This window comes from Nymphaea colorata, chromosome 8 (assembly GCF_008831285.2).
Source record: "Nymphaea colorata isolate Beijing-Zhang1983 chromosome 8, ASM883128v2, whole genome shotgun sequence".
NCBI lineage: Eukaryota > Viridiplantae > Streptophyta > Magnoliopsida > Nymphaeales > Nymphaeaceae > Nymphaea > Nymphaea colorata.
Window position 1 is genome coordinate 22,555,919 of NC_045145.1, and position 121,896 is coordinate 22,677,814.

At 38.5% G+C, this 121,896-nt stretch overlaps 7 protein-coding genes across 18 annotated transcripts; 4 read left to right on the forward strand and 3 right to left on the reverse strand.

Moving 5' to 3' along the window:
- Nucleotides 1–36,273: 36,273 nt before the first annotated feature.
- Nucleotides 36,274–39,992, forward strand: LOC116259729 (protein PLASTID REDOX INSENSITIVE 2, chloroplastic-like). 5 transcript variants are annotated; one of them, XM_031637646.2, is made up of 4 exons: nt 36,274–36,628; nt 36,754–36,858; nt 37,818–37,890; nt 39,593–39,730. In XM_031637646.2, exons 1-3 carry the CDS (start codon nt 36,362–36,364, stop codon nt 37,866–37,868), a joined length of 423 nt encoding a protein of 140 aa, XP_031493506.1. In that variant the 5' UTR covers nt 36,274–36,361; the 3' UTR covers nt 37,869–37,890; nt 39,593–39,730. The 5 variants fall into 5 exon arrangements, with proteins under 5 accessions (XP_031493506.1, XP_031493507.1, XP_031493504.1 ...); XM_031637647.2 differs by having other exon boundaries at nt 36,754–36,852; XM_031637644.2 differs by lacking the exon at nt 37,818–37,890 and having other exon boundaries at nt 39,593–39,992.
- LOC116259731 (uncharacterized) lies at nt 39,959–42,185 on the reverse strand. Its single transcript, XM_031637650.2, has 3 exons — nt 41,862–42,185; nt 40,317–40,438; nt 39,959–40,227 (listed from the first exon to the last, which is right to left on the reverse strand). Exons 1-3 carry the CDS (start codon nt 42,109–42,111, stop codon nt 40,045–40,047), a joined length of 555 nt encoding a protein of 184 aa, XP_031493510.1. The 5' UTR covers nt 42,112–42,185; the 3' UTR covers nt 39,959–40,044.
- A 20,543-nt stretch (nt 42,186–62,728) lies between these two features.
- LOC116258845 (nucleobase-ascorbate transporter 6-like) lies at nt 62,729–68,845 on the forward strand. Its single transcript, XM_031636259.2, has 14 exons — nt 62,729–63,613; nt 64,543–64,640; nt 64,719–64,895; nt 64,985–65,085; nt 65,176–65,251; nt 65,330–65,389; nt 65,622–65,806; nt 66,220–66,316; nt 66,494–66,580; nt 67,099–67,157; nt 67,240–67,331; nt 67,930–68,007; nt 68,113–68,273; nt 68,357–68,845. The coding sequence occupies exons 1-14, from the start codon at nt 63,499–63,501 to the stop codon at nt 68,573–68,575; spliced, it is 1,605 nt and encodes a 534-aa protein (XP_031492119.1). The 5' UTR covers nt 62,729–63,498; the 3' UTR covers nt 68,576–68,845.
- Nucleotides 68,846–74,286: 5,441 nt separating this feature from the next.
- LOC116259637 (xyloglucan O-acetyltransferase 2-like) lies at nt 74,287–84,006 on the forward strand. Its single transcript, XM_050079368.1, has 4 exons — nt 74,287–74,899; nt 75,595–75,875; nt 76,950–77,723; nt 82,739–84,006. The coding sequence occupies exons 1-4, from the start codon at nt 74,695–74,697 to the stop codon at nt 83,861–83,863; spliced, it is 2,385 nt and encodes a 794-aa protein (XP_049935325.1). The 5' UTR covers nt 74,287–74,694; the 3' UTR covers nt 83,864–84,006.
- A 3,436-nt stretch (nt 84,007–87,442) lies between these two features.
- LOC116259379 (uncharacterized) lies at nt 87,443–98,246 on the reverse strand. Of its 8 annotated transcripts, none has more exons than XR_004173913.2 (6): nt 97,670–98,246; nt 95,358–95,717; nt 90,127–94,757; nt 88,713–88,938; nt 88,530–88,629; nt 87,443–87,729 (listed from the first exon to the last, which is right to left on the reverse strand). XR_004173913.2 is itself a non-coding variant. In XM_050078988.1 (4 exons), the coding sequence occupies exons 1-3, from the start codon at nt 97,784–97,786 to the stop codon at nt 90,168–90,170; spliced, it is 5,067 nt and encodes a 1,688-aa protein (XP_049934945.1). In that variant the 5' UTR covers nt 97,787–98,246; the 3' UTR covers nt 88,040–88,845; nt 90,127–90,167. The 8 variants fall into 8 exon arrangements, 2 of the variants coding, with proteins under 2 accessions (XP_049934945.1, XP_031493030.1); XR_004173915.2 differs by lacking the exon at nt 87,443–87,729 and having other exon boundaries at nt 88,040–88,629; nt 88,713–88,809; nt 88,893–88,938; XR_004173912.2 differs by having other exon boundaries at nt 88,530–88,938.
- A 7,975-nt stretch (nt 98,247–106,221) lies between these two features.
- On the forward strand, nt 106,222–112,216 carry LOC116259442 (uncharacterized). The gene is made up of 5 exons (XM_050079301.1): nt 106,222–106,464; nt 106,636–106,796; nt 106,878–106,958; nt 111,793–111,916; nt 112,012–112,216. The coding sequence occupies exons 1-5, from the start codon at nt 106,339–106,341 to the stop codon at nt 112,057–112,059; spliced, it is 540 nt and encodes a 179-aa protein (XP_049935258.1). The 5' UTR covers nt 106,222–106,338; the 3' UTR covers nt 112,060–112,216.
- A 2,990-nt stretch (nt 112,217–115,206) lies between these two features.
- On the reverse strand, nt 115,207–118,855 carry LOC116259350 (xyloglucan glycosyltransferase 4-like). The gene is made up of 5 exons (XM_031637122.2): nt 117,812–118,855; nt 116,962–117,270; nt 116,591–116,881; nt 116,367–116,480; nt 115,207–116,270 (listed from the first exon to the last, which is right to left on the reverse strand). The coding sequence occupies exons 1-5, from the start codon at nt 118,526–118,528 to the stop codon at nt 115,632–115,634; spliced, it is 2,070 nt and encodes a 689-aa protein (XP_031492982.1). The 5' UTR covers nt 118,529–118,855; the 3' UTR covers nt 115,207–115,631.
- Nucleotides 118,856–121,896: the final 3,041 nt, after the last annotated feature.

Sequence of the window (121,896 nt, forward strand, 5' to 3'; positions counted from 1 at the left end):
GGGATTCATTAGGAAATATCGAAAGGTATAAGGCATGTCTTGTTGCAAAGGGCTTTACTCAAAAGGAAGGCATTGATTGTACAGAGACTTTCTCTTCAGCTTTGTCGAAAGACTCTTTCAGGACTATAATGGCACTTGTAGCTCATTTTGACTTAGAGCTGCATTAGATGGATGTTAAGACAACGTTTCTAAATGGAGACATTGATGAAACGATATATATGGTGCAACCAGAAAACTTTGTTTCAGGTGATGCAAAGAAAATGGTTTGCAAACTCGAGAAATCCATCTATGGGCTAAAGCAAGCTTCCCGTTAGTGGTATTACAAGTTTTATCAAGTTATACTTTCATTTAGCTTTGAAACTAATATGGTTGATGAATGTGTATACCAAAAGTTCAGTGGGGGTAAATTTATCTTTCTGGTTTTATATGTCGATGATATATTGTTGGCAAGTAATGATGTGGGCATATTGCATGAAACTAAGAATTTTTGTCAACAAAGTTTGACATGAAGGATCTTGGTTGTGCATCTTTTGTATTGGGGATTCAAATATTTCGAGATCGTTCTCGGGGTATTCTTGGATTATCACAAAAGGCTTACATTAATAAGGTGTTTCAGCGATATGGCATGAAGGATTGTAAACCAAGAGATATTCCAGTTGCTAAAGGAGGCAAGTTTGTCTCAAATAGTGCCCTAAAAGTGAAATCGAATCTAAAAAAATGGAAAGGATTCCCTATTCGTCTGTTGTGGGAAGCCTTATGTATGCTCAGGTTTGTACTCGTCCGGATATTGCATTTATCGTTGGAATGTTAGGCAGACACTTAAGTGATCCTGGTATGGATCATTAGAAAGCAGCCAAAGGGGTATTGAAGTACTTACAAAGAACAAAAAAAAAAATTATGCTCACATACAGGAAGTCAGACCAGTGTGAGATCATTGGGTATTCAGATTCTGACTTTGCTGGGTGCCAAGATAATGACATCCAATCAAGTTTTGTGATTGCAGAATTTTGTCACGAGGTTGCGCATTATGTATGGTATAGAAAGACCACTAAGGTTGTTGTGTGACAATAATTCAGCAGTCATGTACTCTTATAACAGCCACAGTTTGTCGAAGTCGAAGCACATCGACATTAAGTTTTTGGGCTGTTAAAGAGGGGATACAGAATGGTCAGGTGTCTTTAGAGCACATTGGGACAAACTCTATGATTGCAAATCCGCTTACTAAGGGTTTAACACCTAAGGTCTTTCACGAACATGTTGTTCGTATGGGGGTGTTATCCTTGGATGATGTGCTGGTTTAGTAGGAGTTTGTATTTTGTTTGTTTTTATGTATGGACACATATTCAGTTTTCTGCAGAATAAAGTTTAAAGTTCTTTGGTTCCATTCTGTGTTTATGTTTTGATCTCCATAAGGTTTTAAAGTTGAACCAGTTGAGAATAGACATGTTGTAATTACATTTCATGTAATTCTCATGCTATACATCCATATCAGATCTATGTCATTAGTTATTTTAACATTTGTGATCATTGAAGGTTTAGCTAATTTTGATATAGCGAAAGCTGCTTTGGTTCTGTGTTGATATGATCATGGACCAGATTGGTGAAATGACGTTTAATAGGATAGCAGTTATGAGCTCTTAAAGTTTTGTGTAATGTCTGAATGTATTAAGACATATTTGGCCCAAGTGGGAGATTGTAAGATCATTTGGTGGGCCGGCATATGTCTATGAGGAATTTCAGACATTATGGCTGTCTTAATGTAAATATCTGCTTAAGTGATTGCATTTCGGGATATTACGTCATTTTAGATGGTATGGGGCAATTTTGAAATGTATAGATACCGGTACGAAATTACGGACTCTTTGATGGGTGGAATCCGTAATTGTCCTTATTCTAAAATGGTAGTGGTCCCTGGGGTCGTGCAAGGGTTGCGTGAGACGTTGGTTTCTAGGGTTTTCCTCTTCCCCATCTGAGAGAGACCTCAAGCGCGCCGCACGTACTCTGGAAGACCCTGCTGTGATCTTCCCGTGCACCAGTTCAGATGGATTCAGGTACGCTTCCGCTTCAGTTTAAGGTTTTGTTTAATTCAATGATTTAACGTGAGCATGATCCTGTTTAGGGTATATACATTTGGTTTTGTATATGCATGAGGAAGAAATCCCAACATTACCCTCACATGCTCGTCACTGTCCATTCTCAGCTCAACAACCCCAATCCTACCACCGACCAGTACCAGAAGAAACTCAGCGTTAGATGGTGAACGGTGAGTGCATGTCTCTCTTGGTTTTATTCTGCATCAAGCTGCAGTTGGGGATCCCCTGTTCTCCCTCTTGCTAGATTGTTTTATTTTTTGTTCCAGCTTTTGCATCATTTTCTAGCATTTCTTTGTTGTTCATTTTCTGCACCATTTACATTCACTGTTGTGTTTTTGACAGTTACAAATCAATACTCATTGTCTTATATATTCATGGTTATAAATGTAATTGTAAACTCTATAGATTAGCTTTGATGCCTAAATGAACAAGCTTGCCGTTGCGCATTAACATGAAGAAAGGTTTATATATATATATATATATATATATATATATATATTCCTCTCTTTTATAATCGAAGTCCAAAATATCAAGCACTATCAGCCATTAACAAAACAAATCCACATTTGCTTTCCATCAAAGTGATAGGGAACTAGCAAATTTAAAATCCAGTTATTCCATTTTCCTTCTCAGATAGACCATATACCACTTAATGGATCAACACTTCTTACTATCACCTTTATCATACAGTTTCCTTCTGTCGTTTTTAGATCTGTTGCATATTGAGGTCTTCAAACAATAGAATGTTCATGATTGATGAACATCAGATTGAAGATGCATTAAATGTGGTCTGAGATTGGACTTAGAAGCCATGCTACTTGAAGCTTTTTCTTTTTCACTGTCTACTTCAATTTCAGCGATGTTGGTTTATATGAATCAAGAGCATAATATAAGCAAGAATACTCATGCGTTTCCTTCATGTATAGGAACTACAATGAACTTGGTTTCAAGTTTCTATCTCTACCTGGGCCTGGACCTATGGAGCACGTTTTAGTTGGATAATGCAACTCATGTATTGAATTGCATATGATATGTTGTTATGAATTTTATACTTGTTTTGATATAACATGTTCAAAAACTAAGATTTTTTTGTCATCATATAGCGGACAGAACAAATATAATAAGAAAATCTGGTCATAGAAGAGACAAACACTGGATAGAACAAACAATTCGAATATAGCATAAACAAACACCAGACAGGATAGACAGAGCTGACCATGAAAGACACAAACATTAGCTAGAATGGATAGATTTAACAGAACAGACATATGCGAAACAAACGCTGGACAAGAGAAATGTAGTGTTTTGTTCTTAAAATCATCAAACGTTAGACAAAGAACATCGTTGTCCATGAAGACATGACAGTAATATGATGGACAGGACATTCTATCTATCATGTCCTAATGGACAGCAATCGACTGAAGGTTCTCTCCCCTTCTCCTTGTCTCTCCCTTATACCCAAGGTCCAATAATGCTTCAGCACCTAGGGAAACCATGATTAAACTTGGTGGAAGGCAGGGATGTGAATGTATCCAGTTTTGATCGAATATCCAATTGGATAGTCCCAAACAAATCGGATATGAAAAAAAATAGTATGTGATTAATAAAGTGGATCTTGTTCGGATTAGAGAAGTGAAACCGATGGTTCTGGGTTCGCATTAGATTTAATTTAAAAAAAAACATTATATATCCAATGCCCTTACCTTTTGAAAATCAGCCAGATACTGTTCAAAATTTGGATTCATATTCATATCTAGATCAGATTCGGATTGTGATAATGGATATCAGATTCAGATTCAAATTTAGATATGATTTCTTTTTGTTCATTTGTATTTGAATCTGAATTCAATTCCAGGCATGCAAATATCCAAAAGAATGGATATGATTATGAGTTCATCCCATTCGAATTTGATCATTTGACATCCCTAGAACCTAGATGTTGAAAGCAAATGTTGCAACAAACAGTTCATAATTTATAAAAGTCAAGGCATGGTACTAGCCCCTACATATGGCTAAGAACATGACTATAATTAGGAGTTCCAAATCCTGCAAAGGAGGCCTTTAAGTCTCTTGTTGACCCTTTGGCCCAAGCTTTAGGCTAGTACTCAATCACTTTTTTTTTTCAAGGATGTGTTTTTATTTTTTCATTCTTTATTAATAAAAAGGAAGGGAGAAGCTCTGCATCTGAACAGCCTTAACCTAAAAGATAAACTTGTCTAGATAAAAAGAAAAGATAAGGACGAATTTAAAAAAGTTAATAAAGGATAAATATCTGCTATAATGAGGAGAATTATTTGGAAACATATGGCCTCGCATTTACCAATACAAGTTATTTGTGAACCAAAAAGGAGGGCACTTTTATTTCCTTTGGAAAATTAAATGCAAGACTTAATACATTTACCAAATTGATAAGTTCTTATTTTCCGAGTTGATTTGTTTCAATACAGTGATGGTAGCATTACATTTGCTTTTAGTCTAAACATATCAATTATTGCATTTTTTTGTTATTTACTAGTGAAATTGACCATGTATTTTCTACTTGGTGGCACGAGGGCGTCATGCCCAACCATTTGGGTAGGTACTTATCCATGACTAGAAAGAAAATATGCACCACTGGCAACAAGGATTCCCTATTATCATCTTCCCCTTTTGCTTTTCAAATATTCCAACTATATAATGACATTTTTCATAGTATATACATTCCTACCAATCAATTTTTGCTTTGTAAAAGAGGGAAAAAAACCTTTATAAACTTTGCCCACATAGATAATCAAATTTGACACTCATTGACACTAATCATGAAATATTGGAAAAACAAATTAAAATATGGATGGTATCAATTGTCATAATAAGTGAAGATGATACAATCCAAAGTTTACAACTTTTCTCTGTTTAAAAGAAAGAAAAAAAGGATTTACTTTCATATTTTCCCCCATTTCTTATTTGGTCACCTACTTATTTGGTCACCTACCATTAATGATTCTTTCCCAAAAGTATCATATACTATGTAATATAATGTGCCCATTGCTTCACATTGGTGACCATCCAAAGCCATGTTCTTCAACCTTAGTATTATACATTCTTGAAGGTTCAAAGCTACACGTATGAGTTCCACTGTGTTCTAATTAACTACACAAGAATATGCCTCTGCGGTTTGTGCAGTAAGGGTTTTCCTTTTCTTTTTCTTTTTTTTCACTCACTCTCTCTCTTTTGTCTGTGCGTGGAGGGAAAAGGGAGAGGGATGATTCAACAACTACTTGAATTGGGTGTCAGATCTTATGTGTTTCCTTCAACACCAGTGAAAAATGATATGTTGGGATACGATTTAAAAATAAGAAGCACAAAAAATATTCTTGCAGACAGTAATAGTACTGAATGAGCCTATCACAATAACAGGAACAAGCATAAAAGCAATGGCTACTATGTCACACAAGCACTTGTAAAATGACAATGTCTGGGGAAAATGTTCCAAGAAACATGGGAGAATACAATAGGATGATTGTAAAGCCCAATGGAGCAGCTCTTTGTTCGTCTAGTGTATTTGACCAGTGGCCACTAGAAAAACCAGAAAAGTAGAAAAAAGAAAACCATTGCATGCATTTTGTGTACTGTTTATGTACTTCGTTTATACAAACTAGTCAGATATCTATTTCATGAGTGCAGGTGTGATGTGGACAAGTCTGTATGAGCAGTGGCGGCAAGAAAAACATAAAAGTAGTAAAAATAGAACCATAATATACATTTTATGTATTTATATATGTTGTATGTACAAAGCACTCAGACATGTTTTTAATGAGTGCAGGCGTGGTGTGGATGCAGGTGCAGCAATGGTGTGCGTGCATGTGTGTGTGTGTATATAGGTATACATATATATTCACATATGAAGGAGTCATACGTAATTGAAGTTATTGAACTAGAGTGACAGATGCACCTGCACCTGCAACTGAGTTGACTTGGGTGCAGCGACCATTTGATTAATTTGTGTGATATGAACACATATATACAGGTATCTAAAGATGTTATTTATGTTTATATATGTGTATAATGCACAGGCATTCCCTTCCAATCTTTAATGATTTGATTAAGAAAAAATTATTCAGGAGGGACCTAATTAAGAGCTTGAGAGTCTTGGTGAAGAGGTCCATAAATTGGAAATCCACATTCTCCCTGAAGTGCTATGTTTTGACGTAAAGACAATTACTCAATATGCCTGAGACGCTTGTGGGAAATTGTCACTGCTATATAATATTTTGTAAATGAGTGAAATGCTTTACCTTTGGGAATATCCATGCCAGGGGGAACCTCCATGAAAGCTTCTTTATTTATGTTTTCATTTTATCATTCATTTAACGAACATTTGATTTCTTAATGAGTTGTGCTATATAAAACAGTGAGTGAGCTACGGTAGCTCAAAATTTTCAGCATCTCAGGACAGAAACCAATATGGTAAATCCAAACTCCAAACAACCCATAACATTTTGGGTGTCTTTTTGGAACCCATCATCTGCCAGCTTATTATGATTCTGTATAGTTTTTCTTGAAAGATTGGGCATCTACACTACAAAGGAGAACATCAATTTTGAAGATGATTGTGCATGTCAAGGGTTCCTGCATGGCAGCAGCGCCACCCGCATAGCACATGGTTCCAATGGTACTTTGCCCTCCCTGGGTCCAATTTTGAAGGATCCAAAATAATAAATGTGTATGCAATTAATTTATGTTTTACTTATATGACCGGACTTTCAGATCAGGATTGAATAAATCAACCAAAAGAACTCTGCATTTATTTTCAAGTCCAAAAACTTTATCTTAGGTTGAGTCCAACAATGAATGATGATCTTAATTGGGAAGGAGTCAGTTGCATGCCATGACCAACTTCCACCAAATGCTTTAACCTAAGATGAAGTTAGGATTTGGTGGAAGTTGGTCATGCCACTAAGCTCTTAATGGGGTCCCAGTTCTAAGTAAATTGGCTACATTTACTACCGTAGATGCTTGCCATTATGCGATTTACTAAAGGAACAGTGTGCTCAACAAATAAATGCAACTAATTAAGCTTCATTAAGTGAGTACCGCAAGTTAAAAAAATAAATAAATAGATAAAAGTTAGAAGGCAAGTACAACCGTTGCAACACAATCAAAAGAAAAAAACAGATGAAAAAAGTGTTCTTTTTTTTTTAATGATTGATTTTGTGGATTTAAAAAATCTGGAATAAGCTGACCTCCACATATTCGTTTGGACAAATACAAAACAAATTGCCCTAAAACTTCTTGCAAAATGTCTTGCTTTCGGCTTTCGATGACAAAAGTGGTGCCCGCCATGGCTTACAGCCAAATGCAACTTGGAGTTGGTTCCGGTGGCCCAAATCATTCTATATTTGCATTTATTAATGTGAAACACCACTGAAAATGTATACAAATTGGTTGGTGCACCAAAATTAGTGCATGAGCAGGTTTTAGGAGAAACTGCTTGAAAGCATCTCCCTAGCTGATCTGATCTACCCAACAAATGGTGGTAGTGATCATGTTATAACATTAACATTTTAAATTAGGTTTAGTGTTAATCTCTTAATAAACGGATTATTGGGATGCATAGGCTTGGGCAATCGCGGATCCAGTAGTGCACTACTACGGGCACAATAAGCTACAGTCAGGTCGGAACCAGGTGCTTCATTATTTGCTGGGCTGAATCACCGGCGGGAATTCTGTGGGGCTGTGTCGACCGTTTAAGGGGCTGAGTCGACGGCTCTTTTCTTGTTTTTTCTTTGTAGAGATTCTTTCTTTGGTGAGTTTTTCTTTGTTTCTTCTTTGAACTTCCTCGTGCTTTTCTCCCTTTGTTTCTGGCGTCGTTTTTGGTTTGTGGTGCTTCGTCGGAGAATTTGGTTTTCGAGATCTTTCTTGATTGCTACTCTTGGGCTTCGTATTCGGTTTCTGGTGTTCCCTGAGAATTCAATGGTCTTCTGGTGCCTTGCGACATTGGCGCTGGTGACGGTTGAAGATGAAGGTTGTGAACCTCGTGGTGTTGGCAATAGGATGTGATGTACCTGTGGGATTTGAATTTGGTTTTATCTCTGACGTTTTGCGTATTGATATTGATGTTCCGGATTTGCGTCGTGGTTGATTGATGAAAATGAATATTAGGTTTGGAAAGACTGCTAAGTTCATCGAGTCTTTTACTCCTCATGCTAAAATTTCGCTGCGGCAGGTTGTTTTCCCAGTTATTGTTTTTTCTTCTTATGTTGGATTTTAAATGAATGTGGTTGTTTTGGAGATTATGTGAATTGATGGGTTATTTTTGGAGTTATTGTCGCACTGTAGGGAGTTGATTTTATTAGAAAAGCTGAACAAGTTGAAGTCTGGATTCGATCCAGCTAAGTGAGATTTCGTGAAGTTAGGGACCGAAGCAGTTCCTCTCATCTGTTTTCTCCCTTATTTAAGGAAAAAGTGGTTCGGCCGCCTTCCAATTTCAGTGTGTTCTTTAGGAGCAACTTTCCACAGAATTCTGCGTGACTACAATATTTGGCAATTTGCACTTCCCATGGGGCTCACACGTTTTGGAAGATTCTTTGTTGTGACAAGGTGAGGTCCGATCAACCACGCATCTTCTTTTGTATCTTCTTCTTTTGGTGGTGCAGTGCGAGAGAAGTGGTGAAAACACTGCTAACTCGACAACATTTCACATCATCAGGCTCAGAGCATAGTATTCATGAGAATCAAATTGGTGATGCATGTCACCTTCTTCATCTTCCATTGATTTTGTTTATGTAACTTTTCATTAGTTTAGCCAATAAAACTAAAAGATACAATCACGTAGTTAAATAATTTTATCTAAACACACAAGCCGCAACCTCATATATTCGAAGGCCACATCCAATACTATTATGAGTTGAATATGGCAAGCTCTGGTGGTTTATGTTTCCCATGGATGTCAACTCATCCGATTCGCATCGAATATCATAGCTATAGTAATTTAAAAATAATAAATAATATTGATTGAAATTATCTGAAATCTCAGGAAATTCGAGCAACAAAACTGAAGCACAGAATAGAAATGGAGTCCCTCCCAATTCACAATCTCAGGAAAAAAAAAATGAAACAGCTTTGACCCTCCTGAATTCATGTCTACAGTGGGGAAAGTTGACTAGAAACTTGCCAATTGCATAGTACCAAAGATTACTCCACCACCCACAGCTAAAATGGCAAGCAATAATGTCGAAATTTTTTAATGCATCGATTGGCAGTAATATCTGCATCAATTCATCGAGATAATTTCAGTGAAGAGCAAGCTCTTCAATGCCTTCTTCAAGAGCTTGAGGGGGCAGCCATGGACCAGATGGGCTTCTAGTTCTCAACTTCTCAGTCACTAATTCTGAGGCCAGATGAAGAAGAAAGAGGACGAAGATGGAATGACCAAGCAATCGTTTTAACTTTAAACCAGAAAATTACACATATATGCCATGTACAGTGTGGTTATTTCCAGATTCATCTGGACCGAAAAAATCGTGATTCACAAATTTAGCTCTTGATGGAGCTAATTGTCAACCGAAGGTTAAGGGGATAATACAATCCACAACCCCCATTGTGGACAATCTGTTCCAAAACTAAGAGGACTATATGAAATGGAAACACTAGAGAAGAGGCTGTTCTGCGATACATCATCCCTTTAACTATAACTGTCAAAACTTTTCTGAGGGAATTCAACGCCTCTGCTGATAAACTTCTCCTAACTCGAGGTTCTGGCTCAAGCCGAGGCGGTGGATCAGCTGACAAACATATGACAACAACGGTCAAGTTGTGACATGTATTGCGCTTCAGAGCTTCTCTTAACAGTTCCCTCGAGCACCTCTCAGGATCATTATGTAGCACGAGCTCCCTCCTAGCCATTGTCACTGCAGACTGGCTGCTCATCGCATCCCAAAGTCCATCACAACCCATTATCAAGAACTCGTCTTCATGTGTAAGGGTAGTCGTCCGCAATTCAGGCTATGCACTCAGAGGGCCAAAAGAACCTTTTGAGCCCTTCATATGCCAGTCACCGAGAGCCCTTAGTGCAGAGCCTGAATTGCGGACGACTACCCTTACACATGAAGACGAGTTCTTGATAATGGGTTGTGATGGACTTTGGGATGTGATGAGCAGCCAGTATTTAGTGACAATGGCTAGGAGGGAGCTCAAGCTACATAATGATCCTGAGAGGTGCTCGAGGGAACTGGTAAGAGAAGCTCTGAAGCGCAATACATGTCACAACTTGACCGTTGTTGTCATATGTTTGTCAGCTGATCCACCGCCTCGGCTTGAGCCAGAACCTCGAGTTAGGAGAAGTTTATCAGCAGAGGCGTTGAATTCCCTCAGAAAAATTTTGGACAGTTATAGTTAAAGGGATGATGCATCGCAGAACAGCCTCTTCTCTGCCTCTTCTCTAGTGTTTCCATTTCATATAGTCCCCTTAGTTTTGGAACAGATTCTCTAAAATGGGGGTTGTGGATTGTATTATCCCCTTAACCTTCGGTTGACAATTAGCTCCATCAAGAGCTAAATTTGTGAATCACGATTTTTTCAGTCCAGATGAATCTGAAAATAACCACACTGTACATAGAATATATGTGTAATTTTCTGGTTTAAAGTTAAAATGATTGCTTGGTCGTTCCATCTACGTCCTCTTTTTTCTTCATCTGGCCTCAGAATCAGGCTTTCTCTTTCTTTTGGGTTTTTCTTCTGAACTTCCAGTGGAGACAGGGCTAGGTGAGCTGTTTTCTACCATAATTTCTTTTCCTTTCTTGCTTCTCTTTGTTGTCTTTTTCTTATTGAGAGGGAGCAACACGGGTTTTTCCTCCTTACTAGTTGTTGAATCTGAGCTCATATGATCTTCGTCCCGATCTGTAGGAGAAGTTTTGTTGTTTTTCTTCTTTCTCTTTTGCTTGCCAGCTTTTTCATTTTTTGGTTCTGGAGCAATCATCAAGGTCTTTTGTTCTTCTTTCTCCCTCATGAATCTCTCCATGAACAACCGAAACATATAGTAGCCTTCTGGCTCAATTACTGAGAGACCAAGTGTTTCTGGCCTAAGCTCGGAAGATGAAGCCTCGTTCTGAGGAGCCTATTTAGCTTGCAATCTGGTTTCATCCATCTTGTTGGCTTTCAAATATTCACCTTATGAGACAGGAAAATGAAGAGTCATTGGAAGGAAATGATGACAAAATGAATGTTCATATTGCATTAAGAGTTTTTAAAAGCTACATCCGAAGAAAATACTAATAAAGATGACAACGACTGAAGATGATATAAGGAGTACAAGATTAACAATGTAAACTTTTAAGAAATGATGGATGGTGGTCGGTTGGCATCCCACCACTCGGCGTATTCCTTCTTTACCACTGGGCCTGTGAACCAAGCATATGATATTTTTGTCTTTCATTCTTGTTGAGTCACTGCGAACAATGCCGCCCATTGAGGAAGGCTGAGGTCGAATTCTGGAATAGCCTCAATTGGTGTATGCATAGAAACCATCTTCTGCCTCTGAGAGAATTGTCTCATACATCTATCAGCACAATAATCATCTATGAAATAAGGGCCCAAGAGTGTGGTACGCCCATGGTAATAGTGAGTGTATCGAGGTGGACCCTGATGACGATCACAATAGTCCCAAATGATCTCCTCTTTATTCAACTTTTCGATCAAACGACGGTATTGCTCCAAGACTGTCAATGTTCCATCAGTGTTTCTAAATAGACTGGCTTGGGGTCCCGCGTGTTTGAAGAACCACAATTGCAAATTATATGTGCATCCTTCTATGAAGTCGGTATCTCCAATGGTGAAGCGGGTGAGTCCTCGATAGAGAAAAGCCAAGGTTGTCGTTGCTACTGACAAGTGTCGGGTACCGCTATGTCCCCATATTTGAAAAAGTTTGGCAATACGTACTTTTAGGAGGTCACTTTCATTAGTAAAAGGGGTCACTCTTACTATGCAAAGCACATACAATGTTTAATTATCCTTATGGCTTTTCGAGGTAAAACAGAATGTTCAACATAGGCTCCAAATTCTTCATACAAGTTTTTCAAGTTGATGCTTTGGCTCTTGTGGTTTTCTACTGGAGGCCAATTTTTTCATCCAGTGAAATGGGCCATAAGGTCATTTGATTAACTTTGGTCGGGTTCATGAAGAAGTGTTTTTCCAATGGACCACTTGGGTCACAGGTTGGGGCGGGAAGGTCTACTATTTTAGCAAATTCATCTAATAACACTCTCATTTCTCCCCATAAAAACCAAAAACAGGAGGTCCTTAGATTTCAATGCTCGGCAATTGTATGCACCAAATTTTCATCCACTGTTTGCATTCCTCCAACTGCCACTGTCTTTCAAAATATGAAGGAAACATCCGAGAGAATGTGGGATGCCAAGACCGATACCATTCAGGAGCCAAGGGTTTAAACTCAAGAGAAATGTAAGTGGACCGATCAGGACCTTCTCCAAAGAGGATGTGATCATAAAGGAAGGTGACACCACGTTGGAAAGAATACATTTTGAATGATGACTTAAAAGACAAAGATTGAATTAGTGGAAAAGATTGACTAGCTTGATAAAGACAATATGAAGTAGAGGTACATAATGAGGTTTGTAAAACATCATACAAGGTTTTATGCACATCCATATGTCATTTGAAATAATTTTTGTAAAAAAATGGGTATGGGAACCTAATTAAGATAATTTTGTGTCTCGATAATCCAATGTCAAGTTACACTTATATACTTTAGCCAAATGGCTTAGTACGAGCATAGATTCTTCTTTAGGCAACTAAAGGTAGGGTTCATCAACTTCTTCTTGATCGTTCATCGATATACCACAAATTACCACTCATGGTACTAACGAGAGGGCTTTCCCGCCCAAGGTATGGTATAGTTGTAAGGCTTAATCTTGTGCTACCGCCAAAGACCAAGCCCGGCAACATGATGACCGGGACAAATAGGTATGAGAAATTTTGAAATATGATAAATTATATAAAATGAGTTGTCTCTGATGCAATGTTGCCTAAAATGATGATTAAAATAAAGAAGAGCAAACATTGTTTTCAAACAACTCTTAAAATGAGGAGAGTTGTATTTGATACTAGATCTAAGTGAACATGATTGATCCTCTTCATCCTCAATTAGTCTTATACGTAAGAAAGCAAACACAATCACCAAGCAATGCAATGAAATGCCAATGGGATCAAGGCCAAAATAGGGGACATGTTTCATCATTGGCAATATATGAGATGTTCAAGTTTGTAGAAATACATTAATTATAATCTTAGCAAAACAATGACGGGTCCCATCACGGTTGCCAACTGTTCGCATCCCCAAAATTTTTGGTATTTGGAGTGCTTCAGAAAAATGAGTTTTGTTTTGAAAATGAGAGAGAATGAGACTCACCCATCAGTACGAGGATCGACCGTTTCCGGTGCCTTTACTGGGGCTAATCAATACAAGGGCTATGTTTATTACTGATGCATTTCATTTTGGCTTGAACATTTCTTTCTATATGCAGTGTAGAAAAATATTGAAAGTTTGATGTTTCAAACTTTTGAAAAGGTTCTTAAAGAGTTACTTGAGAATGTAAAATATTTTGGGGAAAACTAGAATTGAAAAATCTTTGTAAATATCATTGGGAAAGAGTTGCTCTAATTCGGTTACCACCTAGTTAGAGCTTCAGCTCCTCTTGCTTAAGTTCTTTTAAAGGCGTGATTGTGCTCATTTGTGATATTAAGCGGAGGTGAATGCATGGGTGCATTGATCCTATATAATTGAAAGAAAACAAAACATTCCTACCACAACATATATCTAAGATTTTTGTTTTATAGTTAACATAATCATTTTTACAAAGAAATGAAAGTTTTTGAAATTGGATTGGGGTTGTAGACCATCAAGCATGAATCTAATATTGGGTCATTACTTAAGTTGTGGTCTTAGTGAAGTCGGTAAATGAAAATGATCTTGGAGAAGAAAAATGTCCAAAAGGATGCAAAAGATGAGATACTTGATCATAAGAAAATATAAAGAAGAAGAGAGAGAATGAGATCTTGAAAATCACAAAATCAAATATTTAAAAGAAAGAGAGATATGCATTTATATACATATACACATATACATATATATGTATATCTATATACGTATAGATACATATATGTAAGTTTATAAAAATGAGGTTTGAATTTAAGTAGAGAAGGAAAATGAAACTTTCAATAGAAAGAGAAAAAGAGAGGGAGAAAGGGAAGATGCATACACATGTGTATATACTATCATATATACACATATATGAAAGATTGTAAAAACTTCATTGGTTTGAATAGAAAGAAAAACTTTTAAAGGAAAAGAAATGGATATATATATATATATATATATATGTATATATATATATATATATATATATATATATATAAAAGATTTGTAGATCAATACATTTGACTTAAAAAGAGACATAAAAGATTCTTAAGAGAGAAAATAGCACATTTATATATATATATATATATATATATATATATATGCATTCATATGTATGTGAAAATTTGTAAAATAGAATGTGGAAACATAGAGAGAGAAAGATAAAGGGAATCATTATGTGCACATATATGTATATAACATGTATATACATACGTGTCTTTATGAGATTAAAAGTGAAGACATAATTTAAAAAAAAACAACCGACTTCAAGTTTGATGTAGGCCGGAGGGGAGCATGGACTCATGGAAGAGCCTAAGCTAAGTCTCCAAAGCCACATAAGAGAGGGTATTTGCTTTCAAAAATCTTTTGTAAAATACGATTTATATTTGAACATAGAACATAGTCATTTTATTCGTTATAAGGCAATATGTTGTCTTCCGCCATTGGGTATAGAAGAGAACCAAACCACATGATAAGCCATTCATTAGGGTTCCTAATCAGATTATTAAAAAGGAAACTATCGAACAAAATGACAAGCAAATGAATATTAAAATGTACATATTTCATGAGGGTTTTTCTCTGGTTGGACAAGTCTCAACCTCAAAAATTAATATAAAGATAAAAAGTTCCAAACCACACTCTCATTCTCGCCATACATTCACATATAAATGTAAAAACCAAGCAACTATGCATGAATAATAATATGTATGCAATATTCAAGGAAGGAAAAAGAGAAAAAGATATTCAACTAGATGGGAGAGCATGATTCAACTATGAAAAGAAATACCATCTCATCTTCTCATGCTCCCAATGCACTTGAGCATAGTCTCTTGTCTTTAAAATAGAGATTGTGGGCTATCTCCTTTGGCCATGGGGAAATGAGGAAGACAGAAAAATGGAAGAAACTAAACAAGATTATATTCAAGCAATGAAATAACATGACTCAAACATAAAAATGAAAGATCATCTCATCTTCTTATGCTCCCGGTGCACTTGAGCATGGTCTCTTGTCTCTAAAATAGAGATTGAGGGCTATCTCCTTTGGCCATGGGGAGATGAAGAGAGAAAAATAAGAGAAGCTAAACAAGATTATGTTCAAGCAATGAAATAACATGACTCAAGTATGAAAATGAAAGATCATCTCATCTTCTCATAGTCCCGATGCACTTGAGCATGGTCTCTTATCTCTAAAATAGAGATTGAGGGCTATCTCATTTGGCCATGGGGAGAGGAAGAGAGAAAAATAGGAGAAGCTAAACAAGACTATATTCAAGCAATGAAATAGCATGACTCAATCATGAAAATAAAAGTTCATCTCATCTTCTCATGCTCCCGGTGCACTTGAGCATAGTCTTTTGTCTCTAAAATAAAGGTTGGAAGACTATTTGTTTGCATCCCAAAATTTTCATTGGTTTTGGAGTGCTCCAGAAAAATAAGGTTTTTGTTTTGAAAGAGGAAAGAAAGGGACTCGCCCGTCGGTACGAGGATCGACCGTTCCCGGCGCCTTTACCGGGGGTAATCAACCCAAGGACTATGTTTATCATTGATGCATTTCGTTTTAACTTAAACATCTTTTTGATTCTATATGCGGTGTAAAAAATATTGAAAGTTTGGAGTTTCAAACTTTTGAAAGGGTTCTTGAAGAATTGCTTGAAAATGTGAAATGTTTTGAAGAAAAAGTGAAACTAGTAAATATCATTTGAAAAACTTGTGAAAACATTTTGAAATCACTTTAGTGTTCTCTTAAGACTTTAAGTAGGTTTGAGATTTTGCTCTAATTCGGTTACCACCTAGCTAGAGCTCCATCCCTTCTTGCTTAAGTTCCTTTGGAGAGGTGCTTATGATCATAAATGAAATAAAGTGGGTGAGAATGCATGGATGCATTTACCCTATATGATTGAAAAAAAATGTAAAACATTCCTAACACAACATTCATCTAATGTCATTCCTACCACAACATACATCTAAGATTTCGTTATTATAATTATTGTATATAAGAATGAAAAGTTTTTGAAAAGGGATAGAGATTGTAGACCATCAAGCATGATTCCAATATTGGGTCATTACTTGGTTTGTGGTCTTATTGAAGTTGGTAAATAGAAAGTTCATGAGGTGAGAATGTTAAAAAGAATACAAGAGATAAAACATTCTTATGAAAGGAAAGAGAGATATAAAGAAAGACATGCATACATGTGTACATACCATCACATATACACATATATGAAAGTTTAAGAGAAAAAGATGTATTGATTCGAAGAGAAATAGAGATTTTAGAGGAAAAGAAAAATATCATACGCATATATGGGTATGAGAAATATTATAAGAGAAGATATTTGTCTTGAAAAGAGGAATAAATATTTGAAAGAGAGGAGATGGAGCACATGTACATACGTATTCATGCACATATGAAAATTTATAAAATAGAAAGTGAAAGCATAGAGAGAGAAATATGGGGGTCATCATGTTGGCATAAATGTATATAACATGTGTATACATCCATACCTTCACAAGATTAGAAAATTCAAGGAACAACTTAAAATTACCAACTTCAAATTTAATGTAGGCCGGAGGGGAGTTTGGACTCATGCAAGAGTCTAAGCTAAGTCCTTAAGGCCATGTTAGAAGGTTCTTTTTGAAAATGTTTTAGAAAATATGATTTATATAAGCATAGAATGTTATTATTTGGTTTGTTGTAAGGGATATATTTCTTCCACCGTTGGGTATGGAAGAAAACAAGCAACATAACGAGGCACTCGTTAGGGTTCCTAATGTGATGATTAAGAAGGAAACTAGCGCAAAATGATATGGAAATGCATATTAACATGTACATTTTCGTGAGGGTTTATCCCGGGTTGGACAAGTCCCAACCTCAAAGATTAATATGAAAATAAAGAGTCCCCAAACCACACTCTCATTCCCGACATGCATTCACATGTAAGTAAAGAACCAAGCAACTATGCATGCATAATATATAGATAACTTTCAAGGAAGGAAAGAAAGAAAGAGGATGATGAAAAAAAGCAAAGTTCAATTAGAAGGGAAGACATGATGTAACTATGAATTGATATACCACCTCATCTTCTCATGTTCCCGGTGCACTTGAGTATAGCCTCTTGACTCTAAAATAGAGATTGAGAGCTATCTCTTTTGGCCATGGAGAAATGAGGAAGAGAGGAAAATAAGAGGAAACAAAAGAACAATAAGAATGTATTCATGAAAAGAAAGAACATGATTAAAAAGAAAGATCATCTCATCTTTCCATGCTCCCGGTGCACTTTGATTATAGCCTCTTGTCTCTAAAAGAGATTGAGAGCTACCTTCTTTAGCCGTGGGGAGATGAAGATGAGGAGAAAATGTAGAAAGAGAAACAATAACGAAGAAATGAAATAACAAGAATAAGACTATATTGAAGAAATGAAATAACAATAACAACAAAAATATATTCATTAAGGAAAAGAATAACAACAACAATAATATATATTGAAGAGAAGAAAGAGCAAGAAGATATTGATAAAGAGAAAGAACAAGAACAACAAGAATACTTGAAAGAGCATGATTTAATCATAAAATAAAATATCATCTCATCTTCTCATGCTCCCGGTGCATTTGAGCATAGCCTCTTATCTCTAAAAAGAGGTTGAGTGCTATCTCTTTTGGCCATGGGGAGATGAAGATGTAAAGAGAAAATGAAAACAACAACAAGACTATATTTAAGAAAAAGAAATAACATAATAATAAGGATATTAATGAAAAGAAAGAAGAAAGAAATGAGAGGGATGAAGATTACATACCTCTAATGGGAAATGACCTAAGAAAGATGAACACCTTCACTTGAAGATCCCCTTTTGAATGAAGCTCCAAGAGTGCTTGCTCTAAGTTGGAGAATGAAATGGAAAGAGGGAGAGGGAGAGAGAGAGAGCTCAAGAGAAACTCTAAGTCTTCAAGTGAGAATACACTAGAGTTTCTTCCAAGGACCAATCTTGCCCAAGAGGGAGGATATGGGGGGGTATTTATAGAGGATTTTGGAGCCAAAACCCAAAATTTGAATTTTTTGACCTAAAAAGACTAAAATCACCCTCCAAAAGGAGATATTTTTGGCCAAAAGGAAGGGCAAATCGGTCTTGTCCACCCAAAAAGACTAAAATTACCGTCTAAAAGGATGTTTTTTTGGTCAAAAGGAGGGGTAAATTGGTCTTGTTTACCAAAAAGACTAAAATCACCCTCCAAAATGAGGTTTTTTGGTCAAAAGGAGGGGCAAATCGGTCTTGTTTGAAAAAGACTAAAATCACCTTTTAAAAGGAGGTTTTTTTATCAAAAGGATGAGCAAATCGGTCTTGTTTAAAAAAGACTAAAATCACCCTCTAAAAGGAGGTTTTTTTATCAAAAGGAGGGGCAAATCGGTCTTGTTTAAAAAAAACTAAAATCACCCTCTAAAAGGAGGTTTTTGGTCAAAAGAAATGGCAAATTAGTCTTAAATGATTGATTTGGATTTGAACTTGGGTTTTGGATCTAAAATTAGTATTTTGGATTTAATTTGGATCTGAAAGTTCTATTTTGGATTTAATTTGGATCTGAGAGTAGTATTTTGGATTTAATTTGGATCTGAAAGTTGTATTTTGAAAATCTCGTGCCTAAATTTGAATTTCGCACTTGGATAAAACATCATAGTCCTTTAGAAAAATTTGGGGTGATTACACTATCTCATACGCCCATGGGGAGATGAAGAAGGGAAGAAACAAAGGAAAGAAATGAGAGGGATGATGACTACATACTTCTAACGAGAATAACTTTGTAAAAATAAACACCTTAGCTTGAGGATCCCCTTGAGTGAAGTTTCAAGATGATGCCTTCAAGAGGGTTGTAGCTTGATGAAGCTTACTTCAAGTTAGAGAAGAAAAGAGAAATGGAAAGAGGAAGAGGAAGAGGGAGATGAAGAGAGCTAAGGGAAAAACTATAAGTCTTCAAGGGATAATGCACTAGAGTTTCTCCAAGCGCTAGCCCATGCCCCAAATGGGGGATTGTGGGATTATTTATAGAGAATTTTGGAGACAAAATCCAAAATTTGAATTTTTTTTTAATTTCACCTCATTTTCATCCAAATTTCACATAATTTTGAATTATTTTTATTTTTTTAAGGAAAATAGGATTTGACTAAGTGACATTGGCCCTTATGTTTTAGTGTGAAAAAAGAGTTCTTAAAGCAAAGGGAAGGTTCGTGCACGTGCGATGCTCAAATTTTGTCATTTCGAACGCGATTCGCATTTTTGGTCTGAAATGCTCTATTTGGATCTGAACTTAGGTTTTGGATATAATTTGGATATCAAAGTTAGATCTTGGATTTGAATCTTGCGTTTAAATTTGGGTTTCGTGCTTGGGTAAAATAACATAGTCTTTTGAAAAAAATTGGGGTGATTACAATCTTCCTCCCCGGCTAGGCCCGGCTAGGCCCGGCTCATAATTCCTCAATGTTGGGGGAGGACGTCCATAGACCGCCTGATAGGGAGACATTCCAATGATTGAGTATGTGCTGGTGATGTATGCCCACTCGCACCAAGATAGATATTTTATCCAGGTGGACGGCCGATGTACAGCGAAGCTCCGGAGGTAAGTCTTGATGGTGCGGTTAACAATTTATGTTTGGCCATCGGTTTGCGGGAGCAAAGGGAAGGTTCGTGCACGTGCGATGCTCAAATTTTGTCATTTCGAACGCGATTCGCATTTTTGGTCTGAAATGCTCTATTTGGATCTGAACTTAGGTTTTGGATATAATTTGGATATCAAAGTTAGATCTTGGATTTGAATCTTGCGTTTAAATTTGGGTTTCGTGCTTGGGTAAAATAACATAGTCTTTTGAAAAAAATTGGGGTGATTACAATCTTCCTCCCCGGCTAGGCCCGGCTCATAATTCCTCAATGTTGGGGGAGGACGCCCATAGACCGCCTGATAGGGAGGCATTCCAATGATTGAGTATGTGCTGGTGATGTATGCCCACTCGCACCAAGATAGATATTTTATCCAGGTGGACGGCCGATGTACAGCGAAGCTCCGGAGGTAAGTCTTGATGGTGCGGTTAACAATTTATGTTTGGCCATCGGTTTGCGGGTGATGGGCAGAGCTGAACAGCACCCTTGTACCAACAAGTTGCATATACTCCCTCCCAAAATCACTCACAAACACGTTGTCCCTGTCACATACCATGGTGCGAGGCATCCTATGGTGTCGTCCAACCCACTCCTGATATGTCTCTGTCACTAACCGGACTGAATACATGCGAGGCAAGGTTGCAAAGTGCCCATGTTTTGTCAATCTATCGATCACAACCAAAATAGCCTCCTTTCCCTCTGAGGAGCATTGCATCAATGAAATCCATGGAAACATCCTCCCATGGTCTGTCTGGAATGGGTAAAGGGCAAAGGTGGCCCGGGGTCTTGGCGGCCTCATATTTTTCCCATTAGCATACTGGACAATTCCTAACATACTTGGTCACATCTGCCTTGAGGCCCTCCCACCAAAAGTCGGTTGTTATCCTTTGTCGAGTTCTATCACGCCCCTCATTTCCAGCCGCTGGGAGATCATGGTGATGTCTAATGACTTCCTCACACAATGGGCTCCCATGAGGTATCACCACTTTACTATCCCTGTAAAGGAGATCATGGTGGTGTCTAATGACTTCCTCACACAATGGGCTCCCACGAGGTATCACCACCTTACTATCCCTATAAAGTAGTCCCCCTCTTACAGCATACTGGGGTATGCTTCCCGGGTTTGTTTGAATGGACAAGAAGAGCTGCTGGAGCCGATCATCTCCAACTTGTGTCGGACGAATGTGTTCCCACAAATCTGTAATAGGGCCAGAAAGGGTGAGGAGAGCTTCGGGAATCCGAAAGAGTGCATCTGCCATTGAGTTTTTCACTCATCACTTATATTCAATGGTAAAATCATAACAAAGCAAACAGGCGATTCACCATTGTTGTGTGGGGGTGGAGATACGCTGGGTTAGGAGTTATTTAAGACTTATGTGGTCATTGCGTACCACGAACTTCTGCCCAATTAAGTAAGGGTGGCATTTCTCTATCGTAATCACAATGGCTATCATTTCCCGCTCATAGGTGGAGAATCGTGCCCTATTTGTTGAGAGTCTTGCTAATATATGCTATAGGATGTTTCTCTTGGTTGAGAACAACCCTTACCCAGACCTCACAAGCGTCGGTCTCAACTATGAATGTCTTGGAGAAGTTTGGGAGTGATAAAACTGGTGCGGTAGTCATGACCGCTTTCAGCTTTTCAAAGGCCGCCCTTGCCTCATCGGACCAAACCCAACCCCCTTTTTGCAGCATCTGTGTGAGGGGGGCAGCGTTGACTCCATAATGTCATATAAATCTATGGTAGTACCCAATCAGGCCAAGGAATCCCCTCTTTTCCTCGTAGGGTAGACGGCAAGGGCCAATTCACCATTGCTTCAATCTTGGTGGGGTCGGCCTTAACTCCCTCCGATGAGACAATATGCCCTAAATAGGCCACCTCGGTCTGGCCAAAACTGCACTTAGTTTGCTTTGCATAGAGTTTGTGCTCCCTTAGCAAATCGAGAATGAGCCGGAGATGCTTCACATGTTCCTCCAAAGTGGCACTGTAAATCAGTATATCATCAAAAAATACCAGCACACACTTTCGAAGATGGACGCAAAATACGTTGTTCATGCACCGTTGGAAGGTAGTTGGTGCATTGGTAAGCCCAAAGGGCATCATCAAGAACTCAAAGTGTCTGTCGTGGGTCCGGAAGGCTGCCTTGGAGATGTCCTCACTAGCCATGTGAATCTGAAAGTAGTCGGATGTCAAGTCTATTTTGGAGAAGTACTATGCGCCAAGCTCATCAAGCAACTTGTCTATTACCGAAATAGGGTGTTTATCCTTGAGGGTTGCTTCATTTAATCTTCTATAGTCTATGCGAAATTGCCAGGTTCCGTCAAGAATTTTAACCAGCAAAACTGGCGATGAGGAAGAGCTACTCAAAGGTCGGATTAGACCACTCTTAAGCATATTGTTTACTTGGTGATCCAGCTCTTCTTTTGTGTGTGGGCATACCTATAAGGTCGCACGCTCACAACTGTAGTTCCGGGTAGGAGTTGGATTCAGTGGTCATGTGATCTTGGTGGGGGAGCCCTTTTGGCTCTTGAAAAACATCCGTATATTCTCCCAGGAGGAGAGAAACGGGTGGGGGAATCTCTTCCGTTTCAGATTGCTTCTCTTCCTTGTAAGCTAACAGCAAGTAGGCCGGCTCATGTGCTTGGAGGGCTCGTAGTGCCTTCTTTGGCGGAACCGGATGGTATATGGCTTTAAGGAGGGTCAGCCCACCATCAACTTGGGGAAACCTCATAGTCATCTCCTTGAAGTTAAATGTTATCTCTCCAAGTGTTTTGATCCATTAGATGCCAAGAACAACGTTTGTGCCATAGTTGGCCAGCACAAAAAGGTCTACTCAAAAGGTGCTCTCTTGGATGTCTAGGTCTGCTCCTTCGCATACAGCTCGACAGGGAAGTCGGGTGCTATTCCCCATCATCACTTCGAATGTATGGCATGCTCTTGGCTCACGCTTCGCGGCAGTGGCAATGGGCTGGCTGATGAAGTTATGGGTGGCCCCGGTGTCTACCAAGACCATCACGCTAAACTCTCCAATGGTCCCTTCCACCCTCATGAAGTTTGGAGTGGGAGTACGTGACATGGAAAAATATGCTTGTGACACTTCTTGTTTTTTTGGGAGATCCTCTTCCCCCTCGGCTCTCTCACTGTGACAAGGGCTCTCCTCGAGTACCACCTGGTTTTCATTCCCCTCAACAACTTGATAGATCTTGAGAGCTTTACAATGGTGCCCCTTAAACCATTTCTCTTCACAGTTGAAATACATTCCTTAACGTATTCTCTCTTCCCGCTCTTGTTGGGTAATATACTTGATTTGAGGGGCAACCGAGTTTCTAGGAAACTAGTAGGTCTGGTTGCCTCAGATGATCGGTTTGCAGGGGCCCTTTGTGTAAGCGAGACTGACTGTCGCCCTCGGTTAGGTACCGCAGTGATAGGTTGAGGTCAGTGATACACAACTAAATTGCGGATCTTTTCTTCAATGAGATTGGCTTTCCGATGACAGTCCTGGAGTCAATGGGGTTTATCAATCATAAACTCAAGTTTAATATCCTCCCTCAACCCTCCAATAAAACTTGAAATGAGTGCCCCTTCAGGCCAATCATGGACCATACTATTAAGGTTCTCAAACTCTAATTGATAGTCCCTCACAGACCCCTTTTGCCTTAACATCTTCCGCTCTATCTTGTAATCATGGAAAGCAGATTCTCTGAATTGGTTCATCACCTCCTGAACTAATTCCTCCAAGGGGGTGTTGGCTGGTTCTGGTACCTCCATCTATACCATCTCATGGCTTCACCCCTGAAAATGAAGCACCGCGATGGACACCCACTGCTCATTGGGTACCTATTGATAATCAAAATACTGGTTTGTCTTGTAAGCCCACTCTTGAGCATCCTGCCCTCCGAACTTGAGAAAGTCGAAACTTTATCCTTGGTACTACTCGAGTCCGCTTCTCTCTCAGATTGTCATGGAAAGGGTTAAGGTTAACCCTGCCGTAGAATGGTTGTCATCGTCGATCTCGAAGAGGTGGTTCATCTCCTGCGGAGTCGGGTCTGATGTATCCTTATGGAAGATGGTTTTGTGATTTGGTCGAGCTCCCCCTTCACGGCATGGTGGTAACTCTCCCTGGTTTTCTATGCCTGCCTCTATCTTTCGGCCCTTAACCTTCCATGTTCCTGTGGCCCTCTTATCTGTGGCTGTAAGTCGGTGATGGGCTCGTGTGTGTTCAAGGAAACCAAATCTCAATGGTGCAGGCCCTCTCCTATCTGATGCCCTGGTTGTCTGCCCCCCGGTCTGGTATCTCTCATGGTTTCTGGCACCCAGAGATCTAATCCCCTCGCCTTTCTCTCTCAGAGTTTCAGTACCCAACCAGCTTTTGGGTTTCATGAGGCGTAGGATGATGGCTACCCTTACTCTCTGCGGGCCACTCATGTGAATGGTCTGTTGGTCTTTCCATCCCTTGAGTTGAGTTGATTGTATCCCTAGCCCCCGGGTTGATAATCCTGCATGATGGCTCCCCTATCTCATAGTGGTATCTATCCTCTTTCCTTCAGTCAGTTCCAACGTTAGATTTCTCCACTTGGTTGGACAATTCTAGGCTCTCAATTTTCTCATTAACCTGCTCGATGGCAGTCCCAAACTCAGAACTGAATTATTTTAGCATGGCACCTAAGTCATCTTTTAACATGGCGCTTAAGCTATCAAAATGTTGGTTCATTTCAGAAGCGGTAACTACATTGGTATCCAAGATAGCATATTGGGTCATAGTGGATTCCAGCCTACCCAAGCATTCTGCCACTACTTGAGCGGTGACAAACTCCTCTTGAGGATCTGTAACCTCGGCCACCATTGGGGCCTTGTCTTTTCCCCTATTCGCCATGGTGGTTTCACGTTAAATCGAGTCTAATCTGCTACTCACTAAACCTCGTAATCAATATGTTCCACCACTACTTCCAGTTGCTCACCACTGAAAGCTGTGACCAATCTGACCGGCTGTAACCTCATACTAAAAGGTGCTCCCTCTGCTAACGCCTATTGGGGGTTTGACGGCAAGTTTCTGCTGAATTCCAACCTCACCCAAGAACTTGTTCAGCCTATCTCACCAGATTGGCTAGTACAGGGGTTCGTAGCCTGAACAAAGGCCTTAGCTATTCCCGTGAGAAAGATTACAGTCAGCCCAGCCCAATCTCACCACAAATTCTCAAATTTGTATAAAAGTGAAATTGCTTTAAACTTTACAATAGCGTTGAAAAACTCTCTTACCTCACTCTTATCAAGCATCCATGCCATCTCACTCCTATCAAACATTCATGCCTAAAACGCAGCAAACCATGCCCCAAGTGCCCCACGGTAAGTCTTTTCCACTGTGGGTTGTGTCCTCAGCAAGGTGCTAGAGGAGGAGCCCGAAAACAGGGGTGCCAGTGGCGAGTTTGATACAAAAATAACACCCTTTCTCTTGCAACTATAGGGTGTTTCGAATTGAACCTGTGGACGGAAGATGAAACTCAACAGCACAAGCTACTCCTCCGTAATCAGCTACACCGTTCTTTGATGATAGGCAACTCCAGCTGTCTATCAATCTCCAGCTTGCAGTCACACCACCTTGCGCAAGGGTAGATCATAGCAAAAAATGATCTAACAACAGCAAGGTAAAATGAATGATAGACGGAAACACTTCACTCGAACTCCAAAGGACCCCAAGATGTTTTGGAGGAGGCAGTCACCGGTAATGCCGGCGGACGTCTTCTCCTCTCGCCGATGCTCAACAGGTCAGCAATCAGGTGGAGCTTTTCACAGCCGACTGCAACATTTGGTTCCTTCCATGAAAGAAGTGAGATCACTGCTACAGAATATGGTGAGTAGCAGAATTATATCAGGAGGAGAGGCGTCACCAGAGGACTTATTCTACCCCAATCCTGTGTATTGAAGTGAGGAAAATAGTCGCTGATAGCGTAGCAAATGCTTATGACCCTCTCGGTTTCGGCACGGTAGTTGCAACCTCCTTAGACGCCCAGAGTTGACCATTACAGAGTTTCTCCAACAAAACAAAGGAAAACAGTCACTGAAAGAAATGGAATTATTGACAGAAATTCTCTATTTCAAGGTGCGTCATCGGATATTGTATTCAACCCCTTTTTAGTGTTGGTTAGGAAAGATCTGACACCATTAAGCATATGCATATGTGCGATGAGTTCCCCGCTGCTTCTCAAATTCCACAACCTTAGCCAAACAATCGTTCCTCACAACCCTATACATTCACGAATTCTACAACAAGGAAATAAGGAACCAAAGCAGGGGTGTAGAGTAGTGTCACTAGATTGTCGAGTGGACCCTAGTAGATATTGTAGCATGGTGAGGCAATAGCTGAAAGTGCCAGCAAATGCGTATTCCTATTGAAGCTCTGTTAGCAACTCCAGGGACCTTTGTCTCTTGAAAATTTTGTAACTCCCTTCAAAGTGTTCCTAAAATCCTGAAATTAGGACCAAAATAGTAGAAGTCTAGCAAAATTCAGCGCCACCAAGATCATTGTCGGTTTCATTTCCTAGCGTAAATGCGCCTAGGTTGAAGTCTTGCCTTAGCCTGGGTGCTCTGTCGAGGCTCTGCTCAAACTCAGTTGCAGGAAACTCTTCAGAACAGTTGGTACTCAAAAAATTGAAGCGCCCTGGTGTTAACTCCAAGAATTCTGCAATTTGGTGAGGAGGTAGCCAAAATAAGACGATTATAATGGATCTTTGCTTGACCAAAATGGTGGTCGGAGTAATCAATGTCGGCGTTTTGAAGTTGAGGTAGATTCTGGTCTTTCCGTTCGATTTACAAGGCTAAGATCGGGAAGAGTCGGGTACGAACACGTGCTTCCGAAGTTTAGGACACACTGACATGCCCTCGCAAGCATTGAGAAGTAGTCGATACGGGTGGAGCGGGACACGTCTGCGGTCATTGACTCGATGAGATGGGACATGCTTCGGGATTCGCCGAGTAAGCCGGACACTGTTGTGTTAGACACGGTGAGATGCACGTGTTTGGGTGTGTCCTGCTTTGGTGCTGACACGAAACTACGGATTCACTGGAGATCCAAGAACTTTGCAGAATATTTTGCCAGAATTCTTCGACATCGCTAGAAATTTCATTTTGCAATCGAAAAATTGATAGAAAACTCTGGCGATGTTCTACGAGTAGTTTCTCGCATGTTCTTGGATGAAATTTGACAATCTATAGTTTGTTGGATGCGGAAATTCGTCATAAATCTTCTCATATGTTCATCTACATGCTTTGGATCTGCGCTCAGCCAGAATCGATGCTGGAAACTCTCGAACTCCACCAAAAAAAGGGAAAAATAGGTTAGAAATCAATGGCAGTGAATAAATCTGATTAACTCAGAGAAATTTTTCATGGACCGACTAACCATATGTAGATCAATCTTTCAGGATTGATCAGTCGTTCATTCGCTTTGCAACTTCTCCAGTGAAGGCTCAGATTCAGCCAGATTTGCCCACCATCTAAACTTCATAAAATTGACGACCTGTAGAATACTCATCTAATGTGATATTTAAGAGTATGATGCTACTTGATTTTATATATATATATATATATATATATATATATATATATATATATATATATATATATATATATATATATATATATATATATATATATGATAAGGAAAAGAGCCAGCGGGTTGAAGGTGATCAAGAACCGTCGGAATCTGTCGAAAGCTCACCAGAAATCGTATGTAACAGTGTTATTGGTTCCGAAAGGCTTACCGTAGGCAGACGATGGTGTGGATGCATCGGATAATGGTCAAATGAAGCGAAAATGCGTCAAGTAAGTGTGAGGATGATTGGAGTCCTTGGACGAAGCTTGAAGGATCTTCTGTCGTCGGAAAATGCAGAGGTTCTGCTCACTAGGATTTGGCTTCAGACAAACAGAGTGATGGTTGTTTCCGTCGATCGTGCGATCAGTAAACACATAAAGGAAGGGAGAAACTAGAAATGGCGATTCGATCACGTCTGTCGGCACTTGGAGATTGAAAAGCCTGTCTCTCTGTGCAGAGACGAGCTGAAAACCAGCAGGACGGAGGGAGGCTCCCGGCTCAGCCGAGCGTCTCCCGCATGTGAGCTCACGACCGATCCAGTTCACCAACTGAATCGGGACGTCAAACCGGTTCCAGAACACAAACCACCCGGGTCAGAAAACATACTCAGGTTCTTATTCCTGCAAGAGAAAAATGGGTCCGGGCCCTATTTGAAACCCCCTGAAAAACCCGCGTCCAGATCCATGTAGCTATGCGTGGATCTGGATCTACAAAACCCATGGTCCAACCCGCGATTACAACTCCTGGATCTGTGTCTAGTCTCCCGCTTGATGGATGTTCTCCCACCGCATCTCGACCACCTCGGCGAATCCCGCTTCACATCTCAGCGAGTCCCGCCGAGTCTTCAAACCAAAGCTGGTCAGGCTCACCTCAGCCCCCTTACCTATGTCCGTGTGGCTGGGTCGAGTGGTTGTGACCAGCAAGGCTAAGGTCTAAGGTGCACTATGGTTGACCTGCCCAGGTGGTAGGTCAACTATGGTTCCATCCGCTGGATGCCTATAGCCTTCCTTCCTAGAATTGGCCCTATCGCAGTCTTTCCTGGATACAACAGAAGGGGCTGCATTAGCCTAACAACGCAACCGACAAGGCTGAGTGCCCTAGTTGAGTAGATCCTTAGCCTCCCTTGCGGAAGGCTGGCCTGCCCTGTACTCTCCGTCGGTGAGTATAACCTCACTTGTTGCTCGGCTACGTACCTGCTCTTAGCCTCCCTATGCGCTGGGAGTGCCTCAGTGATGCCCCTCGCTTCCTCTAGGATGAAAGCGGCTGGTTCCTTGGTGAGTCTATCATGCCCCGCAACCTTGGCTCTCGCGGCCACACCTGGGAGGGCTGTAACACTTGCAGACAAATGGTTGGATGTATGAGCTATTATCCGTAGCTTGCCTGTCACTGGTTGCCAAAATGGAGGAGTTTGGAGCCCCTTGGCTGCCGGTGATACAAAGGGTATCACTTTTGAAAACTTCCCTGTCTTTTCTTTTCTTCTTTGAGCTGTTCTTAACCAGTTTTTTGACAGGCTGGTCTAGGAAGACACTTCTTTGAGCCCGACAGTCTTTTCAGAATGAAGATCGTCATCTTGGGCAAACTGAATTGGAAATTACGCTCGTGACTCCCTTCTCTTTCATTGAGCTGTTTGCTCGCAAGGTTAACCCAAGCCAGGAACTTAACGGACCCATCGTGTCTCGGGGAATCCAGCATATCCTTAGTATCATTCGAGGTAATTCAAACATCTTGTACTTCGAATGGTGTCCCACACACAGTGGCGAAGCCACATTTTCTGGCTCCGTTAGTGCCCACACGTAACCCGCTTCGACTCCAGTGCGTCTTTATGCATGGCTTGACTATATCTCGTACTTCATCCATGTACTGTCATAATTGGAGCCATCGGCAAGAAGGCTACTGCAGTTTCTGGTTGATAAGAGTAATATTAAGCCCGTAACCAAGTCATTTTTTTGTTATGATATCCACATTCTAGTGCATAAGCTACTGATTTTCAATTATTGTGCTACCGCCAGTGGTTGATTTTGAGAATTTCCGGCCAACATCCGTCGCCGCTGCTGCTGTGCTCCTTGCGGCTCGCGAGATCCAACATCTCGGTCAGATTGATACGGGAACTACTGCATCTTGGTACCCTGGGTTGGACAGGGTAAGCATAACAACGTCCATCTTACGTAGTTGGTAGGTAGCGACATTTAAATGAGGAACTACGGAGCTAACGGGTTTCCAACTGAATAAAATGAGGCCTGCAGAGAAAAAGAAGAAGAAAAAAGTCGTATGAAAAGAATCGTACTGTTCTGACCACAATTCTTCCCACAGGAAAACATCGTCACCTGCTGCCGATTCATGAAGAACAATTTGGACCACTTGGAAGGACCAAAAACTCCACCGATAGAGACAGTTCCACGAAGTCCCACTGCTGTTCTTCAGCGCCAGGATGGATCCTCCTCCATTTCTTCGTCACCCTCAGATTCTCAATCCAGCAAAAGGAGGAGATTGCAGTAAGAACAGAATACAATTGATTCTAACAAACACCAACAGAAAAAAGACAGAGAGTTGTAAATAAGATGGTTGGATAAAGATGAGATGACAGTATAGATGCTGAATAGTGCTGGATCTTAACTTTTTTCCTCTTTAGGGCTCTCTGAGTTGAAGACAAAAATAATATAAGCTTCAGATATTTGTCCGAGTGATATGTCTTTTCTTTTACTTGTAGACTTATAGATTGTTGTTTCGTCGTCTTGTTTTCGAATTGTTGAAGAAAGGGTCCTGGTGAAGTCAATTCTGGGGTTAATTGTCCAGGGAAGAAAGTTATAAAGCGTGGGGGAGGTTGTATTGGGTCATAGTGGGCAGCAGATTCGCTAGCATCATCGCGTTTGTGGTTGTGATTGATTTCTTATACATTTTACTTGCAATTTTTGTGACAATTTCAGAATACCAATCAATGAAAATTTTACCGTTTCTCCAGTTGGTGTTCAGTATATCATTCTTTTATTTTTTCTTTTTTTGCTTTACAGAATGTGTATACTTCGTAATAGTTCTTGCAGGTGTTCAAAGGGGTCAGATCTATCACAGGCATGCTTGCGTCATGGTAAAACTTCAAGGTGAAGGATGAACAGAGAGAGAAAGAGAGTGAAGGTGAGAGAGAGGTGTCAGGAACTGTGAGCCCGTGACTCCAATAATTTTATGGTTGCCTGGTTTGGAATTGCTAAAATTATGGAGGTACCGATGTCTAGCCAAATTGGCTCATCAAGTTGTGGTGCAACCCATAAATTTATAGAAAGGAGTAAGAGCTTTGCTCTTTCAAGACTACAATAAGTTATATATTCTCCTGGCAGTCACAAGCCAAGGAAAAGTCATGGTCATCTTGCCAAGTTGTGGTGCAGAGTAAAATATTAAAAAGATTCATCTATTCAAACGCTATATCAGGATGAACTATTTGTGAAACTAAGATTTTAATCCCATTAATTTCAAACGCTATATCAGGATGAACTATTTGTGAAACTAGGATTTTAATCCCATTAATTTCTGTCAAACATTGGGGCACACACAATGAGGTACAAGACACAACCAACAAAAAGACAAGAAAGGTTTTTCTTTTCCCAAATGGCTTGTCCTAAAGAATAAAAAACCAGTTCTAATTCAGTGCGTTAGTGCCTCATGAAAAACTCGTTATTGAAACCAAACTCATAGTTTAATTTGTTCATCCCAAGAAAAGCGACTTAGTTATCAAAAATTTCATTTTAAAAGTTGAAATGAGTCTTTTTTACATGCAAACAATTGGGAGTCTTTTCAGATTTTTTTTTTATTAAGCTGATCACTTTGTTTCACGTTTCTTACCATGTAGAGAAGATTATCTAGCTTGGCCTCTTACACGCAGATGGTCTAATCACCTCATTCATTTGAAGGGAACATCAAGTATTTACTTAAATATTTAAAGCTTCACTGTCTTTACGAATATCACCGTTTGAGCAGCTATTAGAGGGTAAGGTGTCAAGTATACTGATCTATTCCATTAGGGGTAGGTAAAGGTTGGCAGCAGGAGTCGCTCGGCTTCCGTTCTAGTCTTGCTCTTATATTTCATTTTAAATAATTTAAAGATTAAAACCTTTCCAACAGATGGCACATTACAGAAGTCACATTTAAAACCAATAACCAGTGAAAAGAATTACAGCAGCTCAAAGACTCTTTCTAGGTCTGGTATTAGGCTCGTCAGTTGAAAGCATGGAATTGTATTTCATTTTTCTTCCTATATCTCACTCTTAGGTCGACTGTGCATCAGTCTTTCCCAAGTCAAAAACAAAAGTAGCACCTTAACAACAAGAAATAGAAAAAGTCCAGGCACACAATGCCCATCTGCCTCAGTACTAAAATGAACTATAAACAGCACGCTCCAGTCTGCTAGTTCTCAAAGCCATTAGGCAAACCCAGGGTCTATGATAAAAAGGGAGAATTCACAATGCTAGACCCCAATTCACAAAAGAAAGACTACCAACAAGACGAATCCTGCAACTACCCCAATTCCTCCTAAAATGATAAATTAAGAAATCATCATGCAAAAGTATATATATATATATATATATATATATATATATATATATATATATATATATATATATATATATATATTATTTGGCACATTTGCTTCATGTCGATTCAGCCTTCAATAGTTGGTCTCTTTCCGATTTTGGGAAAATTGGAAGAGATTAAAAATCCTTCATGGCAAGTGCATGTAGAATAATTTGTATCAATGCATAAATTGCCACGATTTATGCAGTGCCATGTATTCTGCTCCCTTCCTAATATGAAAACCAAATAGTGCACTAAAGAAAAAGAAATCAAGTTCAAAGGATTAAAAACTTCGCTTTCTGCCATAACCATGTTTCTCTTCTCTACAATTATTCGTGGCATTACATGGCCAATTCTAGTGCGATGAAGCTCACGCAGGTGAAAGATCTGATGGGGTCCCTGCACTTTGTCTTCTTTTATTACCGTCTGGTCAGATATGGACCAGACTGCGAAGGACAAAGAGTCATTGCTCTACTCTTTCCCCTTTTTCCCAAGGTGGCCGAGTTGGCTCACACAAGAGGCCGTGATGCCTATGAGAATCAAACCGGTTTGCAGGTCATCGCTCCAATCAGATGATTAATGTGATGATTATCATCCAATCAATTCCTCGTTCGAACTTTGTTAATGGGCTTAATTGGGATTAGCAAACTGGGTTTGGGCAGACCATGGTTGCAGTACATGAAGAAGAACAATTACAAAATTTAACCAACATTCAGTTATGTAATTCTTTAATTGAACATCATTCACAAAGAGACACAAATCTCTCTCGCTTCTTTGGCGTTGGGCAGACCACAATCAGAGCACAAAATGATGAATAATTATAAAAATTAAGCATCATTTGATTAGGTAACGACAGAATTAAACATCATGGACAAGAAGGACCCAATTTGAGGGAATCTGTCGATCTCTCTCCTGGATTAGAAAGGTCATATATATTATGTTATCCCATGAGAATTAGATCATATATATTATGTGATTATCAAAGTGAAGATCATTCAGCAAGAGAACTAAAACCTCTCTCTCTCTCTCTCTCTCTCTCTACACTTACATGCACCTCGCCTATATGGCAATGCAATTCGATTACATTTTCCCCTTGAGATCGAAATGTAGATTTCATTTGTATAGTCTCCTGAAAATATACAGGACTTGAGCTACATTTACGCGTGCTCTTATGGGTGGTTGAAGAACTAGTAACCCAATTAACACATGGATTTTTTACACTGGAAGGCATTAACCATTATTTGGTACTAAAATGTGTAAGAAGTAAAATAATTATAACAAGTAAAGTTCGATCAAACAAAAACATAAAATGACATTCGTAATTTTGCATTGTGATTTTGAAATACTAATTCGCATGTGACGCTTCGTCAACTATGAATCAATTAAGTTGTGTGTGTGTGTCTATATATATACATAGTGATTGGTAGAAACCAAATGCATATGTCAGGGACAAAAACCAAACTCTTTAAATATGGTATTTAAAGTGTTTATTTTGAAATATAACCTTACCAATATGATCTTAAGGATAGGTTCATAAAGAATATACATTAAGTTGACTATTTTTTTGGGTTTTAATACTATTTTTATAAGAAGCAAAAATGAATGGTTCTCATAGCATTAACATTTTGATAGTAGAAAAATCGGCACTTTCTATAAAAGAAGACTTGATTCAAAGCATGTTTTATATCAAAATAGTTTTTATAAATATAATATTTAAGATGCATATATTTTATTTGAAACAACCTTTTAGCAAAAAAATCAAAATGTCTAGTTTTTACCCTTGACCTAAGTGTGCTTTTTACCAATTTCCCTCTCTCTCTTTCTCTCTCTCTCTCTCTTATATTATATTATATTATATTATATTATATATATTTATTTATTTATTTATTTTAGAATGGGGATCAACCTTGAAAGTTTAGCATCCAAATTTCAAAAACAATTTCAGGTAAAATTTTCATGTACAACCTCAAAGCCCATAGTTAAGTACAATTAACAAAATCACTTTGTGGTTTTGGTTGAAGTATAACTTAATTAAATGCATAGCTTGGATGTCAGGAACAGCATAATATATATTTTATGCGAAGCATTCTTGCAGAGTATTATATCTAAGAAAAGTTAAACTTATCATCATGAATAATGCAATCGAACTGGAGATGAGAAGTCCAAAAATTAATGTCATAGTCCAGTTAATGCTTGTACTTCAAGATATGACATCTATTTCCTTACATATGAAACTACCAAGTTGAGCTAGATGCCTTGAGATCAAGGGGTCCGTTTCCCACGTGAATTGCACAAGACAACAGCTGGTTTGGTGGATCCTGCCACTTTCCAGCAGACGGGATCCACCATCAATGTGCTTGTCCAACCGGCCCCAATTGGCCAGTTCAAAATGCAGAAGGACCAAGTAGCGTTGATCCAGAAGTACATGTACATGTAGAAAGAGAAGTAGTACTATTACTGTCCCAATGAATCTGCCAAGTAAGGTACATTCATGAAACATTTGTTATAGTATTCTATCAATCTGTCTTAATTTTTTAGTGCATATTCATGAAACAATAACAGTACGTTACAATTGCAAAATGGCCCCTCAGAACTGGATCTATTTGTTCGAACCGAAATAGTAACCGTGCTTACAATCTGCCTCATCAACAATAAAAGTAAATCAAACCACCAGGCTCAACAGGATCGGATCCGTTTGTCTTGAAATCCAAGGTACGCAACCTTATGGTCATCACCAGCACCACGCTACTTTCATCCCTAACCTTGACTGTTAACAGTATGGAGGATCACTAAGCAAGCATATAGCACCAGTTCATGTAGGGATCTCTATAGATCATTTTCTAATCGGGATTTGTGAGATATGTACATATTTGGATTCATATACAAATGGAAAAAGAGAAAAAAGGTCTAATATTACCACATACAAATCCAATGTTTGAATTCAATCTGAATCTGACTTTTATTTTCACATCTGCACATGAATTTGATTTTTAGACACAAAACCGAATCGAAACTATATCATAATATGTTAAAAACTGTCTTGAATGATCCACATCTCTGGGTCAGTCACTGATGAGCATGTAACTGGGAGCCCTCACAACTGAGGCGCAACGACACGATTATCAGGTGCGTGCTCTACCAATGAGCTAATAGCCTGTTGTGCAGGCCTCCCCACTGGGGAGACCTGCTACGCCAAAAGCCAGAAAAACCTCGTCTCTCTCTTTCTTTCTTTGCGCCCCATGTTGCCACCCGAGAGGGACATGGGGACGTAAAAGAAGGGGATCCTATCAACTTGTTCCAACTTAGGATAATAAGTTCATGAATTTGGTCTTACTTACTTCACCGTCAACTTTTTTTTGCATGCTCTCTGAACTTTTTGGGTGCTTGCTGAGCATGAGTAAGAGCACCTTCCTGTGGCATATATTGATAAGGACTACGCCAGCCAGGCTTCACAATCCCGCTCTTTGCGATTGTTGGCTTATCTATAAACCATAAACCAGAAGCATGCAAGGGACAAAACATTGATCAAAATTGAGTTTCGCTTTTGAAATGTCTATAATGTTGTGTTGTTAATAAGGTGATCGTATGCATATTCTTCACAAATCTAATGAACTTTTTCTAAATAAAGAGCAAATGTATGCCCATGCGCATGATATGCATAATTATTCTATGGTTCCAACAAATATTTAGGTTATTTTTATTATCCGATTGGTAACATAAGTTTCAGCAATTTCCTTTCATTTTTCAGAGATTATATACATAATTTGATGACCATAAAGTTCACGCAAGGTTGAGCGGTTTTTTGTAAAATTTCTTAAGCTTTTGCGTTTACTTGCTTCATATATATTTTTTCATTAATCTTTTGCCGACTCACAATAGAATCAACTAGTCGAAGAATCGTCCGATTCACCGGGTTCGGATTTCTGGCAGATTAGATTCAGATCCTGGTTTTTGTAACCCCGCGATGAGGCCCAGAACAGGGGAGTCTCACGCGCTCACTCTCACGAGTCTCGGTGCGGTGCTTTCTCTCTGGATTCTGGAACGCAGGTAGTGTAGTGGTTTGTGATGGCTCTCAGTAACTGCAGGAACCCTGCTTCGTCTCTCTACTCCCTCCCCATTAACTCCTCTACCTCCAAGGTGACCACCCGCGTCGCTTTCTCTCTCTTCCCTCCTCGACCAGCATCACCTTCTTCTCTCTCCGGTCTGCCCCTTTTCCTTTCTCCGGCATTTCCTTCCCGCCTCTCGGGTCTTTCAAGAATAGCCCAGTTGAAGCCGTTGATGGTTGGCCATAAATACATGTACCCCAACCCCATTCCCGAGTTTGCCATCGCGGTAATGTTGCCCATCTCGAAATGTTGAGTGGGTTCTGTTTTTGGGCCTCATAAATTTCTCTCTTCCTCACTTTCTCTGATGCAGATGGGATGTTTTCTGAAGATTTTTCCTACTAACTGAACCAGGAAACTCATAAATTCCGGGTGGAGCTCATGAAGAAGCTGAAGAAGAACAGGGAGACCTTCGGGGATGATTGCGAGGAAGTCCTCAGCGTTTGCTCAGAGGTGAAGGTTTACTTCTTATCCTTTCAATTTTCTTAGTTCGATTCAGATCTAATTCTCATGGGATAACATACGTTTGGTTTAAAAAATAATGTAGTAAACGATGTTTGAAATTTTTGAGTTTGTTGGACAGTATGAACGTCGCTGTCTATGAATTCCTGGAAGCTCCTGCTTGTTACTAAGTGCCCATGTTTGTGTCCGATGATTTTTTAATATTGCCTTCTACAGTGAGTTCAACAGGCGTAGGTGTGTGTTTTGTAAGCTATGAAGTATTTAAAATGTTTAAGTGCGAAATTCTTAGTTGGGTGCAATTGACTGGGCTTCATGATGGAGTTTCCGTGCGGAAAATAGGGAACTGTTTGGAAAAGGCTGGTGTCTTTTTCGCTTTGACATATCTGTTAGCTCTACGACTGAGACTTAACATCCATGGAGCATGATGGTCAAGGAAATTGTAAGCTTGATCTTCAAAATTCTGCGAAACTAGGTCATTACGAGGTGTATATCGGCATACAAGGTTACCTTAAGAAATGATTTAGTTCATTGCCTGCCCATATGTCAAGCTGTTACTGTATCTTGTTATGTCTATAAGTCTATGGCCGTAAAGATGCTTTGGAATGACAACGGCCAAGTATTTTCTACATATAGAACCAACCCAGTATTACCTGTTTGATGCTTAAGAGGAGAGGAGTTTCCTTTGCAAGGGTGAATTTTCCACTTGATATGAAGATTTTCATCTTGTCTCTTTATTCTGATCCACTTTTATAGGTTCATCAGATGCCAAGTTGTCATGAATTCACTGTATAGACAATTATGAGTTCCATCCAGAGGCTCACATGGTGCAACACAGGCTTGCAACAGATATCCTTTTTACTGGGTTGCGTCCACACCTTACCGAGATGTTTCTTCTTTTTCTTTCGTTATGAAACACTGCTAGTCCTTTCCTTGTCCAACCCTTCTGCTCTTTTCAGGAAAAACTTCTGAAGGGCCAGCTCCTTAAGGACAGTTCTACTGACTATTGAAACGTAGACAGACCAATTTCAAGTACGTAATTCTTATGTTCCCAAGTTCGTATTAAAGCACTTAGTGAACTGGATAATCCACAGTTAGTTGTGGTTTAGTTTGCAGTGTGTCCATCTTTCAGAACTCACTAGCAGATCAGCTAATTCTCTCAATGTTTTCAAAAACTTTTTATGTTTGGTTTCTTGTGATTTTTTTGATAGTCCTGTATTAGTGTCATCCCATACATCATAACTCAACCCCCCTTTTGAACTCATAGAATATTAGAACATGCTTATGGATTTGGGGGAACTCATTAGAAATCTAGGCCAGTTTCCTGAAACCTTAAATCTTCAAACCAGCTATGGTCCTGTTTGATGGTCTGCAATGATGCCGCAGCACCTTCTGAAGCATCAGAAGGGCATGCACGAGGTTGCTTCTCATATTGGCTTCTTGCGTCAGCTGTAACCATTGTTTGCTAACTCAAGCTCTCAGAAGTACAAACATTTGAATTGTCCTATTATTTATTCAAATTACTGCAGTTGAGCAGGACTCTTCCTTTTGTGCTTATTTATGCATCTATAAAGATGTTTTTGATTGTTGGGACAACCTTACTTCATTTGAAGATTATCTTACTGTACAGAGGACAGTTAAACACAGGACGATTAAACCTTGAAACTGAGGGAAGAAAGTCAGGGTGGGAGAGGTGGGACTTTCTTCACCTGATTTAAAGATGAATTTATACCCTGGCTAGGATACACGCAGGGAGCATAACCTGGCCAATTAAAGGCATTCTGACAGAGAGGGAGAGAGAGAGACTGTGTGTGTGTGTGTGTTAACATGTCATCCTTGGTCCTTTTCCTCCCTGCCCTTCCTTCCAGCTGAAAAAGCTGACTGCAAGTTTTTCAGTGCTTCTCTTGCTCTTTCTGCAACCAAATCAATTCTCACAGATATAATACTGATCCCAGGATGCGATGTCCTTTATTTTACTAGTCACATCTTCTTCCCTGATACTTTCTGTTGAGTCCAGGCCAGACTGAAGTGACACAGTACTTGGACATTCAAACATGTCTTTCATGATCACTGTGATATCATGGGGCCTTAATAGAAGTTTCTTGTTGCTCAAAATCTTAAACATTATAAGCTAGAACATGAGCTAGCTTTGGTTTTCTTTCATCCACATCATAAGAAAAGAAACCTGTGTCCATATTGTTCAAAATTTTTAGGTTTGACCTGGTAAAAGATTTTCTTTCTTTTTACTTGCTTGTTTTACCAAATATTGTGCTAAACGTGAAGAATTAAAGGTTTTTTTTCCTTGATTTGGGCTAATTGGCTTACAGTTTGATTAAACTAGTGATTCTGGTTTTCTGCGAGGAAAGTACCTTCCTGCTATTCTAAAACATAATTTGGTAGCAGAGCTCTTTAACATGTTAAGATGATATGGTATTCTAGGTATGTATTTTCTTTTCACCATTATCTATTGTTCGACGGAACTGGTTAGTTGGATCCTTCGTTGAGATTGAACCCAAAAGAATGATGGCATTTGAAGGACCCTGTGTTATAAGCCCCAGATTATTTGACGCCGAAGCCAAAGCTACCACATAAACTCCAAATGGTTAATGGCTATCCAGTTTAAGTGGAATTCTCCTATGTAATATTTTGTCTGACCTGTGATGTATCAAGTCAGTTGAATTTTTTATTAGGAGAATTTGCTAATTGCACATAATATTTTGGGCTCTTGATGCAGATATTTAACGAATTCTTATGTAAAGAATATGGTGGCCCGGGAACACTCTTGGTCGAACCATTTACAGATATGCTTCTTGCTTTGAAGGAGAAAAAACTTCCAGGTGCACCAATTGCTGCGAGAGCTGCGCTTCTCTGGGCCCAGAACAACGTTGACAGGGACTGGGAAGATTGGACGTCCCAGAATCAAAGATGATCACTGATCGCAAGTTTATCTCATTGCACTTCTTAACCAAACGTTGGAAGACAGATTCTATGCAGCTCTAGGTTCTCAATGGATGTCCATAGTTATATAGTAACCTTTGTTGTATCAGAAATGCAGCATATGCTATAGAAGATCCCTAAACTTTTCTGCTTGGATCTGCAGTGAACAGAATTACGTTCTTGAATTGCTCATTTTATTACATATTCAGGAAACTCTTGCTTTTCTCTATGTACAAGGATGCATGCTTATCAATAAGCATGGAACTCTGTTGTTGACTGGGAGTATGTGAGCTGCTTGTGCTTGTTGACTCTGCACGGCTCAATCCTGCATGGGAAATCAACCTCAGATATGCTTTGTAATGATGGTCGCCATTGTCCCGGCCGTGGAGTAGACTGTGAGCTCCTGCTCCTTCTCCCGTCTTGTTCTTGCTGCTGCAAAAGGAAATAAGATCAAATAAATCAGAACTATGTAATCTACAGAAGGACCTTATGCAGCGTCGCGTGAGGAAGAAAATATTTACCTGATCTCTCTTCTGTGAATGTGACTGTGGTCTTGAGGAAGAACGTCTCATATCCTTCTCGACAACATTCCTGTGTTTCAGCTTAGTCTTCCCATACTTTTCCCACAACTCTTTCATGATATCTACAAGACATACAATCAAGTTACTCCAAAATTTCTGGCATATCATAAGAGGGAATTTTAAACCAAAAAAAAAAATCAAGCTGTGGACAATCTGAATTAAGTCAACTCAAATTGATCTACGCAAGAAGCCCATTGAAAAGAAAACCCAGGAAAAGTTATCGAAAGCACAAAAAAAAAACACAGAAATGGAGGGAAAAATTCTTTGCGCATCGAATCAAATGATGCTGAATTCATGTTGTAATTAGTTTCAACAAGAAAAAATGACTCAGGCTACTTTCAACTAATTGGTGCGGTGTCGATTCAAGTATAATAAAGCAACACAGCAGCTTGAGAACGTTGGTCTTCTCTATCTAGAGATGACCTTTGTAACTGCTTTGATTTTGTGAAGTTGGTCGAGTTTGAGAAGATGGCAAACGATTTCTTATTCTTCAAGTTCGACTTAGGACAAAAGTAGAACTTAGTTTTTTTTTTTTTCCCAACCAAAAATGGTACATTGCAATATTATCGACCTGACATCATTAAAGATTTGCTTTTTTGTCACGTCAAGCCGGAGGTAAAACTTTCGTTCATTTACCGTCGACCACATACGGAAGAAATCACTTTTATGGGGTTTTCAGGAGACGTGACAGGCATCACCCGCAGTCATGGATCATGGTTGTCACCTGTGAATTTAAAGAATGGAAAAATAGAAACTGTTTCTTATTTTTTTAGCAATAAAAAAACAGTAAAAACTCTAGATACAGAAATTTTCATATTTTCAACAGATCTTTGAAGGCAGAAGCATGCTACTGAAAGCCTGAAACTCTTGATGCGAAAGTCGTTTACAGAATGCTTTTTCTAAGCACAAAAAAATCACAAAAAACGAGAAAATCGGTGTGATTGACAAGAATCTTCTTTGCATCAAGTTGGCATTTAGAGGAGGAAAAGCGTAAACACTAGAAATCGATATTTGAGTTTCCAATGATTTCTTTTCACGATACAGCGCAGAAGCATCTTAGACAAGACGTGGCGAGATTACCACCACTATGACAACATATGCATGTGTCTGAGAGATCAAATAACTCGTCTACTTCCTTAAGGAGGAATCACGTTAAATCATGATAAAGTTCATGAAGAAGTATTGAATATCGCGAAATTTTTCAGAAACTTGGACAACTGGATACACCCGACCGGTCATGTTTCATGAGGTTCTCCGGCAGAGTTAAGCGACCGCCAGAGTTAAGCGACCGCCACTCTCTGGCTGGATTTAACGCAAGCCATGACGACCAACCAAGATGTCTTAAGGCTGTGACTGTAAGCAAATCCTAGGGAACGAAACTACCTAGGCCGCAAGAATATAAGAACCCACAAAACTAGCCGGCAGGAGTCATGTCGGCCGGAAGACTCTGCCTGAGCACATACTAAACCAAGGGACGACATTCACCTTGTGAGTTGATGAGGCGATAGATCCTGCCCAAGTGAAGCGTGTCCTGGGGCCTGAGAAGCTTCACTCGCGTGACGCCGGTGCCGGGAGTCGGCGAGTCGGAGAAGCACACGGCAAGGGAAGCGACGTAGTGGCCGGGGTTGTCGTTCATGATCTCGGCCGCACTCACCGACCAGTAGACGCGCTGGATCCGGCCGCTCGGGTGCTGGATGATTACGGTGGCCGCCTCAGCTGCCTGGCAATTTCCCATTTTACCTTCCCACTGATTTCCGGCGACAATTCCGTTCCGATTTCCGGCAAGGCTGGTGAGCGCGGCGAGGTGCAAGGATGGCGATCGAGGCGCAGGCACTCGGGCTTTTTATGGGTAATTGGCGCACCGGCTGACCGACACGTGGCCGTCGGAATTAGGTCGAAATCGGTCGACCGTGGTGCTGACGTGGAATCCAGCGCGGATGATGTCAAAGCGAAAGACAGTCGAGATTCCGCGAACCAAACCCCACTTGGGTCGGGTCGAGTCGGGTCGGGTCGTGGGTCCCACTCCCCTTGCCCTTCTTCTGCCCCCACCTCCGGTTTTGGTCGAGCGGACGGATATGGGCTTCGCTTTCCTCGTAGCCAAAGGTTGGTTAATTTGACCTAAATGATGGGGGGAGGGCAGTCTGGTAATTTGCTGTTGTCCCCGTTTGATCTGGATTCCAATCCAGGTCCTGATCCGATCTCATATCAGCCTGCTTTTAGAATGGGCTAGGAAGATCCGCTGATCATGTGGCTCTCAAATCTCAAAATAATGTATCCATATACACGGTTCTCATATGTGGATCCAGATCCCCAAATGTTATTTAGTTTGGAAACCCGATCCATCTAAACTATCTTCTTCTTCTGACCTCATCATCATTGGGATAGATCATGGATCCAAATCAAATCTCAGAGTCTCAAAAGAGAGATCTCTCAGTGTGGGGGATGATGTGTTGCTCAAGACATCTCCTACTCAAGGGCATTTTGGTCATAAAAAACACCAACACAAGTTTAGGTGGATCTGGACCTACCTTTTCCAGCTGAATCAATCAAAGAGGCAATAAAAGGGGAGACATCCTCTGGAAGTGCCCATTTGTCTTCTTGGAAGAATGTTTCTTTCACTTCTTAAAAGCCATTGAGCCCACAATCAAACCAAGTGAACATTGGACCATCTTGCCTTTACTCTTCCCAACAATTTCCCACCCAAGCACCAACTGCAACACTCATTTAGTAGACAATATAATACTTTAGAAACCATGATTATCTTGCCATAAACTTCAGCAGTAGACTATGTTGATGCATTTTTCAGGCCCACTAGGTCTAACTAGGCGCAGACCCAGGTGAACCTCGGGTTGACCGTCTTAAACATGGCTCGTAAGCTCGGCCTGGCCCGGCCTACCTTGTGATCACTTGTATAACGCAGACCCCATTCATGATGACCATCAGTAGAATCAAAGAGTCTTGGTGCTTCAATTATTAGAACAGGATGGACATTTATATCACGAATGGGCGACGGGATTCAATGCCGACAACTACGAGTTACGTTGGCCTCGACATGGTCATGTGGCTGGGTATCTTTGTCGACGCAGTTGTGGACCAAGGGACCAAAAGAGTGAATCACTGGTCCATGCAGACAATTACTGACCCACAATTAGTTTGTGAACTCTTGACTCAATGATGCCTGATAGGCCAAGTACATGGTATGGGCCTTTCTTCCCTAGTGGCATGGTTTGCAACTGCAGCTTTAATGTGCATTCACATGCATGGCAAGAAAGAACATGCAGACAGATGCTTTATGGACCACATCCAAGATCCAATATCAAGCTCAGAAGATCAGGGCACTTAATTTCTTCGTGAGATCGCGATTAGGGATTGATTGCTTAGATTTTGCTTCAATCTGCATGGTCTTCGGCAAAAGATGTGCAAAAAAGATTGAAATAATCATAGACCATACACTAATTTACTTAGTAATAATATGCTTAAGGCGTCGTTATATGGATTTCTATCTTGTAAAGTTGCATTCTTGGAGGATTAGATGAGCAAATTGAAGTAATATATGCTGAGTTTTTCCTTCTTGTGATTCAAGAAATAGAACATTTATGAAGATTTATGTCTATTGTCTAATTCATGGGGGAATCTGAATCATCACTTGCACTTGGAAAGGAGGCAATATTTGTAGGGGACCAAGCAAGATTGCAATGGTACTGAAGCTTCATGATCCAATCTACTTGACTCCATTATTGGCTGTTATTATTTGTGAAAAAAATGGACTATGAATTTAGATATGAAAAAGAGCTAAATATTCTATAATGCTGACTTCATAACATTAATTGTGATATCATTGTCAATTATTATAAGTGTTATGACCGAACATGTGGACCTTTACAGATGAGCATGTCTAACTAACTACAGTAAATTAAGTCACGCAAGTACTTAAACTATAGAAATGGACGAAACTCTACTTCCCTATCAATTTTTTAGGTCTTCCAACAGCTGAAAGCATGGAACCTTTTAAGACATTAGGTGCCATTTTTTTCTGTTGCTTTCTAGAAGATCTGTAAAGCAAAATAGATTAATATATATATATATATATATATATATATATATATATACTACATTAAGACTTTGACGACATGATATTTCATGTTTTCCCTAGCTTTTTCAATTGAAAAATGAGAATTTATGTCACTGGGTAGGACCTTTTATTCAAAGTTTGTAAGCTTCGAAAATTTATGTTGCCCTCAGTTAATTGAATGACTGCTAACATGATTTGAATTAGAGCTGTAAATGGGTGAATGAAAGTTTTGTTAGGGATGTCAATGTATCTTATTTGGATCAAATATTCGACCAGAAAGATTTGAATATGAAAAAAAAAAATCTAATTAAGAAATCAGATCAGGTTCAGATTTGGGCAATGACATCCAATTGGATTCAAGTTGGATTTAGTTTCAAATAAATATCCTATATTCAGTGCTCTCGCGATTTGAAAATCTGCCAATTTCGGTTCAAATTCAGATTTGAATTCAGATATGAATGTAAAAAACAGATTTGGATTAGATTTAGATTGTGAAATCAGGTTTGGATTCAGATTCAGATATGGCTTTTATTTGTTTGTATTCAAACCTGAATTTGAATATATGAATATTTGAAAAAGTGGTTACAATTAAAGGTATATTTGATTTTAATCTGATCCGTTGACATCCCTAGGTCTTTCAATATTTGGTCACACTGATTGAACTTGTATCCAATTCAGAGACTCATAGATCCGCCAAGCCCAATCTGGGTACTTTATCAAGTTTGATCATGCCAATCCAAATTTATATGCATTTAGCTATCCCAAATCCGAACCATTTTTGCCTTCCAGTGTGAACGTTTTGGTCATTTTATCATGCCAATGGTGAATAAGAAGGCAATGGCAACCAAACCATGGGCAGATGCGGGGCCACACAGCCTTCTCAATAATGGAGGACAACAAGACTGCGCAGCTAACTTGTCAGGTCGCTAAGAATTGGCTCTTTAACTTTCCCAGATAATAACAAAAGTCCACCATATACTGCATATATATATATATATATATATATATACTGCATATATATATATATATATATATATATATATATAACACCAACTTTGGGGGCACATGAATTATAAGAAAGTTTATCTCAACCACCTAGGTTTGAAATGGCAAAAGAAATGCAACAATTTTCTCACCTTTTCCCTGGATTCAGGTTTATCGTCAGAGGAATTGGAAAATTTTGTCCATTTTGTGTTATTCAATGTGTGGAGAAACATGTAGGCCATGATGGCACGTGAAGGTGTTGAGGATTATGAAGACACCAATATAATTCCAATGGGTAGGTCTTCTATGAATGTGAATCGTGCGTGTGTGTGTTCGTGCCTGCACCCTGTATGTGTGTCTGTGCTGTGTGTGGTAGCTGAGAGTTGCAGGACCCAGATATTTTTCAAACCTTCTGTTTATCATTGTCAAATATTTGCTTTGTGTCTACACTAGAACCATTTCTTTCTGACAGATCAAAAAGGTAAAAATGTTCATAAAATTCTAAGTTGAACTTTCAAATGTTGATGAGAAGGGTCATAGTTTATTTACAACACAACTGCAGCAAACTATCAAGCATCAATTTCCTTTGAGAGAACACACACACACACACACTCTCTCTCTCTCTCTCTCTCTCTCTCTCTCTCTCTCTCTCTCTCTCTCTTATATATAATCATTATATATATATATATATATGTATGTATATAAAGATATATATATAATGATTCCAATTTATGACACAAGGTTCATGTGGGGTTAAGATAAGCAGAGTCCATAGACTATATTATCAAAGTGTGAACAAGTGGATGCAATCCACCATTAATCTGAGCCTCCCCATGACTTTCACCTTTCCCACTAGAAATTCAAAATGTCTCAGCCTCTGCCCGGGAGGACCATCTTGATTGTCTGCCATCCATTAAATTCGTCTGCCCACCGAAACACCAGTTGCCTTTTAATTTACAAATGAATTTATCTTTCTAGGCTTTGATTACATACATATTGCATGCCCACTTGGGTGGGTCTTAGACACTGACCTACATCTTTAATTTTTGATTAATCTCATCACGAGTATAGGAATAAGTTCCCTTGAGTTGATTATCTTCAATTGGATTCCATGGCCATATACTGATTTCTGCACCAGTCTTTGCTGCTTTTCTTATAAATATAGGCGGCAATTATCCGAATACTCATTGACTTGCTCAATTGATTATGTTTCGCTTTGATATGAAGTGACCTGACTGAAGCTTTGGTTGTGGTAAGTGTGGATGTAAGTACCTTGCTTAATTATTTTGCTCGGTTGAAATGATTCCAGGCGATTACATATATTATCAAGTGCAAGAACCATTGATGAATGATCCTGATTAAAACAAAAAGGATGGGGAAACCTGTGAATAGTGTTCCGCTTATCATGTGTTTGAATCCGTGTACGCACCATGATTCACTGGGCTTGCTTTCAAATGGTTGAGGCATTGCATCCAATGATCAGAGTGCATTTACCAAATATGCTTGGAAAAAGGTTTGAGTTTTTATGTTTACCCACTTCTCAGTTTGGCTTGAACAGGTAGGGAAATTTTGAGACCGTGTTTGCTCGGACATGAAATGTGACCAAGTTAGTGAATTTCAATTCTTTTAACTGGTAATAGTTCTCGGGGCACAAAAAGTAGGCCATGTATCGTAAGGGGACATCGAGTTTGGTAATCGTTTTGGCTCTCTTTTAAGTGGTAGAATGAAATAATCTTCTTACTCACCAAAAAACTGCCAACAGTAGTAGCTGCATGATTAATATTGAATGTCAATACATTATAGCCCAAATCATATTCCTCATCTACCAGTACCACATGATTAACAAACGTATATTGCACACAATAAGATGAAGCTTTGTAATTTTAGCCAAAGTATTCCAAATTTTTAGAGGAAATGATCTATATGTGAATGAAGTAGATAAAAACATATGGGTCATTTTCACGGAACTTGATCAAAACACAATTACGTAACAATATAAGGGGTGAATATATATACATATACATATACACACATACATACGATCGAGAGACTTAATCACTCATCCATGAATTGAACAAGGAGCTGATGCCCATTAACTTTCATAGATGCTTCTGGTAACTGTCGCCGAAGCAATATGGACAAAATGAACTCTTAGATACGTCCGAACAATGACGCCTTAGAGGTAAATATTTTCAAAAGACATACAAAGCATCACTACATGTGATGTCATTTCACTATCGCCAATGGAATCTAGCTCTTGTTTTCGAACATTTCTCACTTGCCTCTTCCCAACTTTTTCTTTAGATAAGACATGCATCCTTTTTGCATGAAAAAGATAGATACGAACAATGTTGACAAAATGGAACATGAGCATAAAAGAGAAAGCATATTGTCGACCACAAAGAGTTGCACACAAGATTCTCAAGCATGTAAACGATGGAATGGATGTTTTCTCTCATCCCTGAGATGGAGTCCCCATTAAACTTCAGGGTGTTCAAGAGGATTCCTTCGTATCAAGAGGCGAGCCCATAGAATTGCATGTTGTCATAGTTGTTGGATAGTGGCCCTAAGTTCTATCCCTACATCTAGTAACTGCAATGGGACTTACCTTAGGAAACTGATTTCCGAATAAAAAGATTTTCTTCAATGAAGATTTAGATTAACATTACTTTTAATATTCCGTCAATCTCTCATAAATCCTAACCAGAAGTTGGAAAATTGAAAAACCCTGGGAGGTATAAAAGCCCAGCTAACCTCAAACTTAGGAGCTGATCAAAGGTGTCATTTCGCTGCCAAGAATCCAACAATGGTGGCCCAGTTCGACCTGGTCCTTCCTGTTGGCCTTTTTTCTCCTAAAGAATGTGGACATGTTGCCGTATGAGAATTAGGACATGAGAGAACAATCCAGCAATTTGAGTCACTCAACTGGTGATGTTGATGTCTTGCCCGATCTAAACTATCGGACGTTCATATATTCAAATTCGAATTCGTGTTTGATCGATGGTGATTTTAAAAGGAAAAAGTCAAATGTTCTATGTATTGTTTTCATAAAGTTTAATTGGACCCATGTGAATATTTTGAACAACGAAGAAAAATCTATTATATTCAAAATACAATCTTTAGTTTCACCATTAAAATTCGATTCAAATCCCACTTTTATTACATTTAAATCTGAATCTGGCTTTTAAATGAACCACCAAATCTGAACCGCAGTATAACACGTTACGAACTTCTGACTAATTTCAAAATGTGTGAATATTGAACATGGGTTACATATTTAGAAACTAAATCCCAATCTGAAACTGAATCCAGGTCCAATTTGATATTTACTCGAAATGCAGTGTGAATCCACAAGTGAATCTTTTTAAATCCAAATCTCAAATCGGATTTATATATAAGCTCTTATGATCAAATTTCACATTACTTCTTGCAGTGTATTCACTTCCACTTTTCATAAGTTTCCACCAATCTCTTTGGAAAAGCCTTCTGCTATCGAATGAGGCGGAGCAAATTCAGCCTTTGGGCAGAAATACTTGTTTATGAAGCATTGGAGTGTGACTTGGGGCAATCTTTTCCAATGCTTTTGATCAACCTGGATTTATTTTATGGATTTGAGATCAGCTAGGGGTCTGGATCTCACCTATTGGTAGCCGGCTTTTGACTGGGCCTTCTGCTCTATTGCCTGTTCACCTTTTGCCATTACTGTTTTGCAGATGATGTTGGACAGCAAACCAACAAATTGAAAAAGGTAAAAGTGTGAGATCTTTCCCTTTCAGTTTCACTTTTCTAGCAATGTCTGCTCCACATCTCTCTCTGATCTCCCTCTCTTGCACTAAAAAGAGATGGGGGAAAAGGCAAGAAAGGGAACACCTTTGCTTTAGAGGCGCTGGGTTATAGGCTCACTAATTCTAAGCCTGCAGATATGTGGTCCGAATTGGAAAGCAAGATTGTGTGTGTATGTGCATGTGTGAGAGCCGATAAAATGAGAATGCATAACTAAATTTAGAGACAAGAAGTATCCTAGATACAATAAGCAAAATAGAAAGAATGAATTATACAAGACAGCTGTATAATAAAACAAAATAAGAGAGGTGGGGAGAGAGTGGATGGGCAGAGCAGCAAAGTCACCCACTAAAGAGAGAGGGGGGGACTGGGGAGGGGGAAGCCAAACACATTAAAAGAAGTTTTTTGTGCACTTTAGTCTCGTAGATATATGACTTTAAGAGTGATTCATAGTAAATATTATATTAAATCTCTCATTTTTTCAGGTTACATTTGTTTCTTAGCGTTTATCTCTTATAACTTCGAAAATTTTAGTAGTGAAAGAACCATTTCTTTTCCATGAAAACTGTTTGAATTAAAGCATATTTGACGCTAAGTTAGCATGGTTTTCTTTTAGCAAGAGTTTTAAAGTAGTTTGGTATAATTTTGTCTTTCGAGTACTTAAAGTGGTTGGACATGTACAATGCAAATCTGCCGGGAGGAAGGCCTCCCCAACAATTATTGATCAAAAAATTGAGTTGTAGAAAATCAAAGAGATATCTACAAACAAAAAATTTCATCTCGCACACAAAAAGGCGACAGATAAGCCAAGAGGCAAATAAAAGAGAACAGCTCAGAGCGGAGTCAACAAAACATCAACTAAGGTATCATGGACAAAATCTTCACTGGCATGAATACAGGCAGCCATATTGTCCATAAGAGGGAAAAGCTTCAGCATCCAGACAGATCAGCCAAAAGGCAAGGGAAAAAAAGCAGCTCAGTGCATCGAAGTCAACAAAACATCGACTAAGTTAGCAGAGACAAAGTCCTTCCCAACATGAATACACGCAGACATACTGCCTATATAACAGGAGAGCCTCAGCTTCTGGTTTCTAGCTTCAAGAGCATTCCTGAGAGACTGTTTCCACTCGTCTGTTTGAGAATACTCGAATGGCTGAATTGGGGGTGGGAATGATGCTGCAAACATAAGTTGAGGATAGCAAATTCAAGGAATGAATCACTCCTGCCACCATATACAATGGTGGGTTTCCACTTTCCACCAACTGCCAATAATTTGTTTGTTGTCTTTCATTACTGATAGAACATGTTCATAGAAATCAGAACCTCCGGGTTCGGACAAGGATCAATTGTCAGGTCACGTTGGATCCACTTCTCAAATTATCTCTGGTTGTCTTTTTCAATCACCTGCTAGAAACTTGGTCTAGGATTGTTGTTCATAAGGTGTTTCAGAATTGGATCAAATTCCTCATTATTCAGATCGTCCAAACTACCGTTTGCAGGGTTATCCTCCAGAGGTGAAATCCGAGCCTCATCAGTCGATCTTGGGTTGGCAACTTGCATGCACAGACTAAGAAAAGCGTCCACTTTGCTCTTGAGGCTCCTCCATTGCTGTGAGGGAGAAGATTCCTTTACCATTTTCCATATGTCATATGTGGTCACTCTGCATGATCTCGCGAGCTAATATGATGTTATCCTGAATGAATCTACCATCCGTCAATGGCCCTTGAAGAGAAGAGATCGTAAGAGCAAGAATGGATTCCATCTTGCCTGCCATGATCTAACTAGTGATGAACTTGTATAAGTAGTTGCAAAGGGTAATGGGTCTAAATTCCTCAGGTTTAGAAGCTCTCATTCTCTTGGCTATTAGAGAAATAAGAAAATAATTAACTTTTAGGCCTCTAATACTCAGAAATATTCCAGATTGTATCAGCTTTGGTGCAGCCCAAACTTCAGACCATTTGCCATCCTTTTCTACTCATAAGAAAGAACGAAATGGATAAGGTAGAACTAAGCCACCCTCAATAAAGACTTCCAGGATAAGAGGGAATAGGAACATATGCATCACAAAGGCCAATGTCTTAGTCTTAGTTGATCGGTTTTCTTGCCAATGATGTGATTCCTTCTGTTTTGTTGCTCACCCAACAGTCAAAAAGTGATTAAGATGCTCATCTTTGGCAACTTGCTGCCCAATTTTAGCCAAAAAGCTACTTGAAATTGCTCAGAATTCATAACTTGTAAAGAAAACCAGTTGAGAAACTTGACGGCATAAGGTTTGAAAGCGGTTTCTCCTAAATAAACAATGAAAAAAAAAACAGTTGAGAATAAAACATTCAGATCTCTAGAATCCGGATTCGGAGATCCATACAGATTGTATGGAGGACAGATCTTACATTCTTTGCAAGTTAAATCTGCATTTGGTGCAGTCAATACAAATCTGAATTTCCACTGCTATTCAAACGCCTCCTAAGGGACTCAATTAGCTAAGATAGAACTTGGTAGCTTGACTGATAAAGAAAGCACAAAATGAAAGATTCAATATGTAAATGGATTGACTTGGATCAAGGTTCAGAACTACGTGAGATGTAACCTCTTGAAATAATTCGAAAACCACTTAACAATTTTATGCAACTATTGTTACATCTTGGTCTGATTGGATCCAGACGTGACTGTATACATCAATTATTATGTTTGCTTTGTCTATTTTTCCAAAACAATACATTTGTTTGATTTACTTCGTCCACGGACATAGAAATTATCCAAATAAAGCATAACAATGCAGAATATGCATAGTAAATACACATAGGGCGCTCTACCGTGCATCTACACCGACTTGTAAAAAGTTTCAAACTTTTCAATAATTATACTCTTTCAATCCAACCTTAAAGATACAAACTACAAACATTTAGAAGCAAAAGTATTTTGATATCTTGAAAAAATTCGACAGCGCAGAATTTCCCAATTTTAAGACTGGAAAATATATAACTTTATGTCTCAGCTTCAGCAACATAGTCTAAGATACCATTTCTGTTAGATAAATCATGTTTAATGGGGACATGAAACGTAATTATTTCAGTAATATAACCTCTAGTTATTGTTATGAGTTTATGCAGATACTCGGATGCGCCATCACACACACACACACACATCTATATATATATATATTATGTCTCAGCATTCAGCAACATAGTCTAAGATATCATTTCTGTTAGATAAATCATGTTTAATGGGGACATGAAACGTAATTTTATATATATATATTATGTCTCAGCATTCAGCAACATAGTCTAAGATACCATTTCTGTTAGATAAATCATGTTTAATGGGGACATGAAACGTAATTATTTCAGTAATATAACCTCTAGTTACTGTTATGAGTTTATGCAGATACTCGGATGCGCCATCACACACACACACACACATCTATATATATATATATATTATGTCTCAGCATTCAGCAACATAGTCTAAGATATCATTTCTGTCAGATAAATCATGTTTAATGGGGACATGAAACGTAATTATTTCAGTAATATAACCTCTAGTTACTGTTATGAGTTTATGTTTATGCAGATACTCGGATGCGCCATCACACACACACATCTATATATATATATATATATAGGGAGAGAGAGAGAGAGAGAGCATCGAAAGGGAGAAGAACGTTTATGAGACCTAGAAAATTTTGGGAAGTAAAAACTTTTTAAGGACATTTATGACTACCGTAATTCTAAGAAGTAGCAACGATACCCCTCCTACATAAATTTTCTGGTTCCGTTTTTCCCATTCTAGATTCGATCTATCTGCAGCTTAATTTCTATACTTATGCTTCATTGTTGTTTCCATGTTGTATGTAAACTCGACTCCACATCGTTCAACTTTATAAGATTTTAATATCCAGATCTTCATACTTCTGCTTAATTCATATCCAGATCCGTAAACAATTTATGTTATTATCACAGTTTCACACGATGAACTATTCTTTAATACTAGCTGCCCTTCAATCGGGTATACGTTTAAACCATATCTGTTTGTTAGGATATTCACATGTTCATATTCGAATTCAGATTTCAATAAGAATGAAGAAAAATCATATCTCAATCTGAATCTGAAGTTTGACTTCACAATCTGAATCCAATCTGATTTGGTTTTTACAGTCACATTCGAACGTTGAAGGTAACCAGGCTTTTCAAAATGTAAGTGTATAGGTTATAGAATGTTTTCTAAAACTAAATCCAATCCAAATTGAAATCTGATCAAGTATTTATTTATCTTTGAATCCGAATAAGATCGTTCCGATGTCATTTTTTAAATTTGAATTCGATCCAATTTTTTAATCAGATCTTAATTTTTTTCATATCCAATTTTTTCAGAATGGTTCGATCAGATTAGTCCCACCGGTATATCGCAACTATGAGAAAATGGGCAAAAAAATATACTAAACTAAAATGTAGTATGTAGCTGCACCAGTGCCGTAGCCACATGGTGGCTGGTGTCAGCCTTACAAAATTAGTTTAATATATATGTTAAAGTTTTGATATATTTGATTGTTATACATGTAAGTGTCCCAAAAAAATTATTAAGTATTGAATGAATGAGTGCCTTCACCACAAAAAAAAATTTCGGCCTCCGCTAGTGAGGTGCAGCACCTGACAAGAAATAAGAGATGAAAGTGGTCATGCATCTGAAAATTTCACAATTAAAAATCAAAATTGACATGAAATTTAATATCTGAATCATTGGATCTCCTAAAAATTTGTAGTCCCTATGCCTATTTGCTAAAGAAGATATAGGTCAATTATTTCCCTAGTTCCCGAGGAAGAAGCTAGCAGATCACGAGGACTTAAATTAAGTAAACATGTCGTTTGGTATGGTAGAAAGTTTGGGATTAGAAAACTAATCAATCTCACGTGCACTTAACGTTTTATTTGCTAAATAATGTTTCTCCATCTACGTATGGTCAACAACTACGAATCAGGCACTTTGCTTCACATCACAGCCCATATATATATATATATATGAACTGAACCTTGTCTCTAGTAAATTTGATGTTAAATGGACTGTTCATCAAAACCATCGGATCTATCGGACGTCTTGTTACTTATAATAATAAAAAAGAAGGCAGCCAATGCCTGTGATTTGCAAGGGGTGGGGGAGGCGATGGCCTCCCCTCCACCGCTCCGGCTATGCGTCGCCGGCAGCTCAGACCGGCCGACGACGCCTGGCGAGGGTCCCCGGAGAGGTGGAAGGGAGGCCTCTGCCTCCCCAAAAAATAATTTTCCTTATGGGGCAAAGTTTTTGAGGCGCCGTCGCCTCCCCTGGGTGGCTCTGTCGATGCAGTTTGTTTATGTTAGTAAGTTCAACAGGTTCTTCATCTAAAGTATGGAATCGTGCTGCCTGATGCCTTAATTGAGTTAGCATTTCTCAACATTACAACTCCAACATCTTTTGAAATACTTATATGTAATTGAGTTAGATATGGTAAAAATAAAAAGATAAAACACTTGGTTAAGAAATCAAATTGGATTCTGATTTGAGAAACGACAACAGGTCATATTTGGACTACTGTTTCAAATAAATACCTGACTATAAGCGTACGTCCAGTACTTGCCTGTATATATTTTGTATTAAACAAATTAATTGTTAATTATATAATAAATTCATTTGACATTTTTTTTTATCACATGGAGCACATATCAAATATTAAACTAACAATGCCTTCTCATCCCTTTTAACTCATAATTCTTTCAAACCTTCCCCCTTTTTTACAGGATAAGCAGGAAGAGTATTGAATATCAAAAATCGCAGGATATCATGTTCAATCCTTTTACTTACATGCCAATCAACATATAACGCTCATGAGAATCGAACTTGAGATGCATTGCAACAAAGAGAGAGAGAGGGAGAAAAAAAGGGAGAGAGAGAGGGGAGACAGATACCAATAATCTAAACTTAAAAAGAAGCAAAAGCTCGAAAAAAGGAAAAGGTTGAGTGCGATTCAAATGTCGATCGTACATCCTTTATGAACTGGAGCCATGTGCATGAACTATTGCTAATAATTTTTTATTTTTATTTTTTTTTTGCTTTCTCTCTTTACTTGCATGAAATTTCTTCCTCTAGATGGCAAAGCATCCTCTTCTTTCACCTGCAACTGCGTTTACATTTCCTCCAAAAAGCTTCACACCACGTAAATCGAAAAGGAACGAAAGCTAATATTCCTTTCTTTCATGCATGGTGAAGAAAGCTGTGAAAGGGACACCACAACCTTCCCGCTTTCTGTCTTCCTCCTTTAAATTTTTTGGACAAAAATAATTGCGCACATCCAAGCGAAGCAAAGCCATGTTGCCATCGCTGCGGTGTTCGTTTTAGTCTTCTAGTGCTAAGCGGGACCATCCCTTACTCCTCTACTTAAAATTGGGCCACCCCCATGGATTCATGCTTCATGGTTCATTTAATAACATATATCTATATATATATGTCATGTAAAAAGAAACTTTGGTATTATATGAAAGTGGAGTATATTATATCATATATTTATCATCTTAGGATGGCCCATCTCGAAGTCCCATTTGTTCATCTTAGAATTCATTGCTCTCAATTTGCCTTATTACTCCTTTCAGAACTGGAGATCCATAGATTTGAAGCGCACTGAGTTCTAAAATCCACTGTTTGTTAGAAAAATAAACTGTAAGCGGCCCCTTATCGAAAGGGACATTCAGATAAAGGTTTAATTAGGGTAACCAAACGCCCTCTAAAGGAATGAAAATAGAAAATTATCAGGGGATATCTTTCTTTTTATTGCATTAGGTGAAACAAGCACGTCAGCATGTAAAGAATGGGGAGAAATAAGACCCACTTATCAAAACTCTTTCTCTCTCTCTCTCTCTCTCTCTCTCTCTCTCTCTCTCGCTATATATATATATACATATATATATATATATATATATATATATAATCTTATGAAAAGCAAGTCACACCTTCCCCTAATGAGAAATCAATTTCCCTTCCCAATGGTAGAAGCATCTCTTTTCCCACGAAGCAACCTTCACATTAGCATGTGAACACTAATAAAGGGCCTCCTAAAGCAGAGTGACGTTAAGCCTTTTCTTTATAATATAATAAGTGGAAGAGGAGTGACCTAACCAATCTGATCTTGGTTTGACGGCCATTACAGCAATGGCGGAGCTAGAATTTTTTGGCTGAGAAATGCTCGAGTCACCGGCTCAAGTCTGATGTGGGCATCCCATATACCTTTTTTTTAAGTCATCGTAATGTAATTTTGAATTCTTTTGGTGAAACTTTTGATCGGCCGGATCGGCCGGTGTGTGCGCAGACCAGCTACTGTTTGTGGGTCTCTTATTTATGGACGAAGGAACACAATCTTTTATGCTCGTTGCTTTACTATTCACTTGTTGAAAAAGGAAAAATGAAAAGCTACCTTTTCCTCCCACAAGTAGCCCACATGTGAGAAAAAGAAGATGAGTGCCAGGTTAAGTTAACCACTAAAGCAATACCATTATTTCCCACATAGTGAATTCATGTATTTATATATGACTTTTTGAGAAATATATACAAAATTTTGGCACTAGCTTATATGTGGCTCCACCAATAGTTATAGGTATATAAAATTTGAGAATGTTAGTTATAAACTTTTAAGACTTTTTAAAAAAAAAACTACTTTCATTCAGCAGCATGACCCAAGGGCTGCTGACCCAAGGGACATAGGTAGCTGGTTAAGTTGGCGTGTAGGTGAAAGTTTGGTAATCGGTTCGATTTTCATGAGTGTTGCTCTTCCAGACTGCGAACGATGGATGCGCAACACTCGAGTTGATAGGTGTTCTGCTCTCTACCTAAACCCCAGGGGTAGGGGGAAAAAGGTTTGGGGTTCACTCTCCTCGAGATACCTCCATTCAAAAGCACACCCTCAAGCCAATTGACATGGCGCTAGAAATTCAATAACTAAGGTAAATTTGAATCGAGACCCACATTAAATCAGCTGGATATGAAAACAAATTTCAAGTCGAAATAAAAACTCAAATTGGACACAGACTTAGGTAACAATAGTCAATCAGATCTAGATTTTGGTTCACAGTAAGTGCCGAACGGAAAATTGTCATGCCCAGTCAAGTAATTACAAGCAAATATAATTAAACAAATTTAAAATTAGAATTAAAAGGTGTAGCATAAGACCATCTAGGTCCCAAAAGAACCCCGGACTCCTGAGGTGAACTAAAGAGAGAGGCTTCGCTTCTCACATATGTTAAAAATTTAATTTTACTTATATAAGAAATTCAAAAATTATATTTCAATTTCTATCAAAATTTTGAAACTACACTTTAATCTCAAAAAGGAAAAGAAATAATTTTAACTCCGCCCTTGCTCGCTATGGGGCTGCCATTTTAAAGGTGGCAAGCTAACGAAGAAGACAAGCAGCGTTAAAAACAATTACTACGATTCATTAATAGGGCGGGCCACGTGAGCAACGTATTATTTTTATGTTTGTAAAATTGAAAATGAAGAATATTAGCTGAACCGTTCTGGAATGCCCTTATGACAATATCCTCTAGAATGTCACAGATGAAGACGAATTCTTATGTCGTTTTCACATGTAGGTCCTAATTAAATACATATTCTTAAAGTCAAACGTCTTGATGATAAAATTATTTTATTTACCTACACATGGCTATTCAAAAACTTCGTTTTTTTCTTTCGGAATTTGATAGGTGGAATGGTATAATAAATCTGATTTAGATTTTTTTTTGTCAGATCTGATCATTCATATAAATTACTGTTCACCTTTCAATTCAATATACAGTTTTATAATTAAATATGCATTTGATTGGGACCTGTAATAGACGGATACTTGTTGCATATACAAGGGGGCCGGCAGGGGCGATTTTGATTTTTTTTTTTAAATCAAAAGTTTATTTATAAATTTTAAAAATTTAGTTGAATATACATAAAAAAAAAGTTGAAAATTATGTCTCCGCTTCTATTAAAATTTTGAAACTATAGTTTGACTCCTGCGACCAAAATTTCTTAACTAGAGTTAATTTCTTAACTAGAGTTGGAATATCCGAATTCAACTTCAATTACATAGAACCTAACCAAGTTCAGATCAGTAATGAAGGCATTCAACCTGAATCTGAACTATTTATTTTCACACTTAAAGAAGAACATTGCTTTTTGTTAACAATATTGGATTAAAGACACATGTGTGAGCTCATAAAATTTCAGTTTATTTTCGATAGGAGTTCAACCATAATTGAGAGTTTTTTTCAGGTTGAAGATGGTCAATTGTTCACTAATTCTTTAACATATTTATAATTTTTTTTATTTATAAACTATTTATTTTTTTCATTTACTTTTTAAAACTAACTATTTTAGTATTATTCACCTGAATCTGTGAATTAGAAATTCATGGAATCGGGAGCCTTACTGGTTCGGCCGACAAACCGAATTTTACAGTACTGCAGCTTAGTACTGAGTTTGTCTTTTTACTTTTTATATATATATATATATATATTTAAGAAAAGAAACTATGCATCTTGATCTATAATAATCTATCCAGACTTCGCTCAGCCCAATCATCTATAAAGGAAAAATTATTATTACAAGCCCAATAATCTGTCTTAAATCCCCAAAACAAGCTTTGCACTTTTTAAGTTTAATTAATGAGTTGTCGTTTTTGGAGAACCATTTTTATTTCCGACAGTTTTAACCGAAGGCGTTTTTTTTTTTTAAAAAAAAAAAGGCCTTTTCTCTGAAAATGGGTGCCCAGATTAGCCTTCAAAATTACACATTCACTAGCTTTAAAGGAAGCCCATGTTACAGCATTTATTTCTTGGATGCTTGAGGAAAAAGAAAAGCCTCAAATGTTGAACCTAGCTTTGGGTGAATCATAATGGTAAAAGTAATCAATCTTTATTTTTTTACGATTTTGAAGAAATTTCCAGTCCACGTTGATGCCGTCGTGAATGGAAAATCTGAAAACTTTTTGCTAAGAGGAGAGCAAAAGGTTTGGCTCCTGCTACAAACTTTCTCCTAATAAATGTGTTTCAGCATTAACTTTCTCCTAATAAATGTGTTTCAGCATTTATTATATACATGTAACATAAGCACAACCAATTTGAAAATGAAAATGAAAATGAATTTTCAAGTACCTTTTTCTTTTATAGTTGTAAAAAAATAAAAAAAAAAAGAAGTGGGTAAAACATTAGTTGGACCTGGTCTTATAATTAAAACTTAAAATTTTATTACTAAAAAAAATCACTATATTGACATATTTGATGGTTTTAATGGCGGAGTTTTAAACGGTGAGGTTTTTTTTCGGTATAATACGGGTGAGTTTGAAAAAATACTGTAAATTTTTAAAAACTTAAAATACTGAAACAATAAAATAAGTGACAAACTAATAATACAAACATCAAAAGATTAGTAGATTTGCAACAAATAAAATATAAAAAATGAAAAAAAAACCTGTTTGGCATTAAAAAAAAATTTTTTAAAAAAAGTGAAAAACGTGAAAAACACGAAAAAAGGGTAAAAAAATTGTTTTTTCGTTTTTAACGTTTTTTTTAATATGTTTTTTTAAATTTTAAATGGCCATTTAATTTATCACGCATTTTTTTCAAAAAAAACACGTTTTTTGTGACTCTATTTGAAACTTTCTCATTATCCTAAGCTCCTTTGAATCACTGACTGTTCGATGCAAGGGGAGAGTATGCGGATTTCTTGTTTCAAACCTCGCTGATTAGGAGATCTTTCTTTCTCATGCTCTAACCAGGTTGGAAAATTGGGTCCCATGGACCCTTTTCATGGCAGAGAGCACTGCTTTAAAATGTGAGAAAGCGAGTTCCTGTAAACTAATAGAAGCCCATCAACTTGGGAAATGGAATATACAATTCCTCCTGCCCTCAATTCTTCCTTCACGTTCAAAAATAATATTAGTTTCTGATGCCTCCTTGGAATTACAACCAAACAACATGGAAAGTGTCCTTTCCTTTTTGTGCAGTAAAAACAGAGAGAAGTTACCTCTCATCTCCCCCCAAAAAAAAAAAGCAGCCATGCCCTTTCTCTGCCCCATGGTTGACCACACAGCCCTCCCCACTTTGTCTTGTAAAATTTTTAAATGTCTAGAGAGAGAGAGAGAATTGCCCTTGTGGTACTTTTGGGCCTTTATCTAAGATTTCAAACTTTTTAGAGAGAGAAAGTTGGCCTTGTGGTCTTGGGTTGGACAATGGCCAGAAGCTCCTTATATCCTTGTCATTGATAAAAGCCAAAGGAACAATGGTAGAAACCTGGCAAACAAAATATTTCTTAAACCATGGATATGTAGAAACTTGGACTTTCTCTATATTCGGACAAGTGTTGTCCTAATCGGTCCGACGAATCGAATCTGTGTCAAACCGATTTTGATTCATTGCTTCATGCATCACTCCCACCCGATTTGTCATTTTTAAAAAATATTTTTTTATGTTTATTTTTTTCTCATTTATTCTCATAAATAAGTTGATCCATAAATCAAACTTAACCAGAGAATAATGAAGATGAAATTAAATCACCCATTAGAATGATTAGATTATGCATGGATCAATAGGTTAAATTTGTATTCAAAATGTCATTTAAACTTACCTCGGCTCGGCTCTACTAAGTAAACACTGGTTCATCATAGTTGAATTAGTTAAACGAGTTAACAAGTTGATGGGTTAAACAAATCAAAAACGCAAAACAAGTTAACCGAGTTAAACGAATTAAGAGAGTCGCATAGTGGACTTGAGCTTAAAGCCTATTTTATGGAGCTCGACTCAACTTTGAGCTCAGCTCGAGCTCGAGCTTTTTGAGTTGAGTTGAGCTGAGCTCGAGCTGGACTCGGCTTGTGTGCAGACCCAGTCAGGTCTGCCAAGATCTCGGTGTGCCTAGTCTAGGTTGGCTGGGTCCAGGCAAGGCTGAGCTCAACCCCACCTCTAAATATCTAGACCACATGAAGCCACTTGTACACTTGAAACATCTAAAAACCTCCAAACCCTAGTTGGCATAAACATTCAAGATTCACCAAACAATTTTGTCCTACTCCTCTCCAATCAGCATTCCTTTCCTGCCTTATTCTAAGGAGCAACTTGCTGAAAGCACCATGGAGCGTTAATCTAGCCCAATGGAGCCCTCATATTTCAGACTCTAAGCTCATACAAGTCAATCCCTTCCTGCTTCTGTGTTCTCAAAAGCAGGATGCTCCAATAATTTGCCTTTCCAGAAAGCTGCAGATGTTGCATGATTCCTCATTTCCTTTGAGAGACATAATTCTCACTCTGGGGCCCTCCCCAAGCCTACTTTAATGTGTTTTTTTCTAGAGACAATTGAAGTTTAGCTTCAAATTGGGTACATATTGGACACCTGTATGACTAACAGCCACTATATTAGTCTTGATGTTATCAAGAAGAAAAACACCACTGGTTTTTTAAACAAAAAGCAGCTATCAGTGCTTCCCATATCTGCCATTTTTATGAATTAAGAGATATCAGTCCAATCAAACAATAACTGCTGAAATGAACCCTACCAACTTGTTTTAATATGAAGAGTGACTTCATGCAGAGACTTGGATGACTTAAAACTGAATTGAAAATTTTCTAGTATGAATCTGAACTTATATATAATCAAGCGGATCTTTAGGAATTCCAGTTGATTACCAAACTCCAATTTATCAACAAAGAATATCACTGATTTTTTAAAACAAAAAGCAACCATTAGTGCTTCACATCTCCTGCCATTTTTATATATTAAGAAATGGCAGTCCTTATCCAGCAATAAGTGCTGAAATCAACCCCTACCAAGTTGTTTTAATATGAAGAGTGACTTCATGCAGAAACTGTAGTTAACTTAAGCTGAATTGAAATTTTTCTACTATGAATCTGAATTTATATATAATCAAGTGGACCTTTAGGAATTCCAGTTGAATACCAAACTTCAATTTATGAACAAGACTGATTCTTGAAACAAAAAGCAACTATTAGTGCTTCACATCTCTTACCATTTTTATAAATTATTAGATGGCAGTCCTTATCCAGCAATAAGTGCTGAAATCAACTCCTACCAAGTTGTTTTAATATGAACAGTGGCTTCATGCAGAAACTAACTGTAGTTAACTTAAGCTGCGTTGAAATTTTTCTACTATGAATCTGAACTTATATATAATCAAGTGGATCTTTAGGAATTCCAGTTGAACATCAAACTGCAATCTAGATTCAACTACTGAACTGCATATGAAATCTGAATTCAACCAATAATCGGTCGGAAACCATTCCATTTACAGTTCTGATCTGATTTTCCGGTGAGGAGGAAATGAAAAGGGTAGTTTGGTCATCTGGATGAAAACATTCTCTCCGCACATCTACCGACTAGTGGCATCATGAAAGATTGGGAAACTACAGGGGCACTTCCATATATCGATTGGTAACCGTCCTCCAGTAGACAGCAGGGAGGTAGTGGGAGGGAACGGCCAGCTTTTGGTTCATTCTCAGCAATCAACGCAGCACAGCTTCGCCGCCAATTGCTTTGAAATCAGCGAAATTTTTTTTAATCACATTCTTATTTTTTTTCTTTTTTGGTTTTTACCCGCTCAAGTGAAATTCCTCCTGTTGCTTTTTCTTTATTCCTTCAACATACAAAACCAGGTGGGAGTTGAAAAAAGAGACAGATGGCATAGTCTCTCTTAAATTATACTGGTGTATTGCCACCACCATTGTGCTTTTTCGCCTCCTTTTTATTCTGCGAGGAAGAGAGGCAAAGAAGTCATTTTGTTTTTATGGTAGTGGTCCTCTTTTGGGGCTTAAATTTATGTAGTGTAGTGGAGTGTGATAAAAAACCTGGAAAAGATTTTGTGGGCATGTTTTCCTGTCAATCCCTCTGAACATTAGATTCCTTGTGTGCAGAAAAAATTTTGGTGTCTTGCTCCTTTTCTTGCTGCTCGTTCTCTGCAGCTGCTTTTGTTTTTCCTTATATTTTAATACTGTATTTTGGGGCTTATTTTTACCTCTTGCCACATCTCTTGTTTCAGTGTATCTACCTCTCTGCTGGGCCTGCCGGCATTTTCTTCGTTCAGCGTCCATCCTTTTTCTCTTTTCTTTCTCTTCTTCGTCTTTTTGTTGGATCTTTTGGGGAGAGGACTTGTGCGGAGTGGTTACCGGTGTTGATCTGAAGTTGGTCATACTACTTCGATGTGATTTTGGTCCTTGTTTTTTGGTTTGCTTGTTTTTGTTGCGGGGTTATACAGTGTGGAGTTTGTCGTAGATGGCTGGGGGTGGTGGAGCGGCGCCACAACCGAAGGCTGATGAGTTGCAGCCACACGCGGTGAAGGAACAGCTTCCCGGGGTTTCTTATTGCATCACTAGCCCTCCTCCATGGCGTAAGCTTTTGCTCTTTCCCCTTCATTTTCCTAATAAGTTTTGTTCATTTTACCTTTTCTTCTGCTTAACGGTTTGTTTTTTATTCATTAATCTTAGGAAATAGCCTTGTCTGACCCTCGTCGTGTTTTGGAAATGGTGGATTTTTTGGCATCTAAAGTTGCATTCCTGCTGCTGAGCAGGCTGTCTTTTAGAGGAACAATTATGTTTTCCTTCCCATTCTGTAAATAAAAGTAATAGGTGTTAAGATTTTCCGAGGTCGCTGACCCAGTTTGATTTTCTTCTGTCAGTCATTACAATAACATAATTTTTTTGTGGCCTTTCATTCTCTTCTCTTCTTCCATTTCTTTTTTTGTATATTTTTTTCTGCAAAATCCGTTATACTCTTGTGTCATATTTGGGAATATGCTATAGTTATTTTTTTTCTGTCAGGTCTACTTGTCTTCTGCATGCCGAGTATTTTAGTAATCTTTTGGCGCTCTTCATTTTGTCGCACTTTCGTTGTTGCTTGCATTGAAAAATAATAATTCCATGTAATGTATTGGGAAGAGCAATCTTTCTTTTTCTTTGTAGGTGCCACATTTTTAATTTTTTTTTTTCATTATGATTCGCATAAAAAAAAATGCAATCCTTCTTTTGTATACATTTCCCTGGAAGAAAAATTAAGTTGATCTTCCTCACTTGCAAGTAAGTTTCCTTTTTCTCTTGAGTTGATTCTCTGTGTGGAACCCATGCAACCAATATTATCAAATTGTCAGTGCATTATATGTACTTTTTCCGAGCTTATTTCTGTTGTGAGGTCTAAAGATGTTTACTATATTTAATATATTAACCTATTACTATTTTAAAGAACTATGTTAATTATTTTTTCACTTTTATGGTTGGTCATATTCTAGTCTTGATGATAGTGGTGAACTTGTTTGTAATGCAGCGGAGGCAATTCTACTTGGTTTTCAACATTATTTGGTAATGCTTGGAACAACTGTTATAATACCCACCATTTTGGTTCCTCAAATGGGGGGAGGAAACGTAAGGATTATTATTTTTTTTTATTAGAAAGTCTCCTTTTGTATGGTCGGAGATTTATGGTTCCATCTGACATTGTAGGAGGAGAAGGTTAGGGTGGTTCAGACTCTGCTATTTGTTGCTGGCTTGAATACACTGTCTCAAACTTTCTTTGGAAGCCGGTTGCCTGCTGTAATTGGAGGATCATATACCTTCGTGGTGCCCACGCTATCAATTGTTCTAGCTCGTCGATATAGTGGCATTGTGGATCCACATGAAGTAAGTTTTTTAGAAAACAAGTGGAATTTAAGGTCTTCGCTTTTTCTTGGGCTATGATTGTCACTCAGAGCCTCTTGCTGCATATCCAGAAATTTATTCGGACAATGCGAGGAACGCAGGGTGCCCTGATAGTTGCATCAACCCTCCAGATCATCATTGGCTTTAGTGGACTTTGGCGAAATGTTACAAGGTATGGCTATTACTTACCCACTGGGAATGGACATTCAAGTCCAAGCTAAGTCTTTGGCATGACTGATCAGACCAACTTCTCTTTCTTCAGGTTTCTTAGTCCACTTTCAGCAGTACCTCTTGTAACTCTAGCTGGACTTGGACTCTTCGAGTTAGGGTTCCCTGGGGTAAGTATACAAATCTCTCTTCTCTGAATGTGGCGTAAGTATCATCATCTAAGCTTATGTGCACAAATGTTTTTCTAGGTTGCAAAGTGCATTGAGATTGGACTTCCTGCACTTATCGCCCTAGTTATATTTTCACAGGTAATTTGCTGCTTTTCGTTGTCATTCTGAATGTTCTGACAAATTTTTCTGTTGTCTGTGATTTGGGTCTTTCTTTCCATTTCCATTTTAGGAGCTCATTTCCATTCAATTGCTAGCAATGATTCCTTGACGTACTTGACAAATATTTCGTGAAAAACTAAAGTTCTAATAGTATTGTTCTTGGAAGTTCTCATTAATATGTTAACCTACTTGTTGCTACATGCTTGTGCAGTACATTCCACATGTAATCCGGTCAGACAAGCCAGTTCTTGATAGGTTTGCTGTTTTATTTACGGTTGCAATTGTCTGGATCTATGCTCATCTACTCACAGTTGGTGGCGCTTACAAGCATGCACACCCCAAGACTCAGTTTCATTGTCGTACAGATCGAGCTGGACTAATTGGTGCTGCTCCATGGTAAGTTTGCTGCCTTGGCCATAAGGTCCTTTATGATAATCATACTGTTGGACACTTCAATCTGTATGTGTTTCCTTTTTTATACTCCAATACCAATAGTCTCTTAGTACTGAAAATTCTTTTATACTAGCTGCTCCCTCTGTCCTTTTCTGTTCAAAGTTTCAAACTAAGTGAGGGCTCTGTTTATTGCTGCCAAGCAATCCAACCTTCTTGAATAACTATTGGTTTGCCATTTGACATGTTTTTCCTTCTTGAGCTGGACTTTTCTTGTTTTGCATAACATTGGTTGGACCCATCATTTGGTCTATATCGTTCTTAATTTGCCAGAAAATCACTATGATATGCTTACCTTTTATCAGTACAATATTTTTTTTACTAGGAGATAATGGTTGGTACTTTCTATCCCTTTGTAGGATAAGGGTTCCATATCCATTTCAATGGGGCCCACCTACTTTTGATGCTGGGGAAGCCTTTGCTATGATGATGGCATCATTTGTTGCTCTTGTAGAGGTAAACTCTTCAACTAAGTAGTTAGATAACTTTCAACGTCACTTCTTGTCTCTGTTTTTTAGCTTTCTAAGTCTTATTGCATCCTTCTTATACTTTGAGTTATCCATTTCCCTTCTGGGAAAAACTAATTTCTGAGAAAAATACTTATTTTAACATCTGTTCATAATTACTTTACAGTCTACTGGCACATTCTTTGCAGTATCAAGATATGCTAGCGCTACACACATCCCACCTTCCATTCTCAGTCGTGGTATTGGTTGGCAGGTAAGACGGTTCTTTGATCATCACAAAATAAGTACGCTGATTTGTTTTGTTTGTTCATGTCCTTGTCATGTACCGGTCCTATTTTTGTTGATTGTCATGGTTGGCATCATAATAAAAGGTAATATGCCAGAATTATCTTCTGTACGTTGGAGGCCTTTTGGGTGCATGAAAACGGTTACATGGTAACTTTTTTCATTTTCTCAGGAAAATGATCAGACATTCACCCAACTATTTTTCTCCTGAATTTTTGTTATTTTAAAGAGGTGAAATGTATCAGCAAAATTTCACTCATTCAATTTAGGGATGTGTGGGAAGGTGAAATTTTCCCCACCCACTACATCCCTAAGCATTCTTATCGGGTATCAAACACCCTCTTAAGAAAGCCAAGGGTAATTCAGGCATCATCAGGATATTGCAGGAAACATACACGTTCATAGCATGCCAGCCTATGGTTCTTGAGAAATATCTTCTAACTGAAAATTTCCATTCGTAAGATGTTGTTTATAATCTGAGTGCAGGGAATTGGCATTTTGTTGAATGGACTTTATGGAACAGCCAGCGGATCCACAGTATCAGTGTAAGAATTTTGTTTTGGTATTTTTGTGGTTACTCCATTAAAGCATACCTGGTTTAAAGTATGAAATCTTGCTATTATACAGTGAAAATGCAGGACTCCTAGCTTTGACGCGTGTGGGCAGCAGAAGAGTTGTGCAAATCTCGGCAGGATTCATGATTTTCTTTTCCATTCTTGGTAGTTTACTTGGCCTCTTTGATTGCTTAATTCATTTGATATTGATGAACTTTGAAATTTTGGGAGGTGCTTCGCTGAGTTTGGAAAGGGAGTTGGGGCAACATGTATATCTGCACACAATGAAATAATAAACATGCAGAGACACATGCACATGCACACTCTCTCGCAAGCATGCTGCAATCGTGGTTGAACTGGACTCTGTTTTTTACTGGAGATTAGCTTGTAAAGACCGATCCAATGCTATGGATAGTTCCCACCATATGTGGAGCGATTGTCTTTCGGGTCTGCTACAATCAGAAAGGCATTTTCTGGAATTTTTCTTTTACCATATAAATAATAAAGTTATTAAGGTACTAATTTTTTTAGTATAGATCTTTGATTCGAGTGGAAAAACTATGGAAAAGTGATCCTTACAATTGATTCTAAAGTCTAAATCAGGGAATCCTGAGTTTCTCGATAGTGCATTTTCCACAACTTTTTGCATCATCTGTTTTACTGCTGATTATCATGGGAACTGTGCTTCTAGTATAAAAGATGCAAATTACTATGTTCAGGCAGAGATGGTGTACGAATTACTTATCTTCTTTTGATTACATAGGGAAATTTGGGGCGGTTTTTGCTTCTATTCCAGCACCAATTGTAGCGGCATTTTATTGCCTGTTCTTCTCATATGTCGGTATGTTTTTTCTTACTAAAATGTTTTGGTAGTTCATGCTTTCTAATAATTTGCTCTACCACTTTGAGTATCATGTATCCGTGACTGAACTTTTTAATGTTACAGCTTCTGCTGGGCTCAGTTTCCTTCAATTCTGCAATCTCAACAGTTTCAGGACAAAGTTCATCCTGGGTTTCTCTGTGTTCATGGGCTTATCAGTGCCTCAGTACTTCAATGAATATACTTCAGTTGCTGGCTATGGTCCTGTGCATACAAATGCGAGATGGGTATGCACTATGCATTACACTGTGTTGTCTCGCATCAATTTTAGACAACAATATTCATTGTTCTAAAATTTCTGGTTTTGCAGTTCAATGATATTATCAATGTTCCATTTTCATCGGAAGCATTTGTGGCGGGGCTTGTTGCCTTCTTTCTGGACAATACACTTCATCGAGGAGATAACACCGTCAGGAAAGACAGAGGACATCATTTTTGGGATAGGTTTCGGTCCTTCAAAACTGACACAAGAAGTGAGGAGTTCTATTCATTGCCTTTCAATCTTAACAAGTTCTTCCCATCTGTTTAGGCATGCAAATCTCACACTGCCTCAAGATCATGTAATCAGATCCCTCAATGGCTGTCCATGCGAAATGAGCGTAAGGGCATCATCTGTAAAATCACTGGATAGGCTTGCTGGTTTAGCTGAATCCTTTTCTGTTGAACTCTCTTTGCTTAAGGTCATTGATATGTATTTAATTTTTTTTTTTTGTATATGTTGAAAAGTATAGGATTGCAATTTGACCTGAGTATTAAAAATTAATTCCAGCTTCTCCGATGCTTCTGCATCTTAAAATAATTTCTCTGCAAATTTCATTGGAAAAAAAAATTGGATGTATAATTATAAGAATACGAGGTTCCATGTAGATAGGCAGTCATGTATGCAGCTAGCATTACTAAACAGATATTTCTGACAAATTTCAGAGGCCTACCTTGTACTCCCAAAAAAAAAAATCGCGTTAAAAAAGTTAAAAACAGGTTAGTTAAGAGAACCTGTTGGTTTTCAAAAAATGCCAAAAGCAAAAAAAAAAAGTGAAATAATGTTTTTTTTTTTCATTTTTTTGTGTTATTTCGTTTTTATGTTTCTACATGTTTTCGTGTTTTTTATTCATTTTTATCATTTTTAATTATCAGATTTTTTTTTTAGTTTCACATTTTTGTATTTTATTGTTTAAGATTCTAACTACTGTGAAATTTTCTTTTTGTTTTTGAAAAATTAATTTCTGTTTTAAAATCAGGAAAAATCTCACTATTTGAAATCTAAAAACAATGTAGCTACAAATATCGTTTGTATCTATGATAAGAATTACATCGAGGTGTGTAGCATTGTTTATTTTCTGTGGTCATATATGGAATCATGGCAGGTAGTTTTGGGCAGAGCCAAGCTCGGAGCATCCAAGCCAGAGATGCTCTAGCTACAAAGTACAAACCTTGCCAGGTTGAAGCTCATTAAGACATTGAGTTAAACTTGAAGTTAAACGAGCTGCAATTTCACTTTGGGTGAGGAGTAGGAAATCCCACTGCCTGAGTAAAGGCAGAAGCTTTCCTCCTTTCTCCTCTCCTAAGGCTACTTTAGATTAATGGATTTAAATTCTAATATCCAGGTGAATTGGTTGGTTATGAATGCTTTCGTTCTCAAAGTAGGAAGGCTTTTCTAGTTTATTTCCAACCAAATTCTTCGATAAGTTGTCCTGCATTGAATCTTTGATACAAAATATGTTTTAAAGCATACTATGAGACAATGAGCTTATATTGAGGAACCTGTTTGTTGGAAAAGTGAAGAACTTCACAGCCGTTGTTGGTTGCAGTCTTGGTGAACTTCGTTCCGCAAGCTTGAATATGCAAGCAGATAGCTGTTCTCGTCTGCTTTACAGGGTCAGTTAAGTGCTGTTAAATCTTCTAAAGAAAATTTCAAAATTTGTTAGCTTTTTCTTGTTTCCTTAAAGATTGGAGAAGTTACGTTCGATGGAATGATCGGTGGTGTGAGTGAGTTTCCCTTGTTTACAAAATTGTCTACCGTCTTCGTGTGTTCATCTGTAGAGTCTCTCCTTTGTCTCGGCAGCAAAAGAAACGGCACTGTTGGCGACTTTAATTTGGATATTGATCTTCCATGGATCCTTCTAAGCTTCTGATTATGCAGCTACCAAAATCCATTAAAAGTACCAGTGCTTCACCTGCATTTTATTCGACAGAAAAAAGAACTTCTAGTTTTCAGCATTGAAGTGCACGTTTCAACTTGAGATTCTCAACAGACCGCGATTTAGACGCTTACAACACTCATGAGGAAATATTTTCACTGCGTTTAGCGAGCATTTGTTTGAATAAAGGGCATTTGAGTCGCTGACCCTCTTGTCTAGTGTGGGCACCATATGTGGCTGGACCCTGATTCAGGGTTCACTACAATGGAGTTTTTCACGGGATGTGCCGTTGGTGTGTGTGCCCACACCAGCCCACACATAGCTCTGCTACTGATTCAATGCACCCACTACTATCTAGTTTGGGTGGATGGGTCCGAGGTCGCTGTTATCAAAAACTAAAGTGAAAGAGGGGAAAAGGCAGTATACAATTTGATATTAATGGAGCTTTAGAGGGTGTTTGATATAACTGCCTCAGGCCAGTGGCTGGTATGTGCAGATTGTCACTGTTTTGAATGTCATGGGCATCAAAACTCTTGAATAATCATGGGTAAAACCAGTCTACTGCCTGACATGCATTGGAATTTCACATCAAGCACCGACATGAGCTTGGACTTTAAGAATTATACAATAGAGAAATGGAAAAGGCTTTTACTGTGTCGCTTTAGTTATAGAGGAATTCCTGAACCTAAGAATTAAGAGTGATAAGTTCTTCGTTACCCAGAATAAAAGGATTTCAGAAAAATCAAAGTTTATATCAGTAGCAGAGCTAGAAATTTTGGTCTGAAGGATACTAATTCAAACAATTTTGGATTCTTAGAAGCACTAATATATACAAAAAAGGCAAATTGTTGAGACATCAACTTGAAATTTTGTGAGCTGGTGTGGACAATGCCAACCAGTTCACATATGGGTCCGTCGTTATTTATTATATATCTGACAGATCTTAAGTTTTTTTGAATTAGTGTCCCTCAGTCAAAAAATCCTGGTTTCGCCACTAAATTTTAAGTTTTTTCATGGTGTTTTTGTAAGGCATGGCCGTCAAAGCTTACTTTTGGTTGAGGCCCAGTAAGTGGTTTGGTGCTTGGTCTTCAGAAGACCAATTTGCTTGTGGGAATTGCAGATGCTTCATGAAGAAAAAAATATTGCCTCTATATTCTTACCAGGAAATGTTGGAACATGAATATGTCTCATGTTGAAGAGAATGTCTCTTGGTTAGAAGTGAACTTAATGAATAGTGTCTGATTATGAGAGCAGCTTGGTTGTGGGAACTGCAGACAGTCTGGAAAATAAGGCTCTTCGGCAACAACCCTGCGGGGGAGAGGCCCCCTAACGTTTTATTTCAACAGCAAATATGTGCAACCAAAAACGGCAATCACTCTACAATAAAGAGCTAAAACAGACCCGATAGGAAAGCAGTAAGCAAGCGGAAACCAAAAAAGCTACAGGAACCCAATTTACATATTTTGCATTAATAGAAACAGAATAACATGAGCATGGTGTAAACTCTATGAAATGAGTTGCCACAATCAATTTGCCATCTCTGAGAAGGGCAACGTCTTCCAACGTTGTCCGGAGCCTACCAAGCCATTGTCTGTTGTTTGATATTAGCATTATACTTTCAAACCTCTCTAAGCCACCAACCATCAAGGTATGACAAAGAATTAAGTCCTCTGGGAGGTCAGTGTTTTCTTCCCACTGAGCTACTCCTTGGTCAAGATGCATTCTTGATAAAAAGAGAATATAAGGCAAGATTCCCTATATTCCTTCTTTTAATTTCCCTTAAGTACTGATTATGATTGTGGTTTCTTTGTACAAAGCCAAATTTGTGGCCCTCATACTAAAAACCAGACTCCTATTTTTGAATTCTCCAATGCCGCTCACTTCTACATAGGGCTGAACATAAGCAGAATCGAGCCTGTTCATCTCGAGCACGACTCGACTCCTGGATTGCTCGTCTCGAGCTTTGACAATGTCAGCTAAACTCGATAGACCAAATATTTTTTTTGCGATTTAGAATTGATTCGTCTGAGTTTCCAAACGATCTGATTCACTGAATCTGCAGCTCACCTATTCAAATGAAGAACCAACTTTTACCACGCTGATTTAAACCTGATATTCAACCAATTAGCCGTAATACTAGTTGAAGTTCGACTAGATCTGGCACGGATCGATGTTAACTTTGACTCAGATTTACTTTAGTTACTGCCCTTCAGCCCTAACTCCCAAAGGCAATAAGAGAGTTACACACTTAATATGCGCCTTCTACCCAACCAGCTATGTGACATGTTAGTTGGATTATACTTCTCCAAATAAATACTTTGAGCATATTTCCCTTCAATCATAGAATAGGAATGTGAATGTCCCACTAAGTAATTTGAAATAAGTACTTTGAGCTTTAAGCATCTTTCACTTAAATCATAGAATAGGAATGTGAATGTCCCACTAAGTACTTTGAAACAAGTACTTTGAGCATTGAGCATATTTCACTTCAATCATAGAATAGGAATGTGATGTCCCACTAAGTAATTTGAAGCTAGCTTGGTACACGATGTTTTTGTTAGAGGGGAAAAGTGATTCAAGTACATATCAGTTGAAGTACTAGATTTTGTTTTAAGTTTTAACTTATTTGAGTATTTGATTTGAATCAGGTAGCGTTTCTGCCTATGTTTGCCATGATTTGCTTTGGAGAGAAGGGGAAGAGGAAAATTTGCAATTTAGATGTTAATATATAGTAAAATTTCAATTTAGACGAAGTCCCTTCATGAGAATAGTCACGTAAGCAACAAATTTTGGAAATATTTATTGCCTACAACGTGTTTCTACATTTTATTGAAAAAGTAATTTGGTAAGATTACAAAGCAAAAATAATTTCTCTTGGGGTCTCCCTTTCAACCATAATTCATATTTTGGTTGTTTCTATCCCATGGCTCATGGTCTCTTATAAAGGAAGAAGGTCTATAATATATATATATGTGTGTGTGTGAAGAGTGATGATGATTTTAACTGTTCATATCCAACCATGTAATCAAGGTCGGAAAAAATGTGTGAATTAATATTAGAACACTAAAAATACCCATTTTTTTCTTTTTGTTTGTCTCTTTAACTCTCCATCATGTTAAAACGAACAGACCTAATTAAATGATTAGGTGATTCTGAAAACCTATAGTTACTATTCAATTTTCATAATATATATAAAAGTTGTATTTTGAAAACTTTTGGTAGCTTATTTTGCTGATCACGGTAACGTTAAAAGTGGGTCAGAGTGAATGAATTCTGAACAAAGAATAAAGTTTTCATTCTTGTCCCCAGTTTTTGTTTATATTTGTTTATAACAATTAAGAAAGACTGTTTTCATAATTTTCTTAATCATGGCTACATTTTTTATGGAAAGTGAAGCTTAGTTAACTTGAGGCACAAAAAACATTAGATGCAATTTTTTTTCATATGTTGTCCTCTACCTCTAAATTCCATTCTTATTGTCTCAATATTTTATATTGTTCAAGTAAATAAAAAGTTTGTTTAAAATGAAAGTTGTGTTTAAGTTTTTCTTTGACAACTCTTAACTAAACATTTAACGATTATTAAAAAATTACAAAAATTTGACTTTTTTTTTATAAATTTAGACAAAAGGCAGGCCGGAAGAAAAAGTTCCTAGAGAAAGCTGGGAAGCCCTTTGTGGAATGCCAGAAGAAATGGTTGGCGTTCAGATGAAAGAAAGGGAACATGCAGAAGATGATTTTCATGGCACGCCATTGAAATTGGAAACGAAATGACGCGTTTGCCTCGTGTGGAGGAGAACTGCGGCAGTGGCGGCGCCTTCTTCCACGCGAGGCCGACACCAACCACCGCCGGCCCTCTCAGGAAACGGCTTTGGCCAGAAAGGAACCCACCTGGTTATAGGAAGGGTGGACCGTTGAAAATGGGTCGAGGATGGTTGCGGAGGGAATTCTTTTCCCATGGAAAGCGGCTCCCACGTTTGCCTCGCAGCCGCAGGATTTCCGTGGAAAACGGCGCCCATGAGTTCCTTGGGTAACCGCCCAACCTCGGCGCGATGCATAATAGTTCTTCTTCCCTTCGAGAGGATCCAAAAGTGGCATGGAAACACCAGGCTAGGAAATACAGGTGGCCGTTTGGCCCAAATGATGCAAGAAATCCAAACTTCAATCACCGCCGGTAAACCAGGGGAAATTTTGATGACCGAAGTAGAGAAGACCAATAAAAGCTAATTACCCTGTACGTTTCAACGCCAACTGCACTCACTTTCTCTCTCTAAATCCTGGTCCAAATTACAAGGGAAGCATCCCTGCCCATTACTAGATTTCTATCTAGCTAGCAAGCAAGCAAGCTATTAGCTCGTCCCTCTTCCTAAAAGGCAGGTATGAGGTACTACATTAATCAATTTCTCTCAATCTTTTCATTCAACATATTCATACTTCCCTTTCTTTCGAAAGAGAGAAGGAAGAAAAGCACATCCCTCTCTCTCTTTCTCTCTCTCTGTCTCCCCTGAGAGATGGGGAGCGCTTCTTTTTCCGAAGAGAATCAGACTAAGAAGAACAAGCAGATATTTGGTTGGGAAATTTCTCGCAGGGATGCGAGAGTGTTGAGGTTCGGCCTTTGTGTTTTCTGCGCCACGGGTGTTTTTGCCTTGTACTTTCAGAATTCTCTATGGCCAAACTTCACGATGATCGGCCTGAAGCAGCAGCAAACAACCAGAGGTGTGAACAGCATGATCATGGCTATTTCTCATTTCCCTCCTTTCCGTGCGTTTCATGCATGCATTTGAACCACTTCCTCTTTCTCTCTCTCTCTCTCTCTCTCTCCACATGAATTTATATTTAGATTATCTTCTTCAACAAGGAATTTCTTTCTCTTCCGCAGTCATCTGGCTTGACATTAGGTCGCATAATCATATGCATGCATGCCCAAATTTTGTTTTCTTCATTTCCAACACGTCCGTTGCATATACGGTTATCTTTGTAACATTTCGCTACAGATCAAACTTTTGCTCCACAGAAAAAAGAAAGCATCAATTTTTTGTAATATGAGCATCAATAGAATTCTTTTTCTGAGTTTTCATTCACTATCAAACATTGCTTATTTATTCAAGTCCTCTGTCGACCAAAATACCTTTTTCGTACAATCTTATCTACCTGACATGATCTAACGCCACCATGGCAAGGAAATTGTGTAAAATAGATTGAGCAGGAGTCGATGTACAGCGATTATCATCAGAGTGGCAGCTAGTCTTCACGGTCATGGTTCTTCGTTTTTGTTTTGTTAATATTGTTCCATGTCGATCGACGACGACTATAATATGATAGAAGTCGCCATGATCATGGCCTTTTAGGTAACTTGCACGTCATTAGATTCACGCAGTTTCATCTTTTCTGTTATTATTGTGCCGTTCCAGGAGGGGAGTGTGATATCTTCAATGGCCATTGGGTATGGGATCCAAAAGGGCCAATGTACACGAACTGGAGCTGCCCAACCCTACCATCTTCAAAGAACTGCCAGGGCAGTGGCAGACCAGACCAATATTACTTGAACTGGAGGTGGAAACCTAATGCATGTGAGCTCCCTAGGTTTGATGGCAGCACCTTCTTGAGCCTAGTTCAAGGCAAAAAGCTAGCTTTCATCGGTGACTCGGTTGCCAGAAACCAAATGGAGTCACTTCTTTGCCTTCTCTCTCAGGTATTCTCTCTCTCTCTCTCTCTCTCTCCATCTTAAGTATCTTAGGTCAAACTTTATAGGCTTGATTCCAGATGGTAGTCTTTTAAATCTTGAATTTTAGTGGTGCAATATTCATAGGTTCATTGTTACATCAAATATCTCTGAATTTAAGTTCCAAAATTCTGAACCACGTTTCCAGTTAGCTAGATGTGAGCTTGATAGATAAAATGTAATGAAAACGTATTCCTTTGACCATTCATAGCTGGTTTAAATCCCCAATCTGAACGTTTAAATCGAAGACGAAAAACAACGTCCAAAATGGAATGGTCTTCCTTGAATTCTCAAAATGCCTAGTTCTTGTCGACGAGAAAAAACGTCCAAAGTGGAATAGTCTTCTTTGAATTCTCAAAATGCCTAGTTGTTGTCGGCTACCTCCAAAAAGCTGACCTAATGTTTGAGATGTTACACTCACCAGCCTACCTTGCAATAGCCGCATGGGGCAAACAGATACAGCCACCTTTTTTCCTTCCAAACAGGTCTATTCTTGGCTAACGACATCTTTGAATATGATTGACATAATAGTTCTAGCTCGAGAAGATCGCCGAAAATTGCTCTTGAGATTTCACATGGGATGTTTTGATTTCTGATTAAAAGAACTTCCGTTTGGAGATCCAATGTACTCTTTTTTTATTTAAAAAGAGTACTGCACTCACTTTGATATCACATGTGAGATAATGCAACTCGATATATATATATATATATATATATATATATATATATATATATATATATATCCTGTGACTTCACAAGCTTACATCGAGTTCTGACTAGGTCCTGCTGGTCAATTAAGCTTCAAATTCAATGGATACCCAAATCAAAGTCGGTATAGGTTTAGGAGGCCTGGGTGCTAGATTGTATGCTATCAAGGAATGCAACTGTGTCTCACATCTTAAGTGCAATTTCTTATGTTAGAAAATTTCTTATGTTAGAAACTAATTTATGGGCTAAAGAAGTTGAACAACTGTGTGCTTGTGTAACATTTACCACCATAGAGTTACAGTCAACCTTATCATGCGACCGGATGTATATTTTCAGGTAGAGACTCCCCAAGACATCTACAAGGATGCAGAAGACAGGGACAGGTACTGGTTCTTCCCCTCCCACAACTTCACCCTCATTGTGCTTTGGAGCAAATTCCTGGTGCAAGTTGAAGAGATAACCAGAAATGGACCTTATGACATAGATCACACCAACATTTATATCAACAAGCCAGACATGAATTGGGCTCGGCGAATCCATGACTTGGACTACATTGTACTCTCCAATGGACACTGGTTCTTCCGCAAATCGTACTTCTACAAGGGCCAGAAGTGCGTCGGCTGCTTGTACTGTGGCGGCGATGGCGGCGTCGAGGACAAGAACATGGTGGACCTGGGGTTGGAGTATGGGCTGGGAAGGGCCTTTAGGACTGCACTCAAGTTGATAGATGAGTGTAAGGAGTGCAAAGATGGGCTGGTTACATTCTTGAGGACATTTAGTCCGTCCCATTTTGAGAATGGCGCATGGAATGGTGGTGGAGGGTGCAACAAGACCATGCCCCTGGGTGAGGAGAGTGTGGACCTAGAGGGCATGGATTGGAGGGTAAGGAACACCCAGATTGAAGAGTTAGAGAGAGTGAGGAAAGGGGGCAGGAAGAAAAGAAGAATAGAGGTTTTGGATGTGACTGAGAGCATGTTGGTGAGGGCAGATGGGCATCCAGACAAGCATTGGGGAGGATATGAGTATGTCAACCGCAGTGATTGTGTGCACTGGTGCTTGCCTGGGCCAATTGATGCATGGAATGAGATGCTTCTGGAGGCCATGAAGAGAGTTTCTTAAAGATCGGCGCCAGCGCCAACAGGTAGTCTTTGATTTCAAGAGTGGTTTCTCCGCAAATTAAGCTGAACAAAACAGTGATTTTAATGAACTATGTGCAGAGAACTGGTTCCAGAGGGGGAAGGGGAGAAGGGATGTTTTGGGAGTTGTGGGGAGTTTGGCTTCTTGCTATACCATTCTTTTAAGTACTTGATAGAAGAGAAAGAGCAATTGATGTATTTATATGTATCATCTTGGTGAATTGAATTTCACTCAATGTTGGGACTATTAGAGTTTCAAACTTTTGGGAATAAGAACAAACTAGAGAACTTCTTGGGGCAATTTAAAGCCCTTTAACTGGCATGGACTGTTGGTTCCCTCTCTCTCTCTTTGTGGCTCTCTCTCTCTCTCTCTCTCTCTCACACACACACACACACACATATATATAAGATAGAATCAAGCAAATGTATAAGTTTGAACCGAGCTTGAGGAGAGCTCCTCATTAGTCCCCAATTCTGCTCATCGTGCATCTCTATTGTCAATAATAAAGAGGAATCACAATTGGGCAAATAATAATCTTCCAGATCACGTTCTTAAAGCGATCCAGCTCACTATGCGCCTCAAACTCTTCCCCAACTGCGCAGGGCTGCACGGTGGCCAGGCTTAGGACTGCACCTGGTTGTCGTCTGTGCTCAGCCTGATCTCAACAGGCCGACTCAACCGAGCTCAAGTCAGCGAGCATTGACACAATCACAGCTTGATTGTTCGGCATCCTGGTTTCCTGACCTGGCCTGGTTGAAACATCTAAATTAATATAATATCGTAAAAGTTTCCTTCAGACAAAAAAAATTAAAGTTTATCTAAATCTGACTTACTTGGGATTAATCTGGTAATCTGGCCGGCGATCTATAAACAGATCTGACCCATCAACCAAGGTCAGACAATGGTACTGCTGATCAAATTCAGTCTTTTTTTTTTTTTGGGTATTGAGTTCAGGTCAGGACTTGGTGGAGAGGCAGATACCCGAAGAGGCTGAAGCTACTTCTCTTTTCCTCCTATCCTTGAGTTCAGGTCAAGCTTTGGTGGAAAGGTAAACACTTACAAGAGGTCGAAGCCCCTTCTTTTTTTCTCCTATCCTTGAGTTCGTGGCTATGACTGCTTTAGAAGGGTGAAAAGTTAACTAGAGTGTCACACATCCACCATTACATCCACAATCCACAATCGCACTAACCAGCAAACTTTCAGCACGTATGTCTCTCCCAAAACCCAGGCCTAGGCCCAGGCACCACTTGGTCAATGCACAACCTTACTAGTATGTGAGTCAGGTCTTAGTGAGTATCTGCCGTTGACATCCTATTATTTGAGACCAATCATATATTTCCCTTGAGAATATGTACAGCAATCCCTCTGACAGTTAAACTTCACCTTGAAGTACAGAAGAGTGAATCAGATCCAATGTCTATTGCACGTTTTCACGGGATGACAAATTGAATCAGATCGATTTATTTGTATCGTATCAGTAGATTCGGGCCCGTATTTGATAAATTGAGTTGGGATCCGATTCAAATTGCAATTAATCATAGTCGGACTCAAATTAACTTGAAAATGAGATGGCTATCAGTCATGAGAAGAATACTGTACCTATCCGCATCCAATTGCTAATTGGGATGAGAATTTTCTGGTGGAAACCAACAGCTTGATTTCAGCTTTTAATTCATCAATCTCGTATAAAGTTCGAGCCATTGATATCCTTGCGTCCAATCTCAGATACAAAGGCAATCAGATCAGATTACTCTATCGAATATGTCTACTGAATCAACAATTGTAGTTGAAAATCTCGATTTTGGATGCAAATATATTTCTTCCCATATTTCACAATGAAAGCAAAGGCATTTGACGGAATCACTATTTTATGTTCATTTTCAAAAAAAAATAAAAATGCTAGAAACCCTACAAATATCTTAGAAAACAACGCGTAACATGCACAAGTCAAATTGGTGGCAGGTAATTTGTTCTAATTATGCAAGCTATGTGGAGAATGGATGAGCCTCAATTTTGGATAAATAAATAAATTTATAAATAAATAAATAAATAATTTTACAATCTGTATGTTCATGTAGAATAAAAATAAGTCATTGCCAAGCAAGAGCTTCATTAAGGTTGCAAAAAGGTCAGATTAATTGGAGTTCATAAGGCCGTATCAGATCTGATCTGCATAGTATATTATATAAATCCGACCCGTTCCCTTATCAAAGACAAAGAAGTGCCATGCACGTCATAGAGCTGAATAATTTTATAAATTTAGGAGATGGGAAAGTGTGAGCCCATTAATTTCTTGGCCTGATTCTGCGTGAGAAGCAGTGGCCCTTCATGTGGCCATTAGCCATTAGAAAAATGAGGTGAAGGAGTTGGTTGCTTGAACTACATACAACCATAGGCGGAGGGAAGGGGGGCCTGCAGGGATTTTGATCCCCCTTCAGATTTTGAAAACTTTAAAAGACTTTAAAAGTTTATATGTAAATCTAAAAAATTTTAGTTTAATATACATATAAAATTTAAAAAATTTTATTTCGGCTCTTGTTAAAAATTTGAAACTATAGTTTGGCCCCTACAACAAAAAACTCCTGACTCCACCTCTGCATACGCCCACATTCTTCTTAAAATAAAACCCTCCAATGTTTAGTTTGTTTCTTAATTTGTACAGTCTACCTATCTTCCATGTACTTCTAGTGTAGAAAATGTGTGCATGTCTGTTTGTGCATGTCTACCTATATATATATATATATATATATATATATATATATGTGTGTGTGTGTGTGTACATATAGTGCACAAGAGTGAATGCATGCACATGCATGTGCCCTAGCTACGTGTGCATTGTTCGGTCAAATTGTTTGGTACATAAAAAAAGTGTAATAGATTAGGACTGCGTGGTTCAATTGTTAGTGCAGTGTTCTAGATAACCGTATTGATGCCGTATCGATTTGCTCATATGGTATGGTGTTTGGATCATCATATATAAGAGAATCCGATTTATTTGGAGTATGCTATGTTTTGGATCAGATTTATTTGAACGCCACACGAATATGATTTTAATCGTCATTGAAACTCCACAAATGTGATCTCGACAGTGAGAAGCCTCTGAAATCATTTCAGTCTTTGGTCCAGCTTATTTGCATGTGCAAATGAGATTTTCTTTAAGCTAATTCAAAAATTTCAGAGATTTACGTTGTCGATTTTCTCTTCATTATAAAATTCTTATAGAATTTAAACTAAGTTGATCTAAGACGACCAAGTCCGTGACGTTCGCACCATTAAAATTTTGACACCCGAAACAAAAAACAAAAACAATTACGAAGTATAATTAAGTAGAAAAAATAAATAAATGCGCGCCTGCTACTGTTGAGAATAAGCAATGCGGACCATCCGGAGAAGATTTTACTAAAAATAAGCGAATAAATGAACGTGTTCTACGTAATAAACTCAAGGAAATCCACATGAGATTTCCCATATATAAATATATATTTTATTTAGTTCGTGGCGATCGACCCACTGTATACGTGAGACGAAGATTGCCATTTTATATGTTTCTTTACTGTAATTTAATCTTTCTTCCGGCATTTTTTATTCGAAAAACTTGGACGGCGAGGTGGATCGTTAAGGTCTAGAGAGAAGAAGAGAGGTAGGAAAGGATGAAGATGGTGGCCGGGAGAGAAGTGGTGAAAAAGGAAGAAATAGAAAGAAAAAGAAGAAGAAGAAGAAGATGGGAGGTATCACGTTCAGGGACCTGAAGAGGAGAGCTGCAGGAAATTATGCTGCTGCGGCTAAAACACTTTCAAGGAAGCACTTTGTTTGGGCTCTCTACTGCATCGTTCCCATCGTCATCCTACGCTGTTACTTCTTGTCATGCTCAACATTGCTGGCCTCTCCCAACTTTGATCATGGCAGACAAGGTTCTTTCTCTCTCTCTCTCTCTCTCTCTCTCTCTCTCTCTCTCTCTCTCTCTCTCTCTCTTTCATATGTTACCGACCGGATGGATGGTAAGAGAAGGGTGGTGCACATGTAGCCGGACCTGGTTTTTCTGCATTTGATGCAAATACATAAGAATTTTGCCCGCATGCCTGTTAAATTACATTTAGCATGATCATCTACTTTTTAAGTTCTTTTAAGTTGTTTTAAGTTTTAACTGTACATTGTAATCTAAGTTTTCTTAAGGCCTTGATTAGTACTCTAGTTTTATATCCGAAGGTCTCCTCTAAGAAGAGGTATATTTTTTGAATTCATGGTTCTAATGCACTATTGACTTAACAATCTTAAGTTTGAGGTGGCCATTGTCTAGCTCTTAAACCCGTGGATTCAAAATGCATGGTTTACAAAACTATAGTGAAATTCATTCATCATTCAGAAATGAGATTTCAAATCCTTGTTATGGATCAAGAGTTTAGGATAGATTTCGTGAGGTAATCGAATGCACCCTAAATGTGCATTTGTTTACTTCATATCTAAGGCTCAAAGGTGATCTGTGTTCTTATAATGTTAGATTTAATTAACATTATAAATTTTTAGTTTCTACAAAGAATATTTGAATCTTGTATTTGAAGGATACAAGGATAATGCTATGAATTTGCAAACCTTGCATCTTGAAATCAATGGATCACAAGTCAGACCCCTTCCCTCTCACTTGAAATCTGTAAATTTGAGACATATAGTGATTTTGAATCTAAAGCTCTTAATTCCATATTCTGCTAGACTATGAATTGAAATTCAACCTTTTGTTAAATCATAACCTCGAATTTAACATCCATGGTAATTAAATACTCTAAGTTTTGTAAGTTTCAGAAAAATATTATATCAACATATTAAAGAACTGTTGTAGGAATATATTTCTGCATTCCTGAGCATGATAGCTACATAGGTGGGAGTTTGAAAAAAGAACATAAAAAATTTATTCTCTGAAATGTTCTTTCGTATTCATTAATTTTCTAACCGACACTGAAGATTTTTGTTCTTAAGATTCGCATCTCTCTCTCTTTCTCTCTCACATATGGTCACCAACCGCTGAATGTGTTGCAGGATATCATGAGCAGACGAAGAATAGGGAGAGCCTGCAACACTGCGACTTCTCCATGGGCCAATGGATCCACGACCCAACGCCGCCACTCTACGACGAGACAACGTGCAAGACCATCAGCGAGGGCCAGAACTGCGTGGGCCATGGCCGGCCAGACACCGGCTACCTCTACTGGCAGTGGCGTCCCTCTAACTGCACCCTCCCCAGGTTCGATCCCGCCACATTTCTCTCCCTCACCGCCAACCAGAAGCTCCTTTTCGTCGGCGACTCCATGGCCAGGAACCAGCTCGAGTCCCTCCTCTGCCTCCTCTCCACCCTATCCCAGCCCGTCCTCACCGCCTTCGACCACACCCGCAAGTTCAGGACCTGGGTCTTCCCCTCCCACAACCTCACAATCTCGGTGCTCTGGTCTCCATTTCTGGTCAAAGGCGTAGAGAAGGACAACGACTACAACTACAACAGGCTCTTCTTGGACGTCGTGGACGCCAGATGGGCGGAGGAGTTGAAGACTGCAGACATGGTTCTCTTCTCTATGGGACACTGGTTTCTGCATCCTGCCGTGTACTTTGAGGGGGATGAAGCAGTGGGCTGCCATTATTGCCCTGGACTGAACCATACTGAGATCGGGTTCTTTGGGGTCTTGAGGAAGGTCTTGAGAACAAGCCTTGGTGCCATTGTGGAGAATGGAAGGGAGATGAAGGTGGTAGTGACTACTTTTTCGCCTGCCCATTTTGATGGGGAGTGGGATAAGGCAGGGGCATGTGACAGGAAGGTGCCCTACAAGGAAGGGGAGAAGGAGTTGCAGTGGATGGACAAGGAGATGAGGAAGGTTGAGGTTGAAGAGGTTGAGAGTTTCAAGAGGAAAGGTGCAAATTTTGAGGTATTAGATGTGACCAATCTCGCCATGATGAGGCCTGATGCACACCCTGGGCCTTACATGCATGCCTCCCCCTTCAATGGCGGGTTCAAGGATAGGGTGCAGAATGACTGTGTGCATTGGTGCCTGCCCGGCGCCATTGACACTTGGAATGAGATTCTTTTGCAGATGATGAGGAGGTGGAGACATGAAGAGAGAAGGAGGTGATGATTTGGGGTTTTGAGTTTTGGGGTTTGTGTTGATTTTTGTTGTATAAGACCCGGCATTGATTCTTTGCTAGCTCTGTTGTTATTTTGCATTTCAATAGTGTGGTTTAGTGGTCAATTGTCCTCACCAATAACTTGATTATTGAAGAGATTAGTCTGCAGACCATATGGAATAGAGAAACCACTCTCAGGGTGGTAGCATTAGTTTGCCCCCTTGACAGTAGCCCAGGCTTGCGCTAAGTTCAACCTGTCATACTTATAAATTATAATCACCTCCTCAATAAGATTAAGCTGGGATTCTGTAAAATGCTCATGTATAGGACTGCACGTATCCAAGTACCCTCTGGATAATCATGGCTTTGAGTTGTTTTGCGAAATTTTGAAGATGTGAATGTGGCAGTGGCAACGCTGCATGTGGGCTTGTGTGGGCAGTTGCCCACACAGTCCTGGCCACAATTTTATTTATTCACATAATCATTTGCTTTGTGCCTCCCAATCATTTCAGTATGTATTTAAAGGCTAAAATTTTTCAAATATCTCTGGCTGCAAACGCCATTGGAATGTGGTTTACATGGTTGATTGATAAAGAGCCATTCTCATTCGTGATATGTTTTCAATTCAAGAATGAACTTTCATGTATCAATATCAAACTTTGAATTTTTATGGCTCCTTACGCCCGAAAGTTATAAAAAACCATGTTATTTTCCGTAGGAACTTTAAATTCACGCAACTAAGCGTATACTGAATGTGAAGAACAGCCATCAGAACCGGCTAAATTTAGATATTACTTTCCTCCAAGAAATGAGAACCAACTTTACTTATTATAAATGATATAATATACAATATGAGCTGTCCAATCAACACGATTAGATGGCTCGAACATGGCCGACATTTGTGGTGATCAGACAACTCATGCTGGTGAGCGTGACCAAAAAATGGCCAGCAAGAGTAAGAAGTCTCCTTCTTAAGACAATCTAGGCGCAGGAAAATTTGGCAATATTTTACCAGCACTTCTTTCTCAAAAGAATCACGTTGCACGTTTTGAAACGTTATAGAAGAAAGCATGTAAATGGCAAACCAAAATATTTCAATTTCGGTGACATGTTCTACGCTGCAGCACTAAATAAATGATATGAAAATATTAAGATTCTTTCAGCGTGGTGTTTGTTTTTTGCAGGCACCAGGATCACATTGTGATATTGCAGATTGTAGCCAAGAATTTTTTCACTGCACGTCAATTTGCGCTCTCTAACAATGACCTTCTTTTGATACTTTTCCATGAGGCATCCATTTGTTAGTAGAATTTCAAAAACTTTCTTCAGTTATTTTGGGCATTCGAATTTGCAAAAGGGTCGACCTACCAAGACCTTTTTTCTACTCAATTCTGAAAAGGGACAGTCTAGACATGGACAATTTTGAATACCCATACACTGTAATTTTCGGATTCTATGGTACGCTGCAGCCTTTACTGGCAAACATATAAAGCTAAGTATGATACGATGAAATTTAAAAGAACACCTCAACCAAGAATGACATAATTAACTAAGTCCACCTTTGCAATAACCAGCAACAGGTCCGGTTGAAAAGGGAAGCTCGGAATATGAACCTTTTCTTTTTTAAGGCTTGAGAAAGAAGGAAGCCATCAAAAGTACAATAAATCACTTGGTAGTAGTTGAAAATTGTGGATTTTGGGCAACAACAATCTGGTGGTAGGCCTCAAACTTCCCCTGTCCACTCTGTTTCTGTGTACCCACGACTACCACAAAATCTGAAAGCCATCAATAATGCTAAGTGTCGTCTTCTATACTAAAAAAAGAAAAAGGAACTCTTAGATAGTAAGAAGATGTTCAAATTGCGGGCACAAAGGCTTTGCAGATAGACTTTGTGTATTGTGTTCCAAAAGAAGGACGGCCCAAGATGTGACCAATTGGTGTAACACGTACACAAATTCGATGCCGTTATTGTGCTAAAGCGGAAACATGGGTAGGGATCAAAAATGATCACGGGATGGTTCAGATCCAAGTCGAAATAAGAGCAACTAATATCGGGTTTAAACTTGGTTCGTGTCAGAGATCTCATGGAGAAGACTTGTAGCTGAAGTTGAATTACCTGAAAAAGAGTATGAACAAAACATGACCCGCACGTGTGTAGATAAACTTATTTTAGCATAAATTTTTTTACCATAATTAGAACCCTTAGCTTTTATCTGATATTAAAAAACCAAATACTATTAATGCAAGAAGCTCCGTTTCTCAGAGATGCCCAACAGATTTGACTCCGGCACTTCCTAAATAAATAAAATCGCAGTGGGTTCGATAACAGTCAAGATCCAATGACACTCCAACCATCGAAACCACGATATTGCATCGGGCCTTGACTAATTGCAAGTGGCAGTATGGCCTAGAAAACCAAATGAATAACTTAATATTCCGGTCAGCTAAGGGGGCGGGCCATGTTCTTGGCTGGCTTTCAACGACCGATCAGAAAGAGAGAAAAGCAGAAAGATTAAAAAAAAAAAATACTAGTACCTGTCCCCATCAAAAGAAGATCGAACGCTGAAAGCACGGCGAACGTCACATGTCACGATAGAATGAATTTTGACAAAGGTAGTTGTTCCCATCAGATCTTAGCTTTTCCTTTTTATACGACACCCTTGTCTGCCTTTACTTTTTCGACTCACGTGAAGACGCTTTTTCATGGCAGCACCAAGCCTAACTCTTTTTTCCAGCTGGCCTGCCGCCCCTTAATAGTGGAGTAAGTTGCCAGGAGGAATAGAATCATTATGTTGAAAAAGGGAAAGTGTTGGGTGAGAAAACCATGTACTGAGGGGACATAAAATAAAGGTATCTTGCTAGTTTCTTGAGGTAATGAAGGAACGGGTCCCACCGCAATGAGTGAGAACGGCAATCTGCCAATCTTTTCTAAATTGACTTTATTTGCATCTGAGAACGACTTAAAAAACTTTATCATGACTGCTCCCTGTTGTTTGTTTTACGAGTCTCCCTGCCAAAAGCATTCCCTCGGCTCTGCGGATGTGCCTTACCCAACAACAGATGTGATCAAACTGAGCCACATTCCTGTTAGCAGCGCTGCCAGTGTCGGTTCCGCTACGTGAATTGATTTTCGAAATATATAAAGTCAAATTGAATAAATTTATCTAATTTGGTTTTTGAATTTAAGAAATGAAAAAGTATCGTTGAGAAAATTTCAAGTCCACGAACACCCATGAACAATTTCCAGAAGCCCGTGAACAATCAAAAAGTGTACTAGGCATTGCAATTTCATTAACCATCCCAACAGGGATAGTTCACCATTCTGCGATAAAAAGATTGAGATGAAACACTTGCCTGAACATTTTGGAAAAACACACACACACACACGCACGCGTTCATTCTTGTGGAACCCATGAATCACGCTGAACCGACACTTTTCTTGTCAAGATTTGGAATTTCACATGGACCTTGAGTGCAATAATTTATGTGCTGGGAATCTGGTATCATCCTATTATAATACATTAATAACTTATTGTTGGAGATTAACATAATCAAAATAATTGTTCGCATAACAGTTTAAAGGCATATTCAAGAGAACAGTTATGCAAGTACCAACATTAAGGCTCAAAGTTTATTTGAGTTTTACTTGGCACCTAGTACACTTTCAGAACATACCATATTGACCACGAACTGAGATCAGGCCACCTGGGTGTTTGAAGCAATATACACTAGAGAAAATGGTAAATACACATTGTTCTGGTCAGGCCTTTCAGTTAGCTGATGATGGTACACCAACCAGGAAGCGTGTGCCTATGGTGGTATTTCACATTGACAAGATACAACAACGAGTGACCTGATCTGCAATCATCAACCACTGTGACAGTACTTTGTGAGTTTGGTACGCACACACATAAACTACACGCAGCACATCACAGAAAAATCTCAATTTCTCAACTACAACAATCACATCAACTATAAACATGTCCCTGGATGAGACAACAAAAGCAGCTCCAAGACCCCTTGAGAAACAGATATTGGCAAATGATAGTGCAGTAGACTAGCTTAAAACTCAAGCAATCTATGATGCACAATTACATCCAGACTACAGGAGTACGAACTGTTTTGAAAGAGGTAAGAAGGTTTTGAAGCCACAAATACCAAGGAAAAAATTTATGACTTCAAAGTAGAACATAATCCCATATGCAGTTTATGACATTCTACTATTTCAGCATTCTACATTTCCACTTCTGAATGACAAATCCACTTCAGAAGTACAGGAGGCAGTTTTCAAAGTCGAAGGAGAAACATCAAGAACATTTAAATCACAAGTACATGTACGAAAACAAATGTACCACCAATAACAAAAGCGTTAGGATATATATAATCAGTTGGGGAGAAACTCAAAGGAACATTAATTTGCATGTGATAGAACTTGACATAATTCTACTTTCCGCAGAATTATGAATATCCTGGAAGCACAATCTATCTTCACCACAAGACCAGCCATAGACACCTTCTGCAGGCAATCTTGCATCTAGTGCAAGTTTCACTCAAAATTCTTGATTATGAATTCATATACATTCACATCAAAACATAAAGAGCTATAAATCTAAGGAACTTTACAAAATGGAGATCCAAGCTCTACAGAAACTGTGTAGATCAGAAACAACTTACAATTGGACCTCATGGAAGTCAATCAGGACTTGCAACATGCCGAGAGTTCACATGCTGTGTCATAGAAAGCCTTTCCTTCGAACAACCTACCATGACATGTCTGCATGCAGCAACGATATGTCTAACTCTACCAGTGGAAGAACACGTTTCGGAAAAGGAAAGGCATACATGCACACCTCATACCTGCATCTTGTTGTCTGGGCGGTGGCAAGCCATTCTTCATGAAGGAAAAAAACCATAGAGAGAGCTGCAATTACACTTCATAAATGAATTTGTTCTCCTGAGCATAGATCATCAAGTCGAAGGTTTCAGGAGACTGCATGAAAGGAGGAGCAAGGCATTGTGAATACAAAGCATGCTCACCCATCAACCAAATCCTCAGAGTAGACCACATGCAAATTACAAGTCCCTGCAACACATGCATGACCATACAATGCTTGTCAATAACGTACCATTAAGAATGTTTTCAGACTATAGCATTTTGGCAAACCTAGAGTTCCCAGATGTTCCGAATTGCCATATGGGAATAAATTTAAAAATAACAGCAAAAAATAGCAAACAAACCAAGCAACATTACACAATCATGTCCACACATAAAATAAGAGAATGCCTTAAAACTTTTCTTCTTAAAGTTCCACACTAGGAGATCCCTAAGCCAGTGACCTTTCAGCAATGAAGTCCTAAAGTTAAAAGAACAGCAGCGAGAAAGTATCTCAGTCAACAGGACTCGGGTAAGGTTGCTGGTGTGGCAATGAACAAGTTTCCTTTTCTTGTCAAATCATTGCCAGAATAATAGCTTATTAATGGTTATTTGTTAACCATTAGTTTTCTTGTTTGTGGACATTTTATACGCTATGTATACATATAAAGAAAAGCTTATTGATTGTTAATATATTAATTTTTCTGTTATATATATATATATATATATATATGCAGGTGTGATTAAACACATTGCCCAATGCCATGCATAGGGCATTGTGCTGTGAGAGACCGGAGGATTTCTCAGTCCAAACCAGGACAGAGAAATCCACAAATCATATATATATATATATATATATATATATATATAGAGAGAGAGAGAGAGAGAGAGGTTGAAATCTGTCAGCTCCCAAATGAGGCTGGATGGATTTTTTTAAAATCAATCACCAAAAACCATCATTATAGGTGTGGGTGTGTCTCTGTGTGTGTGTGCCTATATATATATGTGTGTGTGTGTGTGTGTACATATCCGTGTGACATAGAAGACAAACGTTCCACAAAGGGGGCAAATCTAGAGGAAATTTAGATGACATGGGGGGCATCACCGAAACCAAGTTACTCATAGAAACATAGCTTTTGCTGTGTATTTGACCAAGAAAATCTGGGTTTGTAAAAACTGCAATGCGCAGCTTTTTCCTAAAACCAAGTTTTTTGGTTGACAGTGACTTTTGTCATTCAAACATGTGTACAAGCTCATTTTTCAACTCATAACAGGGTTTTCACCCAAAACCAAGATACAATACAACTACAGGTTGATGAAAAGGAAGCTGGGATAGCATATTGATATAATTTTCCAACGACTACAAGGCTTTAAAATTTGAAGTAAAGATCTCCTTACCAGGCAGTTTACCATGACATAAGGCATCACTCTCTTTAACTCTACTGCCACGCTGGTTGTTTATACCCGAATCTCTCGGAATCCCACCCACCCTCAGGCTCCTTCCTCTTCAGTGCAGTACCACCTGCTGCTTGGTATAGCCTTGCCTGCTCTTCTGCCAATGCTTGAGAATTAGCAACAGGAAGCTGCCTCACTGAAATGAATCTCTCATCCCTGGCATCTGTATCAATGCTTCCTGGACCAGCATTCAGATCAAGACCCTGTCTCGGCCATTTGCGACTACTTTCCCCACCAGGGCCATCTGGATGACTTATCAAGTAAGGCCTACCATAAGTGGCTGAAACTGTGGCACCAGGCCCAACTAGTTGAGAAGGAATTGGAGGAAAACATGGGCCTCCACCAGATGAAGATTCAATGAATGTCGAACTTGTTGTGAAAGATGTTGAGGCCAGAGGAAATCCACCTCCAAAGGGGAAACCACCATACGGAAAAGCACTTGCAGCAGTGAACCCCATGGCTGGGGAGGACGACAGAACAGGTGCCCTGTAAATATCAGCACCAAAAGCAGCAGGACCACCAGATGTTGGACCTAAAATCCTCTGGACACCAGCAGCAGTAGCTACAATTGAATAAGGCGGCTCTACCCTTTCTGACACAAAAGGAGGAATAGAAACCTGTGGATAGGAACCACCAGGAGGAAACCATGACGAAAGATTTCCCAATTCATTCATCCTCAAATTGACAACTGGTGGAAGGTAGGAAGCATTGCTTTTGGGATGCGAGTAATGGGGGCCAGGATCTGCGCCACCTTCATCAAGGCTAGGTCCATCATTCAGATCGAAGTTCCTGGGAGCATGATCTCCATTAGATAGTCCTCCAGAGGAGGATGAGGGTCTAGCAGATGAAACAGGGACCTCTGACCTCCGATTGGATATTCCAGCCATTTGACCATTCTCTGGACCTTCCTCAGCTCGATTCAAATCAAGGTCCAGCCGACCAGAACCACAAGCTGATGAAGCTGGCAATTTGCTTTCCATAGTCTTCATACTTCTTACAGATCCCGACTCTAGGGCAACAGAGGGTTGGGCAGGAACATCTTCTAAACCTCTTTCATCAGGCTCATTCAGATCAATATCCAGTAGTGGACGTCCAAACTTGCCAGCAGGGGTCTCAGAGGATGGGAGTTCAGAAATTGAAGCAAGTGCTTCGGGGACCCTCTGTGGCTCTGCCCTCCTAAAAGCGCTTGTAGCAGCTGATCCTTTCCAACGGATATCTCCTTTATTGCGCAGCATATTGTCTGGAAGAATAAATGGCCCTTTTGCAGCAGAGGTTACGGTAATTGAAGCTGATATACTTGATGATGTAGAAACTTGAATTGGCACAGAACTGGGTTGACATACAGCAGGACTAACTGATGCAGTTCCTGCAGATATTGGCTCATCCTGATTAGCATCATCTGAGGCAAATCCTTCATTCAAATCAAAGCAAAGCTTTGAAGCTGAATCAACTGCAACAGCCTCTAAACCGGAAGATCCAGCAACTGATGGAACATCTGCTCTTACAGACTTTGTTGTGGGCCGTTCTGTATCTTGAACTGGACCTGATGCAAACTTTCCCTCACATGTCAATGCATCAATATGTTGGTCAACAGTCTTGTTTTCTAATCGTTCATCCTCTTCAGCGTCACTTTTATTGGCTACTGCTGATTCATCCATTTTTGCATCTGTTCCACCTCCAACAGAGTCAAACATATTACAAGCCTGCTCAACATTTTCACCAACATTTGGCTCTTTAGCACTTTTATCTTCCAACTCTGTGGCATTTCCTGGCTTTTTATTGATATCACCTGGCTTCGATTTGTCACTATCATCTGGACATGCAGTGGTGCTGGAACCAGGAAGTACAACAACATCTTCACCACCATTATCATAGTCCATACCACGCTCAGCAATAGAAGGTTGTTTTTCTTCATTGGAGACCTCCCCATCAAAATCCTCTGCTTTTTTATGCTTGTCATCTGCAGCATTTGTTTCCATTGGAAGACTAGAGGGTGGTTCTTCAATGATTTTGTTTTCTGTTGCATGAATCAAAGTAGCATTAGCAAATTCAGATCCATCGCATGTGGTGGTATGATGACCAACCTCTTGCGTACCCATGCTAGCACCTAAAATCTTTCCATGCAAGCTTTCTAGGGTTACCTTTTCAGATGTTAATGGACTCTTTGGCTTCTTTTTCACTTCTATGAAGCCATTTATATCCTCTTCATTGGTGGACCTTTTTCTTCTATCAGAACCTTGTTTATGTTCTCCAGCGACTGGGGATTCTGTTGCCCTAACAGGAGATGATTTACCAGTTGCTGTTCCACTTGATTCAACAGGAAGTCCACCAACAGCACATTTACCTTCAGGCCTAGCACACACATCTTCATGCCCATGTAACTCAACAGAGGCACACAATTTCTCCATTCTGTCATTGCCAGTTTTATCATCCTCTATATGTGATCTGCCTCGGGTTACTGCAGAACCCTCCTCAACTTTTGAAGAGGCAGCATCATTTCCTTGCTTTTCAGAATCATCATCTTCACTCTCGTCTAGTTGCCCTCGATCATGAGAGCCAACATGGTCATGTGAGGACCTTGACTTACTTTCTTTCCCATTATTTGAATCTTCCTGTAAAAGAGAATCTCTACCAGGGGATGCACTGGGAGAAACTGTGTCAGATTTTGATATTTCACCAGCTGCTACACTTGCAAGCAGGTTCATCCCAAGGTCATCGCCAGCAGACAAGGGAGCAGGAATTTCTGAATACTTAACACAGCTTTCTATCAGAGCATTTATGGAACTAAAAGATGCATCATAAGATTTCACATATTTTCTTTCAGGAATCTGCACACGCTTTTCATTTCCAGAAGAAGAACAGGTTGCTTTTGATATATCCAGGGTCTTATTATTATCGTCACAATTCCTGACACGTTCCTCATCAAAAGCTGCAGTAGGAGATCGGTCACCTTCATCCGATCCATTTAGGCCATCTTTGACATCATTACTTTGCCATGACTCATTATTCACATCAGGAGCAGCACTGCCCCTAGACATGTCACCTTTGCTCTTTAGCTTTCGCTCCACATGGTCATGCTTCTCAGATACCACAGGTGAAGATGCCCTGCTGCCTATAACGCCAATATCCTCAAGAGAACCTCCACTTAGGCTTTGTGCAGGACTACGACCAGGATTTGGAAGTCTAACAATTAGTCTCTGACTGTTACCATGTTCTCCAAGAAGTGTATCAGTTGCTCGTTCAGATGTCATTCCAGATTGTGAGACTTTGTCAGATGTCTGGTTTCTATTTACAGAACCCAGCTTTGTGGGACCACTCTCCTTCTGCGAAGCAGAAGACCCTAAAAACCCATTACTTGATTTCCTATGGCGAGATGAACCACCAGAAGCTTTAGCATTGACTGATCCAGCAGTAGAGCTCTTTGCATCCTCTTTCCAAGCCGAACCTGCAACTTTGGCATGATCACTTGAATAAGATTGACTGTTGTTCTGTGACTGACTAGAGCTGCTGCTTTTTTCCTCTTTTATTGTTGAAAGTGGAGGATCAGATACACCACTGGTCACTGGTGCTTTACTGAATGAATCCTTAGAACCAGTTGTTGTTGATGCAGACAGTGATATCTTGCCTGAGCTTGGAGATGCTGATGCTGATTTTGCAACAGAATCTCCATGGCCAAATTTACTGGATGTTGTCTTAGTTGCAGTGGGTTGGGAAACAGCACCCTTTAGAACATCTGATGATCCTGAACGTTTGCCTCCACCATGGGAAACTTCAGAGAAACTGGATTTTCCAGGCCAAGAAGCACCCTGACTTGATCCAGATTTTGCATCATTGCTTTTCATTTCTGCTTCAACCCGCTTCTTCCATGTATCCACTAAACTCTTTGCTTTCTTGTGGATGTCTATGTTCTTATGATTGCGCAGATGATTCACAGATTTGCCTATATTACAGGACTGCAATGCAAGAAGATTAACAGGCAGCTTGTCAAGTGCACGAAGCAATGCTAGAAGCAGTTCTTCAACCCCTTTATCCCCTTCCTTTGGACTATTGTTGTCACCAACCTTACCCTTATGTGCTTCCTGGAGCCAGTCATCCAGCACAGGCAATCCTCGTAACTGGACAAACCTGCTAAGACAGTCAAGTTTATCTGTGGCAGAAATAACATTTGCAAGCATTATACGTCCAGGCAAATCAATCTTTTTCTCATTTCTGTCTGGTTGCATAAGTTGCACCAGCTTCTCAACACCTTCCAAGGTTACGAGACCCCCTTCCTTGTCAGTGATTTTCGTAATTTCCAACTTCATCATATTATCAAACCTAGAATAACCAGATTCTGCATCATCAGTTTTAGATGAACGCTCACGCTTAACAGGCTCCAAGCCTTGATCACTTCGTTCCCTCTTCTTTCCCTTCACCTGAGAAGGGAAAGAGGTAACACTACTTGGTACACTATCAGAACCAGATTTCAACTGCTGCGATGATACTGGACTGTTCAATGGTTTCGGAGAGCGACCTTCTGCATACATTTCTTCCCAAGTTTTGTCTAAAAGCTGATTAACTTCCTCCTGCCGCTCCTGAGATTGAAAAAGAGCAATTAATTAAGAATTAGACCAGGCAGGAAAAAAGGAAATTTCACAAGTCGAAGAATTTGCTGATGCAGAAACATAGGAAAATAATAAAGTACCTACACTCACATATGCATCAGACTGGATAGGCACTAACAGTGGTAATTTTGCAAAAAAAAAAAAAAAAGATGGATCAATTCATGTTAAAAAGGTATTCTTCTTCTTCTTTATGTGACCCAGGAAGAAGCTTCAAATAATAAGAAAATGTCTGGCACCATAGGGCCACACAATCAATTAAGTTTCAAGGTAAATTGAAAAAGCGCCAAAACAAAATTGTCATTTCCAGAATATATTAGCAGGTTGATGATGCAGCATTTAATTCAAATACTACGAAGATGTCCTACTGCACCAACGCTACTGAATGATTCCTGAGCCAAACATTCCACATCTCCATGGCGGTGGTGTATAATATCATGTCTAACTAAATGACAGGAGACTACAAAGAAAAATAAAACAATCACAAGCAACCTTCCATAAAAATATAAAAGAAAAATATCCATTATAGAGCACAAATTTTTAATGGGACGTACTAAAACCAGTAGGACTTACATTTATGTAATCCTTATCAGTTAACCACCATAAACGCTTGTTTGCTCTGTCATAAACTCGTCGACATACAAAAGAGGATATGCCTGGAGGAAGTTCGATGCCTTTACGAAGAAATGCAACTTTACACGGATGAAGAAGGAAGGCAGCAGATATTTCATCCCTGTGAAATGAATAGAAGACTTCATTCGGTGCAGACAAGAAGCCTTTAAACTTCACATCAGCAGGCCGATAGAGCCAATTCACACCAAGTTTGGGGTAGTCCTCTTTATTTGTTGTCAACCAACGAATTATACCAATGGAGGGTGGAGAACCTTCAGCTTGGAAAAGTGCACAATCACCAACGCTGATCTTGCGACCATCCTGCAAAATGAATAATTCAATATTTTGCAAAAAAAAAAAAAAGAAATAACAGCAACAGGCCAAGATGAAGTAAAACCACCCAAATTGAAAAAATAACAAACACCCAAGATATGTTGAATACGTGCATGCATACAAAAGTATGAGGAGAGATCCATTTAGGGAAAAAAAAAAGTAAATATAAAATAAGCACAGCAATATACTGAGTGCGGGGAAGCAAAAGGCGCAATCTGGATACAAATAACTCATAGATATTACCCTCCGATCACAACTTTATGAACCCCATAAAGCAAAGAAATAACAAAATTTAAGCAATTCCTCCATCAAACTGATCCAAAGCATGGCTATCTTTAATTTGTGTTTGATCTTATCAAACTTATATTATCTTATAAAAGGGTGACAGACATAAACTACTTTGATGTTACTATATTTTTAGTTTTAGTATCAGTTAACATTATTCCTTTGTTAAAAAAGAAGTTTAACTTTGTCATATGTTCACAATACAATTGCAAATGGTACCTATGACAATCCAAAACTCTACATATATGTGAAATTGGATATGTGGAAACATATTCAGAACTCCAAAGATGACCAGCTCTAGTATTTTGAAAGGAAAGGACAACTTGAGATAAAAAGTCACAATAAGCTCTTATTATTTCTAGCATTGCTTTTGTGTCCACTCTTTATTTTTTCCATGAATGGAACAAAGGTTTGTCAAAGAAAAACCAGTAAAACCAATCTGCATGAAGCAATTGTACCATCAGAAAGTGCTTTATTCTACTAAAACATCCGCACTTTTCTGTGTAGATAAGTGTCACCTCAAGCGTACAGCTAAAGATAAGAAATGGTCAACTGAAATTCACAAATACTTTCATCTCTACCATGACAACTTATGAACATCTAAATCTTAAATTCCTTAATTGCAGTCTTAAGTGGACCTTCAGCCAAACTTGATTTACATATATGCACAATGATAATGCAATAATCCAACAGTGCTTATTGCATTCCTCACAGCATCATTTGACTAAATCACCACCAGGATGACCTTTTTCCTTTCTTGTCATTGTGAAATCCCTCAAGAAAACATAAAAATTTATCAATAGCAATCCCTCTTTCACCATGCCTATGAACATGCCATTTAGTCATCGGATGCAACAAGCATCCTGACAACCTACAACGACACAAAACCATGAATATCTCCATGTTGACCTTCAAGTACCTATTTCTGGCAATTTCATATTAAAGCTAAACAAAATGCATAACCTTCTGAGGAAGGTTATCACAACTTAATGTGCTCTCGGATCACAAAGGTGTACAACACAATCGCAGTGTCGGCTCAGAAAACTTATGCATATCATATGAAGAGTAACGACCGAATTAATTTCCATGAGTACCATAAACTGCTACCGCAGTTTTAGACACTGAAGAGGACCAAAATGTGATGACCATAGGGACTCCACATGTTCGTGACCCAACTTCGTTATGATGGCACAACCCCAACGCATAAGCAGAGTGGCCCATAGATTTCCTTTGTTTAAAGATGGAAAAGAGCAGCTCGCGGATCAAATCACAACGCAACAGGGACTGCGAAGACATAAAATAAAAAATGAGATGCAAAAACGGTGATTCAACTGCTCTACCTCCAAATATCATCCAAACGTGCATAGACTCACAACGAAATGGAAAATCACATCTGGCACAGAGAATTCGGACAAACTTTGTCTGCCCCATCGACATGATGACACCAACCACGATATCAAAAACACGAAAAATCGAAGGAAGCGAAGGAAAGAAGGACGAGGATTACACCCGAATCGAGAAAGCAAATGAACCCTAACCAGAACCAGCGACATTCCTTACGAAATACGACCCTAAAATGGGAGGGGAACTGAAGAAAGATACTTAAGCCTCCATCCGACGAAGACAAACCAACGAATTTGCCCCTTACTCTATACCTTGCAGAAATAGGCCCCTTCAGAAAGCGAAGAATTCGCTACCGTCGTCGCCGAACGAAGGGGGTCCGGCCGCATGTGCCGCTTCCGTCTTCGGTCCTCACCTTCTCCCCCATGCATAGCCTTGCATCTTCCCCCAGGGTTAAAGCCGCTCCTTCACCCCCGGGGCGACACATCAATTCAACCCTCTTTCGTCCGAACAATCTCTCGCCTTCTCCTCAATCCCAGAACCTTATCCTTTCCTCCAAACCCTAGATCGGACCGGCGCACTGAAAGGAACCCTAATTTACTCCGAATCACCCCCGAAGCACCTCAACCAGCGAGATCGAGCCCTAGAACGAAAGAATTCTGGAAAATCTTCGCGCCTTACCCGAAAACTCGTCTAATTGTTAGGGCAAACGCGTCCCGTGTAGATCACGACCGTTTCCGGCTGATTTTCCGGCGACGCGAGGATTGGGCTACTTCCGTCGTGGTATCTCAGAGCGATGGACGGACAAGAAAGAGAACGAAGTAGGGACGAAATCAACGGACAAGAGAGAAGGAAGAGAAATAAATAAGACGAAAAAGAACGAAAAGAAGGCCAAGCGGACGAAGAAAACAGAGAAAGAGAGTACGCGAGTTTTTAGTCCCTCAACATTTTCATCGAAGGCCCAAACTTTTCGTATTGACTCCATATGAGAGCCTTATATTTTTTTATTTTCTGCGACAGGACGCGAATTTTCCTAATTTAGCAGCCAGCAGGATTTATCAGTTTATCTAACCAAGATGGAGATAAAGGGGATTTTTAATTAATTTTCAAAACAATTTTTTTTCTGAAAAAAATAAAATTAAGAGAAAATCGCACCGGAAGTAAGGGCATGGCATTTATACAGTTGAAGAAAATTGCCTGTAAAATATCTTTTCTTTTTATATGGAGTGTATGTTTCAAACTTTGGGTTAGTTTTATCAAACTTAAAAGTGTCGACTTTAGTTTAACTTCCAATTCAATTTCTAATTTTTACAATTAAGGAGAATATATATATATATATATATATATATATATATATATATATATATATATATATATATATATATATATATATATATATATATATATATATATATATTCACTACATTGCATCATATGATGTGTTTCATAGTGGGTTAATCTTTACTTGCACGAAGCAATGCAACGGATGACTTCTGTATAAAGTCATAAAGATAGGGAGCAAAATAGTGAATGAATAATGGCTCTTACTAACCAAGTTATATATATATATATATATATATATATATATATTGAATGTAATTTTTCATCAAGCAAAAGAACCTCAGAATTGACCCCAACTTACAAGAAAAATAATGAATGAACAATAGCTCTTACTAACCAAGTCACTTTTATATATATATATATATATAATATTTTGAATGTAATTTTTCATCAAGCAAAATTGACCCCAACTTACCAAAATCTTTTTAAAGATCATTCAACGTTCAAAATTTTTTTCAGCATTTTCAAAACATAGGAAAAAGGTTTGAATTTATCGAGCAGTTTTTGCTTTCAAAGAAATGCTAAAAAACTGCTGCATTTTTAATAAACATTAAACTTATTTTTTTAGATAAAAAGAAACTGATGTTTTTGTTTTTTATTAGTTTTTCACGGGAACGCAGAAGAAAATTAAAGTGTTCAAGTTCTCTCCATCTTTCTTCATGAGTGTTGACGTTTTGAACGGTTGGTCACTACGGGAGACGCGGCGTTGCAAACCCGCTTTCCGCCTCTCTTGCTCTGACGGGCAGCTCGGGCAGCCGGGTCACGAGTAGGCAGTCGCCTCCTCGTCTCCGGGTTTATCGGGGTCGAGGTCGAGATCCAGACTCGGATGCAGCCAAAATTCGAGACTAAAACCAGTCGAATCGAGTCTGATCATATCCGGTTTTACTGATAATCTGGATCCGATGGGTTTGGATTGCTCCAGTTCTAATTAAACTTCTTGTGAATTGGGTGGTAGTTGTTATTTTACTATCATTGCTTGTTAAATCTGCATTTTATAAACTCCAAAGATCTGAAAGCCACTGTTCTGAAGGATACTGAAAATTGAAGATAAATGGAAGCCGTACCTGCAATCCTTTTCGAATATAAACCTTTTCTGGGTTTAAGTCTGGTAAAGACTAGATTGGATCCAGTCCGAATCAGATAGAAAGTGTGTTCAACACAAAATCCTATTTGGATCCATTTATCAAATGGAATAAAACTGTTCCATGAATATGGATAAAAAATTCGAAAAAAAAACACAGCATTCAATTTTTGAAGCAGATTCATAAAACAGTTACACGATGTTCCAACCAAGCCCATGGGATTCGTCTTGGCCAAGAGCTTGAAATTTAAACCTTCAACTCAAAAGAGGTCAAGGCGAGTTCGGTCCCAAGGTTTGACTTTACGCATAGTTTCATCGAATCGCATCAGCCAATGCCAAGTGCATCAAATCAACCAAGCCTGTATTGGGCTGAGTCAGTCAACAGTAACTAATTGACACTGGATCTGAAATGTCGACCCAGCCAAGCCTTTTCTAGACTGTGTTTGGCCTGGGCCACACAGTTGTTGGACCTTGTGGTCGTGGCCCTGTTCGACTCGGTGGAACTCGATGGTTGACTTAAGAGTGTGCTTGAAATAGGGTGGGGTTTGAGAACGAGCGAGAGGAACGTTTTGTCTCCTTATGGAACGCTAAGAAGCACATCAAACACGAACCAAGTCAGAAAGGGGCACTTTGCCAAAACTCTTTTGTCTCGTGTTCTCATCCATCGAGACAAAAGTGCAGGTGAAGAAGGTCCTGAATGACCAGGGTGCTCTCTCTCTCTCTATCTCTTTTATATATATATATATATATATATATATATATATTATTTATTTATTTAATTATTTTTCACTAAGAGCAAGACAAGGGCCATGGCCCCTCTCAAATTAAAAAAAAAAATGTAATTTTATAAAATTTTCATTCAACATATATAAAATTTATATTTTATTTTTTTGTAAACATTTTGAAAAATATAGTTCAGCCTCCCTAATTAAAAGTTGTTAGTTTGCTCTTGCCTTTCACTATCTCAACATTTTTCTTTTACAACCAAAGGTTTGGACCTTAATATTGGCACATCCTAAGTTGAAAGGGACTTGAGAATTCAGTTTCATTTTGAGTCTGGTTTTACTCATTGAGAGAGAGAGAGTTGGGCGAGTAAATAACGTCCAATTGACTCACGCAAAATCCAAACCATCCAATTTTAAGCATTGAAAAACAAAAAGAAAGATGAAAAATAATAAATGAAAGCGTAAAAGTCTCACCCTTTATCTCTATTTAGATTAGGGGTGAACAACCAGTCTAGCTACACTCGTTAACGTTCAGCTCGTGAACGAGTTTGAGCCAAGTCATTTGTTTAACAAGTCGAGCTCCACTTCATGAGTTGACTCATTTAAGTAATCAAGTTGAGTTCGAGCTGAACACGTAACTGTCGAGTCGAGCTCGAGCCTTAATCGAGTTCGTCCATCCTTAATCAAGTCGATATATTCAAACGAGTTTACGAGTTTGTCGAGTCTTAATGGAGTCAAGCTCGAGCTCAACACGTAACGATGAATGTCAATTCTATTCAAATGAGTTTGTCGAGTCTTAATCGAGTCAAGCTTGAGCTCAACACGTAACGATGAATATCAATTCTGTTCAAACGAGTTTGTCGAGCCTTAATCGAGTTAAGCTTGAGCTCAACACGTAACGATGAGTTTCAGTTCTATTTAAACAAATTTGTCAAGTCTTCATCGAGTCGAGCTCGACCTCAACACGTAACGATGAACTTCAGTTCTATTTAAACGAATTTGTTGAGTCTTAATCGAATCGAGTTCGAACTCAACACGTAACGATGAATATCAATTCTATTCAAACAAGTTTGTCGAGCCTTAATCAAGTCGAGCTCGAGCTCAACACGCAACTACCGAGTCAAGCTCGAGCTGCTTCCATCAAGCTATTTTCGAACTCAAGCAGAGTCAAGCTGACTGAACTCACGCTCAACTCGGCTCGTGTTCACCCAAAAATTGAGATTGACGATTTAATGATTAAACATAAACTATGAGCCGAATGACTACTTATTATATTATATTATATATATATATATATATATATATATATATATATATATATATATATATATATATATATATATATATAAAGAGAGAGAGAGAGAGAGATTTGGTTAGAGGTAGAGAAGGTGTTGAAGTTGGATTTATGTGAATGCAATCAGGAGTTAAGACAAATATTTGGATGCCCCACAGAAATGAATTCTCTTTAAGGTGACAGTTCAACCTTTAACCCCATGGATGTTGGCATTTGCCAGTTTGGAGTGTCCTTATTCCATGTCACACATATGGTGACCCCTCATGTGCCTCTTAATTGAGCACCATCGACTTCCTTTCTCCACATGATCCTTCTTCCTCCCACTGCCTTGTCACTCTCACTTGAGCAACCAATGCACCACAGATGCAGCAAAGCATCTCTGAATTGACCATGTCTGTCCCCTCCTCTCTCTCTCTCTCTCTTGCTCTTCCATAGATGTCTCCCGCAAAGCCATAATATTTTATTTGTACTTGCACTATTTCAGAACCAACTCACATTTTAACATGAAATTAGTTTTCAAATATAGTAGAAATATATATGGCCTACATTATGAAAAATCATTACTTATTTGATTTAAAAATAATTATAGTTGAATGCAAAAATGACTGGGAGCAATCAATTGGGCGAGAACTCTTGATATGATAGTAATTGCGTTGTGAAATTAATTCAATAAAGAAAGGTATGCATGACCCTGCTTCGGACAAGGAATGAATCTACTAATTAGGTCATGTATTAAAGTAGCAAAGCTAAAAATTTTCAAAAGGTTTTATGGATCATTAAATTTTACTTTCTACAAAGTCAATAACAGAAACTCTGTAATCGGAGAAACCGAATAAATGAGATTGAAAAAGGGCTAGAAAATTTGAACAGCTTTTCAAATATAAATAAGCGATTTAATGAGTAATTAAGACAGAGTAAAAAATAAATATTTATTAAAAAAAAAAAATATTTTTTGGTTAACGCAAAAGTATGTGTGTATATATCTTTATAAACGCATACCTATCTACCATATATACCTCCCATACCAAACTTAATGGGATTGTTTAGACTCCTTGATTCTATTAAGTAGTCAGAAGAAGCAAGAGGTCTCTCGATTAAAGAAACTCATTTATGTGTGTGCACTTCCTTCTACAAAACCTTTCAACTTGTTCTCGAGTATTGTGTTTTTTATACCTTTAAAATTGACAGCCCACATTTAGATGATTCTTATTAAATCTACCATATGATACTCTTTCTCTTTCTCTCTCTCTTTATATATATATATATATATATATATATATATATATATATATATATATATATATATATATATATATATATATATATATATATATATATATATATAGAGAGAGAGAGAGAGAGAGAGAAAGAAAAAAAAAAAAGAAAAAGAGAAAATATAACTGAAAACCTTGGCCATCTCGACTTTTGCCCGATCATAGCCCCCTGATGTATTGTATCAGGCGAACGTAATTAAATATAGCCCAGTCAGAGACTACAAGATTTATATATATATATATGTGAGAGAAAGAATAACTGGAACCCTCAGCCATCTCGACTTCTTTCCGATCACAGTCTCTTGATGTTTTGTATCAGGCAGACATAATTAAATGCCGCCCAATGAGAGGCTACAAGATTTCTTGGTCCAGGGTTAAAAAGAAAGATTTTATATATATATATAAGAAAATTGAATAGACTCTGAATTTTTTAAAATCACTCAACCATCTAATCAGGATCATTTAATCCATCATGATGAATGGTTAAAAAAAAAAAAATAAAAATAAAAGGTGCTAAACATTTTCGGTCATCTAGTTCATACCATTTTCTTCGTGTTTTTTCTCACTGTCGTCAATTTGGGATAAGATGAACTGTCTTTGTTAAATGCTAAGTCACTAGAGTCAGTTTTCACTCTCTTTCTAGAGAAAGAAAGAAAAAACTGCTAAAATTCATGCACGTGACACTGAAAACCTTAACAAATGACGACAAGGCCACATTGACTGTAGGGAGAATCTGAAATCCAACCATGTCCATTTCCCTGCTGCACCTCTGCTCTGTCCTTGCTCCTGACACATAGAGAGAGAGAGAGAGAGAGAAAGAAGGCAACAATGGTCTTGTGCCTCTGCGGGTCCTTCCTCTGCAACAAAAGCCTGCCATGCACAGGCCTCGACAACGACGTCCCTCCACCGTCTCATTTCATCTACGCTTGCAACTGTTGTGCTGTTGCTGCACAAGAAGATGCACTGTAAGAAAAATGAAAAATGAAGGGAATCTGCTTTCCTTCGCTAGCTAAAAACTAGCTAGTTGCAGCCACTCGCTGCCAAATCTCATACTGTAAAGCCACTGGCAACTTCTTCTTCTCCCGCAACGATGCCGTCATGCCCTTCTTGTTTGCTGTGATTGATGAATCGGTACAGAGTCCTGCTGCACTTGACCGCAGATGTTTGCGTTTGAGAGGAGCTTGATGGGAGAATCCTGCTCACTCAAAGAGTTCAATTGCATAATGCAGTTAACTCCTGCTTACAAACATAAAAAAGAATGCATTCCACTATTTACATTTCCGAGACAATCTTACCTTCAGTTTCTTGTGAGTTTCTCATAAGAAAAAAAATCTCACCTTATCTCACTTTATCTACAATGTTCAATCTAATGTTGGAAGCCGCCAAATTGCTAAAAACCAAACATTTGTTGCCCTATAAACCGTCAATAAAATTTATTTATTTATTTGTTTGTTTGAGAAGACAAAGAAGATAATTATCAAACTATCATCATTTTCTTTACATTGACATCAACAAAAAAAAGGGAAAAAGTTGTAAATATTACTAAATGTCTAAAACGCCTTATCTTTTCTTTCTTCCCCATGTAAACTAAATTAATGAGCAAAATAATTTCCAATAGATCTAGCTCCTACTCATTTCTATAATGTGTATATATATATATAAGATGCAATCAATAAACTTTTAAAATCAAAGTCTGCAACAACCGAAACATTCTAAGATTTCGCACATGTCCAAGCATGCTGGTTTGTGCAACTATAAATATGTGGTCGCTGTCACATTGAAGTGAGCACACAAGTATTATGAAAATCTACCACTGCCGTTGGCCCTCCAAATTATTGATTTGGCCAGGGACCATCTTCTTGTTTTTTTGGTAAATTAAAATTGATAGCTACTCGCGACCCCATGGCCGTGAAAAACACTCACATGGCTGGGTCTGATTAAGGGACTTAGTCTTCACTTCCTTAAATATAACACAATCTTCATTATTTGTTATTAATATCTTAATTTTTCATCTTATTAGATCCGCGGATTACGACTGAATAGACTCTTAATGGTCGTCGCCAAAAGAGACGAGCTCGATTAAACTCTTGATCTTCTTCAACTCGAAGGTCTTAATCTTAGGTCTAACCTTCCCATAAACTCGGACAATATTTAAATCATAGATGTAATGAACATGATTTGTTTGCCAGTAAAGGGAAATGGGCCTGCCTGGATTCTACTAATTAGGATCATAGTCATATAAAACGGGTTTTTTTAAAAGGATAAATTAAATAACCGTTTAAAACTTATTTAAAAAACGTTAAAAATGAAAAAAATGTGTTTTTATCCCGTTTTTAGTTTTTTTTGCGTTTTTTTCATTTTTTGTATTTTTTTCAGTTTTTTAATGCCAAATTGTTTTTTTATATTTTTATTTGTTATAAATCTACTTGATGTTTGTGTTATTAGTTTCTCACTTATTTTATTTTCTCTTCATTTTTAGTTTTTAATTTTTTTTAAAATTTACCATATTTTTTTCTTTTTTTTCTATTTTTTATAAGTACACCGTATTATACCCGAAAAAAACCTCGTCATTTAAAACTGTGAGATGTTGTTTGTGACTATGAATTTAAGATCCATAATTTCAATCTTCGCACAAAAAAAAAAACAGATAATATTAATATCTCACTTTAATAAAAGGATAGGAATAATTTTTTAAAGTGGAATAAGGATATGCGTCGGTTGTAGATCTGAATCCGAACTCACATTATGTTTAGATGGATGGAAAGAAAATGACATGCTTCATGCTTGTATGAAGTTTAGAACTAGTTTGATTTGATCTGTCAAGAAAAATTTTAAACAAGACCTGTTATATACCCGGTTGAATAATTAATTCAGTTTTATATTAATGGAATTCATGGATTTAGACTTTAATTTTATAAATCACAGTAAAATCTTATACATTAATTGATGTTGCGACCTGTCCTGAATATTTAACCAGATATTTTAACATTTTTTCTTTCAATACCAAACCCAAAGCATATCAGATTTGGTATGGTTCAGATATGGATATATCCGATTCATTTGGATGTGTCTCAATTTCAGCAAAAGTCCCTGTAAGAGTTTCTATTACGATGTTTCGCAGAGCTTTTCATTATATTGCAGAAAACAGAAGAAAACAGAAGACTGAACCAAATTGGTGGTCGCTGGTCGGGGCTAATCGGCGAGCCGGGGAGTAAACGAGATCCCTCTCGTTTCCCTGTTTGCGTCAACAGGGGTCAGGAGAGCGATCATGGAACCGAGCACCATCAACGACGATTTCGCCGTCGGATGCGTCCTCTCCATTAGAACGACTTTCGGAGAGGAAATCCAAGGGGAGGTTATCACCTTCGATCGACCATCCAACATCCTGGCGATTCATATCCTTCTGTTTTTCTAGCAATTTCTGACAGTGAATCGTCTTCTTTTCTGTGTTTCCCTTTGTGGGTACCGCGAAGGCTTCGGCTTTTGCGTTCTTAAACAGCACCATGTTGCTCAAAAGGCTTTTTCTCTTGCTGTTTTGGCGAGATTCCTTAATGGTTTTGTCGCACAGGAGGGTTCCAAGAGTGGTCCGCGTCAAAACATTCGATTGCTGAAGGCGAACTTCATCAAGGATTTCACTCTCTTGGGCCAATCCGAAGACCCGCTTGATGTGAAGAAGTGTGTCCTTGATATTAACGTTCTTCGAGCTAGAGAAGAAGCCGCGATTAGGTGAACTTCTGTCCTTCTATTTTGGGTTGGGAAGGCGTGTTTTTCTCGAGTTTTTTTGATTGATTGTTTGGTTTGTGGCAGACAAGCAGAACTTGACGCTGAGAGGATCGGCATTGGAGTCACAGCTGAAGCTCAGAGCATCTTTGATGCATTGTCAAAAACGTATGCCGCTTTCGTGCTTTAAGTGTTCGACTAGAAGAACTCCTTTTGATTTTCCTCCTTCTTGATTCATTAATATTTCTTGCTACGAAAAATTTCTTTGATGCTTTAAAGAGGTAGTAAGCTGTTAACTGTTACTTGCGTGCTTGCGAAAATCATGTGGTTTGAGTTATGGAAGGATGCTCAGAATATCGGAATTATTAGTGTTCACATTCCTGAATGGAAGGGATGGGCGAAACTTTTGGCTTAAATTGACCGAGATGACTGACTGTTAGGAGAGTGAATTGACTTAGAAAATGCGTATTTCCCATTTGTTAGGAGCTCTATTTATTACGAACTTCTTGTTTACAAAATAAGTTTTCCTAGTGATAGGACAAGGGATTAAATGTGTTGCCATCTGAACAGCCATTTTGGCTTCAACTCGTAACTACTGTTTTCTGCAGCATTTTGAACGCTCTATGTCCCTTGTCAGGCAGAGGGTACTTACTGTCAGCGTTGTCCTGCGTGGCCGTTGAGATGATTAAACATTAATTTTCTTGCTGTTAGCTTGTCCCGGTCTTAAAGGTTCTAAATTCCTATCACCAAGAAGATAACAAGGATAGGTTATTTTGGAACCAAATATGCTTACACCTTATGGAATATTAGGAGCCTTTTAGAATCATTTTTCATGAAATCTTTCTTTGTTTAGGACTGATAGATGATCTGACTGATGGCATTATTAATCAGATACTCCAATAGTGATGTCGAACACAGAGTAAAAAGACCTGTAGCTTGTTGTTCTTGTGAAGAAAATAAATATAGATCAGATGGTCTAGAATGTAACAATCATATTTATCCAGCTTTGAGGCTTTGAGCAATAATCTATTTTATGAAGGAATTGATAAAGGGCAACATTCCTCTTCAGGAAAACAAGAGAACTGCGGTACAGGAATTAGTAATAAAAGTGCAAAATATTGGAAGTTGGATAACTTCACTTTTAAGTTACAACTAGCCGCAGATGATTGTGAGCCATGTTGGATTGGAATATCTGTAGTTTTGTTCAATATGAATTCCTAGCAGGCTGTGAATGTTCAAGGGAAATAGATGTAAGCTGCCCCTCATAATGTTGATGTATCTGGACTCTGTTTTGAACCATTTATCATTGAGACATAATGATGGTACAACCAAAACAAAGATCAATTATTGAATAGATTCTTGACATCCTAGTGAAACATCATCAAGCTCTTTTGAATATCATTAGGGCCAGCATTTTTCCACAAGGTAAATATCACATGCGTAAATACTACCATGCAACTTTTTTGTGGATACTACCCCACAACTTTGTTTCTTTTTCAAGATTTTTGCTACTTTATTTGTTGTCATTGGCAGCATGAATAAGTGAACTCATGGCATTAACGGATGTCCTGTTTAGGTCGAATGGGAGAGTATTTTATGATAATTTCTTCACATTGAGGCTTTAATTAGACAAAAAAAAGGGGTCAAACTTGAAGTGAGATTAGAGCAAATCAGTTTAGATTGAGATTCTTCTGTCCATAGAGTCATAGACCTTTCAAAATGATGTAGTATATGGATGCAGTCTGCAGTTGAATCATGCCCATCACACAAGCCACAGAACTTTTGAGGCTCTAAAACTATGTACTTCTGTTCTATGTTATGCTTTGTTCTGTCCCATCGGCATGTCTTCAGTCCATACTTGCAATTTTCATCTCATCTTAGACTCATCATTTGCTGCCAATTAATTGACTTCCAATTTTCATACTTTATGTATTTAGACTCTCAATTTTGAATAAGAAACCAAATCTGGCACATTGAAACGGAAAATATACAATCATTCATCCATTTACTAATTGTACAATCATATCCTGAACTTTAACCTAATTTAGAGCTGTTCAAAGTAAGCTAGAGCTCTCACCGACATCAAGGTTGCTAAATGATGAGGTTGTGTCAAAATGTCCTGCATAAGTTTTTTTTAGGACCTTAAAGCTTTGGAAAACCTGGGGATAGGTCAAGGTATGAATCTTCATATCTATCATCCATGTGCATTTGAAAAAGTAAATGCGGGCACTAAACTAGTTTGATTGAGTTCTTTTTAATCACCTTGAGGTTTCCATGCACGACATTTAGAGTCACATTCATTCTGTACTTGTTCCTAGGTCCCTAAACATGATATGTTAGAAAGCAACCAATGAGATTTAGGTCAGATCTTCATACATGATGCCCAGATCCGAGTGCTTGGAGGACTCCAAGTTAGAGCTGTTTGAATTGTTAGCTAGATGTAAAAATGAAGGCAAGCTACTGACATATGAGTTTGGGTTGGTCTTATTAAGATGTGTGGACTCAATGGCATTCAATTCAATGTTCAGGGAAAAAGCCACAAAACTAGATTGGGAGATATATGTTTACAGTGGTGAGAAGTATTATGGTTCCACAGCTGTGAAAATAGGGTGTTTGTTCAATGTTTTGATCTCCATTGGCATCCAGTGTTTGCCGTTTGGTTATTCCAATAAGTGCTCTATGTACTAGTTCTTTGCGGTTCAACGGGCAACATTTAATGGACTCGAAATTCTCAAACTTGTGTTCTCTATGCCCGATTTCCCTGTTGTTATTTTGGGCAACGATCTGATCTTGGCCTTGCTTCATGTCGCAAACCAGTTCTCATTCCACTTTTTGCTCAATGTTGATTTGGTTCTAGTTGTCATTTATCTTTTGGTTGACTATCTTGGCTCCAGTATTGACCTCATTTGGGTACAACTAAGATAGGCATGGGAACACTGACCTTCATTACTGATACATTAGTACCTCTGTATGTGAATCCATAGGGAAACTTCAAAAGTAAGACATAGCTTTAACACTATGTTCATATTAAATTGAAAAACTGATCTTACCTTGGATCATTAGTAGATTTGATTTTGGTTGAAGCCTAAATTAAGATGCAGAAATCCAAATATCAAGCTAGATCCAAAACGACCTTGTAGGTTTCCGTTGTCCCCCCTCTATTTATGTCACTTGCTAATACCATGGTTGCACGAAACTTTCTCTTTTGCTTTATGACTTTGATGGTCAATCAGTGTTTGTCAAAATTTTCTGGCATATCACGGTAAGTTTATAAAACAATACTATGGGCTTTGTGAGCAAGTAAAGAAATTTTGATGGCAACCTCTGTGGTATAGCCAATGGTACACTGTACACTTATGGCTGGTATTCTATTCCTTCATGTGTAACATGAGTATATCCCAGATTTACCAAAAACTGGTTTCTGAGATGCTGACTGGAAAACTTTTTTCTAGCCAACCATTTTCCAGGATCTCAATGTTGATCCTCCCAAAAGCTATTGAGTGGATCATCTTTTCCCTGAATTATCTGTGACAACAGGAGGGAAAGCCATCATTATTTATGGGTCCATCTTTTTGTGTGGACTTTGCCTTTGAATAGATAAGGAATCCATATGGTAAGTTTCTTTCCTGTGCTTATTCATCCTTTTGATTCAGAAGTGTAGTGTAGCTAGTTTGCTGGCTGTTGACTCAAAGCGTTAGCATTTTAGTGATATGTTTGCTTTTGTGAGCTGTTGGTTGGAATATTTCATGCATGCTTTCCCAAGAAGTTGATAAATTATTTGGCAGAATTTGCGATCCTGGATGAAATAATGCTGCATGTTGTTTCGGAGTAGTATTCCAAATTCATTTGTCCCTTTTCTTGGTTCACGTCTGACAATTGTCTTGGAGACTTGAGGCTCAAGTTTCATTGTAGGAGCTCCTGTGTGATTAGTTTGATCCAAGATCTTTTCGAGCAGTTGGGTAGTAACGTTTCTAGCATTTATCAGAATTCCATGGTAAGTCAGCATGATAACTCAAACTCACAAATAGGTGAAAATTACCATACGTCATAAAGTCATAACCATGATTTGTAGTTATCAAATTACTAAACCATCAAAACGCCCCTTTTCTCCTACTTTCATAACTAAAATCATCCAATGGTCGAAAATGAGCACATGGGATGTTTCATCTCTAAGCCTATTAGCACTTCCCTGCAAAGAGATGGGTGTTTTTGTGATATTTATTCATGTGTGTGTGTGTGTGTGTGTGTGTGTGAGAGAGAGAGAGAGAGAGAGAGAGAGAGAGAGCAAATACCATAAGTGCACCTAATTCCTAAGTATATATATTGGAGTCTAATGGTTATGATGAAATTTAAACTTACATGCAACAGTTCCAATCTTGTCAAATTACAGCTTTCAAATAATAGGGTGGAAGTTAGAACCTTCCCTTCTTCCAAGCACTCATAGGTGGGCAAACCTGTTTAGTAAGTCTGATCTTCTTTCATGCATGCTTACATGGAAAGGCTTCATGTTTGTTTTACATTAGATTCATTAGTTGCCAACAACTGTGGTGTTTAAGTAGGTAAATCTAGCATGTGTGTATGGTTGAATGGAAAGCCTGAACTTGATTGACGTGCCTATGACATGCCTTTTCTTAACAAGTTTCCCCTCAGATTAGTTTACTGCATGGCAGTTTGGTAGCTTTACAATAAGCAACTCACAAGTTTAACTTGTGTGAGTAGGAGTTGGCCCTTGTTGACTAATTTCTTTAGAAAGACAGGTCTATTTTGTGGAAAATAGAGTCGAATGTGATTTGCTACTGGAGATTTCCTTAGTCGTATGTGTTCATTTATCTGGCTCATCTAGTGTCAGAAGTCTGACTTTACACTTCACAGACAACGCCATAATCTAAGACTTGGAGATGCTTAGCTTGCTGTCCATGTGTGTGTGCACATATGCTCAGGCAAGCCAGAGAGAGAGAGATGTGAAAATTATTTAGTTATTTACTTTTCATTGTCCAACCAGGCTTCCAGTCCGTTGGGACAAAACTGTCATCGTTGTCATGAATGAAGTGCGAGTAAGCAGCCCATACCTTCCAGAGAACGTCAGTGGAGGAACTCCTGCTGCAAATGATCGAGTAAAGAAAGTGGTAAGAACACATTTCCATGCATTAGCATAAATACTGTCGCCTTTCATCAATCTACTGCAGTTGATGACATGGTGTTCTTCTGTCTATGTTCCCAGCTTGAGCTTGAGAGGAGAAGGCTGCAAGGGCGTAATTTGGCACAGTGAGGCTTTTTATTTTTCTTTTTTCCATCTTTTCACCTCTTCTCGTAATGTCAAAGTACAGTCTGCAGTACTGTTACATTTCATTGAGTATTTATGGTTCTGATGAATTTTGTACATACTAAATCATCTTTGAAGAACATCAAAAACTTTGTTGTACTAATTTTGCTGTTCATGCGATCGTCCCATCTAAAAGCACTAGCCTTGGGCAAGGCCATCATTATGATGATGCTGCTCCAAATCAGTTGGTCTCAACTGCAATTAAGTTTGTCGGACAAGTCCTTGAAACGTTCCATAATGGTATCTTCTGCCACTGAGCTTCTAATGCCCTACCAATCAGTCCTTCCTATTGCAAGGAAGTAATGAGCAGCAATATTGAAGTGACACTCGAGTAGTTTGAGCTTTGTCCTGGTTCTCACATTTTACTGGTACATAATTAGGTTTTGCTTTCTTATTAACTACATCATCGTTATTTTCTGAATTTGTTGAGCGCAGGAGCTTGTTGGCCCTCACATTTTCCTTTTATAAGCTAGTTGAGCTTGAATCATACATCATATTTCATTACTGTTATTGCTTTAGCGACTTGGTGGTCAATCTGTGGGTGTAAGGAGCAATTTGATATGGGCGAAGCCAGAAGCAGACATTTAAGTAATGCTTGAAGGCAAGAAGTGTGCAACTGGAAATGCACAGTGGGAGCAAGAAGGCAGTTGGCAAGCTTTTGCGTATAGCTGGTGCATCAATACGTATATTATGTTAGAAAAAAACAAGTATTGAGTTCCCGACAACGAGGGTTCTAGTCTCTTCGTAAAGTTGGATATAGTATGACAGTGATCCATAGATCAGCTTTGACCGATACATTACGGCCTTGATTCGACTGTGGATATAAAATTATATGTGTAAAATTCTTTTGAAACCAAGCTTTGAAGTCAAGGTGACGTAAAGGGACTAGAAGTCAGGTCAGCATTAGATCTTGTACAGCAAAAAAACAGGTGATGCCGGATCCGAACCTTTTGCAAGTTGCAGCCCAAGTTGGGAGCTGTCTTAGCAGACTAATTTCTGGCTGGACGCGACGTGGACTCAACCCGAGCAAGGAGACAGCATAGCACAATATACTCAATTGATCCAACATTCAGAGTTTGAACGAGCCATAAACTGGTTCGTTGGCATATGTTCTTACCACACTGGAGAACAGACAGTACATGCTCAAAATCTGGGTAGGATATAACAACTGCATTCGGGTCTATTTGGATCTGGGTCAGTCAATAACTATGTCATGAGGTCCCATATATGAAGGAGATTGATAAGCTAGTTTACATATTGCAAGTGCAAATCAACATGTTTGACCTGAATGCACCACTATACCAAATTGTCGAATAACATCCTCATCTTAAACTCTACAATGAGTTGCATCTGGGATTAAGAGCCAGATCCACTTTTTGAAAGCTAGATCTCAAGATTCATGTCTTCTCTAATTCTAGCAAAATTGGAAAGTGTTGGGGATGCTAATATGGATCTTATTAGGGGATGCGATGGAGCTCCCTCTTCGATGTGCAGTATGGATGAAAATGGATTTGTTGATGCATATCTGACATTTTCCATATATGCCATAAGAACTATAGCTGAAATCATGCTTGGTTTCTAAAGAGCTTGTTCTCATAAGCTAAGTTTGGCAGCCCAAGAACACGAATTACTTGCTCTGCTTGACTTGACTACATATTCTCTTTTCTTAGTATGCAATATCTTTCATGTATTTTATGCCATAGTGGCCATATAATTTAAACACGCAAGTCAAGCTTGCCATCACAAACTTAGCTTAAGTTTCATCTGTAAAGCCTTGCGATAATGTATTTTTTCCTGGAAATAATTTGGCTCAAATAGTCTCACTAACAAACAACAAATACAGCTTTTATACACATCTAATGCTTTTAACAGCTAGGTTCCAAACTGCTTGAATTTGTATTAGGTCATGAAATTATTGAGTTTGTAAGCGATGAAATTGTAAGCCTACTGCTTACAATCCATGCTTTACTTTCTTCATGCCTGCCAATAAGGACCACGCGATAAAAACTTATATAAGCTTGTGCGAGTTTGCGCTCAATAATTAAGGTTCAGAATCTGTTATTTCTAACATTTGCAAGAACACTGAACCGCTGAAGCTTAGCTTGAATGAGCACGTTGTGACCCTGAGCACGAACTCGGCTTGGCTGACCACGATACAAGAACAAGCTGAGCTTGCAAATTTTCTATGCAGTTCAGACTAGTTACCAACCATGTTTCTGATCTCTCTCTCTCTCTCTTTCCCTCCCTATGTGTGTGTGTGTGTGGAACTGTTGAAATGGGTGGCTGAGATATGCAGACCAGCAGCTTGTAGGAAATTGGTGGAAGGTGGGCCAAACCTGCCCTGCTTTCTGTCGCCACACAAAATTCCAAAGACAGTAACACATGGAGATATGCATTATTTGTCGCCCTAAACAAAGCCAGAGGTGGTCCTCTCTCTCTGTCTCTCTCTCTCTCTCTCTGAGAATCTCAAGACTGTTTATTGAGTACAGGAAAATGACAATATTGACTTTGCGCCAATTCGAACAGGATTTTGTTTCCACAGACAGCCATCCATTTCTCTCAGTCAGCATCGCAAGCAGAAACAGTAAAAGAATTGTTGCCTACGTACTTCTTAAAGCTCCAAAGTCATACCTCTATTGGTAGTCAAATTCCAGTTAGAACCATATTCAGGGATCTAACTCTCAACGATTTTCTCGCAGTACAATGGAGATTTGTTCTTGCTTTTTTAAGAGAGTTGGAATAATTACCATAAAGAATATGCCCAAATAAGAACGCCATAAATCACTAAAAAAATGTTTTTATCACATTAAGGTTGCAACAAGAATTTGATACTATCGGAATGAGTCAGTTTTCAAATATATCGTGCTTTTCTTCGTTCTATTTTGGCCTAAAGAATACTGGTATTTATGACTACTGTTTCAATAGCGGAACAGTTAAAACAACTGAGGCTGCCCAAGAAAAAATTTTCCCATTTTTTGACACTCAAACTGGTTACTCACTTTATGGAAAATCTTGCCAACCGAAGAATTGGACAAAGTAAAACTGGAAATGAGGTAACAGCTGGAAGAAAACAAAAAATTGCCATACTTGGCATGACGGAAAACTATTTCTCAATTATATTAAATGAGTAAGTTATATATCATCATTATTATTGCATTAACAAGCAAAATAAACATGAATCTGTATAATATTTTCGCATTCAAGGAGTAGAGACACACGTCACTTAGTCCTCAAATGACTCCCGGTGTTGAAATAGGCCTCAAGCTGCATCTGCTCTGTTCTTCCGGAATAAACAAGATATCCCACTAGACCAATTGTCTGGAGAAAGATATTTAGCTGTAGTCACTGGAACAACTCTTCATATCACTGTGATTTGTCTTGCCTAACGTGAACTTAAATGCCTGCTGGAGTTGAAAATTCATTCATATTTTTCACACTTTTGTTCTCCTGATGAAGCATTGATCTTCTTAGGTTCTCAGCATCTTGAAGGAACGGGCTCTGCTTATCTTTTAGATCTATCAACTTATTTGCTCACCAATTAAGTCCAAACCGACGACCAGGAATGTAACTCCTTGGAACAAAAGGAAATAAAAATGGATGCCTTGAGCAGACAGGAGACTCCTCGCGGCTGCCGTGAGGAGAAGGAAAGCTAGTGCTAGCTCCTTATGGTATATGTGATTGGATTTCTTTTTCGTGGGAGCTCCTTCCTGTGCTTTCAATTTGTTTAACAGGTCTAGACCAGATTCTGAAGCCTGTCTGTGGAGTTTTTGCTGTTTCAAGATTGCCGATTCCCTCTCTGCAACTGCTAATAAATCTGTTTCTGATGATCTTCCAGTCTTCTTTGTAACAACCCATTCATAAGCACTTCCTAGTTGGAACAGTCCAGAGACCATGGCGTTGAATTTTGTCACAGACATGGTGTTCTCGAACAGCAGATAAGGTACTATAAAAGGAAATGATCTCAGAGCTGGTAGAATGTTCAAGAGTGACATGAAAACCGGAATGTAACAGATAACCCATATTGGCAACTCAGCCTCCGGTATGAACATTGTCAAAGGAAGAATAATGCAGAAGAGGGTGAAAGAATAAAATGGGAGAATCAGCTTTCTCAGTAGAAAGAAAAGGAATATGAGGTTGGTTTTCTTCCAGAATGATATCTGCAGGGAGAACATTTAACAGGTTATGACTCTGACAACATAGTACAAAAATGAATAGTCTAGCAGCCATCAGTGCGATCAGATGGGAGAAAGAACCTTAGAAGCGATGATATCAGGAAGACATAGCCGAAAAAGCTGCATGGGACCTGAATGCCAACGATGCTGCTGCTTGCGGTATGCTTCAAAAGATTCCGGAAGTTCACAGAGGACCTAACCAAATCATGAGCAAGATTCACCGTTAAAAACACATAGAAGAGAACACATAACAGCAGACAAAAGAATCAGCAGCAACAGCATGCATGCACAATTGCTTCAAGCACCTTAACGTCATTAAGAAAGATGAACTTCCATCCTTTCAGATGAGCACGAATAGCTATATCCATATCCTCCACAGTCGTACGCTCAAGCCAACCACCTGATTCCTCAAGAGCCTTGATACGCCACACACCAGCAGTCCCATTGAATCCAAAGAAGTTGAGGAAAACGCCATTCACTTGCTGCTCCACCTCAAAATGAAAAGAGAGGTTGATGTATTGAAGCCTGGTAAGCAGGTTTTCATCTTTGTTCACAAATGACCACCTAGCTTGAACAAGAGCCAGCTCAGGGTTGCCCTGTATAGAATCATAGACATTAGTCCTACACTGAAACATGTCTTCAGTTGCAGTTTGCTAATTCTAGAAGTCAAGCATACCTTGAAATGTGGTACAGTCTGTTTGAGAAAATCAGGATAGGGCTGGAAATCTGCGTCAAAAATTGCGACAAATTCGTAGTCCTTGACATAATCACAGGCCATTGCAGACTTGAGGTTGCCGGCTTTATAACCAGTCCGGATGAATCGATGGCGATACAGTATGTTCACTCCTTTCTTGCTCCACTTTGACACTTCGTTTTTTATTAGCAGCTGCACGCTTTCGTCATCTGAATCGTCTAAAATCTGTATTAGCAGTCTGTCTTTTGGCCAATCCAAATGACAAACAGCTGATATTGATTGCTCGTATACCTAAATACCAGAAACAACCACCAATGAAGAAATCAAGCAACCAATAGCTAAGAAGACTAAAGGAAAGACACATTTAATACTTTATTTTTAGTTCAACTTTTTCTTCCAAAGTTCCAACATATTTCCTTCAATCTTCACAGATAAACAAGACCTAGTGAACAGTGGATTGATTGTTCTGGGTGGTTGGTATCAGATTTTTTAGTCTTTTGGTTAACACAATGTACTTTTGATTGTGCTGATTTCACTAGGAGAACTCTTGATCAACACGGAGCAGAAAATTTTCCAAAGCTCCCAAGTATCGGGTTAGACCATTCAGACACAGCAATTCACAAGCACTTTATAATCTAGTAAGCACAGAAGGATTATTCTTGGTATGAATATGATGAAGAACAACTAACCAAAACAACAGAACATAGTAAATTGACCCAGTTAATAGCACCCATCATGCTCTACCAACTAAGCAACCGAATTGGAAGTTTGAAAACCCAAATACGGTAAGTATGCAACAGGCTAAAAAAGTCGGGAAAAAGAGAAAACCAACCTCTCTCTCATTACACATTGGGATCTGAACAAGAACCATCGGAAAATTTGATACTTGAGCTTCAACATCTCCAGATCCAATTACGCCCTCTTCTTCAATCCTTGGTTTAATTTTCTTCAACTTGATCCAGAAGCAACCAAGACAGAGGACAAACCTATCCACAGACTGAATCATGAACAGAACTACGCAGAAATCTGAGAGTAACTTGATGGGTCTTGCGATGTAGTCTGCCCTGAAGGCCAACCACTGAAGATAAGCCCAATGCAAGAAACTTTCAATCTCAGAGGGCCTAATCACCCTCAGATTGTGCCCGTACCACCCTTTGAAGTGAGCAACCAACTCAAAGCCAAGAATCACCATTGCCGCTACCAAGAAGCCTCTAATGAACCTCAACAGCCTACCTCTGTAGCCGGGCCTCTCATCCCCACTAGAAAGCAGGCGCCTTTTTGCAGCTGAGAGCCTGCTGAAAGCAGCAGAAAAGACCCAACAGAGGACAGAAAATGCCATGTGGACCTTTAGCAAGAAAACCCATCTGAATTGCCTCATGTTCTTCGCTCTCTGCTTCTCCTTCTCAGAGGAGTTTGCCGTTGGTGGTGGTGGCGGAGTGATGTCTACCAAGGAGAAGTTGTTGGGGTTCTCCATTGTGACAACCAATGGGGTTCCTCCTCCCTTGCTGCTCTGCTTTCCGAACGCCGGAAAAAAGAAACTTGGGGGCATGTTGCCCTTCAGTTCTCTCCCACCTCACCCGTCTTCTTCCTTCTTTCTGCTTATGTGAGTGAAACTCAGAGAAGACACAGCAAAGAAGAAGCAGCAAAAGAAGAAGACACAACTGTTAATTTAATCCTTCGATTATTTCTACTTAATATAGAAACAGTCACGGTAATTTCCTTCGATTTTCACGACTGTGAAGTGCTAAAACCAGGATGGCGGCAGCAATTACACTGAGGCAATCAATAATTGGTTCCAACTAATAAATCTGACATAGTTTTATCCTTCAACACTTCTCAGCTATTAACCAAAACATGCCTGTTCTTCTACAAATTTGAAATTCATACATGGAAAAGGGTTGGCCAGCATTTTTCAGTCATGTCTAGTTGTTTTTCTTGGTAGGCATTTTGTGGTACGTATAAACGGCGGCACTCTCTCTCTCTTTCTGATCATGGGGAGGAAGGTGGGGATTGCTTTCTGTGTAGGAGGAGGAGGTATGAACTTGCTCGATAAACTAAATAAAGATTGCATTTAATGAAGGAGTCCCACCACTCTTTTCAAAACATTTCACCTATTCCCTTTCATGGAAAACGATTAAAAAAATGAATGAAGTGGATAGGTATGCTCATCATCCTTTTTTCACCAAGAAGGATAGGATATCTCAGTAATTCCTTTCCCCAAAAGAAAAAAAAAAAATCAAACCCATTTCCTTTTCACGAATTTAACCATGTTCATATTATCTTTTGATTGAGGAACCAGAGAAACCATGACAGAAATTACTTTTTATGTTTAAATCTGCCTTTGAAAGAAAAAAAAAAAAAACAGAAACTGAACAGCCCATGTCATGCCAAAATCCTTATGGTGAAAATTCATTCCTTTTATAAATACAATTGCAACCAACACATGGTTTATCATAAAATAACAGACAGTAAAAATGTAGATATGCTTAAATAAGGTCAGACTCATGTGAGCATGTGGGTCTTACAGGTTCTTGAATTTGACTGCAGCAATGTACTAAGTACTAGATTCCGAATAATATCAGAATCTTTGAACTCTTCTGCCTATCGCCGACAGGCTCCGCCGGGTAATCAATAAGTGCTTTTTGTGAATTGTATTGTTTACTAGTTGTAGGAATATCAACAGCTTGGATTTGGATCAGATGAAACCTTTGTTAAACCAGCCAACAGGATAGCTGCATATTCAGATTGAAGTCCATTTGATTGATGAAAAAGTCATAGCATATGCAAATCCGATTCATAAGACGGCACCCAGATCAGTCTGAGATTTGATTTTGATAATGGATCAAACGCAACTCAATCTGATACCCCATTTGATAATAAAACTGAGATCCAATTTGAAGATTGAATTACACATGAATAGGAAAACTTGAACAAGCATTTGACATTAAAGGTGATTTCCATTATCTAACGAAACACATCAGTCTTTTTAATCTATTATGAAAAACCGGGTGCCATTTGACAAATAGCCAGAAACTTAAGCATGTTCCTAACTATCGCCAAAACCACGGGGCGTGATTTTGAAGATATCTTTTAACCAAAGTACTTGGGATTTGCTATAAACCTGAGTTATATAAGTTGGATAAATTTATTTTCCTTTTAAGTACAACTATTTTTCGGAAAATTTGAATTTAGCTTCTGGAAGCGCTGATGTGCAATTGACAGCTACGATTGGAGAACACAAAGCCAAAGAACAGCTCAGAGACAGTTGGCTGTGCACCAAACAGAATTAAGATTTTTGCAGAACTTTTTCCAAATTCCCCCGCTGAGCCTTTGATCTGACCACACGAAACGAGAAACCCCAGCTTCATATATATATATATATATATATATATATATATATATATATATATATATATATATATATATATATATATATATATATATATATATATATATATATATATATATATATATATATATATATAGAGAGAGAGAGAGAGAGAGAGAGAGAGAAAAAAGAGAGTTGCCAATCTCCTTCCCTAGGGCCGCTTATTGTTTTCATGAGGTGGCCTGCATTGGAATGTGTGCTTGAAGAAGTTAGAATATTCTTTTGTATATATATATATATATATATATTTTATCAAATTATAGTTTCAAAATTTTATATAAATTTTTTATTTTTTAAAAATTGAGGGGGTCCATATATATTGAAATCAACTGGCTGCCAAATGTTACCAAGGATTAAATTTCTAGAGTCTGTTCCTATAGCGACAGTTTATGATTTTTAAGTGACAGTTTCATGGTGCTTTTAGCTACTCATTTTAAACATTTAGCCATTCAATAAGATATGACAGTCGATTGATTTCAATATATATATATATATATATATATATATAATCATTAAACTAAAAAAAAAAATCAATTTCTTGCAACCTTTTTAGTGAGATCACGTTAAATTATTTTTAAATTTGCAACCTCAGTTACAATAGATGAGGCAATGAAATAGCCTATAGCGTGCAATAAACTCGGAGATAAGATTTTTCTTCTTCAACCATTCCAACAAATTTTCTTAATTCATAAATAAAGTTCAAGGTTCTGCTGAAATACAAATCAAACTTTATTACTTCCTTCTCTTTAGCTCCCAGAAGAAGAAAAAATTTAATCATGCTATGCCGTTGTTATATTTAGAAATGAAGAATTTATTTGATCTTAATATTAAGTTACCACCGAAAGTCAGGAAATTAGCTTAATCAGAAACCCAGTAATATCCAAAATATTTTGTGATTTATATATTACTAGGGAAAGTAGGATAATTTGAGATATTACAGTTTTCTCAACCATCTTTCATAAAAAAAATTGCCCCACTTTAAGTAAGAAAACCACGTTCATAACCATATTGAAATTCTCATAATATCAAGAAACTGGATACTTATTTTCTGATATGTAAACTAAAGCAATGGATACTTATTTTCTGATATGTAAACTAAAGCAATGAGGCAAAGATGTATCACTATTTTTTATATTTCTTTTTTCTTTACTTTCATAATCAAACATTTAATTTCAAAAAGTGACTGTATCTATCTAATCAAGTTTTATTTTTGGATGACTAAGAAGAGTATTTCATCTCATTGTTGACTATAAGTGTACCAAGTCTGCTTTCGGTTTTTCTGACTAAGATGAGTCCTTGAATATGCTGCAACTTATACACCAGTGTCACTTTCTCCCTTTTGCATACAAAAGATTAGAACCAAAACGAGTCCTTGCTCTATCCATTATGCCAACTCTTCAAGGATTGATTAAGTTACTGTACTTGTATAGTCACTTTAAGGACAATGTAAATAAAAGGAATAGTAACTTTTATGCTCTTTTTCACAAGGAGATCGACTGAAGTTAGGTTCTTTTTAAGTGCCAACCAAG

What these genes read in the sequence shown, in the direction of transcription:
- LOC116259729 (XM_031637644.2), top strand. Translation starts at nt 36,362, where the DNA reads ATGGCTCTCAGTAACTGCAGGAACCCTGCTTCGTCTCTCTACTCCCTC. An exon ending in TTCCCGAGTTTGCCATCGCG is followed by an intron (nt 36,629 to 36,753) that starts GTAATGTTGCCC and finishes TAACTGAACCAG; the next exon opens with GAAACTCATAAATTCCGGGT. An exon ending in GCGTTTGCTCAGAGGTGAAG is followed by an intron (nt 36,859 to 39,592) that starts GTTTACTTCTTA and finishes CTCTTGATGCAG; the next exon opens with ATATTTAACGAATTCTTATG.
- LOC116259731 (XM_031637650.2), bottom strand. Translation starts at nt 42,111, where the DNA reads ATGGGAAATTGCCAGGCAGCTGAGGCGGCCACCGTAATCATCCAGCAC. An exon ending in TCGCCTCATCAACTCACAAG is followed by an intron (nt 40,439 to 41,861) that starts GTGAATGTCGTC and finishes TATGTCTTGTAG; the next exon opens with ATATCATGAAAGAGTTGTGG. An exon ending in ATTCACAGAAGAGAGATCAG is followed by an intron (nt 40,228 to 40,316) that starts GTAAATATTTTC and finishes TTCCTTTTGCAG; the next exon opens with CAGCAAGAACAAGACGGGAG.
- LOC116258845 (XM_031636259.2), top strand. Translation starts at nt 63,499, where the DNA reads ATGGCTGGGGGTGGTGGAGCGGCGCCACAACCGAAGGCTGATGAGTTG. An exon ending in CTTTGGCGAAATGTTACAAG is followed by an intron (nt 65,086 to 65,175) that starts GTATGGCTATTA and finishes CTCTTTCTTCAG; the next exon opens with GTTTCTTAGTCCACTTTCAG. An exon ending in TCGAGTTAGGGTTCCCTGGG is followed by an intron (nt 65,252 to 65,329) that starts GTAAGTATACAA and finishes ATGTTTTTCTAG; the next exon opens with GTTGCAAAGTGCATTGAGAT.
- LOC116259637 (XM_050079368.1), top strand. Translation starts at nt 74,695, where the DNA reads ATGGGGAGCGCTTCTTTTTCCGAAGAGAATCAGACTAAGAAGAACAAG. An exon ending in TTCTTTGCCTTCTCTCTCAG is followed by an intron (nt 75,876 to 76,949) that starts GTATTCTCTCTC and finishes GTATATTTTCAG; the next exon opens with GTAGAGACTCCCCAAGACAT. An exon ending in TTCTGGAGGCCATGAAGAGA is followed by an intron (nt 77,724 to 82,738) that starts GTTTCTTAAAGA and finishes CATCTCTCTCTC; the next exon opens with TTTCTCTCTCACATATGGTC.
- LOC116259379 (XM_050078988.1), bottom strand. Translation starts at nt 97,786, where the DNA reads ATGCATGGGGGAGAAGGTGAGGACCGAAGACGGAAGCGGCACATGCGG. An exon ending in AAGGGGCCTATTTCTGCAAG is followed by an intron (nt 95,718 to 97,669) that starts GTATAGAGTAAG and finishes TTCATTTTGCAG; the next exon opens with GATGGTCGCAAGATCAGCGT. An exon ending in CTGATAAGGATTACATAAAT is followed by an intron (nt 94,758 to 95,357) that starts GTAAGTCCTACT and finishes TTTCAATCTCAG; the next exon opens with GAGCGGCAGGAGGAAGTTAA.
- LOC116259442 (XM_050079301.1), top strand. Translation starts at nt 106,339, where the DNA reads ATGGAACCGAGCACCATCAACGACGATTTCGCCGTCGGATGCGTCCTC. An exon ending in CATCCAACATCCTGGCGATT is followed by an intron (nt 106,465 to 106,635) that starts CATATCCTTCTG and finishes GGTTTTGTCGCA; the next exon opens with CAGGAGGGTTCCAAGAGTGG. An exon ending in TTTGATGCATTGTCAAAAAC is followed by an intron (nt 106,959 to 111,792) that starts GTATGCCGCTTT and finishes TTGTCCAACCAG; the next exon opens with GCTTCCAGTCCGTTGGGACA.
- LOC116259350 (XM_031637122.2), bottom strand. Translation starts at nt 118,528, where the DNA reads ATGCCCCCAAGTTTCTTTTTTCCGGCGTTCGGAAAGCAGAGCAGCAAG. An exon ending in TCTTTCTTAATGACGTTAAG is followed by an intron (nt 116,481 to 116,590) that starts GTGCTTGAAGCA and finishes TGATTTGGTTAG; the next exon opens with GTCCTCTGTGAACTTCCGGA. An exon ending in CTGATATCATCGCTTCTAAG is followed by an intron (nt 116,271 to 116,366) that starts GTTCTTTCTCCC and finishes TTCTCCCTGCAG; the next exon opens with ATATCATTCTGGAAGAAAAC.